The following is a 144,179-nucleotide window of genomic DNA, read 5'->3' on the forward strand; positions in this document are numbered from 1 at the left end:
CTCAGCTTCATGCCGGATCCCTAGTAGGAACGTTTGTTTGCATCATGTGCATTTGACTTTGGAGGCTCAACACAGGGGTTGGGTCTGTCTAGGATAGATGTACCAAATGACAAAAGACCATCCTGATGCATCCAACTTGCTACTTGTGCATTTGTTTCGGACTTGCATGCCGACCGGTTTTTGAATGTCTTGAGGAAAGGGAGATAAAGGTAGTTAATCGCCTGCTTTGAAAAAAAATCAACGTCCAAATAGTGTCGAAACTCTGCCAAATTTTTGAAAAAAAAAAGAGTTTTGTTTATGAAAAATGGTTTTGTTTGCCAATGGAAACAGAGTCTTGTTTTTCAAAAGAAGTTTGTTTTATCTGACCGAACTACGCGGGTCTGATTCTCACCGGATGTGAAATACGTAGGCAAACCTCATCGGTTCCGACCCCAATTTTCAAAAACTAATCCAAAAATATTTTCTTCCAGTCCCTTCTTTGAAAATATTTCCTTAAAAATTTTAAAAACAAAAAAAAAGTAGTTTTTAAACTAAAAAAAATGGTTTCCTTCTTTCTAATATCTTTCATACAAAAAAAAGAAAAAGAAAAATCAATAAAAATCAAAATCTAAAATACGGGTTTCCTTCATTCTGAAGTATTTTTCCAAAAAATCCAAAAAATATCAGAAACAAAAATCCAGAAAAAATTGCTCTTTAGCTGTCTTTATTTTGTAAATATCCATAAAAACTTTGAAAATATGAGTCCAAAAATATTTTCGCTTTTCTTTTGAAGTGCTTTTGTAAATAAATAAAAAACTCAAAAATCCAAAATATTTTCTTAAAACTGCCTCTTTCGAAAATTAAGAGGCGACAACCAAAATCCAAAGTAAATATTTTCTTTCTTATTTAGAAAAAGAGAGAACAAATGAAAATTCAAACAAAAATATTTTCTTTTTTTTACTTCTAAAATTCTCAAAGTTCCAATCAAAAGAAAAGGAATTTTTAGAAGTCTTTCTTTCAAAAAATAAAAATAGAGTCAAATTCAAAAATTCAAAAATATCCTTTTCTTCTTTTAAAGCACAAAAGAAACAAAAATCCAAAAAAAAAACCTTTATTCTTTTAAAGCATTTAAAAAAAAATTATTCCAAAAAGAAAAAAAAGAGTTAGTTTACTTACTCTATTCACGATCTCCCGAACTACGCAAGATCTGATTCATGCGGGGTCATGATACGTAGACAATCCCCATCGGATTAGATAATAGCCATAAAATAATTGAGTAAAAATGAAAAAAAAAATGAAAAAAAAAGTGCCAAAAACAAAAAAGAGCGGCAAAAACAAGATCAAGAGTAGTTAAAGAGAGGCAGGAATAAAAGAAAAGAGGTACATAGTGAAGAGGGCTAGTTTAAGGCCGGGATGAAACATGCAACCCGTTCAAACACATGGTAGAAGCGTTTAACTGTTTAGGTGCATTGCATCCCAACGTGCGATTTCCTATATGTTAAATGCCTCAAATAACAAGGTTGTGTGTGTGAGTAAATTAGTCAAGTTCTGTTCAGGTGATTGGTTTTATTGGTATGCGTTGATGAATGCGCAACCTTACACGCGGTCACAATATTATCCACAAAACTGAGCTCCACTTCCCAGAAATGTCCATCCTTACCAAGCTCCATACAATCCTCAATCAGATGTTCCCCGGTACAATCCTCGCCCAAGAGAGCCTTTCAGAAAGAATCAGTTCACCTCTATTGGTGAATCGTATTCAAGCTTGTTCCAAAAGCTGATTAGGCTAGATCTATTGCAGCCAGTGGACCAAATTCGGCTGAACCCCGAGTCCCCACCGCACTGAGCTGACACTATATGTGAATACCACTCTGGAGCAGTGAGGCACAGTACAAAGAACTGTTAGACCCTCAAAAGGGCAGTTGAAGATTCGATTGAAGCTAAAAAAATCATTTTTCGGGATGAAGAAGCTCCTGATATGATGAACAATCTGTTGCCCGCCCACAACAACAGGCCAATAGTCAGAATGATTTGTGAAGATGAGGAATTTAATCCGGCACTGAAGGCCATTACAACCATTGCCGAGATAGAAGAAAAGCCATAAAATGGTTGCCAAACATGAAAGTTCCCCATCAGACAGGAGTCTCAGTAGCCAGTCTTGCTATCCTTTCTGCATCCAGATTATCTCAGGGCGTGATCCAGATGTTTTACTTTATTGTCTTACTTTCTTGTATAAACCCATTCTATCTTCAAAAAATTCAAAAAAAAAATTCAATCAAAATCAAGAAAAAAATGAAATTAATATTTCACTGTCTAGGAATGTCTCTTCTCTTAATCTTGTCATTTTTCTTTCTTATTATCTTTTCAATTCTCTTAAATGCAGATTTCAATAACACGACATGCTTGCGGACTTCATGCCCGGATCCTGAAAGCCGTCAGACCTCGAAATAATGAATCAAGGATTAGATCGCAATGAAGATACGTTTAAGAAAATAAAACAAAGAGTTGGAAAAGCTGAAAGAAAATTGGGTCCAGATTGGAAAGGTACATACATTGCAACAAAAGTACTGCCAAAAGAGTGCATTGTACTTGGGACACATCGAAGGAAATGCCCTTGAAATAACTGTCAATGCAAATGCAGTCAAAAGGTACTATGTTGGATCCTACATATAGTTCTAATATTTTCCGGTTGAGATGACGAAGGCTTTCATTCTCGCTACCCAAACACTATCAACCCTTTGCAAACCCATTTGAGCTGGTTACTCTTCTTTGATTACCCTCTTTGGAACCTGAAAGTATTATTGAAAAATAAAATGAAAAAAAAAGAAATTGAAATGAAAAAGAAAATATTGAAAAATAAAATGAAAAAAAAGAAATTGAAATGAAAAAGAAAAATGAAAAAAGAAGAAGAAGAAAGAATTGGAAAAATAAAAAAATATATATACAAAAAAAGGAAGAAAAGACAATGAAAATGAAAAAAAAGGAAACGGAAGGGAAGAAGAAAGTGAAAAACAAAGCAAATCAGAAAAACAAAAGAAAATCAAAAACAAAATGTTTTCCTGAACTACGTTTGACTTGATTCCGAAAGGATACGTAAGCAACCTCTCCTTGGGGTTCAGTCACACCAAAATAAAATCCAAGATCCCCCCCCCCCAAAGTGAAACTGGGGCAAAAGTTATAGTGGTTCGACGACAGTTCGCTAGAAAGGTTCTAAAGTTGTAATTCCATCCAAGCTCGTTTTACCCCAAATCCTGTTCAAGTCCTTCCGATCAATCGGTAAGAATGTTCAAGGATAAGCGAATGTAGTTACTTAGATCCTCGCAAGCAAAATAAGAGAAATAAAATGAGAGAGTCTTATTGGTGAAAACCCACACGGGCATCGTAAGGCGACGGTAAGTAAAGAAAAATGAAAATGAGAGAGTCTTGTTAGTGAAAACCCACACGGGCACTATAAGGAGATGGTAAGAAATGAAATGAAAAATGCCAGCTCGTGAAAACCCACAAAGGGCGCCCATGATCGAAAATAAGATCCTCACAGCCATCGGCATCAACAGAGTCCTAGCAAGGTTCCTCGGTATTCAAGGCAAAGTTGTGATGAATTTTTGAGAGTCGGACGGTTTACACAGATCAGACATCCAGTCCAAAAGGCATTTCATGTACTCCAGATAAGTCCTTCTCTCCTTTCCCCGAAAGGGACACTTCTAGTTTTAAACTCATTCTCCATTCAATTATTTGTTTCTCTTTGAATCCCTTTTGGTCTAACACTGTTCCAAAACCAAGACAAAGAAAGGATGGCAAGACTGATTTACAGGGCTTTCGTTTGATACACGCTAATGTGCAAAAGGCACCCAGCCTCAGCAGGTGCATCAAGTCGACCTCGACTGGCCATGACGGCTGATGCTCAGGAATCAAAACTCTTGGAAGGAGAAAATCAAATTAAGCGCCTATAAAGGCAATTGAAGTTGAAAGGGTTGAGTTTCACATGGCTAATTGCCTCAGCGAAGTTGAAGAAACCAAGGTACCCCCAAATGCTCTAAAATTGAAGTTGGAAGAAAGAAGACAGAAAATAAAGGCCTACAAAGGCAAAATAAAGTTGGAAAGGTTAAGTCCCACGCGATTAGCCACTGCAGTTAGGTTTGAGGATCAAAAATTCCCTGATGCTCCGGAAAAAAAAAACAAAAAACAAATGATTTGCCTGAACTACGTCAGACTTGATTTCGAAGGATATATAGGCAGCCTCTCTCTGGGGTTCAGTCACACCAAAACAAAAATCCAATTTTCCCTGAAGTTGAAACTGGGGCAGATGTTATAATGGTTTAACCACGGGCACACCAAATGATTCCGAAGTTGTAATTTTATCCACAATTCTTTTTACCAAAAACCAAGTACAAGTCCTTCGGATCAATTGCCAAAGGCGGGGGAAACCAAGAAATATCATGGTTACAAGCCGCATACATTCTAAAATTGAGAGAAATAAAATGAGAGAGTCTTGTCGGTGAAAACCTTCGGGAAGCATGAGGCGACGAGAGTAGAGAAACCAAGAATGAGAGAGTCTGTTTAGTGAAAACCCGCAAGAGGTACTATCAAGCGACGGTGAGAAGAGAAATGAGAGAGGTCGACTAGCGAAAACCCGCAAAGGGCGCTGTCGGCCGAAAAGATGATTTCACCACAGAAAGTTCTGGTAAGGTTCCCTGGTTGGGAAACATAGATCCGTTTTGGTTCATCAGGAAATGCAAGTTCGTGAGGTTCGGGCATCCAGTCCAAAAAGCATGTCATGTCAGTTTGAAGCTAGCATGTACCTCAGATAAGTCCTTCTTTTCCCCCGAAAGGGAGGCTTCTCTTTTAAATTCGTTTTTCCGCTCTTTGTTTACCTTTCCTTGAATCCCTTTCAGCTTAACCCTAAATTCTAAAATGTGTTAGAAAGAAAAGGTGGCAGGACCAGTTTCACAGAGCTCCGTCTGGCAAGAGGTGATTAAAATACCCAGCCTCAGTGGTGCGTCAGTCCAATCCCGACTGATCATGATGTTTGATTACCTCCAAAGTAGAGGCATTCAAAAAAAAAAGAAAAAAAGAGAGAAGAAAGTCAAAGGCAAAGGTCTGGAAAGCGGAATGAAAACCAAAGCCTTACACGGGCGAGTCATCATGAAATCCTGAAATCTGAGTCTTATCAGTTTGAAAGTGGGTCGCCTTTGAAGCCAATCAATGGCGAAGTTTTTCAACAGAAATGAGGCCGGGACCAAGCAATTGGAATGATCAAGGCCACCGAACCAACCACCGTTTTCAAACTGACAATTGTTCTTTGTTTGGAAAATTGAAACAGGTGCAATCCAAAGCAACCGTGCAAGAAGCAGGTGCAACCAAAAGGGAAAAGAAATGCACAAGTGCAAGAAACAGCTTTGCAACAAGGAATCAACCCAAAAGTAAAGTTTCCTCCAAATTCTTTCCTGCATTTTTCCTGAACAAAAAATAATAATAAAAAAACGAAAAGAGAAATAAGAAGAAAATTCCAAAAAGGGGTTAGTTTAGAATCCCCAGTATCAATCTATTTTTCGCCAACATTAGGGCTCCAATCCCTGAGTTGAGATTTTAGACATAGGGCCTCCATTCCCTAGTGACCTTTGCCAACATTAGGGCTCCAATCCCTGAGTTGAGATTTTAGACATAGGGCCTCTATTCCCTAGTCACCTTTGCCAATATTAGGGCTCCAATCCCAGAGTTGAGATTTTAGACATAGAGCCTCCATTCCCTAGTCGCCTTTACCAATATTAGGGCTCCAATCCCTAAGTTGAGATTTTAGACATAGGGCCTCCATTCCCTAGTCACCTTTGCCAACATTAGGGCTCCAATCCCTAAGTTGAGATTTTAGACATAGGGCCTCCATTCCCTAGTCGCCTTTTGATAACATTAGGGCTCCAATCCCTAAGTTGAGATTTGAGACATAGAGCCTCCATTCCCTAGTCGCTTTTACCAATATTAGGGCTCCAATCCCTGAGTTGAGATTTGAGACATAGGGCCTCCATTCCCTAGTCGCTTTTACCAATATTAGGGCTCCAATCCCTGAGTTGAGATTTTAGATATAGGGCCTCCATTCCCTAGTCGCCTTTACCAATATTAGGGCTCCAATCCCTAAGTTGAGATTTTAGACATAGGGCCTCCATTCCCTAGTCGCCTTTTGCCAACATTAGGGCTCCAATCCCTGAGTTGAGATTTTAGACATAGGGCCTCCATTCCCTATTCACCTTTGCCAACATTAGGGATCCAATCTCTGAGTTGAGATTTTAGACATAGGGCCTTCATACCCTAGTCACCTTTGCCAACATTAGGGCTCCAATCCCTGAGTTGAGATTTTAGACATAGGGCATTCATACCCTAGTCACCTTTGCCAACATTAGGGCTCCAATCCCTGAGTTGAGATTTTAGACATAGGGCCTCCATTCCCTAGTCACCTTTGCCAATATTAGGGCTCCAATCCCTAAGTTGAGATTTAAACATAAGACCTCCATTCCTTAGTCGCCTTTTGCCAACATTAGGGCTCCAATCCATGAGTTGAGATTTTAGACATAGGGCCTCCATTCCCTAGTAACCTTTGCCAACATTAGGGCTCCAATCCTTGAGTTGAGATTTTAGACATAGGGCCTCCATTCCCTAGTCACCTTTGCCAACATTAAGGCTCCAATCCCTGAGTTGAGATTTTAGACATAGGGCCTCCATTCCCTAGTCGCCTTTAGCCAATATTAGGGCTCCAATCTCTGAGTTGAGTGATTTTCTTTAGCCGACATTAGGGCTCCAATCCCTAAGTTGAGCAATTTTCTTTTAGCCGACATTAGGGCTCCAATCCCTGAGTTGAGCGATTTTCGTTTTGCCGACATTAGGGCTCCAATCCCTGAGTTGAGCAATTTTCCTTTAGCCGACATTAGGGCTCCCATTCCTGGGTTGAGCAATTTTCTTTTAGCCGACATTAGGGCTCCAATCCCTGAGTTGAGATTTTAGACATAGGGCCTCCATTCCCTAGTGACCTTTGCCAACATTAGGGCTCCAATTCCTGAGTTGAGATTTTAGACATAGAGACTCTATTCCCTAGTCACCTTTGCCAACATTAGGGCTCCAATCCCAGAGTTGAGATTTTAGACATAGAGCCTCCATTCCCTAGTCGCCTTTACCAATATTAGGGCTCCAATCCCTAAGTTGAGATTTTAGACATAGGGCCTCCATTCCCTAGTCACCTTTGCCAACATTAGGGCTCCAATCCCTGAGTTGAGATTTTAGACATAGGGCCTCCATTCCCTAGTCGCCTTTACCAAAATTAGGGCTCCAATCCCTAAGTTGAGATTTGAGACATAGGGCCTCCATTCCCTACTCGCTTTTACCAATATTAGGGCTCCAATCCCTGAGTTGAGATATTAGACATAGGGCCTCCATTCCCTAGTCGCTTTTACCAATATTAGGGCTCCAATCCCTGAGTTGAGATTTTAGATATAGGGCCTCCATTCCCTAGTTGCCTTTACCAATATTAGGGCTCCAATCCCTAAGTTGAGATTTTAGACATAGGGACTCCATTCCCTAGTCGCCTTTTGCCAACATTAGGGCTCCAATCCCTGAGTTGAGATTTTAGACATAGAGCCTCCATTCCCTAGTCACCTTTGCCAACATTAGGGCTCCAATCGCTGAGTTGAGATTTTAGACATAGGGCCTTCATACCCTAGTCACCTTTGCCAATATTAGGGCACCAATCCCTGAGTTGAGATTTTAGACATAGGGCCTTCATACCCTAGTCACCTTTGCCAATATTAGGGTTCCAATACCTGAGTTGAGATTTTAGACATAGGGCCTTCATACCCTAGTCACCTTTGCCAACATTAGGGCTCCAATCGCTGAGTTGAGATTTTAGACATAGGGCCTCTATTCTATAGTCACCTTTACCAATATTAGGGCTCCAATCTCTAAGTTCAGATTTAAACATAGGACCTCCATTCCCTAGTCGCCTTTTGCCAACATTAGGGCTCCAATCCCTGAGTTGAGATTTTAGACATAGGGCCTCCATTCCCTAGTAACCTTTGCCAACATTAGGTCTCCAATCCCTGAGTTGAGATTTTAGACATAGGGCCTCCATTCCCTAGTCACCTTTGCCAACATTAAGGCTCCAATCCCTGAGTTGAGACTTTAGACATAGGGCCTCCATTCCCTAGTCGTCTTTAGCCGATATTAGGGCTCCAATCTCTGAGTTGAGTGATTTTCTTTAGCCAACATTAGGGCTTCAATCCCTATGTTGAGCAAATTTCTTTTAGCCGACATTAGTGCTCCAATCCCTGAGTTGAGCGATTTTCGTTTTGCCGACATTAGGGCTCCAATCCCTGAGTTGAGCAATTTTCCTTTAGTCGACATTAGGGCTCCCATTCCTGGGTTGAGCAATTTTCTTTTAGCCGACGTTAGGGTATCAATCCCTGAGTTGAGAGATTTTCTTTTAGCCGACATTAGGGCTCCAATCCCTGAGTTGAGCGATTTTCTTTTAGCCGACATTAGGCCTCCATTCCCTAGTCGCCTTTTGCCAACATTAGGGCTCCAATCCCTAAGTTTAGATTTGAGACATAGGGCCTTCATTCCCTAGTCGCTTTTACCAATATTAGGGCTCCAATCCCTGAGTTGAGATTTGAGACATAGGGCCTCCATTCCCTAGTCGCTTTTACCAATATTAGGGCTCCAATCCCTGAGTTGAGATTTTAGATATAGGGCCTCCATTCCCTAGTCGCCTTTACCAATATTAGGGCTCCAATCCCTAAGTTGAGATTTTAGACATAGGGCCTCCATTCCCTAGTCGCCTTTTGCCAACATTAGGGCTCCAATCCCTGAGTTGAGATTTTAGACATAGGGCCTCCATTCCCTAGTCAACTTTGCCAACATTAGGGCTCCAATCCCTGAGTTGAGATTTTAGACATAGGGCCTTCATACCCTAGTCACCTTTGCCAACATTAGGGCTCCAATCCCTGAGTTGAGATTTTAGACATAGGGCCTTCATACCCTAGTCACCTTTGCCAACATTAGGGCTCCAATCCCTGAGTTGAGATTTTAGACATAGGCCCTCCATTCCCTAGTCACCTTTGCCAATATTAGGGCTCCAATCCCTAAGTTGAGATTTAAACATAGGGCCTCCATTCCCTAGTCGCCTTTTGCCAATATTAGGGCTCCAATCCATGAGTTGAGATTTTAGACATAGGGCCTCCATTCCCTAGTCACCTTTGCCAACATTAGGGCTCCAATCCCTGAGTTGAGATTTTAGACATAGGGCCTCCATTCCCTAGTCGCTTTTACCAATATTAGGGCTCCAATCCCTGAGTTGAGATTTTAGATATAGGGCCTCCTTTCCCTAGTCGCTTTTACCAATATTAGGGCTCCAATCCCTGAGTTGAGATTTTAGACATAGGGCTTTCATACCCTAGTCGCCTTTGCCAATATTAGGGCTCCAATCCCTGAGTTGAGTTTTAGACATAGGGCCTTCATACCCTAGTCACCTTTGCCAACATTAGGGCTCCAATCCATGAGTTGAGATTTTAGACATAGGGCCTCCATTCCCTAGTCACCTTTGCCAATATTAGGGCTTCAATCCCTAAGTTGAGATTTAAACATAGGGCCTCCATTCCCTAGTTGCCTTTTGCCAATATTTGGGCTCCAATCCCTGAGTTGAGATTTTAGACATAGGGCCTCCATTCCCTAGTCGCCTTTTGCTAACATTAGGGTTCCAATCCCTGAGTTGAGATTTTAGACATAGGGCCTCCATTCCCTAGTCACCTTTGCTAACATTAAGGCTCCAATCCCTGAGTTGAGATTTTAGACATAGGGCCTCCATTCCCTAGTCGTCTTTAGCCGATATTAGGGCTCCAATCTCTGAGTTGAGTGATTTTATTTAGCCGACATTAGGGCTCAAATCCCTAAGTTGAGCAATTTTCTTTTAGCCGACATTAGGGCTCCAATCCCTGAGTTGAGCGATTTTCGTTTTGCCGACATTAGGGCTCCAATCCCTGAGTTGAGCAATTTTTCCTTTAGCCTACATTAGGGCTCCCATTCCTGGGTTGAGCAATTTTCTTTTAGCAGACATTAGGGCTCCAATCCTTGAGTTGAGAGATTTTCTTTTAGCCGACATTAGGGCTCCAATCCCTGAGTTGAGCGATTTTCTTTTAGCCGACATTAGGGCTCTAATCCCTGAGTTGAGCGATTTTTGTTTAGCCGACATTAGGGCTCCAATCTTTGAGTTGAGCAACTTTCTTTTAGCCGACATTAGGGCTCCAATCCCTGAGTTGAGCGATTTTCTTTTAGCCGACATTAGGGCTCCAATCCCTAAGTTGAGCAATTTTCTTTTAGCCGATATTGGGGCTCCAATCCCTGAGTTGAGCAATTTTTCTTTAGCCGACATTAGGTCTCCAATCCCTGAGTTGAGCGATTTTTCTTTTAGCCGACATTAGGGCTCCAATCCCTGAGTTGAGAAATTTTCCTTTAGCCGACATTAGGGCTCTAATCCCTGAGTTGAACAAGTTTTCTTTTAGCCGACATTAGGGCCCCAATCCCTGAGTTGAGCAAGTTTCCTTTAGCCGACATTAGGGCTCCAATCCCTCAGTTGAACAATTTTCCTTTAGCCGACATTAGGGCTCCAATCCCTGAGTTGAGCGATTTTTCTTTAGCCGACATTAGGGATCCAATCCCTGAGTTGCGTCTTTTAGACTTGAGGTTTCCAATCCCCTCATCAATTCTGTAGATTTTTATGGGAATTAACTCACGAAATTTTCCTAGTGAAACTGGGGCAGAAAATTTTCGTTTGTTTGTTTGTTTCGTTGTCTGAGCAGGTTTGACCTCAAGGCACATGGATCGAGATGACCTATGGAGTGAGTCTCAATCCAGAATAAAAGAAAGGAAGAAAAGAACAAAAGAAGATGAGCCCAAATACTGGAACAAACAAAGTGCGTATCGCTCAAAATATAATTGAAGTCACAAGCTCCGCCAATCCCGCTTCGCTCAATGCTGCAGAATTAAACAAGCGCCTACAACTTGCGAGCATCAAGATTCAGATCGAAGTCTACAAGCAGAATCAGCTAAGACTCAAGATCATTTTGCGAAAGAATTATAGATAGGAATCTTGTAACTAGTAGTTGATAGACATAGCTAGCTTAGTTTTAATTCTCCTTTGGTGTAATAAGGAGGTCGGTAAAGCAGTAGTAACAGCATGCAACAACAGTAACAACAGCATTGCAGTTCCATGGTAGTCCCAGCTACCAAAACTTCCCGAACTACATTGACCTGATTCCTGTTTAGCCCAGGATATGTAGGAAACCTTTGAGGCAAAGGTTCGGTCAAATCTTTCAAAAAGAAAATGCTTCACACAGAGTATTCCAACGGGCAAAAATCGCGCGTATCCGCTCACTTTATCTTTGCACGAAAACTCTTCGTGTTTTCGGACAAAGAGGGGCAGCTATGAGCACGTGATTTTTGCCCTATATGAGAATTACTCCCAAAAATTCAAAATAAAACAATTTTCCTTCGTGTGCAATTTTTTGAATTTTCGGAATTGGTTATAGCTGTCGTAATCAGTTAATTTATTAGGATTTGGATATAGCTGATGGGGGTGTTATGGTAATTTCAATTTATTTCAGGGGTAAAATGGGAAATGAGCCTTAATTTTGAGTGCTTCGTCCACTAGGCATTAATAATATTACAATAGTACATAGTGGGGGACAAGACATAATAGAGTGAGAATAATGCATTTATTTAATATAGTGGAGGACAAGACATAATGGAGTGGGAATAATGTATTTGTTTAATTTAGTGGGGGACAAAACATGTAGGCATGAGGAACAATGGAATTAAATAAGAAAAACATTAAGTAGTGGGGGCAAGACATGCAATTATGAGAATATTTCGGGTTAGTGGTTCATGACAAGAGTCTTGGTTATAAATAGAGTCATTTGTACACATTGTAAGAGGATGATAGGAGGATAGAGGAGAAAGTTGAGAGAGTGGACTGAATTTTGAAAAAATCAGAATTTGAGAGCAAAAAAAAGAGAAAGAGGCTGAACTTTACTTTAATAATATCAGCCTGTTTTTCTTTGAGTGTTGTTCAAAAATCAGTAAACTACTGTTTGTCTTGTACCTGTCTCTCTTCTGCTTTGACTGTGATTGCATTTTGGTGTTGCTGGGTTTCAATCGGTTACTGGTTTATTCTACTGATCATTTACTAGATTCTGCTGGTTTTGCTGTGTTGCTGAACCTGTTGTTGTTGTGTATTTACACTACTGCTGCTTCTACTGATTTTCATCTTCTTTCCTTGCTTTTCAAATACCATGTACACAAACTGATACACTGGTACATCTTGTAAGCTACTCGAAGCATGAATGCAAAAAAATGGGAAAGATTTGAAGCTGTAGTTTAATGTAGTCCTTTCTTTCTTTTACTGTCTGTACTTAGAACATTCTATGCCCTGCCCATGTAAACTCTGGTTATATACTTAATCTCGGTTGTATATATGTTACCTAGTTGCCTTCACTAGAATCAGGTAGTTGTTGGTTATGTATAACATTGACACTATCCTATAGCAGTTTAAGTTGTAAACTTCTTCCCCGTAGGCTTTTAGTTTAAAAGGACTAATAGTGTAGTTGTAACATTTTGCTAGTTCAATTTGTTCGATTAAACAGCATGTTCCAAATACACATCACGCCTTAGGTTGATTATTCAATAGTTCAAACTATTTTAGTTAACAACTTGCTCATCTAAATTCGTAAAAAAACGGGTTTCATTAGGTATCACTTTCATTTCGGATTCTTAAGGTTTGAACATGTGTAGAATCATTTAGCTAAGCCCAACATCTGAATAAGGATGGCACAGGTCCAGTTTTACCCCGTATACATTGGACCTGGGCCCATAATTGTTAACCGACTGCCCTTATTGTATCGTTTTCAGATTTAACGACTCACTTTCGAAACTCAACTATAATAACTCGTGAGCATGTAAATAAGTTATAAATCTTTTTCTTTCATTATAGAGACGAACGAAATAGAAAACATAGTCACTATAGGTCAATCCTTTTAAAAAATAAAAGTGAGGCGTGCCTTGCCAAACAAAAATGCACAAGATGCGGGACCCTTTATACGTGTTTGTAAAGTTTCTTATACTCCGGGACAGACCGTTTAGCAAAGTTTCACGGCCTTGCCCAAAATAACGATACGCCAATCACTTAGGCCGCGTCTTTAATAAAATTACTTCCCTAAGTATGGGTGTGCATTTATGCAACCCAAATCCAAATCTCAACAGAGTCGAAACGTGTCTATGACCATGGGTACATTGATTGTGACGAGGTTCGAGATACATTTTCACGACGTTGCAATTCTATTAAAAAAATAATAATAAAAGCGGTTTAAACTTAATGAAAGCACACAAGTCATAACATGTATTAAAATTAGATATTTAGCCATTATAACAATTTAAGCGACCGTGCTAGAACCACGAGATCTGTGGGTGCCTAACACCTTCCCTCGGGTCAACAGAATTCCTTACTTACAATTTCTGGTTTGCAGACTTCATTTGGAAAGTCAAAAATTTCCTCGATTTGGGATTCAAGATAAACCGGTGACTTGGGACACCAAAAGCCAAACCTTTCCCAAGTGGCGACTCTGAATTAAATAAATAATCCCATTTTCGAATAATGTCACTTAAATTGGAAAAACTCCCTCATGCATTTATCCTTCGGGGCAGGTGCGCAAAAAGGAGGTGTGACATGGACGAGTCGTCGCCGAGCAAGGAGGAAGCAGTTTCGTTAAAATGGCAGAGAGTAGAAGTTGGCAGCGAGATAGTAGGAAACGAAGGGTTAACAGTGGGTGATCCCGATATGGATACGGCTGTCACACCTCCTTTTTGCGCGCCCCGCCCCGAAGGGTAAGATGCGCGGGTGGAGTTTTTCCAATTTAAGTGACAATATTCGAAATGGGATTATTTATTTAATTCAGAGTCGCCACTTGGGAAAGGTTTGATTTTTGGTGTCCCAAGTCACCGGTTTATCTTGAATCCCAAATCGAGGAAATTTTCGACTTTTCCGAATGAAGTTTGCGAACCAGAAATTCTAAGTAAGGAATTCTGTTGACCTGAGGGAAGGTGTTAGGCACCCTCGAATCCCGTGGTTCTAGCACGGTCGCTTAAATTGTTATAATGGCTAAATAACTGATTTAAATACATGTTGTGATTTATATGCTTCTTATTAGATTTATACCGCTTTTATTATTATCATTTATTTTTATAGAATTGCAACGTCGTGAAAATGCATGTCGAACCACGTCACAATCAATGCACCCGTGATCGTCGACACATTCGGACTTCGTTGAGATTCGGATTTGGGTCACATCAATGTGCACCCGAATTTAAGAATATGATTTAATTAAGCCGCGCCTACGAAGTCTAACGCGTTATTATTTTGTAGAAGGCCATGAAATTTATTAAATAGCCTATCCTGAATTCTAAATAATTATCATGGTTATTTATTGAGGGCCCCGCAATTTTTGCATTTTTATTTGGCGAGGCTCATCTCTATTTTAGAAAAGGATATCCTAAAAAGACTACATTTCTAATGTGTTTGTCTCTAAAATAGAAGAAAAGATGCATGCTAATTCAATTATATGCTTTGGCCAAATTAAGATTTTAGTTAATCGTCTGATTAATTATTTACAGAATGAAGAGACGTTGTACCTCATGAAACATGCTTTTAACTTGATAGAAGAATTATATACAAGATTGATGAAATGCTACGACTGTTGCAAGAGCTCCCTAACCCTAACTTATTTAGGCAAGATTAATTAAAACTGCTTATTAGAAAAATGCGACTAATGATATTTGAAACTCATCCTATAAACTGCTTCATGAAAAACTGAAACTCGAGAGTTTGAAACTGTATTGTCTTTAGCTAGATCTAAACAATTATTTGTCCTTACATGTTCAAAACATGCTGAAAGAGCGAGTTTGAATTAGCAATTGTATTAAATGGCTCTGCATATTTCACGGATTGTATTTACATCTTGTGTACTCCTAAACGAATAAAATGTCACAATTTCCAATTGGCATAAACTTTAATTAAATACAACCTTACTAATCTGTCTCCATTAGGCTAACAGACCCAGAAACTGCATATCTTAACAACATTTATATAAAAATTTGTAAGCAATGCAACAGATGATTATAACATCCTTCAGATCTTTCGATTCAACTTTCATTGCAACATCAGACAGATTCGAAATGTGTACCTGAGGAAATGCTTACAATGAAGAACGTAAGGCAGTCAGTTGAGCAATAGAAGCGATACCAAACAGCAGCAGTAACAGTAGGTTCCAATAGAACAAAAATCCTAGGGCAAAAGACCAGTAAAGCCAATGGAGGAAGGGCAGAATGACACAAATTTCCAGTAGTACGGAATAAGAGATCTAGGCAATCCAATTCCAGAAGAAACAAACAATACAAATCCAAACAATAGACTTAGCCAACACTCGAAAGAAGACAGAACTAATTTGGACAGTTTGAACAAAACTGAGAATCGAACCAATAGTAGGAAGAAGACAATTTCTGATCTTTGTGATATCCCTTTCCTTATCTCCTTTCTTTTCAAATTCAAATGTCAATCCTCAGTTTTGAAATCTATTTGGGTTATCAAAAAGAATTCTTTTCCAGTTTCTGTTTTCGGAATTTGAACTCTCAGGTGTTCCCTCTCAGTGTCTCTCTCTATCTCTGTAGGCTCTCTCTGTATGTGTTTCAACTCCCCTTCCCTAATCTCCCAGTCTCCCTTTATCTTTTTTTTTCAGTCTATCAGATCTCCTCTATTGTCTGTCTGTGTCTCTTCTATCCCTTAATCTCCCTCTATCTATGTGTATCTATTTTGTATGTATTTCAGCTCTCCTTTTCAAACTCCTCACAGTATTTTTTCTTTTACAACCCTCCAAGTTCCAGTCCTCTTTCTGTATGTCTATCCCCCCTTTTTATAAGCCTCTATCCTACTCTTTTTAAACAGCCTGTTTTCAGAAATCACAGTACCCTTCCCATGTGCCTTCCATTTCCAACTTTAGCTAATTAAGTATTAAACCCCATCAACATTCCCTGGCAGATTTCACTTTTAAAAGGTTTAAATACTTCTTTAAACTAAAGCCAAGTATGGGCAGTGGAATGTATCTGACAGCATATGCTGTCAAATTGTTTAAAACTTAACAAAGGCCTTTATGCAGGCCACAGGCTGTGCACAAAGCACATGCTGTGCACAAGTGCACATGCTATCAACTCAGATTTCAATTATAGATCAAGCCTTAGGTTTCTGAAATCATATTAACAACTATAAGTAACTGAACTTGGTTCTTAATTGATTCAGGCAATGTTCAACATAAGCAAATCGATTTATTTTGTTCAGACAGTTGAAACTAATTGACGACACATGTCGACTCGACTATATTAGCATTAACATACACAATCGCAGCCAAAAAATCAGACATTTAAACAGTATCGATACATGGTTCGAATTATACTGATTAAACAGAGTGGTACTCGAGGAGCCAATTGATCAGTCAAACATTTGGAGCCCAATTATTCGCACAGCACATACATACATATGCATTATCAGAATAGGAGAGGGATTCAAACAAACACAGAGGTTCAGGCAAAGTAGACAAACAGAAGTTGATAAAATTAAAACAAACATGAACGGACTTTTAGTCAATCACAGAGACAAAACAGAAATAAGAAAAGAAAAAAAAACAAGACTCACCTCAAATCTCAAAACCTTAACTCGGATTCGGACAGACCTTTCTTAAGGCTGAACAGACTTTAATCGAAGTGTTTCTCAGATGAGAAACACTTCGATTAAAGTCTATTAGACCTTAATCCTTTGGTTTGAACAAAAACACGGACCATCGACGAAAACCTTTAAAGTTCAAAAACCAGATCCGGGATTCATGCTTCCCTGGTCAGATTCGGACCAAACCAAGTATGGTTTGGTCACGAGGGGGGTCTGGGGAGTGTCTGGTATGATTTCAAGGCAGATCGGTGTAGATTAGGTTCCGACTCGAATCTTCAAATGAAGATTCGAGAAGGTGGGATAGGATTCGAGGCGTGTGGTTGGTAGATTTGGGTTCAGGACGTCAAGGGGGTTCTATGGTGTTAAGGGGAAGGTCACCGGCGTTCATGCCGCCGGTTTCCATGGTGAAGGATACTAGGGCGGCTCTAGGGTTTGGGGGTTGTGGTGAGGACGACGAAGGCTGGGGTTTGGATAGGGGGCAGGGTAGGATTATGACTTTATATAGTTAATGGGTGGATTGATCTCGACCGTTAGATCAATCTAGATCTACGGTCTGGATCTGATAGCTTAAGTGGAACGGTGTCGTTTCAAGGGTAAAGGGTTGGGGTCGGTCCGGGTGAGACGGGTCGGGTTTATTGGTGGGTTATGGGGAATTGATCTTGGCCGTTGATCAATTTGAGATCAACGGCCCAGATCAACCTGTACCAAAACGACGTCGTTTGGATTCTCTGGGCATCAGGTGGTGTTGGACCGGGCAGGCCTGGGTTTTGGGCTGTTTGTTTGGGCCAATTTTGTTAAATTGGCCCAAGTCCGGAAGAAGTCTTTTTTTTTTTTTTTTTCTTTTGTTATGAAAATACAAAACTAAGTAAAATCAAATTAAAATAAACACCTAATACAATTATTTGCACACACATTAAAATGATTCAAAACAGGTAAAAATTAAACAAAACAAAATCACGGGCAAAGATGTCTGTTCATGCTTTTCTATTTAACAACCATGTTACGGTTCAGATCATGCATGACATGTACATTTTTTGTATTTTGTTTTAATAAAGTAAAAAATGGGCCAAAGTCATAAACAATTAACGAAGTGCCATGTAAAAATCTCAAAATTGTACAACGGGATCATTTGTTGTTATTTTTTATTTCTTTTGGAGCGATTGTCTCGTGAAGCAAAAATCATGTGCTCACAGCTGCCCCTCTTTGTTCGGAAACACGAAGAGTTTTCGTGCAAAGATAAAGTGAGCGTGTATGAGCGATTTTTGCCTATGGACTACTCCGTGTGAAACACATTTTTGAAAGATCTGACCGAATCTTACTTCAAAGATTTCCTACATATCCTGGGCTAAACAGGAATCAGGTCAATGTAGTTCGGGAAAATTTTGGTAGCTGGGACTACCGTGGGATTGCAATGCTTGCTGCTACTGCTGTTGCTGTTGCCACTGCTGCGTCACTGACCGCCTTATTACAACCAAACGAAAATTGGAAACTAAACTAACTACTTATATGCATGTCAACTGCTAGTTACAAGATTCCTATCTATGATTCTTTTACAACTTGATCTTGGGTCTTAGCTGACTTTGCTTGTAGACTTCGATCTGAATCTTGATGCTTGCGAGTTGCGGCGACTTGTTTAATCTCCGGGATACTGAGTGAGATGCGATTGGTAGGGTTCAGGGCCTTAGTCAAATGTTGGAGTCGATCTGCTCTCCATTCACTCTGATATCTCGGGATGTCTTCTTTTGTCTTTTTCTTCTTTGATTCTGAGTTGAGACTCATCTCGTGGGTCATTTCAATCCGTGTGGCTCGAGGTTAGACCTGCGGGAAAAAACAAACAAACGAACGAAATTTTCTGCCCCAGTTTCACTAGGAAAATTTCGTTAATTATTCACCAGGAAGTTCATAAAATTGATGAAAGAGGATATGCATGCTCAGTTCAGGGTTGGAGCCCTAACACCGGCTAGCTGGGGAAAGGTTCGGTTTGGGGTTTAAAACCCTAACGCCAAACAAAGGAAGAATTCAGTTTAGGGTTTAAAACCCTAATGCTGATTGCATGGAAAAACTCAGTTTAGGGTTTAAAACCCTAATGCTGGCTGAAAGGAAAAGTTCAGTTTAGGGTTTAAAACCCTAATGCTGATTACATGGAAAAGAGTTCTCGGGTTATGCCGAAAAGATTCATCGAGTCATGCTGGGAGGATTCATCGGGTTATGCCGGAAAATTCATCGGGTTATGCCGGGAAGATTTATCGGATTATGCCGAAAAGTTCATCGGGTTATGCCGGGAAGATTTATCGGATTATGCCGAAAAGATTCATCGGGTTATGCCGAAAAGATTCAACGGGTTATGCCGGGAAGATTCATCGGGTTATGCCGGGAAGATTCATCGGGTTATGCCGGGAGGATTCATCGGGTTATGCCGGGAAATTCATCGGGTTATGCCGGAAAGATTCATCGGGTTATGCCGAAAAGATTCATCGGGTTATGCCGAGAAGATTCATCGGGTTATGCCGGGAGGATTCATCGGGTTATGCCGGGAGGATTCATCGGGTTATGCCGGGAAATTCATCGGGTTATACCGGAAAGATTCATCGGGTTATGCCGAAGAGATTCATCGGGTTATGCCGGGAGATTCATCGGATTATACCGGGAGGATTCATCAGATTATGCCGGGAAGATTCATCGGGTTATGCCGGGAGGTTCATCGGGTTATGCCGGGGGATTCATCGGGTTATGCCGGGAGATTCGGGTTATGCCGAAAAGATTCATCGGGTTATGCCGGGAAGATTCATCGGATTATGCCGGGAAGATTCATCGGGTTATGCCGGGAAATTCATCGGGTTATGCCGAAGAGATTCATCGGGTTATGCCGAAAAGATTCATCGGGTTATGCCGGGAAGATTCATCGGGTTATGCCGGGAAGATTCATCGGGTTATGCCGGGAAGATTCATCGGGTTATGCCGAGAAGATTCATCGGGTTATGCCGGGAAATTCATCGGGTTATGCCGGGAGGATTCATCGGGTTATGCCGGGAAATTCATCGGGTTATGCCGGGAAATTCATCGGGTTATGCCGGGAGATTCGGGTTATGCCGAAAAGATTCGTCGGGTTATGCCGGGAAGATTCATCGGGTTATGCCGGGAGATTCGGGTTATGCCGAAAAGATTCATCGGGTTATGCCGGGATAGTTGAGGAACGAGGTCCTATGCTACCATGATTTGTTTTCTTTTTGAGATGTTTATTCCTTGTCTTCTTTCTATCCTTTGGTTCTCCCCTTTCTCTTTTTTTATTTATCAGAAATGCACGAAAGAATTAAGGGGAAACTTACCATTAGTCGTTTTCCGCTGCGAGGCTGTTTCCATGCTTGTGTGCTCCATTTCTTTTGGGCTACACCAGCTTCATGCATGGCTGCTTTGGGTCGCACCTGTCTCAATTTTCCTAAACAAAGAAAAATTATTAGTTTGAAAACGGCGGTTGGTTTGGGGGCCTTGACTGTTCCAATTGCTTTGTCTTGGCCTAATTCTTGTTGAGAAACTCTGCTATTGATTGGATTCACATGCGAAAACCTTTGGACTACTCAGACTTGTGTTTCCAGATTTTGTGATGATTTGCCTTATAAGGCTTTGGTTTTTTCGCCTCGTTCTGCTTGGGGATTTTGGTGGGGATTTTATCAGGGAGACTCTGTGGGGATTTGTACAAGGGAAACTCCGTGTGGATTTGTCCAATGCGAACCCTTGTGAGGATTTTTTTTTTATATGTATACACTTGCTGGGGATGTGCTGGGGTGGACTTCTTTGGGGAATTGTATACAAGGGAAACTCCGTGTGGATTTGCCCAATGCGAACTCTTGTGAGGATTTTTTTTTTATATGTATACACTTGCTGGGGATGTGCTGGGGTGGACTTCTTTGGGGAATTGTATACAAGGGAAGACTCCATGGGGGATTTGTAACAAGGGATACCCTGTGGGGATTTGTCGGTTTTGGAAGCAAATCAACTACCATGGCCAGTCGGGATGGGACTGACGCGCCACTGAGGTCGTACATTTATTTGACTCTTGCCAAATGGAGCCCTGTAAAATCGGTCCTGCCACCTTTCTTCGCGATTATTACGGAATTAAAAGTTAGATCAAAAAGGAACTCAAAGAGAACTATGTAAAGGAAAACATATGAGTTTAAAGAGAAACGCCCCTTTCGGGGAGAAAAGAAGGACTTATCTGGAGTGTATGCCAGTTTCAAACTGACATGACATGCCTTTTGGACTGGATGCTCGACCCCCGAGAACTTGCATTTCCTCATGAATCAAAACAGATCTATATTTTTCAAAGCCTGGGAACCTTGCCAGGACTTCCTGAGGTGGAATCATCTTTTTGGCCGACAACGCCCTTTGCGGGTTTTCGCTAGTCGACCTCTCTCATTTCTCTTCTTACTGTCGCCTGCTAGTACTCTTTGCGAGTTTTTACTAAACAAGCTCTCTCATTTTCAATTTCTCTTCTCGCATCGCCTCACGGTGCCCAAAGGTTTTCACCGACAAGACTCTCTTATCTTTATTCTCCTCATTTGTTGTATCGGACCCAAATAATTCCGTCTTCCTATTTTGGAATACTTCGTTGATTGATCAGAAGGACTTGAAAAAGGTTTGGGGTGAAAAGAATTTGGATTGAACTACAACTTTGGAACCTTTTGGGTGGGATTATTGCTGAATCGTTATAACTTCTGCCCCAGTTTTACTTTCGGGGGAATTCCTGGATTTTATTGTTGGTGTGACTGAACCCCAAGGAGAGGTTGCCTACGTATCCTTTCGGAATCAAGTCAAACGTAGTTCATACCTCAATCAATGTTTTGTTTTGTTTTCTTTTTTTTTTTTTTTGATTTTTGTTGTTGTTTTTTTTTTCTTTTTCATTTCAATTTTTATTTTTTATTTTTTTTTCAATAGTAATTTCAGGTTCCAAAGAGGGTAATCAAAGAAGAGTAAACAGCTCAAATGGGTTTGCAAAGGGTTGATAGTGTTTGGGTAGCGAGAATGAAAGCCTTCGTCATCTCAAACTGTGCAAAGATATCGCCAGAGTGATTTAGACATATCACTGCACCTGCTTTCCAAGCAAGGCTGACGTTGTTTCTTTCGACGTCGCCCAGATACAAATGCTCTATTTGGTAACGTTTATTAATGACGTATGGACCCTTCTTTCTTGATACAATTGCTCGTGACAAACCTGCAGTTATTAAGGTTATCATTCTGTACGGGTCTAAGCCCTTTTACTGCTCTCAAACTTTGCTTTAGTGACAGACATTTTCCAAACCATGAACCAATTTTCTTTAGTTGTTCCTACTTTTCAAATTCTTTATATCTCAAATTTTGACTCATTATTTGAAGTCTGATCGGAGTTCTCGTGATCCGGGCATGAAGTCCGCAAACATGTCATGTTATTTAAAGCTGCATTTATCAGAATTGAAGAGAACACAAAAGAAAACATAGAAGAAGAAAAATGAGTAATGAAGCATGATTTCATTTCTTGGCATTTTGGGGAAGATAAGGAAAAAGGTTGACATTCAGGAAATTTAAAACATGAAACTGAAGAAAAACATCCGAGTCACCCTCTGGGGTTACTCGTGATGAAGAGAAACTGGCAAGACAGGTTCATTAGGACTTCCGTTTGATCAAGAACGGCGTAGCCTTCTAGTTTTGAAACTAGGTGCTTGGTCCAATGTACGATGCTTCAACGGTGCTAGTGCCCTCTCCTGGCTGGACCATGTGTATTTCGCATAGCTTTTCCCTTGTCGCCTCACATATTTCCTCGCTCTCGTCGAGCGGGGACACCTTATCATCTCCCTCTTTGTTGTATTTTGGTTCCTGTGGTATGTGTCCGACAAACACTGGCTCGTTCGGCCGAGGTTGTTTGATCGTCCCCCATACCATGGAGGCCTGCTTGAATACATCACTTATTCCTTTTTCTTGCTCCGGAGTTACCCTGGGTCCTTTTCCTATATCAGCAACAGCAATTATGGATTTAAGTGTCGGATCAACTTCCTCGTCTTCACAAATCATCCTAACTATCGGCCCATTGTTGTGGGCGGGCAGCGGATTATTGGTCACATTTGGGATATCCTCGTCTCTCAACACAATCTTCCCCTGGTCTAACAGATTCTCTACAGCTTGTTTCAATGTCCAACAGTCATTGGTGTCGTGCCCTTCTACCCCTGAATGGTACGCACATATGACACCCCGCCGATATGATGGTGATCCCGGGTTCTGCCCGTTCGGTGGTATGGGCTGCAACAAATTCATTTGGAAAAGCTTAGGGAATAGGGTGGAATAGGGTTCGCCGATTGGTGTGTAGTTGGGTCTCCTGGGTGGTTCCCGAGGACGGAAATTATTTTGAGGAGGTCGAGGATTGTAGTGGTTTCGGTGAGGAGGCTGATTCCTAGGATGTGGGGCCTGCCCCCGATTGACTGGTTGTGTCCGCTGTATATAAGGCTGGGTGCTCATGACCATGTAGGGCTGAGGAGCGTAGGTCGCATTTTGGTGGGGGAAATACTGTTGCGAGGTTCTTTCCGAAGAACAAAGCCCGGGATTATGATATTCTCCCACCTCTGCCACTGTCATGGACGTTTCCTCTTTTTTCTTCCCTCTTGCCATTCCTCCAGACCCGCTTTGGACGGCTTGGGAGGTTGCCCTTATGGCTGCCTGACTCAAAATTCTTCCCGTTTTCAGACCGTTCTCCACCATCTCTCCAATCTTAATCGCTTCTGCGAAAGGCTTTCCCATTGCTGACATCATGTTTTGGAAATAGTCGGACTCTTGAGCCTGGAGAAAAGTAGTGACCATCTCTATCTCGTCCATGGAAGGTTTTACCCTTGACGCTTGCTCACGCCATTTGATGGCGTATTCTCTGAAACTTTCCGAGGGTTTCTTCTTTAAGTTTGACAAAGCATTTCTGTCTGGTGCGATGTCAATATTATATTGAAACTGCCCTACGAAGTCTCTGGCAAGATCATCCCATATATGCCAGCGAGATATGTCCTGGTCCATATACCATTCCGAAGCGATTCCCACCAAACTTTCTCCAAAATATGCCATTAGCAGCTCTTCTTTTCCGCCGGCTCCCCGTAATTGATTGCAGTATTTTTTAAGATGTGCAATGGGGTCACCGTGCCCATCGTATTTCTCGAACTTTGGGGTCTTGAAACCCGCTGGCAGGCGCACGTGAGGGAACATGCATAGGTCGGCGTAAGAGACGCTCTTCTGTCCGCTCAATCCTTGCATATTCTTCAGACATTGTTCAAGGCTTCTCATTCTCTTGGCAATCTCATTTTGTTCTACAACTTTGGGGTTCTGATCCTGCCCTGGTGTGAGCTCGCACTGAGGCGGTAGAGGATTAGTACTGGTAGCGAACCTAGTTGGTTCCATTGAGAACGATGGTGCTTGGAATGTAAAAGAAGAGGAGTCACAGCTTGGCTTGTATATGGCAGGCTGTGCCGTAGCCGGGCAAGGCGATGCAGTAAAGATGTTCATGCTTGCATCAGGGGCTGACATTCGGGGATGAGGGTCAGAAGGCGATCCAGCAGAGAAGGCTGAGGTGGCTGGGTACCCGAATGGGGTAGCAAGATAATCTACGGGAATATTTGAAGTCCCACTTGACCTGGAGAATAATTCAGGGAATCCGGGGACGACACTTGGCGGCTCTTTCCCATTGTTCCAATCGTCCAGCATTTCCAGCATGCGGAGCCGTAGGATTCTATTTTCTTCCGCAGTTGCGGACTCAGATGTGAGGACGGCTGAGATCGAGCTTTCCTCGGAAACAGGGATTGTTTGCAATGGAATTTCTGAAGACATTTCCACACTGCCTTTTGACCTGGTGAAGTAAGTGTGAGTACTACTCCTGGTCCTAACAACAGGTAGTTGAACACTTCTCCTTGACCTCGTGAAGTATGAGTGCGAGGCCAGACTTTCACCAAACCAACCGTCTTTCCAAAAACCCTGGATATACTCATCGACAAGCGCACGGTTAATTTGCAGCAAATAACAGATAGTTAATCTCACGTTGGGCATGATGCACCTATACAGTTAAGTGGATTACTATATGTTTGCTACGAGAGCATGCGTCATTCCGGCATTTTTCCTCTTATTAGTTCTTCCCCCTTTTTATTATTATTATTATGATTTTTTTTCTTTTCTTTTATTTTGCAATAAAAAAAATGTGACCGAATCCGATGAGGATTGCCTACGTATCACGATGCCTACGTGAATCAGATCATTACGTAGTTCGAAACTAACAAAATAAAGAAGCAAGTGTTCATTTAGCATAGGGCTCAAAAGATTTGGAATTTTTGAAAGGAATACTTTAAAGAAGAAAGAATTTTTTTTATTTTTTTTTATTTTGATTTTTGTTTTATTTTATTATTTTTTTTTTTAAAGAAAGACTTCTAAAAATTTATTTGCTTTTGAATTGAATTCTGGAAATTTATTAAGAAAAGAAAATATGTTTGGTTGGTTTTTTTTTGTTTTTTTTTTGTTTTGTTTTACCTTTTCTACGGAAGAAAGAATGTATATGATGTTGCCCCTTAAATTTTGAAAAAGGGACTTTTAAGAAAATGATGTGAAATTCTGAGTTTTATTTATTTACAAAATCACTTCTAAAGAAAAATCCTGATATTTCGATATTCAAATTTTCAAATATATATTTATTATTATTTTATTTTAAAAAAAACATTTTACAAAAGCGAGACTAAAGCAAAGAGTATATTTTTTTTTTTAGATTTTTGTTGCTGGCTTTTAATTCTTATTACATTATTTCATATGAAAGACTTCAGAAAGAAAGAGACTTTTTGTTTTTATTTGAGTTTAAGAAAACCTTTATATTTTATTTTTATTTTGTTTTTTTTGTTTTTTTATATTTTCTAAAGAAAGAACTAAAGGGAATTTCTTTTTTTTTTTTAAATTTTTTTTTTTTTGGAAATTGGGGCCGGAACAGATGAGGTTTGCCTACGTATCTCACATCCGGTGAGAATCAGACCCGCGTAGTTCGGTCCAATTAACCGAATTATTTTAGAACAAAACTCTTTCCTTTTCAACAAACAACTTTCCAAAAAGACTATTTTTCTATCTTTTGTTGTTTTTTTTTCTTATTTTTTAGTAAATAAAACATTTTCACCTTTTATTATTGCAAAATTTCAACAGCGTTTTGACGGTAATTGGGCATTGCTATTTTTCAAAGTAGAAAATTAGTCCTATACACTGATATTTTTTTTTATTTTTTTTTCAAATACTCCAAAGTCAGGTAACATGCATGTCCGAGACAAATAAATGCGCGGAAACAAATAGGATGCAACAAGATGGTCTTTTCATTTCAGGTTGCTAGTCCTAGACGGACCCAACCCCTGTGTTGAGTCCCCTAAGTCAAATGCAACATGATGCAAATAAGCGTTCCTACTAGGGATCCGGCATGAAGTCGAGTTATACTAGGTTTAAACCTTGGTATTTGTTCTAGACTGTGTACCCGAGCGGACAACTCGAGTCGAGGAGGGGCAACTTACCGGGAACCAAAAGGCCGTCCGGCTTCGTAACTTATCCGTCCTCTTTCTTATTCCAGGTATCGACACTAACAGAATAAGGAGTCTCGACCAGCGAGCTTCTCCCCGGAGGTGAAGAGAGAAGGGTTCGGCACAGTTTATATGCAGTTCAGATAATATCAAAGCGGTAAAAGACAACATTTAGTATGTTATGTCAAAACATGTAATATATATCAGATAGTGAGGCCAAATACAACAATTATTCTAAGCTCGAATTATTGAACCCTGAACCAGTGGTTCTGGGTCTAATTCTCCAGCAGCGGTTTTGTTATACTGGGTTTATAACCTGGGTATACGTTCTAGACTGTGTACCCGAGCGGACAACTCGAGCCGAGGAGGGGGCTACGTACCGAGGACCCGCGAGATCGTCCGGCTTTGTAACTTGTCCGACCTCTTTCTTATTTCAGGTATTGACACTAACAGAATAGGGAGTCTCGACCAGCGAGCTTCTCCCCGGAGGTAAGAAGAGAAGAGTTTCAGCACAGTTTATATACAGTTCAGATAATATCAAAGCGGTAAAAGACAACATTTAGCACATTATGCAAAAACATGTAATAAAGATCAGATAATAAAGCCAAATATAACAATTATTCTAAGCTCGAATTCTTGAACCCTGAACCAGTGGTTCTGGGTAAGTCCCCAGCGGAGTCGCCAGAGCTGTCACACCTCCTTTTTGCGTGCCCCGCCCCGAAGGGTAAGATGCGCGGGTGGAGTTTTTCCAATTTAAGTGACAATATTCGAAATGGGATTATTTATTTAATTCAGAGTCGCCACTTGGGAAAGGTTTGATTTTTGGTGTCCCAAGTCACCGGTTTATCTTGAATCCCAAATCGAGGAAATTTTCGACTTTTCCAAATGAAGTCTGCGAACCAGAAATTCTAAGTAAGGAATTCTATTGACCCGAGGGAAGGTGTTAGGCACCCTCGAATCCCGTGGTTCTAGCACGGTCGCTTAAATTGTTATAATGGCTAAATAACTGATTTAAATACATGTTGTGATTTATATGCTTCTTATTAGATTTATACCGCTTTTATTATTATCATTTATTTTTATAGAATTGCAACGTCGTGAAAATGCATGTCGAACCACGTCACAATCAATGCACCCGTGATCGTCGACACATTCGGACTTCGTTGAGATTCGGATTTGGGTCACATCAATGTGCACCCGAATTTAAGAATATGATTTAATTAAGCCGCGCCTACGGAGTCTAACGCGTTATTATTTTGTAGAAGGCCATGAAATTTATTAAATGGCCTATCCTGAATTCTAAATAATTATCATGGTTATTTATTGAGGGCCCCGCAATTTTTGCATTTTTATTTGGCGAGGCTCATCTCTATTTTAGAAAAGGATATCCTAAAGAGACTACATTTCTAATGTGTTTGTCTCTAAAATAGAAGAAAAGATGCATGCTAATTCAATTATATGCTTTGGCCAAATTAAGATTTTAGTTAATCGTCTGATTAATTATTTACAGAATGAAGAGACGTTGTACCTCATGAAACATGCTTTTAACTTGATAGAAGAATTATATACAAGATTGATGAAATGCTACGACTGTTGCAAGAGCTCCCTAACCCTAACTTATTTAGGCAAGATTAATTAAAACTGCTTATTAGAAAAATGCGACTAATGATATTTGAAACTCATCCTATAAACTGCTTCATGAAAAACTGAAACTCGAGAGTTTGAAACTGTATTGTCTTTAGCTAGATCTAAACAATTATTTGTCCTTACATGTTCAAAACATGCTGAAAGAGCGAGTTTGAATTAGCAATTGTATTAAATGGCTCTGCATATTTCACGGATTGTATTTACATCTTGTGTACTCCTAAACGAATAAAATGTCACAATTTCCAATTGGCATAAACTTTAATTAAATACAACCTTACTAATCTGTCTCCATTAGGCTAACAGACCCAGAAACTGCATATCTTAACAACATTTATATAAAAATTTGTAAGCAATGCAACAGATGATTATAACATCCTTCAGATCTTTCGATTCAACTTTCATTGCAACATCAGACAGATTCGAAATGTGTACCTGAGGAAATGCTTACAATGAAGAACGTAAGGCAGTCAGTTGAGCAATAGAAGCGATACCAAACAGCAGCAGTAACAGTAGGTTCCAATAGAACAAAAATCCCAGGGCAAAAGACCAGTAAAGCCAATGGAGGAAGGGCAGAATGACACAAATTTCCAGTAGTACGGAATAAGAGATCTAGGCAATCCAATTCCAGAAGAAACAAACAATACAAATCCAAACAATAGACTTAGCCAACACTCGAAAGAAGACAGAACTAATTTGGACAGTTTGAACAAAACTGAGAATCGAACCAATAGTAGGAAGAAGACAATTTCTGATCTTTGTGATATCCCTTTCCTTATCTCCTTTCTTTTCAAATTCAAATGTCAATCCTCAGTTTTGAAATCTATTTGGGTTATCAAAAAGAATTCTTTTCCAGTTTCTGTTTTCGGAATTTGAACTCTCAGGTGTTCCCTCTCAGTGTCTCTCTCTATCTCTGTAGGCTCTCTCTGTATGTGTTTCAACTCCCCTTCCCTAATCTCCCAGTCTCCCTTTATCTTTTTTTTTCAGTCTATCAGATCTCCTCTATTGTCTGTCTGTGTCTCTTCTATCCCTTAATCTCCCTCTATCTATGTGTATCTATTTTGTATGTATTTCAGCTCTCCTTTTCAAACTCCTCACAGTATTTTTCTTTTACAACCCTCCAAGTCCTCCTCCTCTTTTTGTATGTCTATCCCCCCTTTTTATAAGCCTCTATCCTACTCTTTTTAAACAGCCTGTTTTCAGAAATCACAGTACCCTTCCCATGTGCCTTCCATTTCCAACTTTAGCTAATTAAGTATTAAACCCCATCAACATTCCCTGGCAGATTTCACTTTTAAAAGGTTTAAATACTTCTTTAAACTAAAGCCAAGTATGGGCAGTGGAATGTATCTGACAGCATATGCTGTCAAATTGTTTAAAACTTAACAAAGGCCTTTATGCAGGCCACAGGCTGTGCACAAAGCACATGCTGTGCACAAGTGCACATGCTATCAACTCAGATTTCAATTATAGATCAAGCCTTAGGTTTCTGAAATCATATTAACAACTATAAGTAACTGAACTTGGTTCTTAATTGATTCAGGCAATGTTCAACATAAGCAAATCGATTTATTTTGTTCAGACAGTTGAAACTAATTGACGACACATGTCGACTCGACTATATTAGCATTAACATACACAATCGCAGCCAAAAAATCAGACATTTAAACAGTATCGATACATGGTTCGAATTATACTGATTAAACAGAGTGGTACTCGAGGAGCCAATTGATCAGTCAAACATTTGGAGCCCAATTATTCGCACAGCACATACATACATATGCATTATCAGAATAGGAGAGGGATTCAAACAAACACAGAGGTTCAGGCAAAGTAGACAAACAGAAGTTGATAAAATTAAAACAAACATGAACGGACTTTTAGTCAATCACAGAGACAAAACAGAAATAAGAAAAGAAAAAAAAACAAGACTCACCTCAAATCTCAAAACCTTAACTCGGATTCGGACAGACCTTTCTTAAGGCTGAACGGACTTTAATCGAAGTGTTTCTCAGATGAGAAACACTTCAATTAAAGTCTATTAGACCTTAATCCTTTGGTTTGAACAAAAACACGGACCATCGACGAAAACCTTTAAAGTTCAAAAACCAGATCCGGGATTCATGCTTCCCTGGTCAGATTCGGACCAAACCAAGTATGGTTTGGTCACGAGGGGGGTCTGGGGAGTGTCTGGTATGATTTCAAGGCAGATCGGTGTAGATTAGGTTCCGACTCGAATCTTCAAATGAAGATTCGAGAAGGTGGGATAGGATTCGAGGCGTGTGGTTGGTAGATTTGGGTTCAGGACGTCAAGGGGGTTCTATGGTGTTAAGGGGAAGGTCACCGGCGTTCATGCCGCCGGTTTCCATGGTGAAGGATACTAGGGCGGCTCTAGGGTTTGGGGGTTGTGGTGAGGACGACGAAGGCTGGGGTTTGGATAGGGGGCAGGGTAGGATTATGACTTTATATAGTTAATGGGTGGATTGATCTCGACCGTTAGATCAATCTAGATCTACGGTCTGGATCTGATAGCTTAAGTGGAACGGTGTCGTTTCAAGGGTAAAGGGTTGGGGTCGGTCCGGGTGAGACGGGTCGGGTTTATTGGTGGGTTATGGGGAATTGATCTTGGCCGTTGATCAATTTGAGATCAACGGCCCAGATCAACCTGTACCAAAACGACGTCGTTTGGATTCTCTGGGCATCAGGTGGTGTTGGACCGGGCAGGCCTGGGTTTTGGGCTGTTTGTTTGGGCCAATTTTGTTAAAATTGGCCCAAGTCCGGAAGAAGTCTTTTCTTTTCTTTTTTTTTTCTTTTTTTTCTTTTGTTATGAAAATACAAAACTAAGTAAAATCAAATTAAAATAAACACCTAATACAATTATTTGCACACACATTAAAATGATTCAAAACAGGTAAAAATTAAACAAAACAAAATCACGGGCAAAGATGTCTGTTCATGCTTTTCTATTTAACAACCATGTTACGGTTCAGATCATGCATGACATGTACATTTTTTGTATTTTGTTTTAATAAAGTAAATAATGGGCCAAAGTCATAAACAATTAACGAAGTGCCATGTAAAAATCTCAAAATTGTACAACGGGATCATTTGTTGTTATTTTTTATTTCTTTTGGAGCGATTGTCTCGTGAAGCAAAAATCACGTGCTCACAGCTGCCACGTCTGAGGGCGATGTGGGTTTGAACACAGAGACTTTGCCTCCTGTAGAGGTTGTAGAAATTGCTCCTTCACCTGAAGTCATGGCCGAAGAAGGAGGGCGATCAGAAGTTGTGAAGGCTGTTCTTAGGGGTGATCCGTCACTATCTGGAGGCTAACGTTCCTCTATCGGTCGAGGAGAGAGGGAAGAGTGTGGCTGTGGATGTCTATGAAACCATTTCCGACATCGAGCCCGAAGAGGTGCGGATGCTCGATAGGGGTTTATTCGGGTAGAAGTTAGGATGGAGGGATCTACTCGCACCATAGTCACTCCCTTGGACTGCGACTTATTGGTGAATACAGAGAGAGTAGTTCATTCTTTGGTTCCTCTCTACTCTAGCACCGAGAATGGACTTTATGGACATTTAAGGATGACGATCTATTGTTAGGCATATCCGGAATGGCTTTGAGGGTAAGTTTGTTTTTTTTTGTTTTTTTTGTTCTTGTACCTTACGCCCTTTCTCCTTTTTGTTTTTACTGACTCTTTTTGGCTCTTCCTTTTTCGCTAGACTCTTATTTTGGAGATCGAGAACGCCCGCCGATGGGAGAAGCGGAAGGGTGTTTTTAAGAAAATGGTTTTGAAGTTTCGTGAGTATTGTGCCAAGTACCGTGAGATACGAGCCCGATTCGGCGCAGACGGTAATTTCCAGTCTCTTAGAGATGAGTTGAGGAAGAAGGACGATGAACTCGTGAGGTTCATCGGCAAATGTAGCGAGCTTGAGGGAGCTCTTAGAGCCAAGGAGAACGAACTTGAGGTGAGTAGGGGGTCACGACTGAGTGTGCCAATCTTTAGGCCCAAGTGGCATCCCTGCAGGCTGAACTTGATCAGAGTTCGACCAGGGCCAATGTCTTGAGTGATGAGTTGATCGAGAAGACAACAGAGTTGGAGAAGGCTGAGGAGGCCAGGATGGCGGCTTTGGCAAGGGTAGCGGCATCGGAGGAGGTCATCTGCGTTCTTCAGATCTGAATGGGAGAATGAAGCAGAGGTGGCCATGCTCAGGGAGGCAAGGCTTGATGAGCGTATTGGCGGGTTTGAGGGAGAGGTTTCGAATTTAAATGATCAAGTCGCCGCTTTTGAGGATGAAAGGGCGCAACTATTGGCTCGACCATCTTCCTCTCACACTTTCGCTTATCCTGAGGTTGCTCGGGATTTGTACGAGAAGTGGATTCATGCCTAGGCCTAGCTAGACATATCTAGAGACTTGATGGCGCCATGGATAGTTACTGAGGTTGAGTTCGAGGGTACTCATGCCAAAGCGCGCACAACTCGAGTCACCTATTATTATGATCCCACCATGCCACGGGCGGGCAATGATGAAGACGAGCTGGGCGAAAATGAGCAAGGTGCTTGGTATGATGATGCGTACTCGACCGGTGAGGATGAAGGTGGGGATGAAGCCACTGAGCGATGCTTTTTGTAATCTTTTTTATACTTTAGTGGGCGTTTGGAATACTACTTTTGCTGTTTATTTCTAAGTCTTCTGTTTTTTCTTTGAATGTTTTCCTCGACTGATAGTCTTGATTTAAAAGAACTATTGGTAGGAGTTAACTCAAACATGGCCGAGTGTGTCTTTGATTAGTTCGAGCAAAGTTAAACACCGCCATAATTAATTCGGACGAGGTTAACTATGAAATGCAATTCGAGCTAGGTCGAATGTGAGTTGATTCAAGCGAGGTCGGATGTTACTCTTAACTAATTCGAACAAGGTCAAATGTGTGTGTCTTAATTAATTTAGACGAGGTCGAATGTTACACTTAATTAGTTCGAACGAGGTTGAATGTGAGTTGATTCGAGCGAGGTCGAATGTTACTCTTGATTAATTCGACCGAGGTCGAATGCGAGTTGATTCGAGTGAGGTCAAATGTTACTTTTAATTAATTCGATCGAGGTCGAATGTGAGTTGATTCGAGAGAGGTCTAACGTTACTCTTAATTAATTAGAACGAGGTCAAATGTAAGTATCTTGATTGGTGCGGTATTAAAACTAGGTGGGAGACATAGGCGAACATCATGTGCTGTCACGACCCGGATTTCCCACATTCGGGAGTCGTGATGACACCTACTAGTGAAAGCTACTCAAGTCAATCATTAAAATTATTTAACCCTTTTAATTTTTAATCCTTTAACAGTTGTGAATTAACATTATATAAACAACGGAAATAATAATGCGAAAGAATGAAATGTATCAACTTAATAATAATACTGATATAAATCCATAAACAAAAACTACCCAGAACTGGTGCCACAATCTCACATATTGTCTAGGAGTACTACAAATAGGGGTTCGAAAGATAAACACAAAGTTGTTTCTGAAATTCATAAAAGAAATAGTATGGAAAGATAGAAGGAGATGTCAAGGCCTGCGGATGCCTGCAGAACTACCTCGGGTCACCTGATGGACTGAAGGCAGCAACCTCACTGCGTTCCAAAAGATGCCACACCGGGATCTGCACACAGTGCATAGTGTAGTATCAGCACAACCGACCCCATGTGCTGGTAAGTGCTTAACATAACCTTGGCGAAGTAGTGACAAGGCTAGGACAAGACTATCAAATAAACATGTGCAGTTAAATCATATACATCAGAAAAATAAAGGCAGAAATTTACAGTTACAGATAAGAGGGAGAAACATGTTGCAGGGAATATCAATTAACAATAGAAAACCAATAGAGGAATGTAAATAAAGTCGTAACTCAATTATCAGCAAGAAACAAGAACTCAATAACACGTGCACGACATCACCCTTTGCGCTTTTACTCTCATCCTCATCATAAAAATTAATAGAATCGACACGGCATCACCCTTCGTGCTTTTACCTCACATAATCATGGCACGGAATTATCCTTCGTGCATTATCACTCATATCATGGCACGACATTGTACATCGTGCGGCACGACATTACCCTTCGTGCTTTTACCTCACAATATTGGCACGACATCACCCTTCGTGCATTAACACTCTCAAAATCATGCATGACATCACCCTTCGTGCTTTACACTCTTCCTCACCCAAGCAACAATCACAAAGAAATTTGGGCAAGGGAATCAATAATATCACAATAAAATCCCGGCAAGGGAACAATAGCATAACAACAATATCCCGGCAAAGGAAACAATATCATGAGTAATAACATCCCGACAAGGGAGATAATATCAAAAGCAATAACATCCCATCAAGGGAGACAATATCATAAACCTTTTCTCTTTTCCACATTTACTTCACAACTCAATTCTCAACTTGAGACAACGCTCTACAATATTCAATTACCAATAATACTTTCACAAGCCTTGTTCAATAATAGAAATCATCATATAAATCATGGGCAATACGAAACAGAGTAATATTAATCATAGAATAAGACTCATGGGAAATCTTGACACCGACGTATAGATACTCGTCACCATGCCTATACGTCGTACTTAACATTTAACAAATAGCAAATAAGACTCAACTTCTAACCCCTCAAGCTAAGGTTAGACCAGACACTTACCTCAATGCCACAAACACAATTCAAGCCTCAACTACCGCTTTACCTCTTGTTTCCACCACCAATTCGCTTGTATCTAGCCACAATTTACTTAACAATATCAATAAATTCTAAATGAATTAATTCTAATGCATGAAAGTAGGTTTTCCAATGATTTCCCCAAAAAGTCAAAAATCGACCCCGGGCCCACATGGTCAAAACCCGAGGTTCGAACCAAAAACTGATTTCACGAACTCAAATATATAATTTATTTTGAAATCGGATCTCAAATCGAGGTCCAAATCTCCAAAAATTGAAAATCCTAAGTTCTACCGAAAACACCCAATTTCCCCCATGAAAACCCTTGATTTTGAAAGATATTATAGATTAAAGAAAATGAGTTAGAAACAACTTACAATTGATTTCAAGAAGAACTATTCTTTAGAAAATCGCCCAAGAGAGATTAGGTTTTGAGAGAGTTTGAAAAATGAAGAAAAATGTGTCTAAGTCCTAATTCACTGGTCGCAGATGTCGCAAGCGATTAGGGTTCGAAATTGCAAACCCCTTCAGGACCTGCTTTTTTTGCAAATGTGAAGAATCTGTCGCATTTGCGACCAAGAGAAAATCCGGTCACCTTCGCATTTGCGAGGGACTAGTCACATTTGCGACATCGCATTTGCGAGAAATGGTCGCATTTGCGACCAAGGCCTGCCCAGGCTTGGTTCGTATTTGTGACACTAGGGTCACAATTACCAAGCCTGTCCTCTTTGCAATTGCGAAGCATGATCTCGCAATTGCGAGATTAGAGGCCTGGGTAAAAATACCAGATACCAGCACTTGCTCCTAAGTCCAATTTCACTCCATGCCTATCCAAAACTCACCCGAGCCCTCAGTGCTCCAAACAAAACATGCACACAAGTCCAAAAATATCATACGGACTTGCTCGTGCGATCAAATAATCAAATTAACATCAACAGCTATGAATTAAACCTCAAATTCATGAAATCACTCAAGAACATCAAAGTGACTATTTTTCTCAACTATAGGTTCGTTTTATACCAAACCAACTCCGATCTTTACCAAATTTTACAGATTCATCTTAATTATTATTCAAACTTGTACCAGGCTCCGGAACCAAGATACGGGCCCGATACCATCAAGAAAATTCATCAATTCACTTCTAAAAACCTTTATATTTTCCAGAAAATAATTTTCTTTAAAAATTTATTTCTTGGGCTTGGGACCTTGGAATTCGATTCCGGGTATATGCCCAAGCCCCAAATTTTACTACGGACCCTACGAGACCGTCGGATCACGGGTCCGGGTCCGTTTACCAAGAATGTTGACCCAAGTCAACTTTATTCAATTTAAATAGCCAATTTCCTTAATTCACTTAGTTTTCACATAAAAGCTTTTTGGAAACGCGCCCGGACTATGTAGACAAATTGGGGTGAGAAAAAAGAGGTTTTTAAGGCCTCCGAACACTGAATTTACTTCCAAAACGAGTGATGACCCTTTTGGGTCATCACTTGTGTTTCTATGCTTTGCTTACATGTATACATTAGAGAGGTTTACACGTTTTTCGGGCTAGTATTCAAGTCCCAGTCTACCTAGTCCCTTTATTGGTCGACCTAGAGAAGTATTCGAGGGGTCGAGCAATAAACTTGCTAACTTGTATTCTTACCTACTCGTGCTTAACTTCGAAATGTTCTCCTCATCGCCTCGTTCAAAACCTCCTCTAGAAAACCCAATTAGGACAAAACTCAGGCGAGGAAAAAAGACTACGGCTTAAAGACCATCTTTCCTTAGAAGTTGAAGTACTTGAGGTGAGCGATGTTCCAGTTGTTTGGTAATAGCTTTCCTTTCATCATTTCTCTTAGGAATGGCCCTTTGCTTGCTGCCGTCGTAATTTTGTATGGGACGTCCCAATTAGTCCCTAGCTTTCCTTCTCGTGGATCCTTGCTTGCCTGTGTTTTGGCTTTGTGTACGTAGTCCCCGAATTTGAGTGGTATGATCTTGATTTTTTTGTTATAGTATCGCTTTGCCTGTTGTTTCTGGGCGACCATCCTTATGTACGCCATGTCTCTTCATTCTTCGGTTTGTCAAGGTTTTGCCTTCTGCTTTCGTAGTTTTTTGACTCACTTTCGTGTGAGTACCTTAGACTTGGTTCTCCAACCTCGACCAGTATTACTGCATCAGTCCCACGGACCAGTGAGTATGATGTTTCTCTTGTGCTTGTTTTTGGCATTGTGCGGTATGCCCATAACACTTTCGGCAACAACTCTGGACACAGTCCCTTTGGCGTTCTCGAGCTTGTTCTTCATGATATTCAATATTGACTTGTTGGAGGACTTCGCTTGCCCATTGCCCGCGGTATTGTATGGCGTGGAGAGTATTTTCTTAATATGCTATTTCTCGAAGAACTCAGCGATGTTTTTTCCAGTGAATTGAGGCCCATTGTCATGACTGATTTCTTTGGGAAACCCAAACACATGATATTCCTCCATATGAAGGTGATTACTTCTTGCTCGCGTATTTGGTTGAATGCACCTACTTCCACCCACTTGGGAAAATAGTAAGTTAAAACTAAAAGAAATCATACATAACCTCGTCGCTCTAGGAGGGGTCCAACAATGTCCATCCCTCATTTGATGAAAGGCCAAGGCGAGGTAACTGAGTGGAGGTGCTCGCCCACTTGGTGGATCATGGGGGCATATCTTTGGCATTGTTCGCATTTTTTTACGAAGCTGGCAGCTTCTTTTTTCATTGTAAGCCAGTAGTATCCTACTCATATGAGGCATCTGACTAGGGCTCAATTGTTGGTATGAGCTCTGCAGTGACCTTTGTGGACTTCCTTCAAAATGTGTCGCGTCTGGTTTGGGCCTAAGAATTCTTCTAGGGGGTGCCATATGTTCTTTTGTACAAGTCGTTGTTAATGACGATGTACCTGGCCGCTCACATTCGAAGCTTCTTGGCTTCTTTTTTATCGTCTGGAAGCACTCTATCCTGCAAATATATGAAAATGCGATTGCACCAGTCCCAAGTTAGGTTTATAGTTCGTACCTCGATTTGATCGATCGACGAGTTGAGGACAGTAACCACCTTCCCTTCTCCGGTTATGCTTTAGTGGCTGCTGCCAGTTTGGCAAGGTCGTCTGCTTTGATATTCTGTGCCTAAGGGATTTGGTCGAGCTGGCATTCGTCGAACTTAGGTAACAGCTTACAGATCTCTGCCTGGTATTTTAGTAGTCTTTGTTCCTAGATTTGGAAAGTCCCTATGACTTGATTGACAACGAGCTGAGAGTCGCACCATAGGATGACTCGCTTCGCTCTGTACTTGAGTGCTAAATTTAGCCGTGCAATCAAGGCCTTGTACTCGGCTTCGTTGTTAGTCATATCTGAGCATCTTATGGACTGGGGAATTGCTTTGCCTGTTGGGACCTCGAGCACGAGTCCCAGTCCCAATCTTGACGTGTTAGAGGCACCATCACTATACAAAACCCATAGTTCGTGTATTCTGGAGGAAGTGCGGACGGTTTCCTTTTTGACTTCAGGCATTATTTTTGTACCGAAGTATACAAAACCCATAGGTCATTCCTGTTTTTTACTGGTTAGATTCTCCTGTATTCCTTCTATAGCTTTGATTGGTCGGGGTTGACCTCGATGCCTCGTTGTGATACCAAAAATCCGAGGAACTTTCCCGAGGTTACGCCGAAGGTGCAATATTTGGGGTTCAATTTCATACCGTATCATCTGAGTATGTCGAAGGCCTATTTCAAGTGGTCAATGTGATCCTATTTCCTTTTTTTGACTTGACCAACATGTCGTTGATGTAGACTTCCACGGTTTTGACGAGTTAGTCTTTGAACATTTTTTTCACTAGCCTCTGATACGTTGCCCCCGCATTTTTCAGTCCAAAAGGCATCACTCTTCAGTAGTATGTCCCTTGGTGAGTGATGAAAGTGGTCTTCTCTTGGTCATCCTCCTCCATGAGGATCTAGTTGTATCCCGAGTAGGCGTCCAAGAAGCTTAATAGCTCGTGCCCGGTCGTTGCATTAATGAGCTGGTCGATATGGGGTAGTGGAAATGAGTCTTTCGGGCAGGCTTTGTTCAGATATGTGAAGTCTACGCATATCCGCCATTTTCCATTCTTCTTTTTCACCATGACCATGTTGGCGACCCATTGAGGGTACTTTGATTCTCTAATAGAGCCGTTTTCCAGCAGTTTTTCAACTTCATTGCGGACCGTGTCATTTACTACAAAGTTGAATTTCTGCCTAACTTGCCGCACTAGGGGTAAAACGGCCGACGATCAACTTGTGTGTCGCTATTTCTTTTGGGATGCCCAAGAAGTCTGCGTTGTTAGCTAAAAATTGATAGAATTTACCTGGTTCCTAAAGTTTGTAGCCGATGTAGTCTTTTTTGCTGCGGTCATCTTTGACGAGTTGTACGGGGTCAAGATCCTCTACGGTTGACCCTGTGGCTTCTACGATTTCGGGGTCCCTGATGACATATTTCTCTTCGTCATCACCTGACCCAGACCCTGTTAATTGCTATGCGGCTTCGTCTTTTCCTTTTAATTATTAGGTGTATGTGCAGTCTTGGGCGATGCGATAACATTCTCGAGCAGTGCGTTGCTCTCCTCGGATGCTAAATCCCCCCCAAGAGGTGGGAAATTTGATGACTTGATATAGGCTGTAGGGGACGACTTTCATGGTGTGTATGTAGGGGTGACCTATGATGGCATTGTACACCGTATCATAGTCCATGATGTGGAACGTGGTCTCCAAAGTGATGTTGCCGACCAGGACGGGTAACGTGATTTCTCCAGATGTCTGCTCAATTGCATTGTTAAAACCCATTAATGTGATAAAGCACGGAACTATCCTATCCTCGAGCTTCATTTGTGCGAGAACTCAAGGGTGGACAATGCACGCACCGGTCCCATCATCGACCATAATGCAATTTACGTCAGTATCTAAGATGCCTAAAGTAATAACTAGGGTGTCATAATAAGGAAAGACCAAACCATGGGTATCCGACTTATCGAAGATGATACTCTCTTCAAGTTCGTCATACTGGTCATGAGTAATTGACCGTTTCAGCTTATGGGTGGTCATGATTTTTACGCTGTTGATTGATGCGTTCTCAACTCCTCTGATGATCATTTGGATGGTTCAAGTTAGGGAGGGTGGTTTTGGTGGACCCTGATGTTGTTCGCGTCCTCAAGCAAAGTTTGTCCTTCCTTGATCGCTCAAATGTTCTTTTAGATGTCCTTGGTGAAACATGTTCATGCCCTCTTGCCTGAGGGCAGTGCAGTCCTCGATTTTGTGGCCCCGTTCTTGATGGAATTCACAGAGGGCATTTGACTTTCTAGTGTTTGGGTCGGACTTCATCTTCTTCGGCTGCTTCACTTTTGGGCCGAGCTTCTCTAGGGCATAGGCTATTTCTGAGGGAGAAACGCAGAAATTGTGAGCAAATAGTAGTAGAGGCATACCTCTTTCGCTTTAGTGAGTCCCTGTTGGCGTCTAGATGAGCCGTCTCCATGACCGGGATGTGGTATGACAACGGCTCTGACATATGGTTGATGTCTTTCACGGTTGGGTCAGGGGCCTGCATGGTCCCTTATGTTGTCATTTCTTCGGTCTTTCCTAGATTCCATTTGGACTGAGGTCAGCCGTTGAGTTGGCTCGTTGAGGTCGTCCTTGTCAGCTCGCACTTCAACGCAGTAGGCATTATGTATCTCATCCCAAGTGGTTGGGGGATACTTCATGAGTCATCTTAGCAATTTTCTGGTCGCCCTCAAACCGTTCCTATTTAACCCGTTCTGGAAAGCTGCTACTGACATTCCATGTGATACATTTGGTAAGGTCATCCTCATACGATTGAATTGGGCGAGGAAATCTCTTAGACCTTCAATGGGCGACTATTTAATGGCAAAAATGTCATTCACCCTCGCTTCTGCTTTTTTAGCCCCGGCATGGGCAGTTACAAACTTATCATCCATTTTGTCGAACGTCTCTATGGAGCGTGCAGATAGCTGTGAGTACCAAGTTAGTGCTCCCTCGGTGAGGGTTTTGCCAAACTTCTTCGGTAATATGGAAGACATTTATTCTTTGGCGTGGTCGTTGCCTTTTACTGCGGTGAGATAGTGGGTCACATGATCCTCAGGGTCCGTCGTGTCATCGTATATTTTCAAGTACGGCAGCATTTTGAAGGATTTAGGTATGGTGTATGGTGCAGCTTCTTCACTATACGGTTGCTCAACGAACCGACCAGCGTCCCTTTTTGGTAAGAGTTTTGGGGCACCTGGTATTTTGTCTACCCTTTCTTGATGCTCTTTCATTTGGTCACAGAGCATTTTGTTCTCGTTCTCCATCTCCTCCATCTTTCTCAAAATGGCAATTAGGGTGTCGTTACCTGCATCACTAACGTTGTGAGTAATACATGTCACAAGCGGAGGGTTGTGCTTCTCGTTTGCCACTGGTGCGACGCAGACTCTCGCATTTTCTCTGTCTGTTTGTCCTTTGGGCGGGCTAGTGGTGCCTCTTCCATTGTGGATGTAGAGGCCCTTTTACCGTGTGAGGTTGTGATGCTGTCGCGAGGGAGGGGTGAACACTCTGCCTGGGGGAGGCGTTTGGTGCCACGTCCTTAGTGTCTGTTCGAGTGACTTCATTGATAGTGTTTAGGAGGTTGGTAGTAAGACCGGCTACTGCTTTCATTCTTTCCTCTCCATTACCTGCCATGTTAAACTATGCACACTAGAAAAGACAAGGTTTTGTGTTGCTTTCTTTTAGATCTGAAGGAAACAAGGACTTTGACTAGGAAGTCCCCACAGACAGCGTCAAATTGTTTGACCAAAAGAGGATAATATTTGGTTAAACTAATTAATCAGTTATTAAGTAGAGTTTATCCTAGTTAAGGCCAATAGCTTCAGATCTTGGATTAATAGTACGAAAGGTGCGAGCAGTGAAGAAATAGAATTAATGTGCAACCAATAAATGTGTCGAATGGAACAATGTACATAAACTATCAAGTATTAAATAACCATAAATGACAATAAATGTAAATAAATAGAAAGATTCACCTAATATTGAATGAGCTGAATGATTCTTCTCTTTGACAATGATATAAGAAAATATTGAGCACTTTCTCGGATCTGGTGGAAATGACAATAGAGAATCCCAAAAGGGTCGAACCACTCCAGAAAGTTGTTCTTTGTATTTATTTAGAAAGCTCACTTTTCAAAAATGTTCTTATCATATAGGATATTACATGCTCTTTTGCCTTATCTCCCCTTCTATCTATATGAGATATTCCCAAAAAATCCTAAAAGTACAAATAGAGAGAATATTTAAGAGAATATTCCCTTTGAAGATCCCAAAATAAAACTAGTCGTTGCTTCTATCTGCTCTACGCGACCTCAGTTGTGGTTGACCGCTTGACGGCTCGTTCCGTTGATCACTGGTTGACTTCGGCCACATTGCCCAAGAGAAGTTACAAATTACTCACGATAATCATCCCTTCGTACTGAATTTCCTCGGTCGAATTTTGACTCATACAATAATTTGCCTAGACACAAATAAAGGAGTTAAACAAGATATCCACAAAGCCTTTCTTAAGATTACTCACTAGGCCATTCACCACTAAAAATTCGATCAAAATTGATCGCGGCCGACCGATCGACTTCGGTCGGTAAAAATAATGGCCGAAAAACCGACCGAAGTCGGTCGACTTTTAAAGATATTTTATTTTTTAATTCTTTTTTATGAAACCGACCAGCTTTTGTCGATTTTTTTGCGCAAAAATACGAAAAACTATTTTTGTACCCCACAAAATTTATTTTTCAAGAAACAGACCAACTTTGGTCGTATTTTCATTTAAAATAAATTAAAATCAATATTCAACACCGACCGAATCAGTTATTTCAGTCGGTCATATTAAAACATCAACCTATTTCAATCGATAATTTTTTTTTTAATAAACCAAAATCGATAGATTATTTTTGCGCGAAAATACAATTAAAAAGTATAAATAAAATAAAAGTAAACCTTAAACCAAAATGCACCAGTGGTAGAATAGCACCCTAGCACTATACATACCCCGGATTGATTCCAAAATGGTGCATTTTTTAGTTGCATAATTAAAATATCAATGATTTTTGTTGGATAATACCGATAGACTTCGGCCGGTTTTTTCGACAAAGTTTTTTTATTGGATACCGACCAAAGTCTTCGTTCGCTTCTACTTGTTCACAGATAAAAAATTGGCAAATAATTAAACGTAGGCTCGACCACTTGAGCCGACCTTAGGCGGGCACCCCTCCAAAGTGCAGTAGAGATCACCAACCTAGGCCATGGGCCTTATTGATCGCCCATCGACCCCGTCCAGGTAAGTATGGTTCTTTGTTGTCCTTGACCTTATTTTATAGTATACCTTCACTACTTTTCTATGTTCTTCGCTTGACGATGTGGGATTGAGTGATCATTCTTCGATTTGTATATCAATATTGGATTTCAAGTTTTCAGAGACTTCCCACGGTTACCACATCTAATATGTAACTCAACCTTTGACCAAACACTATGCATCTTCCTTGTGCATATTTCTCTCCGTATTAAAAGAACAAATTAATAACAAAATCATGACTGGCAGTATTTCTCCAAATCATGCTGCTTAGCTTAATAAAGTGTGACATTAACAATACTAGTTTAACTATGATGCAGTTAACATGCAATTTAGCCTCCTACATCAATAATAGTCGCACACAAAAAAATAACTTCTACAAAGCCTCCTTGAAATAGGACAACATGAAACATCAGGTATAAACTAAAGACCATGGAATCTTTCCTTAGTTATTTTCAAAAGTAAATCAACAAAAAAATAACTTCTACAAAGCTTCCTTGAAATTGGACAACATGAAACATTAGGTATAAACTAAAGACCATGGAATCTTACCTTAGTTATTTTCAAAAGTAAATCAGGAAAGATAGCAAAAAAGATTCCTTAGTTATTTTCAAAAGTAAATTAGGAAAGATAGCAAAAAAGATTAGAGAGTCTGTCAGACAGCCATTAGACCATCTCAGCACACCAAGGTTGGGGCTAAGAACGATCATCTACGGCACCATAACCCATGGGCTATGGGAGCTGTTAATCACGCTCTGGTCTATTGGCCATGCCTCATCAACCAGACTTGGTTTTCTGTCTCCTTAGAACTCAAGGATACAGTGGTACGAGCCTATAGAACAGATCCTGTTCAAGTAAGGTCGTGTCCATCTGTGTTGCTGCAATGAAATATAAGTACTTCCTTGCCTGGGTTGCTTGTCGGTGTGGGAGGCAAGGCGAAAAAAAGGAAGGAGTATTTAATTCTTCTAACGTCTTTATAAGTCAACAACTATGACCAAAATAAACTACAACTACCTTATTGTTTATTCTAACTATATTTTAAAGTTTCAGTTTCATTGAGTTGACGAGTTTGATTGGAGTTGGACAAGATATAATGTATTTTCTATACGTATAAGCTTGTTTAATATATTTAAAGATATTTCCTCAAAAATATCCTAAAACTTCCTGGATTACAAAATTTAAAGTTGTTCCAAACTATGTAAGAATTACAATTTTTTTTCACTTTTTTTTAAATAGGTGGTAGGGGGAGGGGAAAATGGGAAGGGATTACAAGGTGGAGAATCAAACATTCGACGAGGTTATATAGATTTTTTTTTTTTTTACAAAAAAAGAAAGACACGATTTTACTTACAATCAAATAGAGAAGAATTCCCTAAAGCCCTTCCAAAACTCAGAAAACAGGACATCACTGTAAGGGTCTATTTGGAAAGTCATCCGGCAATCAGAATTGATGTAATTACTATGGTGGTAATTACACAATATAGTAATTATGACGACCAGTTTATTTAACGTAATTACAATGTAATTAAAAGCGTATATTTGGTTGCACAAGTGTAATTACATAGCTAGATTAAATTTTAAATGAAATAATTATCAAAAGTTAAAAGATAATATAATAAAGACATGCCTATAAATAATTTTTTGTAAGTATAAATGATATTAGTTTTGGTATTTAAGATGCAATTTTTTTCTTGAATATACATTAATTACTAATCATATATTTATAACTATTATAGTACAAATAATTGATATATATTTTCTAAATTAATAATATTTAGTTTAATTAATTATAAAAACTAAAAACATACATTTTGTAAACATCATGGAATGCATGTTTGATTAAATAAATTAATATTTATAAATATATTGGCATAACATTATTCAAATATTTGACAAAATAAATCTATCAATTCTAACTAAAAATTGAACAACATGCAATGCAATGTAGAATAACAAGCCAATACTACTAAAATAAGTAAATTGGAGCCATAAATATAACACAATTTCAAAATCCAAAACAAAAAATTGTTTAACATATGTCAAAATTCCAATATAATAAAAATAAGTTCCAATACAACTTTCGATCAGAAAACATAATAAGTTTATAACCTCATTTAGTAACAAAATACTACTTTAATGATATCACTCATTTTATGCCAAGTTTTTTAATGACTCGTTATTTCTAATATTAGGAGGTGTAGTTTCAAAAACTAGAATAATAACGCAGTTACGCTAAATGAAAAAAATAAAATATACGAGCAATTACATGTAATCACAAGAAGTAAAGGTAGAAAATAAAAGATAAATAATGTACAAAGAAAAATATATTTTTAATTTAAAAAATAAAAATAAAATCAAAAAATAAAATAAAAAATAAAAAGAAGTTAAAATAATAAAAAGTTATAAAGAAAATAAATAAAAATAAAAATAAAAGGAAAGAATTAAAAAGTAACCTTGTAATTACGTAGTATAATCACCACCAATTCTCACCTTCCTTTTGTGAATTCGAGGGTGTAATTACACCTCTCCAATTACAGTCAATCCTCTCTATAACAACCTCGTTTGTTCCAATATTTTTTGGTTGTTGTAGTGAATGGTTGTTATACACTTATAACAATATTTGACATTTAAATATTTTTTGGCCGTTATAGATAAAATTATCCAATATTAATTATTTTTCCTTTTCTAATGTTAACAAAAAAATAAGAAAATTATTCAAATTTAAAATCTCAAAAGATATGCATATTTTGTTTTTTACAGAAAAAGAAAGATACGATTTTGCCTACAATCAAATAGAGAAGAATTCCCTAAAGCCCTTCCAAAACTTAGAAAACATGACATCACTGTAAGGGTCTATTTGGAAAGTCATCCGGTAATCAAAATTGATGTAATTACTATGGTGGTAATTACACAACTTAATAATTACACAATATAGTAATTATGACGATCGGTTTATTTAACGTAATTACAGTGTAATTACAAGCGTATATTTGGTTGCACAAGTGTAATTATACAACTAGATTAAATTTTAAATGAAATAATTTTCAAAACTTAAAAGATAATATAATAAAGACATGCCTATAAATAATTTTTTGTAAGTATAAACAATATTAGTTTTGGTATTTAAGATGCAAATTTTTTCTTGAATATACATTAATTACTAATCATATATTTATAACTATTATAGTACAAATAATTGATATATATTTTCTAAATTAATAACATTTAGTTTATTTAATTATAAAAACTAAAAACATACGTTTTCTAAACATCATGGAATGCATGTTTGATTAAATAAATTAATATTTATAAATATATTGTCATAATATTATTCAAATGAACTTGCTAACTTGTATTCTCACCTGCTCATGCTTAGCTTCGAGATGTTCTCCTCATCGCCTCGTTAAAAACCTCTTCGAGAAAACCCAATTAGGACAAAACTTAGGTGAGGGAAAAAGAGTACGTTTCAGAGAATATCTTTTCTTAGAAGTTGAAGTAATTGAGGTGGGCGATGTTCTAGTTGTTTCGTAGTAGCTTTCCTTCCATCGTTTCTAGCTAGAATGACCATTTGCTTGCTACCACCGTAATTTTGTATGGGACGTCCCAATTAGTCCCTAGCTTTCCTTCTCGTGGATCCTTGTTTGCCTGTGTTTTGGCTTTGCGTACGTAGTCCCCGACTTTGAGCGGTCTGATCTTGGCTTTTTTGTTGTAGTATCGCTTTGCCTGTTGTTTCTGGGCGACCATCCTTATGTACGCCATGTCGCTTTGTTCTTCAGCCTCGTCGAGGTCTTGCCTCCTGCTTTGGTCGTTTCTCAGCTCACTTTCGTGCGAGTACCTTAGACTTGGTTCTCCGACCTCGACCGGTTTTACTGCATCGGTCCCATAGACTAGTGAGTATGATGTTTCTCCTGTGCTTGTTTTTGGCATTTTGCGGTATGCCCATAACACTTCCGGCAGCAACTCTTGCCACAACCCCTTTGGCGTTCTCGATCTTCTTCTTCTTCATGATGTTCAATATTGACTTGTTGGAGGACTCCACTTGCCTATTGTGTGTGGGATTATATGGTGTGGAGAGTATTTTCTTAATATGCCATTTCTCGAAGAACTCGACGATCTTTTTTTCCAGTGAATTGAGGCCTATTGTCACAACTGATTTCTTTGGGAAGGCCGAATCGACACACGATATTCCTCCATATGAAGGCGATTAATTTTTGCAACCGTATTTGGGTGAATGCACCTGCTTCCACCCACTTGAAAAAATAGTCAGTTAAAACTAAAAAAAATCGTACATTACCTCGTCCCACTGGGAGGGGTCCGACGATGTCCATCCCCCATTTGATGAAAGGCCAAACAGAGATGACTGAGTGGAGGTGCTTGCCCACTTGGTGGATCATAGGGTCATATTTTTGGCATTGTTCACATTTTTTTACGAAGTCGGCATCTTTTATTTTTCATTGTAAGCCAGTAGTATCCTGCTCATATGAGACATCTGACTAGGGCTTAATTGTCGGTATGAGCTTCGCGGTGACCTTCATGGACTTCCTCCAAAATACGTCGCATTTGGTTTGGGCCTAAGCATTTTGCTAGGGGGCCGCCATACGTTCTTTTGTACAAGTCGTTGTTGATGACGATGTACCTAGCCGACTGCATTCGTAGCTTCTTTTTTATCGTCTGGAAGCACTCCGTCCTACACATATGTGACAATACGATTGCGCCATTCCCAAGTTAGGTTTATATTTCTTTCCTCGATTTGATCAATCGACAAGTGGAGGAAAGTGACCATGTTCCCTTCTACGATTATGCTTTTAGTCGCCGCTGCCAGTTTGGCAAGGTCGTCTACTTTGATATTCTATGCTCAAGGGATTTGGTCGATCTGGCATTCGTCGAACTCGGGTAACAGCTTGCAGATCTCGACCTGGTATTTTTGTAGTCTTTGTTCCTTGATTTGGAAAGTCACTATGATTTGATTGACAACGAGCTGAGAGTCGCACCATAGGACGACTCGCTTTGCTCCGTACTTGAGTGCTAACTTTAGCCCTGAAATCACGGCCTCGTACTCGGCTTCGTTGCTAGTCATATCTGGGCATCTTATGGACTGGTGAATTACTTCGCCTGTTGGGACCTCAAGCACGAGTCCCAGTCCCAATACTGACGCGTTAGAGGCGCCATCAATATACAAAACCCATAGGTAGTGTATTCTTGAGGAAGTGCGGGCGACTTCCTTTTCGACTTCAGGCATTATTTTGTGCTGAAATTCACGATGAAGTCAGCGAGCACTTTGACTTTAACGCCTATCGCGGTTGATAGGTCATATCTAGCTTGCTCAATTCTATGGCCTATTTGTCCAATCTGGCCGACAACTTGGGCTTTTGAAGAATACTCCTTAGGGGAAAGGTCGTGACCACCGAGATGGGGTGACACTGATAGTAGGGTCTCAACTTTCGTGAAGCTACGACTAAAATAGGGCTAACTTCTCGAAGTGTGGGTACCTCATTTCGGTGTCAACTAGAGTTTGCTAATATAATAGATAGGAGATTGTGTACCTTTGTTTTCTCAGACCAGGACTGCACTCATGACCACATCAGATATGACCAGGTAGACGAGGAGACGTTCCCTAGGTTCTGCCATACAAGCAGTGGGGGTGAAGACAAGTACGACTTTAATTCTTTCAAGGCTTTGATGCACTCGGAGTTCCATTGGAGTCCATTATCTTTCTTAAGTACGCCAAAAGATTTATGGCATCTATTAGAGTACCTTGGGATGAACCTTGAAAAGGCGGCTATGCGGCCGGTCAACTGAGTATGTCGAAGGCCTCTTTCAAGTGGTCGATGTGATCCTCTTTCCTTTTTGACTTGACCAATAACAACATAGACTTCCATGGTTTTACTGAGTTAGTCTTTGAACATTTTTGTCACCAACCTCTGATACGATGCCCCCGCATTTTTCAGTCCGAAAGGCATCACTCTTCAGTAGAATGTCCCTTGGTGAGTGATGAAAGTGGTCTTCTCTTGGTCTCCTTCCTCCATGAGGATCTGGTTGTAGCCCGAGTAGGCGTCCAAGAAGCTTAATAGCTCGTGCCCGGCCGTTGCATCAATGAGCTGGTCGATATGGGGTAGTGGAAATTAGTCTTTCGGGCAGGCTTTGTTCAGATATGTGAATTCTACGCACATCTACCCTTTTCCATTCTTCTTTTTCACCATGACCACATTGGCGACCCATTGAGGGTACTTTGATTATTTGATAGAGTCATTTTCCAGCAGTTTTTTAACTTCATCACGGACCGCGTCATTTACTGCAAAGTTGATTTTCCGCCTAACTTATCGCACTGGTGGTAAAACGGGTCGACGTTCAACTTGTGTGTCGCTATTTCTTTCGGGGTGCCCGACTTATCTGCATGGGAAAAGTCAAACAAGTCTGCGTTGTTAGCTAAAAATTGAGGGAATTTACCTTGTTCCTAAAGTTTGTGGCAGATGTAGGTTTTTTTTCTGCGGTCGTCTTTGTTGAGTTGTACGGGTCAAGATCCTTTAAGGTCGACCCTGTGGCTTCTATGATTTCGGGGTCCCTGATGACATCTTTCTCTTCGTCATCACCTTTCCCCGACCCTGTTAATTGTTATGCGGCCTCAACTTTTCCTTTCAATTGTTGGGTGTATGTGCAGTCTTGGGCGATACGATAACATTCTCCGGCAGTGCATTGCTCTCATCGGGTGCTAAATACTCCCCAAGGGATGGGAAATTTGATGACTTGATATAGGCTGTAGGGGACGACTTTCATGACGTATATCTAGGGGAGACCTATGATGGCGTTGTATGCCGTATCCTAGTCAATGATGTGGAACATGGTCTCCAAAGTGATGCTGCCGACCGGGATGGGTAGCGTGCTTTCTCTAGATGTCTGTTCAACTATATTGTTAAAACCCGTTAGTGTGATGCAACGTATCACTATCCTATCCTCGAGCTTCATTTGTGCGAGAACTCGAGGGTGGACAATGCACGCACCGCTCCCATCATCGACCATAATGCATTTTATGTCAGTTTCTAAGATGCGTAAAGTAATAACAAGGGCGTCATAATGAGGAAAGACCAAATCATGGGTATCTAACTTATCGAAGATGATATTCTCTTGGAGTTCGTCATACCGTTCATGAGTAATTGACTATTTCAGCTTGTGGGTGGTCATGAATTTTACGTTGTTGATTGACGCGTACTCGACTCCTCCGATGATCATTTGGATGGTTCGAGTTAGAGAGGGTGGTTTTGGTGGACCCTGATGTTGTTCGTGTCCTCGAGCAAAGTTTGTCCCTCCTCGATCGCTCAAAAGTTCTTTCAGATGTCCTTGGTGAAGCATGTTCATGACCTCTTGCCTGAGAGTGGTGTAGTCCTCATTTTTGTGGCCCCGTTCCTGTTGAATTCGCAGAGGGCGTTTGACTTTCTGGGTTGGACTTCATCTTCTGCAGCCACTTTACATTTGGGCCGAGCTTCTCCAGGGTGTAGACTATTTCTGAGGGAGAAACGCAGAAATTGTGAGCAAATAGTTGTGGCGGCATACCTCTTTCACTTCAGTGAGTCCTTGTTGGTGGCCTAGATGGGTCGTCGCTATGATCGGGAGGGGGTAAGACTGCGACTCTAACATATGGTTGATGTTTTTCACGGTTGGGTTGCGTACCTGCATGGTCCCTTATGTTGTCATTTCTTCAGTCTTTCCTGGATTCCATTTGGGCTGAGTTCAGCCATTGAGTTGGCCCGTTGAGGTCGCCCTTGTCATCTCACAATTTAGCGCAGTAGGCGTTGTGTATATTATCCCAAGTGGTTGGGGATACTTCATGAGTCGGCTTAGCAATTTTCTGGTCGCCCTCGAACCGTTCCTATTTAACCCGCTCTGGAAAGCTACTACTGTCATTCCCTCTGATACATTTGGTAAGGTCATCCTCACACGATTGAATCAGGCAAGGAAATCTTTTAGCCCTTTACCGGGTGACTGTTTAATGGCAAAAATGTCATTCACTCTCGCCTCTGCTTTTTTAGCCCCGACATGGGCAGTTTCAAACTTGTCGGCCATTTCCTCGAACGTCTCTATAGAGTGTGCATGTAGTTGTGAGTGCCAAATTAGTGCTCCTCCGGTGAGGGTTTCGCCAAACTTCTTCAGTAATATGGAGGACACTTGTTCTTTGGCGAGGTTATTTCCTTTTACTGCGGTGACATAGTGGGTCACATGATCCTCAGAGTCCGTCGTGCCATCGTATATTTTCAAGTACGACGATATTTTGAAGGTTTTAGGAATGGTGTATGGTGCAACTTCTTCACTGTACGGTTGGACAACAAACGATTGGCGTCCCTTTTTGGTAAGGGTTTTGGGGCACCTGGTATTTTGTCTACCCTTTCTTGATGCTCTTTCATTTGGTCACAGAACATTTTGTTCTTGTTCTCCATCTCCTCCATCTTTCTCAAAATGGCTGTTAGGGTGTCGTTACCTGCATCACTAACGTTGTGAGTAATACATGTCACAAGCGGAGGGCCGTGCTTCTCGTCTGTCACTGATGCGACGCAGACTCTCGCATTTTCTCTATTCGTCCTTTGGGCGGGCTTGTCGAGAATGCTGGTGAGTGTGTTTGTCAACCACGCCTCGAGCAACTTTTTCACTGCTAGTGGTGCCTCTTCCTTTGTGGATGTAGAGGACCCTTTACCGTATGAGGTTGTGATGCTGTCGTGAGGGAGGCATGAACCACTCTATCTGGGGGAGGCGTTTGATGTCACGTCCTCAATGTCTATTCCAGTGACTTCGTTAATAGTGTTTAGGAGGTTGGTAGTAAGATCGGCTACTTCTTTCATTCTTTGCTCTCCATTACCTGCCATGTTAAACTATGCAGGCAAGAAAAGACAAGGTTTGTGTTGCTTTCTTTTAGATCTGAAAGAAACAAAGACTTTGACTAGGAAGTCCCTACAGACGACGCCAAATTGTTTGACCAAAAGAGGATAATCTTTGGTTAAACTAATTAATCAGTTATTTAGTAGACTTAATACTAGTTAAAGCTAATAACTTCAAATCTTGGATTGATAGCACGAAAGGTGCGAGCAGTGAAGAAATGGAATTAATGTGCAAGCAATAAATGTGCCGAATGTAACAATGTACATAAAGTATCAAGTATTAAATAACCATAAATGACAATAAATATAAATAAGGAAAAAGATTCACCCAATATTGAATGAGGTCAATGATTCTTCCCTCTGACAATGATGAATGATAGGGATATAAGAGAAAATTGAGCACTTTCTCGGATCTGGTGGAAATGACAATAGAGAATTCTGAAAGAGTCGAATCTCTCCAGAAAGTTGTTCTTTGTATTTATATAGAGAGCTTACTTTTCAAAAATGTTCTTATCATATATAATATTACATGCTCTTTGCCTTATCTCTCCTTCTATTTATTTGGGATATTCCCAAAAAAACCTAAAAGTACAAACAGAGAGAATATTTAAGAGAATATTCCCTCTGAAGATCCCAATATAAAACTAGCAATTGCTTCTATCTGCTCTACTCGACCTCGGTCGTGGTTGGCTGCTTGACGACTTGTTCCGTTGATCACTAGTCGACTTCGGCCACATTGCCCATGAGAAGTTACAAATTTCTCACGATAATCATCTCTTCGTACTGAATTTCCTCGGTCAGATTTTGACCCATACAATAATTTGCCTAGACACAAATAAAGGAGTTAAACAGGATATCCACAAAGCCTTTCTTAAGATTATTCACTAGGCCATTCACCACTAAAAATTCGGTCAAAATTGATCGCGGCCTACTGATCGACTTCGGTTGGTAAAAATAATTGCCTAAAAACCGACCGAAGTCGGTCGACTTTTAAAGATATTTTATTTTAATTCTTTTTTATGAAACCGACCAGCTTTGTCGATTTTTTTGCGCAAAAATACAGAAAACTATTTTTGTATCCCACAAAATTTATTTTTCAAGAAACAAACAAACTTTGGTCGTATTTTTATTTAAAATAAATTAAAATCAATATTCAACACCGACCGAATCAGTTATTTCAGTCAGTCATATTAAAACATCAACCGATTTCGATCGATAATTTTATTATTTTTAATAAAACAAAAATCGATCGGTTATTTTTGCGCGAAAATACAATTAAAAGGTATAAATAAAATAAAAGAAAGCCTTAAACTAAAATGTACCAGTGGTAGAATAGTACCCTAGCACTATACATACCCCGGTTTGATTCCAAATGGTGCATTTTTTAGTTGCATAATTAAAAATATCAATGCTTTTTGTTGGATAATACCGATAGATTTCGTCCGGTATTTTCGGCAAAGTTTTTTTATTGGATACCGACCAAAGTCTTCGTTCGCTTCTACTTGTTTACAGATAAAAAATTGGCAAATAATTAAACGTAGGCTCGACCACTTGAGCCGACCTTAGGCGGGCACCCCACCAAAGTGCAATAGAGATCACCAACCTAGGCCATGGGCCTTATTGATCGCCCATCGACCCCGTCCAGGTAATTATGGTTCTTTGTTGTCCTTGGCCTTATTTTATAGTATACCTTCACTACTTTTCTATCTTCTTCGCTTGACGATGTGGGATTGAGTGATCATTCTTCGATTTGTATATCAATATTGGATTTCAAGTTTTCAGAGACTTCCCACGGTTACCACATCTAATATGTAACTCAACCTTTGACCAAACACTATGCATCTTCCTTGTGCATATTTCTCTCCGTATTAAAAGAACAAATTAATAACAAAATCATGACTGGCAGTATTTCTCCAAATCATGCTGCTTAGCTTAATAAAGTGTGACATTAACAATACTAGTTTAACTATGATGCAGTTAACATGCAATTTAGCCTCCTACATCAATAATAGTCGCACACAAAAAAATAACTTCTACAAAGCCTCCTTGAAATAGGACAACATGAAACATCAGGTATAAACTAAAGACCATGGAATCTTTCCTTAGTTATTTTCAAAAGTAAATCAACAAAAAAATAACTTCTACAAAGCTTCCTTGAAATTGGACAACATGAAACATTAGGTATAAACTAAAGACCATGGAATCTTTCCTTAGTTATTTTCAAAAGTAAATCAGGAAAGATAGCAAAAAAGATTCCTTAGTTATTTTCAAAAGTAAATTAGGAAAGATAGCAAAAAAGATTAGAGAGTCTGTCAGACAGCCATTAGACCATCTCAGCACACCAAGGTTGGGGCTAAGAACGATCATCTACGGCACCATAACCCATGGGCTATGGGAGCTGTTAATCACACTCTGGTCTATTGGCCATGCCTCATCAACCAGACTTGGTTTTCTGTCTCCTTAGAACTCAAGGATACAGTGGTACTAGCCTATAGAACAGATCCTGTTCAAGTAAGGTCGTGTCCATCTGTGTTGCTGCAATGAAATATAAGTACTTCCTTGCCTGGGTTGCTTGTCGGTGTGGGAGGCAAGGCGAAAAAAAGGAAGGAGTATTTAATTCTTCTAACGTCTTTATAAGTCAACAACTATGACCAAAATAAACTACAACTACCTTATTGTTTATTCTAACTATATTTTAAAGTTTCAGTTTCATTGAGTTGACGAGTTTGATTGGAGTTGGACAAGATATAATGTATTTTCTATACGTATAAGGTTTTTTTTTTAAAGATATTTCCTCAAAAATATCCTAAAACTTCCTGGATTACAAAATTTAAAGTTGTTCCAAACTATGTAAGAATTACAATTTTTTTTCACTTTTTTTTAAATAGGTGGTAGGGGGAGGGGAAAATGGGAAGGGATTACAAGGTGGAGAATCAAACATTCGACGAGGTTATATAGATTTTTTTTTTTTTTACAAAAAAAGAAAGACACGATTTTACTTACAATCAAATAGAGAAGAATTCCCTAAAGCCCTTCCAAAACTCAGAAAACAGGACATCACTGTAAGGGTCTATTTGGAAAGTCATCCGGCAATCAGAATTGATGTAATTACTATGGTGGTAATTACACAATATAGTAATTATGACGACCAGTTTATTTAACGTAATTACAGTGTAATTACAAGCGTATATTTGGTTGCACAAGTGTAATTACATAGCTAGATTAAATTTTAAATGAAATAATTATCAAAACTTAAAAGATAATATAATAAAGACATGCCTATAAATAATTTTTTGTAAGTATAATGATATTAAGTTTGGTATTTAAGATGCAATTTTTTTCTTGAATATACATTAATTACTAATCATATATTTATAACTATTATAGTACAAATAATTGATATAAATTTTCTAAATTAATAATATTTAGTTTAATTAATTATAAAAACTAAAAACATACATTTTGTAAACATCATGGAATGCATGTTTGATTAAATAAATTAATATTTATAAATATATTGGCATAACATTATTCAAATATTTGACAAAATAAATCTATCAATTCTAACTAAAAATTGAACAACATGCAATGCAATGTAGAATAACAAGCCAATACTACTAAAATAAGTAAATTGGAGCCATAAATATAACACAATTTCAAAATCCAAAACAAAAAATTGTTTAACATATGTCAAAATTCAAATATAATAAAAATAAGTTCCAATACAACTTTCGATCAGAAAACATAATAAGTTTATAACCTCATTTAGTAACAAAATACTACTTTAATGATATCACTCATTTTCTGCCAAGTTTTTTAATGACTTGTTATTTCTAATATTAGGAGGTGTAGTTTCAAAAACTAGAATAATAACGCAGTTACGCTAAATGAAGAAAATAAAATATACGAGCAATTACATGTAATCACAAGAAGTAAAGGTAGAAAATAAAAGATAAATAATGTACAAAGAAAAATATATTTTAATTTAAAAAATAAAAATAAAATCAAAAAATAAAATAAAAAATAAAAAGAAGTTAAAATAATAAAAAGTTATAAAGAAAATAAATAAAAATAAAAATAAAAGGAAAGAATTAAAAAGTAACCTTGTAATTACGTAGTATAATCACCACCAATTCTCACCTTCCTTTTGTGAATTCGAGGGTGTAATTACACCTCTCCAATTACAGTCAATCCTCTCTATAACAACCTCGTTTGTTCCAATATTTTTTGGTTGTTGTAGTGAATGGTTGTTATACACTTATAACAATATTTGACATTTAAATATTTTTTGGCCGTTATAGATAAAATTATCCAATATTAATTATTTTTCCTTTTCTAATGTTACAAAAAAAATAAGAAAATTATTCAAATTTAAAATCTCAAAAGATATGCATATTTTGTTTTTTACAGAAAAAGAAAGATACGATTTTGCCTACAATCAAATAGAGAAGAATTCCCTAAAGCCCTTCCAAAACTTAGAAAACATGACATCACTGTAAGGGTCTATTTGGAAAGTCATCCGGTAATCAGAATTGATGTAATTACTATGGTGGTAATTACACAACTTAATAATTACACAATATAGTAATTATGACGATCAGTTTATTTAACGTAATTACAGTGTAATTACAAGCGTATATTTGGTTGCACAAGTGTAATTATACAACTAGATTAAATTTTAAATGAAATAATTTTCAAAACTTAAAAGATAATATAATAAAGACATGCCTATAAATAATTTTTTGTAAGTATAAACAATATTAGTTTTGGTATTTAAGATGCAAATTTTTTCTTGAATATACATTAATTACTAATCATATATTTATAACTATTATAGTACAAATAATTGATATATATTTTCTAAATTAATAACATTTAGTTTATTTAATTATAAAAACTAAAAACATACGTTTTCTAAACATCATGGAATGCATGTTTGATTAAATAAATTAATATTTATAAATATATTGTCATAATATTATTCAAATGAACTTGCTAACTTGTATTCTCACCTGCTCATGCTTAGCTTCGAGATGTTCTCCTCACCGCCTCGTTAAAAACCTCTTCGAGAAAACCCAATTAGGACAAAACTCAGGTGAGCGAAAAAGAGTACGTTTCAGAGAATATCTTTTCTTAGAATTTGAAGTAATTGAGGTGGGCGATGTTCTAGTTGTTTCGTAGTAGCTTTCCTTCCATCGTTTCTAGTTAGAATGACCATTTGCTTGCTACCACCGTAATTTTGTATGGGACGTCCCAATTAGTCCCTAGCTTTCCTTCTCGTGGATCCTTGTTTGCTTGTGTTTTGGCTTTGCGTACGTAGTCCCCGACTTTGAGCGGTCTGATCTTGGCTTTTTTGTTGTAGTATCGCTTTGCCTGTTGTTTCTGGGCGACCATCCTTATGTACGCCATGTCGCTTTGTTCTTCAGCCTCGTCGAGGTCTTGCCTCCTGCTTTGGTCGTTTCTCAGCTCACTTTCGTGCGAGTACCTTAGACTTGGTTCTCCGACCTCGACCGGTTTTACTGCATCGGTCCCATAGACCAGTGAGTATGATGTTTCTCATGTGCTTGTTTTTGGCATTTTGCGGTATGCCCATAACACTTCCGGCAGCAACTCTTGCCACAACCCCTTTGGCGTTCTCGATCTTCTTCTTCTTCTTCTTCTTCATGATATTCAATATTGACTTGTTGGAGGACTCCACTTGCCTATTGTGTGTGGGATTGTATGGTGTGGAGAATATTTTCTTTATATGCCATTTCTCGAAGAACTCGACGATCTTTTTTCCAGTGAATTGAGGCCTATTGTCACAACTGATTTCTTTGGGAAGGCCGAATCGACACATGATATTCCTCCATATGAAGGCGATTACTTTTTGCAACCGTATTTGGGTGAATGCACCTGCTTCCACCCACTTGAAAAAATAGTCAGTTAAAACTAAAAAAAATCGTACATTACCTCGTCCCACTGGGAGGGGTCCGACGATGTCCATCCCCCATTTGATGAAAGGCCAAACAGAGATGACTGAGTGGAGGTGCTTGCCCACTTGGTGGATCATAGGGTCGTATTTTTTGGCATTGTTCGCATTTTTTTACGAAGTCGGCATCTTTTATTTTTCATTGTAAGCCAGTAGTATCCTGCTCATATGAGACATCTGACTAGGGCTTAATTGTCGGTATGAGCTTCGCGGTGACCTTCATGGACTTCCTCCAAAATGCGTCGCATCTGGTTTGGGCCTAAGCATTTTGCTAGGGGGCCGCCATACGTTCTTTTGTACAAGTCGTTGTTGATGACGATGTACCTAGCCGACCGCATTCGTAGCTTCTTTTTTATCGTCTGGAAGCACTCCGTCCTACACATATGTGACAATACGATTGCGCCATTCCCAAGTTAGGTTTATATTTCTTTCCTCGATTTGATCAATCGACGAGTGGAGGAGAGTGACCATGTTCCCTTCTACGATTATGCTTTTAGTGGCCGCTGCCAGTTTGGCAAGGTCGTCTACTTTGATATTCTATGCTCAAGGGATTTGGTCGATCTGACATTCGTCGAACTCGGGTAACAGCTTGCAGATCTCGACCTGGTATTTTTGTAGTCTTTGTTCCTTGATTTGGAAAGTCACTATGACTTGATTGACAACGAGCTGAGAGTCGCACCATAGGACGACTCGCTTTGCTCCGTACTTGAGTGCTAACTTTAGCCCTGAAATCACGGCCTCGTACTCGGCTTCGTTGCTAGTCATATCTGGGCATCTTATGGACTGGTGAATTACTTCACCTGTTGGGACCTCAAGCACGAGTCCCAGTCCCAATACTGACGCGTTAGAGGCGCCATCAATATACAAAACCCATAGGTAGTGTATTCTGGAGGAAGTGCGGGCGACTTCCTTTTCGACTTCAGGCATTATTTTGTGCTGAAATTCGCGATGAAGTCAGCGAGCACTTTGACTTTATCGCCTTTCGCGGTTGATAGGTCATATCTAGCTTGCTCAATTCTATGGCCTATTTGTCCTATCTGGCCGACAACTTGGGCTTTTGAAGAATACTCCTTAGGGGAAAGGTCGTGACCACCGAGATGGGGTGACACTGATAGTAGGGTCTCAACTTTCGTGAAACTACGACTAAAATAGGGCTAACTTCTCGAAGTGTGGGTACCTCATTTCGGTGTCAACTAGAGTTTGCTAATATAATAGATAGGAGATTGTGTACCTTTGTTTTCTCAGACCAGGACTGCACTCATGACCACATCAGATATGACCAGGTAGACGAGGAGACGTTCCCTAGGTTCTGCCATACAAGCAGTGGGGGTGAAGACAAGTACGACTTTAATTCTTTCAAGGCTTTGATGCACTCGGAGTTCCATTGGAGTCCATTATCTTACTTAAGTACGCCAAAAGATTTATGGCATCTATTAGAGTACCTTGAGATGAACCTTGAAAGGGCGGCTATGCGGCCGGTCATCTGAGTATGTCGAAGGCCTCTTTCAAGTGATCGATGTGATCCTCTTTCCTTTTTGACTTGACCAATAAAAACATAGACTTCCATGGTTTTACTGAGTTAGTCTTTGAACATTTTTGTCACCAACCTCTGATACGATGCCCCCGCATTTTTCAGTCCGAAAGGCATCACTCTTCAGTAGAATGTCCCTTGGTGAGTGATGAAAATGGTCTTCTCTTGGTCTCCTTCCTCCATGAGGATCTGGTTGTAGCCCGAGTAGGCGTCCATGAAGCTTAATAGCACGTGCCCAGCCGTTGTATCAATGAGCTGGTCGATATGGGGTAGTGGAAATTAGTCTTTCGGGCAGGCTTTGTTCAGATATGTGAATTCTACGCACATCTACCATTTTCCATTATTCTTTTTCACTATGACCACATTGGCGACCCATTGAGGGTACTTTGATTCTTTGATAGAGTCATTTTCCAGCAGTTTTTCAACTTCATCACGGACTGCGTCATTTACTGCAAAGTTGAATTTCCGCCTAACTTATCACACTGGTGGTAAAACGGGTCGACGTTCAACTTGTGTGTCGCTATTTCTTTCGGGGTGCCCGACTTATCTGCATGGGAAAAGTCAAACAAGTCTGCGTTGTTAGCTAAAAATTGAGGGAATTTACCTTGTTCCTAAAGTTTGTGGCAGATGTAGGGTTTTTTGCTGCGGTCGTCTTTGTTGAGTTGTACGGGTCAAGATCCTTTAAGGTCGACCCTGTGGCTTCTATGATTTCGGGGTCCCTGGTGACATCTTTCTCTTCGTCATCACCTTTCCCGACCCTGTTAATTGTTATGCGGCCTCAACTTTTCCTTTCAATTGTTGGGTGTATGTGCAGTCTTGGGCGATACGATAACATTCTCCGGCAGTGCATTGCTCTCATCGGGTGCTAAATACTCCCCAAGGGATGGGAAATTTGATGACTTGATATAGGCTGTAGGGGACGACTTTCATGACGTGTATCTAGGGGAGACCTATGATGGCGTTGTATGCCGTATCCTAGTCAATGATGTGGAACATGGTCTCCAAAGTGATGCTGCTGACCGGGATGGGTAGCGTGCTTTCTCTAGATGTTTGTTCAACTATATTGTTAAAACCCGTTAGTGTGATGCAACGTATCACTATCCTATCCTCGAGCTTCATTTGTGCGAGAACTCGAGGGTGGACAATGCACGCACCGCTCCCATCATCGACCATAATGCATTTTATGTCAGTTTCTAAGATGCGTAAAGTAATAACAAGGGCGTCATAATGAGGAAAGACCAAATCATGGGTATCTAACTTATCGAAGATGATATTCTCTTGGAGTTCGTCATACCGTTCATGAGTAATTGACTATTTCAGCTTGTGGGTGGTCATGAATTTTACGTTGTTGATTGACGCGTACTCGACTCCTCCGATGATCATTTGGATGGTTCGAGTTAGAGAGGGTGGTTTTGGTGGACCCTGATGTTGTTCGTGTCCTCGAGCAAAGTTTGTCCCTCCTCGATCGCTCAAAAGTTCTTTCAGATGTCCTTGGAGAAGCATGTTCATGACCTCTTGCCTGAGAGTGGTGCAGTCCTCATTTTTGTGGCCCCGTTCCTGTTGAATTCGCAGAGGGTGTTTGACTTTCTGGGTTGGACTTCATCTTCTGCAGCCACATTACATTTGGGCCGAGCTTCTCCAGGGTGTAGACAATTTCTGAGGGAGAAACGCAGAAATTGTGAGCAAATAGTTGTGGCGGCATACCTCTTTCACTTCAGTGAGTCCCTGTTGGTGGCCTAGATGGGTCGTCGCTATGATCGGGAGGGGGTATGACTGCGACTCTAACATATGGTTGATGTTTTTCACAATTGGGTTGCGTACCTGCATGGTCCCTTATGTTGTCATTTCTTCAGTCTTTCCTGGATTCCATTTGGGCTGAGTTCAGCCATTGAGGTCGTCCTTGTCATCTCGCAATTTAGCGCGATAGGCATTGCGTATCTCATCCCAAGTGGTTGGGGGATACTTCATGAGTCGGCTTAGCAATTTTCTGGTCGCCCTCGAACCGTTCCTATTTAACCCGCTCTGGAAAGCTGCTACTGCCATTCCCTCTGATACATTTGGTAAGGTCATCCTCACACGATTGAATCAGGCAAGGAAATCTTTTAGCCCTTCACCGGGTGACTGTTTAATGGCAAAAATGTCATTCACTATCGCCTCTGCTTTTTTAGCCCCGGCATGGGCAGTTACAAACTTGTCGGCCATTTCCTCGAACGTCTCTATAGAGTGTGCATGTAGTTGTGAGTACCAAATTAGTGCTCCCCCGGTGAGGGTTTCGCCAAACTTCTTCAGTAATATGGAGGACACTTGTTCTTTGGCGAGGTTATTTCCTTTTACTGCGGTGACATAGTGGGTCACAGGATCCTCAGAGTCCGTCGTGCCATCGTATATATTCAAGTACGACGATATTTTGAAGGTTTTAGGAATGGCGTATGGTGCAGCTTCTTCACTGTACGGTTGGACAACAAACGATTGGCGTCCCTTTTTGGTAAGGGTTTTGGGGCACCTGGTATTTTGTCTACCCTTTCTTGATGCTCTTTCATTTGGTCACAGAACATTTTATTCTTGTTCTCCATCTCCTCCATCTTTCTCAAAATGGCTGTTAGGGTGTCGTTACCTGCATCACTAACGTTGTGAGTAATACATGTCACAAGCGGAGGGCCGTGCTTCTCGTCTGTCACTGATGCGACGCAGACTCTCACATTTTCTCTATTCGTCCTTTGGGCGGGCTTGTCGAGAATGCTGGTGAGTGTGTTTGTCAACCACGCCTCGAGCAACTTTTTCACTGCTAGTGGTGCCTCTTCCTTTGTGGATGTAGAGGACCCTTTACCGTGTGAGGTTGTGATGCTGTCATGAGGGAGGCATGAACCACTCTATCTGGGGGAGGCGTTTGATGTCACGTCCTCAATGTCTATTCCAGTGACTTCGTTAATAGTGTTTAGGAGGTTGGTAGTAAGATCGGCTACTTCTTTCATTCTTTGCTCTCCATTACTTGCCATGTTAAACTATGCAGGCAAGAAAAGACAAGGTTTGTGTTGCTTTCTTTTAGATCTGAAAGAAACAAAGACTTTGACTAGGAAGTCCCTACAGACGACGCCAAATTGTTTGACCAAAAGAGGATAATCTTTGGTTAAACTAATTAATCAGTTATTTAGTAGAGTTAATACTAGTTAAAGCTAATAACTTCAAATCTTGGATTGATAGCACGAAAGGTGCGAGCAGTGAAGAAATGGAATTAATGTGCAAGCAATAAATGTGTCGAATGTAACAATGTACATAAAGTATCAAGTATTAAATAACCATAATGATAATAAATATAAATAAGGAAAAAGATTTACCCAATATTGAATGAGGTCAATGATTCTTCCCTCTGACAATGATGAATAATAGGGATATAAGAGAAAATTGAGCACTTTCTCCGATCTGGTGGAAATGACAATAGAGAATTCTGAAAGAGTCGAATCTCTCCAGAAAGTTGTTCTTTGTATTTATCTAGAGAGCTTACTTTTCAAAAATGTTCTTATCATATATAATATTACATGCTCTTTGCCTTATCTCTCCTTCTATTTATTTGGGATATTCCCAAAAAAACCCTAAAAGTACAAACAGAGAGAATATTTAAGAGAATATTCCCTCTGAAGATCCCAATATAAAACTAGCAATTGCTTCTATCTGCTCTACTCGACCTCGGTCGTGGTTGACTGCTTGACGACTTGTTTCGTTGATCACTAGTCGACTTCGGCCACATTGCCCATGAGAAGTTACAAATTTCTCACGATAATCATCTCTTCGTACTGAATTTCCTCGGTCAGATTTTGATCCATACAATAATTTGCCTAGACACAAATAAAGGAGTTAAACAGGATATCCACAAAGCCTTTCTTAAGATTATTCACTAGGCCATTCACCACTAAAAATTCGGTCAAAATTGATCGCGGCCTACTGATCGACTTCGGTTGGTAAAAATAATTGCCGAAAAACCGACCGAAGTCGGTCGACTTTTAAAGATATTTTATTTTAATTCTTTTTTATGAAACCGACCAGCTTTTGTCGATTTTTTTGCGCAAAAATACGGAAAACTATTTTTGTATCCCACAAAATTTATTTTTCAAGAAACAAACAAACTTTGGTCGTATTTTTATTTAAAATAAATTAAAATCAATATTCAACACCGACCGAATCAGTTATTTCAGTCAGTCATATTAAAACATCAACCGATTTCGATCGATAATTTTATTATTTTTAATAAAACCAAAATCGATCGGTTATTTTTGCGTGAAAATACAATTAAAAGGTATAAATAAAATAAAAGAAAGCCTTAAACCAAAATGTACCAGTGGTAGAATAGTACCCTAGCACTATACATACCCCGGTTTGATTCCAAATGGTGCATTTTTTAGTTGCATAATTAAAAATATCAATGCTTTTTGTTGGATAATACCGATAGATTTCGTCCGGTTTTTTCGGCAAAGTTTTTTTATTGGATACCGACCAAAGTCTTCGTTCGCTTCTACTTGTTTACAGATAAAAAATTGGCAAATAATTAAACGTAGGCTCGACCACTTGAGCCGACCTTAGGCGGGCACCCCTCCAAAGTGCAATAGAGATCACCAACCTAGGCCATGGGCCTTATTGATCGCCCATCGACCCCGTCCAGGTAAGTATGGTTCTTTGTTGTCCTTGACCTTATTTTATAGTATACCTTCACTACTTTTCTATTTTCTTCGCTTAACGACGTGGGATTGAGTGATCATTCTTCGATTTGTATATCAATATTGGATTTCAATGTTTCAGAGACTTCCCACGGTTACCACATCTAATATGTAACTCAACCTTTGACCAAACACTATGCATCTTCCTTGTGCATATTTCTCTCCGTATTAAAAGAACAAATTAATAACAAAATCATGACTGGCAGTATTTCTCCAAATCCTGCTGCTTAGCTTAATAAAGCGTGACATTAACAATACTAGTTTAACTATGATGCAGTTAACATGCAATTTAGCCTCCTACATCAATAATAGTCGCACACAAAAAAATAACTTCTACAAAGCCTCCTTGAAATAGGACAACATGAAACATCAGGTATAAACTAAAGACCATGGAATCTTTCCTTAGTTATTTTCAAAAGTAAATCAACAAAAAAATAACTTCTACAAAGCCTCCTTGAAATTGGACAACATGAAACATTAGGTATAAACTAAAGACCATGGAATCTTTCCTTAGTTATTTTCAAAAGTAAATCAGGAAAGATAGCAAAAAAAATTCCTTAGTTATTTTCAAAAGTAAATTAGGAAAGATAGCAAAAAAGATTAGAGAGTCTGTCAAACAGCCATTAGACCATCTCAGCACACCAAGGTTGGGGCTAAGAACGATCATCTACGGCACCATAACCCATGGGCTATGGGAGCTGTTAATCACGCTCTGGTCTATTGGCCATGCCTCATCAACCAGACTTGGTTTTCTGTCTCCTTAGAACTCAAGGATACAGTGGTACGAGCCTATAGAACAGATCCTGTTCAAGTAAGGTCGTGTCCATCTGTGTTGCTGCAATGAAATATAAGTACTTCCTTGCCTGGGTTGCTTGTCGGTGTGGGAGGCAAGGCGAAAAAAAGGAAGGAGTATTTAATTCTTCTAACGTCTTTATAAGTCAACAACTATGACCAAAATAAACTACAACTACCTTATTGTTTATTCTAACTATATTTTAAAGTTTCAGTTTCATTGAGTTGACGAGTTTGATTGGAGTTGGACAAGATATAATGTATTTTCTATACGTATAAGCTTGTTTAATATATTTAAAGATATTTCCTCAAAAATATCCTAAAACTTCCTGGATTACAAAATTTAAAGTTGTTCCAAACTATGTAAGAATTACAATTTTTTTTCACTTTTTTTTAAATAGGTGGTAGGGGGAGGGGAAAATGGGAAGGGATTACAAGGTGGAGAATCAAACATTCGACGAGGTTATATAGATTTTTTTTTTTTTTACAAAAAAAGAAAGACACGATTTTACTTACAATCAAATAGAGAAGAATTCCCTAAAGCCCTTCCAAAACTCAGAAAACAGGACATCACTGTAAGGGTCTATTTGGAAAGTCATCCGGCAATCAGAATTGATGTAATTACTATGGTGGTAATTACACAATATAGTAATTATGACGACCAGTTTATTTAACGTAATTACAGTGTAATTACAAGCGTATATTTGGTTGCACAAGTGTAATTACATAGCTATATTAAATTTTAAATGAAATAATTATCAAAAGTTAAAAGATAATTTAATAAAGACATGCCTATAAATAATTTTTTGTAAGTATAAATGATATTAGTTTTGGTATTTAAGATGCAATTTTTTTCTTGAATATACATTAATTACTAATCATATATTTATAACTATTATAGTACAAATAATTGATATATATTTTCTAAATTAATAGTATTTAGTTTAATTAATTATAAAAACTAAAAACATACATTTTGTAAACATCATGGAATGCATGTTTGATTAAATAAATTAATATTTATAAATATATTGGCATAACATTATTCAAATATTTGACAAAATAAATCTATCAATTCTAACTAAAAATTGAACAACATGCAATGCAATGTAGAATAACAAGCCAATACTACTAAAATAAGTAAATTGGAGCCATAAATATAACACAATTTCAAAATCCAAAACAAAAAATTGTTTAACATATGTCAAAATTCCAATATAATAAAAATAAGTTCCAATACAACTTTCGATCAGAAAACATAATAAGTTTATAACCTCATTTAGTAACAAAATACTACTTTAATGATATCACTCATTTTATGCCAAGTTTTTTAATGACTCGTTATTTCTAATATTAGGAGGTGTAGTTTCAAAAACTAGAATAATAACGCAGTTACGCTAAATGAAGAAAATAAAATATACGAGCAATTACATGTAATCACAAGAAGTAAAGGTAGAAAATAAAAGATAAATAATGTACAAAGAAAAATATATTTTAAAATTAAAAATTAAAAATAGAATAAAAAAATAAAATACAAAATAAAAAGAAGTTAAAATAATAAAAAGTTATAAAGAAAATAAATAAAAATAAAAATAAAAGGAAAGAATTAAAAAGTAACCTTGTAATTACGTAGTATAATCACCACCAATTCTTACCTTCCTTTTGTGAATTCGAGGGTGTAATTACACCTCTCCAATTACAGTCAATCCTCTCTATAACAACCTCGTTTGTTCCAATATTTTTTGGTTGTTGTAGTGAACGGTTGTTATATCTTATAACAACATTTGATATTTAAATATTTTTTGGCCGTTATAGATAAAATTATCCAATATCAATTATTTTTCCTTTTCTAATGTTACAAAAAAAAAAATAAGAAGGGGTCGTTTGCTGCTGGGTTTTCTCGACGCAGCAGGTTGGTGCTAGAAAATGCAACAGAAGGGGTCGTTTGGATGTGAGGAAGGAGGCTATGGGTAGTCGTTTGGGCAGTGGCCGATGGGCGTGATGAAGCCGGACGTGAAGGAGTGGGGACAACGCAGGTTTCAGGCGGCCATGGTCGTCGCTTAGGGTGGTGTTGACGATGGGCAATGACAACGAGGGGGGGACTGTTTGGTCGACCAAGACTGGACGACGAGGGAGCAGCGGGGTTATGGTCAGTGACGACGCAGCAGCAACAACTGTGGTCGTCGGCTTTAATGGAGGATTGCCGGACTGGTTTGATGGAGCTAGGAGGAGGAGGAGTGGTCGTTCATGGCTGGACCTGCAGGCAGTCGTTTGGGCGGTGGTCGATGACTGAGCTGGGAGCGGCAGTGGGTCGACAGGCTGGTGGGTTGTTGCTGTTGGTCGTGGTGCTGGGGGACAGTGACGACGGGGGGGGGGCTGGTGGTTGACGGACGCTTGGTGGTGGCGTTTTGGACGTGAGGGAGTAGGGGTTTCGACTGGTTTTGGGGTAGGTCTTGCTAGGGTTTTTTCTTCTTTTTCTTTGGGAAGAAGAAGCATGAACAGTGCACGTTTTTTAAATTTTTCAAAGTCCCTTCATTCCAACCCCTTTTCTCCTCCCTTTGTTTGTGTATTTAGTACCCCTTGCCAAGGAAAATGAGCCCCACGCGTGGTGGGGTTCAAGACTTGTGTCCCCCACGCGTGGTGGGGTTCCCCGTGTGTCGTGTTCCTTCCGTGTTCCCCACGCGTGTCCCCCATGTGTGATGGACTCGGATTATTATGGGCTAGGTCCGAAAATTAGGCCTAAAACCGGGTAGTTTGAACCCGAATATTATTCTTTTGCCCGGATCCGAAAATAAGAACACGACGTTGCTTAACTAATCCTATGTAAGCAAAATAACTACCAAAAATAAGACTAATATTTAAAACAAAACTATATCTTTTTAATATTTTTTCAAGATTAAAATAGCTACAAAATATTAATAAAACTATTTTTTTTGTAATTTTCGTTTTTATATAAAGATAAAATATAAAGTATATATATATTTTTTGTATTTTTTTCAAAATTAAAATGACTACAAAACATTAATAGAACTATTTTTTGGTAATTTTCGAAATTATATAAAGTACAAAATAAGGTACTATTTTTTTTGTATTTTTCAAGTTTATGAGAAATACATAAACTAAAAATTTATATATATATTTTTGTAATTTTTTTTTTGCAACGAAATAAAGTAAAATAGTCAAAATAGCTATATTAGACCTAGATTACATATTTATGCTAAAAATGTGAAAATTTTCGGGGAGGGTCCAAAATCAGGTGTCTACAGCTGCCCCTCTTTGACTGGAAACACGAAGAGTTTTCCGACAAATAACGACTAGACATGTTTTTGACCCGACCATTATTTGGAGGGACTACACTAAGGAAAGGAAGAGATTGTGACCGAGGTGAAAAGCCGATCGAGGTGCCGTTCCGTTGAGGTTCCGGTCCGCGGTCCTGTCATTACATCAAAATGAAAACTGAAAAAGACTAACTAAGCCTATCAGCTACTAGTTACAAGGATTCCTATCTTTAAGTCTTCTGAAACTTGGTCTTGAGTCTTGAATGGTGCTTCATACAAACTTTGGATCTGAACCTTGATACTTGCTAGTTAGTTGTAGGTGCTAGTTCTTGAGCAGACCACATCCGTTCTCCACTTCCGTACTTTGGGTTCTTTTTTTTTTCTTTTTTTTCTATGCTTGCTTTTTCTTTTCTTGTTTTTGTTTTTGTGACTAGCTTCTGTTGATCATCCCAGACTGTTGACTCGCATTCTTGAGACGAGCTTCTACTATTTCTAACTTGGATTGAATGCTGGGGATTTCTGTTGTAACCTTCTGCCTTCCAATGGGTTACTGCTTGACCTTGAAAGATATTCCTCTATTCTACAGTCGGACTCCTGACTTCATCATCTGGAATTTAACAACCTCCGTTCTTCAGACGGTCTCCTGAAAACCAAAGCAAACAAAATAAACAAAATTTCCTAACCCAGTTTGTACTGGGAAGATTTGTGAGTCGTTAGCAAAACTGTAACTCACTTACACTACTGATGCAATGATGAGAGTAAACTAAAGACTAGGCTAGGATGTGCATCTCCTACGAGTAAAACCAAAAACTCTTGCTAGCAAATGTGTCTGCTAAAATAAAACCTCAATGACTCAAACTAGGAAGTGCGTCTCCTATGGTTGAATCGGAATGAACTAAACTAGGAAGTGCGTCTCCTAAGGGTGAAAACTTCAGTGACTAGAACTAGGAAGTGCGTCTCCTAAAAAACTTGAAAGACCTTGATTAGGAAGTGCGTCTCCTACGGGTAAACTTCAAAAACTGGACTAGGAATTGTGTCTCCTATGGTCGAACTTAAAATGAATCAAACTAGGAAGTGCATCTCCTAAGGGTGAAATCTCAATTCCGGAAGTGCGTCTCCTGAAATAAAATATAACCTGAAAAAGCCAAACTAGGAAGTGCGTCTCCTATAAATGAACTATCAATATTAGGAAGTGTGCCTCTTATGGGTAAAATCTCAATGACTCAAACCAGGAAATGCGTCTCTTAAATGAACCAGACTAGGAAGTGCGTCTCCTAAAGCAAAAATATAACCTGAGCGAATCAGACTAGGAAGTGCGTCTCCTAATAATGAAAACTTAATTCAGGAAGTGCGTTTCCTATGCATGAAATTAAACTTAGGAAGTGCGTCTCCTAGGGGTAAAATAATCTTAGGAAGTGCGTCTCCTATGTGTGAAACCTTAATGATTTTGAACTAAGAAGTGCGTCTCTTATGAGTAAAAATAATTTAGGAAGTGCGTCTCCTATGCGTGAAATCTTAATTTAGGAAGTGCGTTTCCTATTGGTAAAAGTAAACTTAGGAAGTGCGTCTCCTATGAGTAAAATGAACTTAGGAAGTGCGTCTCCTATGGGGTAAAAGTAAACTTAGGAAGTGCGTCTCCTATGGGTGAAACTAAACTTAAGGAAGTGCGTCTCCTATTGGGTACAATAAACTTAGGAAATGCGTCTCCTATTGGGAAAACTAACTTAGGAAGTGCGTCTCCTATTGGGAAAAACTAAACTTAGGAAGTGCGTTTCCTATGGGTAAAATGAACTTAGGAAGTGCGTCTCCTATTGGTGAAACTTAATCTTAGGAAGTGCGTCTCCTATTGGTGAAACTATTCTTAGGAAGTGCGTCTCCTCTTGGTGAAACTTACCTTAGGAAGTGCGTCTCCTCTTGGTGAAACTTAATTTAGGAAGTGCGTCTCCTATTGGTGAAACTATTCTTAGGAAGTGCGTCTCCTCTTAGTGAAACTTACTTAGGAAGTGCGTCTCCTCTTGGTGAAACTTAATTTAGGAAGTGTGTCTCCTATTGGTGAAACTTAGCTTAGGAAGTGCGTCTCCTATTGGTGAAACTATACATAGGAAGTGCGTCTCCTTAGGACGTGCGTCTCCTATTGGTGAAACTTAACTTAGGATGTGTGTCTCCTCTTGGTGAATCTTATCTTAGGAAGTGCGTCTCCTATTGATGAAACTATTCTTAGGATGTGCGTCTCCTATTGGTGAAACTATTCTTAGGAAGTGCGTCTCCTTAGGAAGTGCGTCTCCTATTGGTGAAATTAACTTAGGATGTGCGTCTCCTACTGGTGAAACTTATCTTAGGAAGTGCATCTCCTATTGGTACGACTAAACTCTAGGAGGAAATGCATCTCCTATGGGTAAAAGTAAACTTAGGAGGAAATGCATCTCCTATGGGTAAAAATAAACTTAGGAGGAAATGCATCTCCTATGGGTAAAACTAAAACAAACTTAGGAGGAAATTCATCTCCTATGGGTGAAACTAAAACAAACTTAGGAGGAAATGCATCTTCTATGGGTGAAACTAAAACAAACTTAGGAGGAAATGCATCTCCTAAGGGTAAAGACGTGGAATGTATTCCCTTGTTATACAGGTGGGCGCCTAATGGTAAAGACACAAAATGTATTCCCTTGTTATACAGGTGGGCGCCTAATGGTAAAACACAAAAATGTATTCCCGCATTATACTGGTGGGTGACCTAGAATGGAAATGAAAAGACAGAAATGTATTCCTCTCGTTATTCAGGTGGGCGCCTGCCAAGAAATTTAAAGACTGAAATGTATTCCTCTCGTTATACAGGTGGGCGCCTGGCTTCATCACTTGAAATAAAAAGACTGAAATGTATTCCTCTCGTTATACAGGTGGGCGCCTGGAATATGAAATGAACAGACAAAAAAGTATTCCTCTCGTTATTCAGGTGGGCGCCTGTCTTCAACCACAACTTTGAAAATAAAATCTTATTTGAGGGCGGATGAACCCGACATATCCTATTTGAGGGCGGATGAACCCGGACTATCCTATTTGAGGGCGGATGAACCCGAACTATCCTATTTGAGGGCGGATGAACCCGACATATCCTATTCGAGGGCGGATGAACCCGACATATCCTGCTTTGAGGGCGGATGAACCCAACATATCCTGTTTTGAGGGCGGATGATCCCAACATATCCTGTTTTGAGGGCGGATGAACCCAGCATATCCTGTTTTGAGGGCGGATGAACCCAGAATATCCTATTCGAGGGCGGATGAACCCAACATATCCTTAAAACGTGAAAATGTCTTACCTCGAAAACTTGCTGGGGATTATTTTGTTTGGGATGAATTTTCCCTTTCTACCTTCCCCATATTTTTTTTATAATTTTTTTATTATTATTATTATTAGCTTCTTCCTTTGAAGACTAACTCCCTTGAGACTCGTTTTGCCTTAACCTGAAAGGAACCGCTGAGGATACCGATTTTCATCGCTGGGGGATTATTTACTTACCTGTTGGGGAATAAAATGTTATCAGCTGGGGATAACGCTGCCGAGGATAACACTGCTGGGGGATTCTGATTCCTTCAGAACTAGTGCTTCACTCTTCGGAAGGCTGTTGGGAATGATGCTGGCCTCTTGCTTTTTCTGAGTTCAAGTTTCATCCCTTTGCTGGGGAACAACTTCCTCCATTGAAACTTATTGTGTTGGGGAAACACTGGTTCTAAGACCACTTCCCTTGAGACTGGCGTTATCTCTACTCTTCCCCGAATGGGTACCCGACTTCCAGAAAATTTTCTAAATGGAAGGAAAATTTTCTGCCCCAGTTTGATAATATCCCTTGCGGCATGCATTTCTGGCATCAATGCCATTTCGTTTACCTGTTTCGAATTAAACAGAATTTGTCAGTTTAAAACGCGGTGGTTGGTTGTGATACTCCACTGGGATGGTTTTCCCTTTCTCCTTCCTTGCTCTGCACTCCACAACTTGTTGGGGATGATATTATTTGCTGGGGATAATCCCTTTCTGCTGGGGATATCCCTCTTCTTTTGTGGCATAGCTCAGAAACTGGCATTTCCCCGACCTTTTAGTCTAGTATGGATTTCGCCAAATCATGCTCACTGATCTCCTTGCTTTGTTCACGGGCCTTGGCCTTGAGGTTTATAACCTTGGTTTTGGCAAGGATACCCCTCTTGACACTCGTCAATCCTTTTGTCAATTCCCTTTTGCTGGGGATATTTTTCTTGACACTGGCCTCGCGCTTGTTTCTTGCTGACTATACCATTTGGATGTACTAGTCAGATCTCATCTTGCATATTTGGAAAGCTGATGGCATATTTTGAAGTCAATTCACACTTGTTTTGACCAAACAGACTCTATTGGGGATTTTTCTATGAAAGGAAAAAGATAAAAATGAACAGAGTAGAAAGACAAAGGAAAAAGATGACCTTTTAACAAAAGAAACTATAAATAAAAAACCTATCAAACGCAGATACCGACTCTAATGGTCATGACATGCATATGTGGCCTACCCTCCGCCGTCAATCATCTTTCAAGACCTTCAATTGGTGATTCCCCTATCTGATTCTCAATCTTATTCGACTTGTAGTGCCCAAAGGGTTTTCACTATCAAGTCTCTCTCATTTTGGTTTTTCTCTCAGCTTTCATCGCCTTAAGGTGTCTGTGAAGGTTTTCACCGATAAGACTCTCTCATTTTCATCACTTTCCAGCTGGGGATTCGGAGTGTTGCCGGTATGACTCTTTCTGCCAGGGATTAGAGTCCTTTCTGTTGTGGAACAGAATGTTATGCTCACCGGTGAGACTCTCATTTGTCTGACTTGGCATCTTTTGAAGACTGATCAGAAGGTCTTTCTTTGGACCGTAATGTGGGTTTTTGGATAGGGCTAGAAAAAAAGGGTATTAAAGGCTCAAAAAATGCATTAATTTTGGGTTATTAGTTACAACCTTCGGAATTAGATTTATTTACAACAAACGCAACCTTTGCCCCAGTTTCTTGCTTGGGGATATTTTAATTGATTTTTTTTCATTTTTCAAAACTATGACCGAGCCGTGAAGCGCCTACGTATCCTCTTTGAGGAATCAGGTCAAACGTAGTTTCCAATTCCTTTCTTTTTTCATTTGACTTTCTTTTTTCCGTTATCATTTTTCTTTTCTCTTTTTCTTTTCTCATTTCTCCTTTCTTTTTGTCGTTTTTTTCTTTTCTTTCTCTTTTTTTTTTTTTTTTTTCCGTTTTGTTGTTTTCTATTCTTTTTTTTTCTTTACCTGTCATGCTTGCGTATTCTATTCGTTGCTACTAATTCCGAACAAGGGGTATGAAAGAAAAATAAATAAGGCTCAAAAGGGGTAACGAAGGGTAAAGTGTTTAGGTAGCAGAACAAAATGCCTTCGTCATTCCAGTCTTCAAAACATGCCAAGTGCAAACAACACAATTGAACATAGATTTATAGTCTCTTCCGATGGTGTTGGTCTTGACAATCATATTCATATTTGCTTTTTCATTTGTCAATTCTAAAGCACCGTTGGGCGACACTCTCATTATCTTGAACGACCCTCATGCCAATTTGGCGAATCTTGCTTTTAACGGTTTTCTTTGTGTTTTACTTGCCCTAGTTCCACATGACTCGGGCTCCAAATAATCTCAAACCGTTCTTATTTCCTTTAAATGCTTTGATCACCTCCCCAGGGTTTTATGATTAACTTTAAAGACTAGGCCCAAACTGTGTGCGCATGTCATGTCACTAGAATCAGCGCTGAACAAAAATGATAAAAGGACTAAACAAAAGAAAACCGGAAATAATAGAAGACCGGATTTTGCATTAGATTACTGGTGAAATGGTTTGAAAAAACAAAAACAAACCGGAATAAAATCCTAAACAACCTGGACAAAACTTAAACAAACCGCTATGACAAAACAGAAAGATAAGCGGAAAGATATTGACACAAAACAATATCCGAATTACAATCCTAATAATCCGAACAACAGAAATGACAACAAAATAAGCCACCACAAGCTTCTCTCTTGCTAACCAAGGAACGGAGTGCCCTCTCACTTTATCAAAACTGGCATCTTAGCCACTGAGCTTCGCATCCGTATTGCCTAGACCATTACCAACTTCAATATCATCAACCTTAGTCAACAAGTCCCCAATAGGATTTGAGTGCTTCTGCTATCAGGCCTGATCCCCGCAAAGTGTGCATCATGATGTGTGAGTAAAGGATTCTAGGTGTCATTGTCCGGCTTACCACAAACCAACCACCTTCTTTCTTTGTAATTCAAAACGAAACAGGTTAAAATGGACTCAGTCGGTCCCCATTATTAACAACATCTTTTTTTCTTTTTTTTTTCGATTTCTTTTTCTTTTCTTTTTCTTTTTTTTTTCGATTTTTTTTCTTTTTTTTTCAACTTTTTCATTCTCTTTTTTTTCATTTTTCCATTTTCGATTTTTTTTCATTACATTTTTTTCTTTCTTTTTCGATTTTTTCATTTTTCATTTTTTCGATTTTTTTCTTTTTTTTTTCTTTTTCTTTTCCATTCTCTTTTTTGCTTTTTTTTTGGTTGTGGTCGAATCTTATGGAGATTGCCTACGTATCATGACCCCGCATGAATCAGACCTTGCGTAGTTCGGACCAATAAAAGATAAACAGTAAATAAACATTTTTTTTCCAACTTTCAAATTAAAACAAACTTGATTGCAAAAGTTTAAAAACTACCCATACTAACAGACTTTTGACAAGAGACAACAAACGGCCTCGAGAATCAAATAACTCGCATACTCTAATCAAAGAATTACAAACTCAAAACAAACGGCCAGTTCCTTTCCCCGTTTGCCAAATGCAACCAAACGGTTATTTTTGCAAATGTGGCCCCTTCCAAATTTCATATAAATTTTGAGGCCGGGGAGGATTATTTTATGACACTTTACAAACTTGTCCATTCTTTTACGAAAATAACTTTTTGACAACTGAAAGATACTCTAAGGCTATTTCGGCAAGAACGGTTTAAGACGCGACCGAATCTGGCTTGGCTTATCATGACAAAATTCCAAACGGTATTCACCTGACCGCTGACTCTTTGTTTTTTTTTTCAAATTACAATAAAAATCTGGTGTTGCAAACACGACCCTTCAGCGCCTCGGGGACGAAGGATTTTAAGGCTGTGTGGGTCAACTGGACCACAATCCCTAAAAAAATGACCCAAGGTGGCTGTTTATACAAAGTTAGCCTTCCGGCGTCCCTTTCGGGAACATTCAGCTATTTCTGACAAAAACAGCATCACCCGACTTATTTATGACTCTTTTTATCATTTTTCAAAAATAGAAAACTCAACATTGCAAACACGGCCTTTCAACGCCTCGGGGACGAAGATTTTTAAGGCTGTGGGGGTCCACTAGACCAAATCTTAAACATGACCCGAAAAGTGGTTGTTTATGCAAAGTCAGCCCTCCGGCGTCCCTTTGGGGAACATTCGGCTATTTTTGACAAAACAACATCACCCGACTTATTCATGACAAAATTAAAATTTTGACATTTTTTTTTTGGCTATTTTAGCAAAAAAGGTGGGGTTGGACCCGATGAGGGTTGCCTACGTATCTCACATCCGGTGAGAATCAAACCCGCGTAGTTCAGGTAAATAAACTATTTTTGAGAAGACCCTTTTCCATTTTCTATTTTTTTTACAACAAACAAACAAACTATTATTTTTCATTCATAACAAACAAACAAACTAACACAAAACATTCCTTCTTTTCTTTTTTTTTTCAAAATTTCGGCAGAGTTTCGCCACTACTTGGACATTGGTTTTTTTTCCTAAAAATAAGTAGTTATATCTCTACACTGTTATTTTCTCCTCTTTTTTTACGATTTTCTAATTTGTGGAAAATGATGACAACATGGAAAATCTCTTTTGTTTTTTTTGAATTTTCCATGCCTTTTTTTTATATATATTTTTATTTTTTTATATTTATTATTATTTTCAAAATGTGGCATGGGAGACATAAGGATTTCCAAGATATCTTGGACTCCACGAATGTTCCCCATGCGTTTTTCCCAAAATATGAAGCATGGGGGACATAGGAAATTCCAAGACTTCTTGGATTCCACAAATGTTTCCCATGTGCTTTTCTCAAAATATGAAGCATGGGAGACATGGGGAATTCCAAGACTTCTTGGATTTCACAAATGTTCCCATGCTTTTGATTAAAATAACACCATGCTGGAAAAAACGTGCGGTCTTCTTATTAAACGTGGTCAACATAACAAGGCGTGTCATTTGTCCGCAACTATCATTGGTCCGCCAAATGACTCATTCACACTTGAATAAATACAACATGTAGCACATAGGATGCCAAAAGATGGTCTATTATTTTCAGGTTGCTTGTCCTAGACGGACCTAACCCCTGTGTTGAGTCCCCTAAGTCAAATGCACATGATGCAAATAAGCGTTCCTACTAGGGATACGGCATGATGTCACGTTATTCTATGTTCGAAAACCTGGGTCGGTGTTCTAGACAGTGTACCCGAGCGGACAACTCGAGTTGAGGAAGGAGCTCCTTTCCGGGAACCAAAAGGCCAGCCGGCTTAGAAACTTTATGAGCCTCTTTTATTTAGGGTATGTCACTAACAGAATAGAGAGTCTCAACCAGTAAGCACATCCCCGGAGGTAAGAAGAGAAAGGTTTCGGCACAATTTATATGTACAGTTCAAATAATATCAAAGCAGTAAAAGCAGCATTTAGCACATTAGGCTCAAACATGTAAAAATCAGATAAAGCCAAATATAACAATTTATCTAAGCTCGAATTTCTAACCCTGAACCAGTGGTTCTGGGTTAATTATCCCCAGTGGAGTCGCCAGAGCTGTCACACCTCCTTTTTCCGCACCCGCGAGGGTGCAAGGGAGTTTTTCCAATTAAAGGACAATCGAAACGGGATTGGTTTATTTATTTCAGAGTCGCCACTTGGGAGATTTAGGGTGTCCCAAGTCACCAATTTTAATCCCGAATCGAGGAAAATAATGACTCCATATTACAGTCTGCGTACCAGAAATCCGGATAAGGAATTCTGTTAACCCGGGAGAAGGTGTTAGGCATTCCCGAGTTCCGTGGTTCTAGCACGGTCGCTCAACTGTTATATTCGGCTTGATTATCTGATTTTATACAAATGTGAACTTATGTGCCAATTTTATCTTTTAACCGCTTTTATCATTCACTGTTATTTTTATAGGACTTGCAACGTCGTGAAAACATATCTCGAACCACGTTACATCAATGCACCCGTGGTTATTGACATATCTCGACTCGGTTGAGATTTAGATTTAGGTCACATAAATGTGCACCCGAGTTAAGGAAAATAAATTATTAAAGGCGCGCCTAAAGCAACTAGCGTCTTGAGATTTTGGGGAAGGCCGTAAAATTCGCTAAACGGCTTGTCCTCGAATTCTAAGTATTTTAATATATACATTTAGAGGGCCCCGCAGCTTGTGCATTTTTATTTGTCGAGGCTCGTCTCATTCATTATTTTTTAAAAAGAATTTGCAACGTCATGGAAATGCATCTCAGACCACGCCACAATCAATATACCCGTGATTAGAGACACATTTCGATTCCGTTGAGATTTGGATTTGGGTCACATAAATGTGCACCCGAGTTTAAGGAGATAACATTATTAAACGCGCGCCTAAAGCAACTAACGTATTGTTATTTTGGGAAGACCGTAAAATTCGTTAAAACGGCCTGTCCCGAATTCTAAGAATTTTAATAAGGCTCCTATTAGTCCCAACTTTGCTAACGTATTGTTATTGTTATTAAACCCAACTTCTATCCCTAAAAAATGAGAAATAAGGCTTAAACGCTAGTAGTCATGATTTTTCATTCAGACGTTCACATACTTATTACAATGAGAGTACATAATATACGCGAGTACATATGTTCGCAACAATTCACTGGATGTCAAATTGTTCCCTTAATAAACACGAATATATGCATAGAAATAAACATCCTCGTAAAAAACTTAAGCTCACGATATGTTCTCACATTTACTTTAAGCATGCAGTAACTATCCATAAAATAAACATTTTTAACAAAACAACAAAAAATTGCATTGTTGACATTCATCAATATCAAATACTCTCATTCGCCTTGAACCGTGTTATGTGAAACGAACGAAATGAAACAAAGGACGGAGAACAATAACATGTGAACCTCGACAACCTCGGAACGTAAAACACGACCCCGACGGAACTCAAGCCGGACCTCACTGAACGAGGAACAATGACGAAACCTCGAACAAACACCTCGGTGTACCGGACCTCAACGAACAACGACGACCTCAATGGAAACTGAAAGCTCGGCCCAAACTGTCAACGCACGAGATGTTGGTTGCTGCTGGGTTTTCTCGACGCAGCAGGTTGGTGCGAGAAAATGCAACAGAAGGGGTCGTTTGGATGTGAGGAAGGAGGCTATGGGTGGTCGTTTGGGCAGTGGACGATGGGCGTGATAAAGCCGGACGTGAAGGAGTGGGGACAACGCAGGTTTCAGGCGGCCATGGTCGTCGCTTAGGGTGGTGTTGACGATGTGCAATGATGACGAGGGGGGCACTGTTTGGTCGACCAAGACTGGACGACGAGGGAGCAGCGGGGTTATGGTCAGTGACGACGCAGCAACAACAGCTGTGGTCGTCGGCTTTAATGGAGGATTGCCGGACTGGTTTGATGGAGCTAGGAGGAGGAGGAGTGGTCGTTCATGGCTGGACCTGCAGGCAGTCGTTTGGGCGGTGGTCGATGACTGAGCTGGGAGCGGCAGTGAGTTGACGGGCTGGTAGGTTGTTGCTGTTGGTCTTGGTGCTGGGGGACAGTGAAGACGAGGGGGGGGGCTGGTGGTTGACGGACGTTTGGTGGTGGCGTTTTGGACGTGAGGGAGTAGGGGTTTCGACTGGTTTTGGGGTAGGTCTTGCTAGGTTTTTTTCTTCTTCTTCTTTAGGAAGAAGAAGCATGAAGAGTGCACGTTTTTCAAATTTTTCAAAGTCCCTTCGTTCCAACCCCTTTTCCCCTCCCTTTGTCCGTGTATTTAGTACCCCTTGCCAAGGAAAATGAGCCCCACGCGTGGTGGGGTTCAAGACTTGTGTCCCCCACGCGTGGTGGGTTCCCCGTGTGTCGTGTTCCGTCCGTGTTCCCCACGCATGTCCCCCATGTGTGGTGGACTCAGATTATTATGGGCTAGGTCCGAAAATTAGGCCTAAAACCGGGTAGTTTGAACCCGAATATTATTCTTTTGCCCGGATCCGAAAATAAGAACACGACGTTGCTTAACTAATCCTATGTAAGCAAAATAACTACCAAAAATAAGACTAATATTTAAAACAAAACTATATCTTTTTAATATTTTTTCAAGTTTAAAATAGCTACAAAATATTAATAAAACTATTTTTTTTGTAATTTTCGTTTTTATATAAAGATAAAATATAAAGTATATTTTTTTTTTGTATTATTTTCAAAATTAAAATGACTACAAAACATTAATAGAACTATTTTTTGGTAATTTTCGAAATTATGTAAAGTACAAAATAAGGTACTATTTTTTTTTTGTATTTTTCAAGTTTATGAGAAATACATAAACAAAAAATTTATATATATATTTTTGTAATTTTTCTTTTTGCAACGAAATAAAGTAAAATAGTCAAAATAGCTATATTAGACCTAGATTACATATTTATGCTAAAAATGTGAAAATTCTCGGGGAGGGTCCAAAATCAGGTGTCTACAATATGCATATTTTGTTTTTTACAGAAAAAGAAAGATACGATTTTGCCTACAATCAAATAGAGAAGAATTCCCTAAAGCCCTTCCAAAACTCAGAAAACAGGACATCACTGTAAGGGTCTATTTGGAAAGCCATCCGGTAATAAGAATTGATGTACGTACTATGGTGGTAATTACACAACTTAGTAATTACACAATATAGTAATTATGACGACCGATTTATCTAACGTAATTACAGTGTAATTACAAGCGTATATTTGGTTGCACAAGTGTAATTATACAGCTAGATTAAATTTTAAATGAAATAATTTTCAAAACTTGAAAGATAATATAATAAAGGCATGCCTATAAATAATTTTTTGTAAGTATAAATGATATTAGTTTTGGTATTTAAGATGCAAATTTTTTATTGAATATACATTAATTACTAATCATATATTTATAACTATTATAGCACAGATAATTGATTATAAAAACTAAAAATATACGTTTTGTAAACATCATGGAATGCATGTTTGATTAAATAAATTAATATTTATAAATATATTATCATAATATTATTCAAATGAACTTGCTAACTTGTATTATCACTTGCTCATGCTTAACTTCGAGATGTTCTCCTCATCGCCTCGTTAAAAACCTCTTCGAGAAAACCCAATTAAGACAAAACTCAGGTGAGGGAAAAAGAGTACGTCTCGGAGAATATCTTTTCTTAGAAGTTGAAGTACTTGAGGTGGGCGATGTTCCAGTTGTTTGGTAGTAGCTTTCCTTCCATCGTTTCTAGTTGGAATGACCCTTTGTTTGCTGCCACCGTAATTTTGTATGGGATGTCCCAATTAGTCCCTAGCTTTCCTTCTCGTGGATTCTTGTTTGCCTGTGTTTTGGCTTTGCGTACGTAGTCCCCGACTTTGAGCGGTTCGATCTTGGCTTTTTTGTTGTAGTATCGCTTTGCCTGTTGTTTCTGGGCGACCATCCTTATGTACGCCATGTCGCTTTGTTCTTCAGTCTCGTCGAGGTCTTGCCTCCTACTTTCGTCGTTTCTCGGCTCGCTTTCGTGATAGTACCTTAGACTTGGTTCTCCGACCTCGACCGGTATAACTGCATCAGTCCCATAGACCAGTGGGTATGATGTTTCTCCTGTGCTTGTTTTTGGCATTTTGGGGTATGCCCATAGCACTTCCGGCAGCAACTATGGCCACAGCCCCTTTGGCGTTCTCGATCTTCTTCTTCATGATATTCAATATTGACTTGTTGGAGGACTCCGCTTGCATATTTACGTGTGGAATTGTATGGCGTGGAGAGTATTTTCTTAATATGCCATTTCTCGAAGAACTCGACGATCTTTTTTCTAGTAAATTGAGGCCTATTGTCACAACTAATTTCTCTGGGAAGGCCGAATCGACACACGATATTCCTCCATATGAAGGCGATTACTTATTGTAACCGTATTTAGGCGAACACACCTGCTTCCACCCACTTGAAAAAGAGTCAGTTAAAACTAAAAGAAATCGTACATTACCTCGTCCCACTGGGAGGGGTCCGACGATGTCCATCCCCCATTTGATGAAAGGCCAAGCCGAGATGACTGAGTGGGGTTGCTCGCCCACTTGGTGGATCATAGGGTTGTATTTTTGGCATTGTTCATATTTTTTTACGAAGTCGGCAGTTTTTTTTCATTGTAAGCCAATAGTATCCTGCTCATATGAGGCATCTGACTAGGGCTTAATTGCCGGCATGAGCTCCGCGGTGACCTTCATGGACTTCCTCCAAAATGTGTCGCATGTGGTTTGGGCCTAAGCATTTTGCTAGGGGGCCGCCATACGTTCTTTTATTCAAGTCGTTGTTGATGACGATGTATCTAGCCGACCGCATTCGTAGCTTCTTTTTTATCGTCTGGAAGCACTCCGTCCTGCACATATGTGACTATACGATTGCACCAGTCCCAAGTTAGGTTTATATTTCTTACCTCGATTTGATCAATCGATGAGTGGAGGAGAGTGATCATGTTCCCTTCTACGATTATGTTTTTAGTGGCCGTTGCCAGTTTGGCAAGGTCGTCTACTTTGATATTATATGCTCAAGGGATTTGGTCGATCTGGCATTCGTCGAACTCGGGTAACAACTTGCAGATCTCGACCTGGTATTTTTGTAGTCTTTGTTCCTTGATTTGGAAAGTCCCTATGACTTGATTGACAACGAGCTGAGAGTCGCACCATAGGACGACTCGCTTTGCTCCGTACTTGAGTGCTAACTTTAGCCCTGAAATCACGGCCTCGTACTCAGCTTCGTTGCTAGTCATATCTGGGCATCTTATGGACTGGTGAATTACTTCGCCTGTTGGGACCTCGAGCACGAGTCCCAGACCCAATACTGACGCGTTATAGGCGCCATCAATATACAAAACCCATAGGTAGTGTATTCTGGAGGAAGTACGGGTGACTTCCTTTTCGACTTCAGGCATTTTTGTGCTGAAATTCGCGATGAAGTCAGCGAGCACTTTGACTTTATCGTCGATCGCGGTTGATAGGTCATATCTAGCTCGCTCAATTCTATGGCCTATTTGTCCAATCTGCCCGACAACCTGGGCTTTTGAAGAATACTCCTTAGGGGAAAGGTCGTGACCACCGAGATGGGGTGACATTAATAGTAGGGTCTCAACTTTCGTGAAGCTACGACAAAAAATAGGGCTAACTTCTCGAAGTGTGGGTACCTCATTTCGGTGTCAACCACAGTTTTGATAATATAATAGATAGGAGATTGTGTACCTTTGTTATGTCGGACCAGGACCGCACTCACGACCACATCAGACATGACCAGGTAGACGAGGAGACGTTCCCTAGGTTCTGCCATAGCAAGCAGTGGGGGTGAAGACAGGTACGACTTTAATTCTTTCAAGGCTTTGACGCACTCGGAGTTCCATTGGAGTCCATTGTCTTTCTTAAGTACGCCAAAAAATTTATGGCATCTATCAAAGGACCTTGAGATGAACCTCGAAAGGGCGGCTATGCGGCCGGTCAGTTTTTGCACCTATTTTTTACTGGTTAGATTCTTTGGTATTCCTTCTATACCTTTGATTTGGTTAGGGTTGACCTCGATGCCCCGTTGTGATACCAAGAAGCCGAGGAACTTTCCCGAGGTTGCGCCGAAGGTGCACTTATCAGGTTCCATTTCATACCGTATCATCTGAGTATGTCGAAGGCATCTTTCAAGTGGTTGATGTCATCCTCTTTATTTTTTGACTTGACCAACATGTCGTCGATGTAGACTTCCATGGTTTTGCCGAGTTAGTCTTTGAACATTTTTGTCACCAACCTCTGATACGATGCCCCCGCGTTTTTCAATCCGAAAGGCATCACTCTTCAGTAGAATGTCCCTTGGTGAGTGATGAAAGTGGTCTTCTCTTGGTATCCTTCCTACATGAGGATCTGGTTGTAGCTCGAGTAGGCGTCCAAGAAGCTTAATAGCTCGTGCTCGTCCGTTGCTCAATGAGCTGGTTGATATGGGGTAGTGGAAATTAGTCTTTCGGGCAGGCTTTGTTCAGATATGTGAATTCTACACACATCTACCATTTTCCATTCTTCTTTTTCACCATGACCACATTGGCGACCCATTGAGGGTACTTTGATTCTCTGATAGAGCCATTTTCCAGCAGTTTTTCAACTTCATCGCGGGTCGCATCATTTACTGCAGAGTTGAATTTCCGTCTAACTTGCCGCACTGGTGGTAAAACGGGTCGACGTTCAACTTATGTGTCGCTATTTCTTTCGGGGTGCCCGACATATCTGCATGGGAAAAGGCAAACAAGTCTGCGTTGTTAGCTAAAAATTGAGGGAATTTACCTGGTTCCTAAAGTTTGTGGCCGATGTAGGTTTTTTTGCTGCGGTCGTCTTTGTCGAGTTGTACGGGTCAAAATCCTTTACGGTCGACCCTGTGGCTTCTATGATTTCGGGGTCCCTGATGACATTTTTCTCTTCATCATCACCCGACCCCGACCCTGTTAATTGTTATGCGGCCTCGACTTTGCCTTTCAATTGTTAGGTGTTTGTGCAGTCTTGGGTGATGCAATAACATTCTTGGGCAGTGCATTGCTCTCCTCGGGTGCTAAATACTCCCCAAGGGATGGGAAATTTGATGACTTGATATAGGCTGCAGGGGACGACTTTCATGACATATATCTAGGGGAGACCTATGATGGCGTTGTTTGTCGTATCCTGGTCTATGATGTGGAATATGGTCTCCAAAGTGACGCCGCCGACTAGGACGGGTAGCGTGCTTTCTCCAGATGTCCGTTGAACTGTATTGTTAAAACCCGTTAGTGTGATGCAGTGTATCACTATCCTATCCTCGAGCTTCATTTGTGCGAGAACTCGAGGGTGGACAATGCACGCACCGCTCCCATCATCGACCATAATGCATTTTACGTCAGTATCTAAAATGCGCAAAGTAATAACAAGGGCGTCAAAATGAGGAAAGACCAAATCATGGGTATCCGACTTATCGAAGATGATATTCTCTTGGAGTTCGTCATACCGTTCATGAGTAATTGACTGTTTTAGCTTGTGGGTGGTCATGAATTTTACGTTGTTGATTGACGCGTACTCGACTCCTCCGATGATCATTTGGATGGTTCGAGTTAGGGAGGGTGGTTTTGGTGGACCCTGATGTTGTTCGTGTCCTCGAGCAAAGTTTGTCCCTCCTCAATCGCCCAAAAGTTCTTTCAGATGTCCTTGGTGAAGCATGTTCATCACCTCTTGCCTGAGAGTGGTGTAGTCCTCGTTTTTGTGGCCCCGTTCCTGATGAATTCGCAGAGGGCGTTTGACTTTCTCGGTCGGACTTCATCTTCTGCGGCCACTTTACTTTTGGGCTGAGCTTCTCTAGGGTGTAGACTATTTGTGAGGGAGAAATGCATAAATTGTGAGCAAATAGTAGTGGCGACATACCTCTTTCACTTCAGTGAGTCCCTGTTAGCGGCCCAGATGGGCTGTCGCTATGATCGGGAGGGGGTATGACAACGACTCTAACATATGGTTGATGTTTTTCACGGTTGGGTTACGTGCCTGCATGGTCCCTTCTGTTGTCATTTCTTTGGTCTTTCCTAGATTCCATTTGGGCTGAGGTCAGCCGTTGAGTTGGCCCGTTGAGGTCGTCCTCGTCATCTCGCAATTTAGCGCAGTAGGCGTTGTGTATCTCGTCCCAAGTGGTTGGGGGATACTTCATGAGTCGGCTTAGAAATTTTCTGGTTGCCCTCGAATCGTTCCTATTTAACCAGCTCTGGAAGCTGCTACTGCCATTCCCTCTGATACATTTGGTAAGGTCATCCTCACACGATTGAATTAGGTGAGGAAATCTCTTAGCCCTTCACCGGGTGACTGTTTAATGGCAAAAATGTCATTCACTCTCGCCTCTGCTTGTTTAGCCCCGGCATGGGCAGTTACAAACTTGTCGGCCATTTCCTCGAACGTCTCTATGGAGTGTGCAGGTAGTTGTGAGTACCAAGTTAGTGCTCCCCCGGTGAGGGTTTTGCCAAACTTCTTCAGTAATATGGAAGACACTTGTTCTTTGGCGAGGTCATTTCCTTTTACTGCGGTGACATAGTGGGTCACGTGATCCTCAGGGTCCATTGTGCCATCGTATATTTTCAAGTACGAAGACATTTTGAAGGTTTTAGGTATGGCGTATGGTGCAACTTTTTCACTGTACGGTTGCTCAACAAACGGTTGGCGTCCCTTTTTGGTAAGGGTTTTGGGGCGCCTGGTATTTTGTCTACCCTTTCTTGATGCTCTTTCACTTGGTCACATAACATTTTATTCTTGTTCTCCATCTCCTCCATCTTTCTCAAAATGGTTGTTTGGGTGTCGTTACCTGCATCACTAACGTTGTGAGTAATACATGTCAAAGCGGAGGGCCGCGCTGCTCGTCTGTCTCTGATGTGACGCAGACTCTCGCATTTTCTCTGTTCGTCCTTTGGGCGGGCTTGTCGAGAATGTTTGTCAGCGTGTTTGTCAACCACGCCTCGAGCAACCTTTTCTCTGTTGGTGGTGCCTCTTCCTTTGTGGATGTAGAGGCCCCTTTACCGTGTGAGGTTGTGATGCTGTCGTGAGGGAGGCGTGAACCACTCTATCTGGGGGAGGCATTTGATGTCACGTCCTCAGTGTCTATTCCAGTGACTTCGTTAATAGTGTTTAGGAGGTTGGTAGTAAGATCGGCTACTGCTTTCATTCTTTCCTCGCCTTTACCTGCCATGTTAAACTATGCACGCAAGAAAAGATAAGGTTTGTGTTGCTTTCTTTTAGATCTGAAAGAAACAAAGACTTTGACTAGGAAGTCCCTACAGACGGCGCCAAATTGTTTGACCAAAAGAGGATAATCTTTGGTTAAACTAATTAATCAGTTATTAAGTAGAGTTAATACTAGTTAAAGCTAATAACTTCAATTCTTGGATTGATAGCACGAAAGGTGGAGAAATGGAATTAATGTGCAAGCAATACATGTGCCGAATGTAACAATGTACATAAAGTATCAAGTATTAAATAACCAAAAATTGCAATAAATATAAATAAGGATAAAGATTCACCCAATATTGAATGAGGTGAATGATTCTTCCTTCTGACAATGATGAATGACAGGGATATAAGATAAAATTGGGCACTTTCTCGGATCTGGTGGAAATGACAATTGAGAATCCTGAAAGAGTCGAACCTCTCCAGAAAGTTGTTCTTTGTATTTATCTAGAGAGCTTACTTTTCAAAAATGTTCTTATCATATATAATATTACATGCTCTTTGCCTTATCTCTCCTTCTATTTATATGGGATATTCCCAAAAAACCCCTAAAAGTACAAACAGAGAGAATATTCCTTTTGAAGATCCCAATATAAAACTAGCAATTGCTTCTATCTCCTCTACTCAACCTCGGTCGTGGTTGGACGCTTGACGACTTGTTTCGTTGATCACTGGTCGACTTCGGCCACATTGCCCATGAGAAGTTACAAATTTCTCATGATAATCATCTCTTCGTACTGAATTTCCTCGGTCGGATTTTGCCTCATACAATAATTTGCCTAGACACAAATAAAGGAGTTAAACAAGATATCCATAAAGCCTTTCTTAAGATTATTCACTAGGCCATTCACCACTAAAAATTGGTTCAAAATTGATCGCGGCCAACCGATCGACTTCGGTCGGTAAAAATAATGGCCGAAAAACCGACCAAAGTCGGTCGACTTTTAAAGATATTTTATTTTTTAATTCTTTTTTATGAAACCGACCAGCTTTTGTCGATTTTTTGCGCAAAAATACGGAAAACTATTTTTGTATCCCACAAAATTTATTTTTCAAGAAACAGACCAACTTTGGTCGTATTTTCATTTAAAATAAATTAAAATCAATATTCAACACCGACCGAATTAGTTATTTCAGTAGGTCATATTAAAACATCAACCGATTTCGATCGATAATTTTTTTTTTTTTTAATAAAACCAAAATCGATCGATTCTTTTTGCTCGAAAATACAATTAAAAAGTATAAATAAAAGAAAAGAAAACCTTAAACCAAAATGCACCAGTGGTAGAATAGTACCTTAGCACTATACATACCCCGGTTTGATTCCAAAATGGTGCATTTTTTAGTTGCATAATTAAAAATATCATTGATTTTTGTTGGATAATACCGATAGACTTCGACCGGTTTTTTCGGCAAAGTTTTTTTATTGGATGCCGACCAAAGTCTTCGTTCGCTTCTACTTGTTCACAGATAAAAAATTGGCAAATAATTAAACTTTGGATTAAGTAGGAGCTGCGCGAATGCAGGCCCCCGCTGCCACAAATTATGACATAGGTTCGACCACTTGAGCCGACCTTAGGCGGGCACCCCTCCAAAGTGCAATAGAGATCACCAACCTAGGCCATGGGCCTTATTGATCGCCCATCGACCCCGTCCAGGTAATTATGGTTCTTTGTTGTCCTTGGCCTTATTTTATAGTTTACCTTCACTACTTTTCTATCTTCTTCGCTTGACGATGTGGGATTGAGTGATCATTCTTCGATTTGTATATCAATATTGGATTTCAAGTTTTCAGAGACTTCCCACGGTTACCACATCTAATATGTAACTCAACCTTTGACCAAACACTATGCATCTTCCTTGTGCATATTTCTCTCCGTATTAAAAGAACAAATTAATAACAAAATCATGACTGGCAGTATTTCTCCAAATCCTGCTGCTTAGCTTAATAAAGTGTGACATTAACAATACTAGTTTAACTATGATGCAGTTAACATGCAATTTAGCCTCCTACATCAATAATAGTCGCACACAAAAAAATAACTTCTACAAAGCCTCCTTGAAATAGGACAACATGAAACATCAGGTATAAACTAAAGACCATGGAATCTTTCCTTAGTTATTTTCAAAAGTAAATCAACAAAAAAATAACTTCTACAAAGCCTCCTTGAAATTGGACAACATGAAACATTAGGTATAAACTAAAGACCATGGAATCTTTCCTTAGTTATTTTCAAAAGTAAATCAGGAAAAATAGCAAAAAAGATTAAAGAGTCTGTCAGACAGCCATTAGACCATCTCAGCACACCGAGGTTGGGGCAAAGAACGATCATCTACGGCATCATAACCCGTGGGCTATGGGAGCTATTGTTAATCACGCTCTGGTCTATTGGCCATGCCTCATCAACCAGACTTGGTTTTCTGTCTCCTTAGAACTCAAGGATACAGTGGTACGAGCCTATAGAACAGATCCTGTTCAAGTAAGGTCGTGTCCATCTGTGTTGCTGCAATGAAATATAAGTACTTCCTTGCCTGGGTTGCTTGTCGGTGTGGGAGGCAAGGCGAAAAAAAGGAAGGAGTATTTAATTCTTCTAACGTCTTTATAAGTCAACAACTATGACCAAAATAAACTACAACTACCTTATTGTTTATTCTAACTATATTTTAAAGTTTCAGTTTCATTGAGTTGACGAGTTTGATTGGAGTTGGACAAGATATAATGTATTTTCTATACGTATAAGCTTGTTTAATATATTTAAAGATATTTCCTCAAAAATATCCTAAAACTTCCTGGATTACAAAATTTAAAGTTGTTCCAAACTATGTAAGAATTACAATGTTTTTTCACTTTTTTTTTAAATAGGTGGTAGGGGGAGGGGAAAATGGGAAGGGATTACAAGGTGGAGAATCAAACATTCGACGAGGTTATATAGATTTTTTTTTTTTTACAAAAAAAGAAAGACACGATTTTACTTACAATCAAATAGAGAAGAATTCCCTAAAGCCCTTCCAAAACTCAGAAAATAGGACATCACTGTAAGGGTCTATTTGGAAAGTCATCCGACAATCAGAATTGATGTAATTACTATGGTGGTAATTACACAATATAGTAATTATGACGACCAGTTTATTTAACGTAATTACAGTGTAATTACAAGCGTATATTTGGTTGCACAAGTGTAATTACATAGCTAGATTAAATTTTAAATGAAATAATTATCAAAACTTAAAAGATAATATAATAAAGACATGGCTATAAATAATTTTTTTAAGTATAAATGATATTAGTTTTGGTATTTAAGATGCAAATTTTTTCTTGAATATACATTAATTACTAATCATATATTTATAACTATTATAGTACAAATAATTGATATATATATTTTCTAAATTAATAATATTTAGTTTAATTAATTATAAAAACTAAAAACATACGTTTTGTAAACATCATGGAATGCATGTTTGATTAAATAAATTAATATTTATAAATATATTGGAATAACATTATTCAAATATTTGACAAAATAAATCTATCAATTCTAACTAAAAATTGAACAACATGCAATGCAATGTATAATAACAAGCCAATACTACTAAAATAAGTAAATTGGAGCCATAAATATAACACAATTTCAAAATCCAAAACAAAAAATTGTTTAACATATGTCAAAATTCCAATATAATAAAAATAAGTTCCAATACAACTTTCGATCAGAAAACATAATAAGTTTATAACCTCATTTAGCAACAAAATACTACTTTAATGATATCACACATTTTATGCCAAGTTTGTTAATGACTCGTTATTTCTAATATTAGGAGGTGTAGTTTCAAAAACTAGAATAATAACACAGTTACGCTAAATGAAGAAAATAAAATAAATAAAAAATAAAATTTACGAGCAATTACATGTAATCACAAGAAGTAAAGGTAGAAAATAAAAGACAAATAATGTACAAAGAAAAATATATTTTAAAATTAAAAATTAAAAACATAATCAAAAAATAAAATAAAAAATAAAAAGAAGTTAAAATAATAAAAAGTTATAAAGAAAATAAGTTAAAATAAAAATAAAAGGAAAGAATTAAAAAGTAACCTTGTAATTACGTAGTATAATCACCACCAATTCTCACCTTCCTTTTGTGAATTCGAGAGTGTAATTACACCCTTCCAATTACAGTCAATCATCTCTATAACAGCCTCGTTTGTTTCAATATTTTTTGGCTGTTGTAGTGAATGGTTGTTATACACTTATAACAACATTTGACATTTAAATATTTTTTGGCCGTTATAGATAAAATTATCCAATATCAATTATTTTTCCTTTTCTAATGTTTCAAAAAAAAATAAGAAAATTATTTAAATTTAAAATCTCAAAAGATATGCATATTTTATTAGTTAAATATTGAAGAAAGCTAATATATTATTAATAAATTTATAATTAAGTGTATAAAGATTTAAACGCTACGACACACATTTAAAACTACTTAGAAAAATAAATTCTTTCAAGATTAATGGAAGAACTTTATAATTATAGCTTGTTTCGTAGATCTCATTCTCTTACTAGCGATATAACGCTTGTATTGGCGAAGATTCGTATCCAAATTTTCAGCAAAAGTGTATCCAATAGCTTTCACTTGAAGACAATCTAAGAGCTTAACAGTTAAATCTTCTATCTAAATATTTTTGGCATTTGTCCAAATGGAAAAGATATCATGTGCAAATCTTCAAATCTTATACCTTATGCAAATAGAAACTTTGTGCAATGGAAAAGATTGTGTGCATTAAGGTTGTAGGTTAGGGGAAAGTTGTGAATATCTCTACAGCACAATAGAGTGAGACTAACTAGTTAGGAGTTAGACTAAGAATGTCATTGGTCGTCTATTGATGCAGGGCTTTACCTGCTAGTTTTTACTATATCAGCCATTTATTTCGTATTTCGTATTCTGTATTTCATATCTCTTATATTATTGTTATTGTATTATGCATTTTTATGGTACTAATATATCGGCTCCTGTTGTTTTTTTTGTGCCGAGGGTCTCCTGGAAACAGCCTCTCTACCCTTCGGGGTAGGGGTAAGGTCTGCGTACATATTACCCCTCCCAGACCCCACTTGTGGGATTATACTGGGTTGTTGTTGTTGTTGTTGTTGTTGTATTAGTAACCTTAAAAATTCAATATGACTGTTATAGAGGGGTAATTTTACAAAGAGTGTTCTGCTACAAAAATATGGATGTTGTTGTTATAGGTAAACAACTGTTATAGAGAGGTAAAATATAACTTAAAAAATCGGTTCTAAGAAAAATTTGGATTTTATAGTGAATTACTATTATATAGGGATACTGTTATAGAGAGGTTTGACTGTACACCCAATTTCATGCTGACCAAATAATTACTTGGCCAAATAAACATGCCAAACTGTGTAATTACACCAAATTACATACAAATCCAGTTCTTAGGTGGCTTTCCAAACATGCTCTAAGAGGAGAGTTGAGAATGTGTTCTCAAGCCAATTGATAGGCTTGTTAATGACACACTTAAAAAACTAATTGTGCTTTGAATTGGTTAGGGGCTCGCGAACGCTTGACTACACTATTGCAAATTATAGCGTAGGCTTGACTACTTGGGTCGAGATTAGGCGAACTCCCCTCTAAAGTGCAATAGAGGCGACCAACTTAGGCCATGGGCCTTCTTGATCGCCCATTAATCCCGTCCAGATAAGTATGTTTCTCTGTTGTCCTTGGCCCTATTTTATCGTATATACTTATTACTATTTTACCTTCTTCACTAAATGATGAGGGACTAAGAACTTTGATCTTCATAACATTGTCACTTCAGTTGTTCCGAGACTTTCTGCAGTTACTGTATTATTCGACCTTTTCACAAACATTATTACAGACTTTAGACCATGCATCTTCCCTGTGAATCTTTTAATTGTATTAAATGAAGAAATTAATAACAAAATCATGAAGGGGAATATTTCTCTAGAATATTGAATCTTTCCATAGTCATTTTCAAGTTGTCCTAATTCTGTTTCTGAACAATAGATGTACCAAGAGCTCATCTTCATTCCAAGAAAAAACATCTTTCAACATTGATTTTAAGGGAATCTTATATTCTGCAAGATACTATTTCGACGCTCGAACCTACTGACCTCCTGGTCACATGACAACAATTTTACCTGTTACGCCAAGGCTCCCCTCTGAGGGTAATTATTATTTCAAACGCATTAAGGTAACAACTGCTGCCTATGCTTTTGCTTCTTTTTCCGGTTCTGTAACTGACTATGCTTTTTCTATTAAAACATGACTTTTAACTCCTCAAGTACAATAAATAAACGCATACTCCTCAGTGAATGTCTGAATGATCGAAAGATAACATCATAATCCAAATCAAAAGTGCTTTCTTTTCGATAACAATGAAGATTTTCTTTCGTTTTGTAAGAAGGTAGTTCTCAAAAATCTCGACCCAAAATCCTCTAAAGGCTGTGATGGCACCTAACACTGCTGTCAGACAAACTAGCAATACTTGATTAACTTAATTACTCATTCTAGTATTTATGAAATCATAATTTCCTTCAATTTAACAGTAAAATATGGAATTCACAGAGTAAATAAAAATATTTCCACAATTTCAATACTGAACAACCCATAATTACCCCAAAATCCGGTGTCACAAGTGCATGAGCATCAACTAGGAATGTAAAATGAAATACAACATCCGTCCGAAATACAAATTTGGATAAGAAAAATATAAATACTCTGAAGGAGACTCTGCTAGCCACGGGTCGTAATAAGGAATGCAGCTCACCTAAATTCTCCCATTTACTATGCTCTGCTATCACAAGGTCAGTAGACATATATGTACCTGCACAAAGATGTGCAGCAAGTGTAGTATGAGTACGTAAATCAACGCGTACCCAGTAAGTATCCAATCTAACCTCGAAGAAGTAGTAACGAGGGATCGACTCCGACACTTACTATGGGCCAACAATAAAATGCCGATATTATATTTAAGCATGAAATACATAACATAGCTGAAAAATTTAATAACCGAAAATAATCAACAATTCTTTTTACTAATAAAGATTCCCAAATTCATTTTCATCATTTAACAATTTATATCTTAAGCCAATAAGGAAATGTCAATTATTATTATTTCTAAAGAGTTATCATGCGCAAGTCATGTCGAGGTCGTACGACCCGATCCAACATATAAATATAAACTGTGCACTGCCGAGGGTCGAACAACACGAACCAACATATAAATACAAACTGTGCACTGCCGAGGGTCGAACAACACAAACCATAGATGCATATATTAACCTGCCGAGGCGAACGACCCTCTCCCATGAGAGTAGTCGAAATTTACCCCACTCGCGGAATATATTTGCGACACGGTTGCACATAAGTCATTATAATATTTTTAAATTCTTTTATAAAATACGAAATTTAAATGAAAACTTTCAAGTGTCGAAATCCTCAATTTCAACTCTTTTCAAGGCATTTAATAAGTGTACTCGGTCTCAATTCTTTTCAAGGTAAATAATAAACATAATCAAATAACGGTATCAACAAGACATGATATAAACCTAAAACTACCTGGACATAGGCATAATTAGTAGCTACGTACGGACTCTTGTCACCTCGTGCGTACGTAGCCCCCTACAAATAGAAGCACATATTAATTCAATTCACCTATGGAGTAAATTCCCTCTTACAAAGTTAGAAAGGAGACTTACCTTGCTCTAAAGTTCCATAGCCGGCTCCCAAGTCTTTTAAACAACTTAAACTGGATCCCATCGCTCCAAAACTATTCAATAAATTTGCAAATCCATAAATATATACTCTAATACTCATTGTAATGCAATTTATAATAATTTTCAATTTCGTTCGAAAAGTCGATAAAATCACCCTCGGGCTCACGTGCCCGGATTTCAAAATTTTTCGAAGATAAACTTTACCCATAATACCACGAACTCAAATATATAATTTATTCCAAATTCCATGCCCACATTCGTGGTCAAAATCCAAAAATACTAATTTCTAGGTTTTTCTACCAAAACCCCAAATTTCCACAAATTTTCATGTTTAAATCCTTATATTATCCATGTATTTAACTTGCAGTAAGTGGGAATCACTTACCTTGTGTTGCTTGATGAAAATCCCTCTCTAAAGTTCTCCAAAATCGCTTCCACCAAGTGAAAAATAGAAGAAAAATTGGCCAAGTCCCGTTTATAAAAATCTTCCTCTGCCCAGCGACCCCTCGCATCTGCTGTCCTTAGTCGCTTCTGAGCTCCGCAGATGCGATGCTCCTCTTTGCTTCTGCGGCTTCCCTCGCTTCAGCGGTCGAAGAGTCCGCTTTTGCGGACTCGCTTCTGCGGCTGCATTGCCGCTTCTGCAAAGCAGCCCCCTCTTCTTCTTTTCGCTTCTGTGACCCTCTTGGCCGCATCTGCGGCTTTGCACCTGCGGACAAAACCTCGCAGGTGCAGTTACACCAGAAGACAGCAGCCCGACATTTCTTCCAAGTCCAAACTCGATCCGTTTTCCATCGGAATCCACCCAAGACCCTTGGGACCTCAATCAATTACACCAACATGTCCCAAAACACATTACGAATTTAGTCGAGCCTTCAAATCACATCAAACAACATCGAAATCACGAATCTCTACCCAATTAAAGCTTAATAAACTTTAGAACTTCAAACTTCTATATTCGATGCCGAAACCTATCGAATCACGTCTGATTGACCTCAATTTTTGCACACAAATCAAATTCGACATTACAGACCTACTCCAACTTCCGGAATCGGAATCTGACCCCAACATCAAAAAGTCCACTCCTGGTCAAACTTCTCAAAAACCTCAAATTTCTAACTTTTGCCAAAATGACTCTGAAATGACCTACAAACCTCCAAATCCACATCCAGACGCGCTCCCAATACCAGAATCACCATACAGAGCTATTCTCAGACTTGGAATCCCAAACAGACATCGATAAATATTGAAATGCACTTCAACACAAATTTATGAAATTCTTCCAAAATGCCAACTTCCCACAATAGGTGCCGAAATGCTCTCGGGTCATCCAAAACCCGATCCGAACATATGCCCAAGTCCAAAATCATCATACGTACATATTGGAACCTTCAAATCCCAATTCCGAGGTCGTTTACTCAAAAAATCAAACCTTAGTCAATTCTTCCAACTTAAAGCTTCTAAAATTAGAATTCTTTCCAAATTAACTCCGAACTTTCCGAAATTCAATTCCGACCACACGTACAAGTCATAATACCTGAAGTGAAGCTATTCATGGCCTCAATCCACCGAACGCCATGCTAGAGCTCAAAACGACCGGTCGGGTCGTTACATTCTCTCCTACTTAAACATACGTTCGTCCTCGAACGTGCTAACATCTGCTCTGGAGTTGTCTGAAATCACTGTTTAAAATCTCGTGCACCTACCCGTGCTACCACAACTCAGATGAGCACACTAGCTCGAGCCAGTTTGAAGATTCTCCCTTTTACTTAGTCAAATAAGCCTTAGGGCTCAATTCCAACGTCCGAAATTCTCTGCCAGGCCTGTTTCCGTCATATGAACACTTATCCATCACTACACGATGCACCAATACATGATTGCATACTTTTGCTAAATCCACGCCATGCACCGCATAATTCACATGACCATAATAACACCCTCTAATAACAATAGCCGAAATCCCACGAATCCGATGCTCACAACACACCTCATGACATATATAAGTACTATTCCAACTCCTGTGATGCTTCCACGACGGAAGAGATGTGTAGAAATCCATAACCAACTGTCAACAAATCATTGAGTTCCTCCTCTTGACAAGAACTATTACTTCATTATGAACCAAATAACGGTATTTGTTCTTTAATATGCTTCACATAATTCTGATCATACTAATCCCGGTTCCAATAATCTCGTCTCACCTGGTACAAGGCCAAATGTCTCATATGATGCCACAATGTGCCAACAAGCTACAAACTCGAATGTGATACCAAAGGAAAAATGAACCCTGGAAAGAACTACTCAACCCATATAACTAATTAAATAACCGAGAAGATGTTATGAACCCTCCTCAGAACATGAGAAACAAAATACACAAGAATAGATATGAGAAATTGTACTCAACATCACACTGTTACAACGTGCAACCCGATCCACACATAATACCATTGCGGCGTGCAACCTGATCCTATCATGATACCTGTGGCAGCGTGCCACCCGATCCAAACAATGTACCCGTGGCTACGTGCCACCCGATCCAAACAATGTGCCCGTGGTGGCGTACCACCCGACACACATAATAATCTATAAAGGAAATACTTACCAAGCTAAAATGCTCATACTTGCGAAATACCCGAATATCAGCCACAATCACGTGAAATGCATAATACAAATCTTGGGGAGACAGATATCGCCATATGCCATGAAATTCAAACACAACTAAGGTGCAATAAATGACCTGTATCTTGAGAGATATTCTGCTCTCACAACACCACAAATTACATGGGATTTCAACACGAGTGCGAATAATCAAGCCACCTCACAACCCACATGGCACAATACAATAATACATAAAATAGCAGACGACAAAATAACATCCAACATCCGAATACTCTTCCTTAAACAACTCTATGCAGAAATGAACACATTCGGCCTTATATACAACCCACATTCACATTTAGATCCATCCAAGGACCTCAAGCCAATTCAGATCGTACTGTATTGGGACAATAACCTTTCAGGGATCCATAACAAACCCTTTTTCCATGACACACAAGAACAGCCGTCAAATCTGGAACAAACATCCTCAGTTCACAACCAAATGAATAGAGCACCTTCTAGACCTAAACTCTCACATTAGCGGTAGTACCACAATCTCCATACTTGATTTCAATCTTCAATCATTCAAGTGACGACATGTTACACTTATACAATCTTCCCGTGGGATACGCTCCCATGACCTTCCGCACCAGGTAACAAGTTGGCACATCCATACCATCGGTCATACTAATGTTGTAAAGCAAATCAAGGACCAGCAAAAATCCGTGCACAAAGCCTCTTACACATGACATCGATCTCAGGTGACGTTGAAGACAATACCGGCCTACTCTAAACATTTGAATTCTTTTCTGCTCATCCGAGCTTGTGATATTCTTGTCAACACCGAACTGCAACCTTGATCCTCAACTTTCAAATTTCATGCGATGCTCCTCTTCGCTTCTGCAGCTTCCCTTGCTTCTACGGTCAAAGAGTCCGTTTTTACGGACTCGCTTCTGTGGATGCATTGCCGCTTCTGCGAAGCAGCCCCCTCTCCTTCTTTTTGCTTCTACAGCTCCGCTCCTACGACCAAAACCTCGTAGGTGCAGTTATAACAGAAGACAGCAGCCCCAACATTTTCTCCAAGTCTAAACTCGATCCGTTTACCACTCGGAATACACCCGAGGCCCTCGGGACCTCAACCAATTATATCAACACATCCCAAAACACATTATGAACTTAGTCGAGCCTTCAATCACATCAAACAAGATCGAAATCACGAAGCGCAACCCAATTCAAGCTTAATGAACTTTAGAACTTCAAACTTCTATATTCGATGCTGAAACCTATCGAATCACGTCCGATTGACCTCAAATTTTGCACACAAGTCACATTCGACATCACATACCTACTCCAACTTCCAGAATCAGAATCCGACCCCAATATCAAAAAGTCCACTCTCGGTCAAACTTCTCAAAAACCGTCAAATTTCTAACTTTCGCCAAATGATTCTGAAATGACCTACGGACCTCCAAATCCACATCCGAACACACTTCCAATACCAGAATCACCATACGGAGCTATTCCCAAACTCGGAATCCTAAACGGACATCGATAACATTGAAATGCACTTCAACCCAAATTTATGAAATTCTTCCAAAATGTCAACTTTCCACAATAGGCACCGAAATGCTCCCGATCACCCAAAACCCGATCTGGACATACGCTCAAGTCCAAAATCATCATATGAACTTGTTGGAACCTTCAAATCTAGATTCCGAGGTCGTTTACTCAACAATCAAACCTTAGTTAATTCTTCCAACTTAAAGCTTCTAAAATTAGAATTTTCTTTCCAAATTAACTCTGTACTTCCCGAAATTCAATTTCGACCACACATACAAGTCATAATACCTGAAGTGAAGCTATTGATGACCTCAAACCGCCAAACGCCATGCTAGAGCTCGAAACAACCGGTCGGGTCGTTACATCTCAAGCCAAGCTAAATGTCGACAATAATATATATCTTAAATAATATTGTGAAAAGAACAAACGCTATAGTAATCTTAAAAAATAATATAGAAGAGAGAATTTTAAGGACATGTAATTAGCGCTTGTGCTTTTCCACGGACATAACATGTAGTTTCAACTCTGAATTCGAGTAACATTACCAAATTCTCTATATCCACTAGATGAATTAATGCATGCTATTAATTAACCCATCAATCAGCAGCATGACAAAGCTTATTGAATTCAGTGCTAAAATATGCCTTGCTAACTATTTGTCACGTTCGCGAGCACTTTATCGTGTTCGCAATGCACCTCAGCCTCATCTACGCGTTCGCGACCCCCTGATAACTAGGGATTCTAGCCTATTTTATGCTTCTTTTTGCTTAGGTTTTGGATTAAAAGTGTGTACAAGTATTCCCAAAAGCTAACTTATTTTGCTTGTTTGTAGTTTTTGGTCAAAAAGAGACAAGAAAGTCAAAACCAGCTCATAAAGGAGTGAAACCCACACAAGTACAAAGCTTAGTCAAAAGGGTGCTGACATCGAAGAAACAGACGCGGACGCGGAGGGTCCACCACTGAGGCAGTCTTGATTACGCTCTCAGCGGTGGCAAGGTTCAGAGAGTTGTATTTTGGGCTTAGCAAGTTATCGCTGCCCGCGATAAAATTGCGCGGCATCAGTGTCTCTAACGCAGACGAGGTCAAGTTCTTGCCCTCAGCGGAAGTGAGAATCAGAGAACCAAGTCTGGAGCTCAAATTGAAGACCTCAGTTCGCGCTCATATTCGCGGCCGCGGTTGGAGGAGCGCTACGGTGGTAGTTTTTCCCTCCCAGCAGACTCAATTTCAGAATCAGCCTAAAAGAGAAGAACTGCGGTCCACGCTAGTCCAAGCACTGAGGCTGCCCATTTTCCCATGTCCGCGGAACCTCCGTAGGGGCAATTTTGTCCGAAAAGTTTTGCTGTGTATTAGTTCTTTTTCAGATTTTTAGATCATCTGTTGTGAGAGGAACACATGAACATCATCTTTTTGTTATTTTAAGTAATTTTAGATCTTGGTTAACCATTAATCTTACATTCTTCTCTTGTAATTCATTTTTATGAGAGTTATATTTCATCTAAATCTTTAATTTCTTCTTTGATTATGAGTAGCTAAACCCATTAGCTAGGGTTGTGGCTCAACCCTAGTGTGAGTATTTAATAGGTTTTCAATTTTAGGGCTTAAATATTTATGAGTGAATGATATTTGGCTTGATTTATGGTTTAATGTTGAATTGGTGGTTGCAAACACTGATTTGTACCTTTTTTGACTTAGGCACTTCTTGAGAAAAAGAGACTAAGTCTAGAAAATTCAGACCAACGAGGAATTGGGGTGCATTCAAGAGATTGATAGCCCCAATTAAAGAGTTAAACCTAGAGATAGTAATACCCGACTTGAGCCAATTTTTCTTGCATTGTTTGAACACCCAATTGAGCTTGAAAAAGACAATTAGGGCAAAGTCACTCAAACTACTGAGAGGTATAGAGTGAGTAGTTATGTGCAATGGCTATATCATGATCCCAATTATAACAATTTTACCCTAAGTTTTAGATCCCGTTAGATACTCACCTAGGTGTAAGTCACTTCCCTATTGCCTTTTTTTCAATTGAGAAAACTTTACAAAAATATCATACTTAGCTTATTTTCATTCTTTATTAGTGATTAAAAGTAGAATAGTAACCAAGACAAAGCATGATTAGAAGTGTAATTAAGAACATCACACATAACTAGATTAGATAGAAACCCAATCCAAACCAATATTATCTCTCTGTGGATTCGATCCCGACCTTTTGGGTAAAAGTTGCATCGACCACTCTTGCCATTCTATAGTGGTATAGGGTTGGAGACGATCACTTTTTGGTATCGTTGCCGGGGATCTAAACGGTTTTGGCTATCTAACTGACTAGTTTTGTGTCTTGTTTTTCTTTCCTTCTGTTTTACTAACTTGTGTGGGTCAATTGATTCAGGTACAACATGGCAAACAATGATCCTCTTGGAAATGTTCTCCCGGGGGAGGAAGTAGATGATAATGACGAAGATGAGGTGCCTCTAGTACCTCAAGGACAAAGAAGAGGCCGCCAGGCCAATGAAAATATTCCAGACCCTCTCCCGCCTCCTTCAAGAGTCGCTCCTCGGGTGCTTCCCAATGAAGGATACACAAGTGCAATTGTCCCACCCTGAATCCGGACGGGCAATTTCCAAATTACAAATGCGATGTTGACTTTATTGGAGCAGCAAGGGTACTTCACAGGCGCTCCCTGTCAGAATACATATAAACATCTTAAAGACTTTGTGGATACCTACTGGGGAAGCAAACAAACAAATGTGTCAGAGGATGCATTGAGATTGAGATTTTTACTTTTTTCACTTAGAGGGAAAGCTTTGAACTGGCTCGAAAGGCTTCCCAACCATTCCATCACTACGTGGGATGAGTTGGTAAACAAGTCTATAGCTAAGTTTTTCTCGCCAGGGCATATGGCGACATTGAGAGATGAGATTTGGCCTTCAAACAAGAACCTAATGAACCAATTCATGAGATCTGGGAGAGATATAGGACAATGGTGAAAGAATGTCCGAACAATGACATGACGGAAACAATGATCCAACAGACATTCTACCGTGGCATTAACACGACCAATCAGTGTGTAGTGAACCAGCTAGCATGGGAAAATTTTATGAACACACCTTATGCTGAGGCGTGTGAGATCTTGGATGAGATGGAGATACTTCCTCATCTTGGCAAAGTCGAGCTAATGTGCCACAGGGTGATCCCACTGCCATTCACCTGCACAAAGAGCTCCACGACCATAGCCAAGCAATAGCAGAGTTAACTACAACAATGAATCAATTGGCAAAAGCTTAGTTGCAAACAGTTCAAGCGCCGAGACAAGTAAATGCTATGGAAGGTATCAACATGTTGGTCAACAAGAGGCGACAAAGAGGTCAACAAGGTCAAGGTAGTCCGGATCAATATGAGCAGGGTAATGGTGGTTTCAACCAACATGATGGGTATGATGAGCAAAGTGAAGAAGTCCAGTACGTGAACAATTACCAAGGACAAAGGGGCAATGCACCTAACCAACAACAACAGTAGAGATCCCAAGGAAACTGGGGGAATCAAAACTAATAGGGAAATAGCAACTGGGGGAACAACAATTAGAATTGGGGCAATCAAAACAACCAGGACAACTAGAGTAGCATCATCAACAACTGGGGAGGAAACAACAACCAAGGGGGTTGGAATAATGGAAATCAAGGAAATCGGGGGCAAGGATTTCAAAGACATCTAATGTATCAACAACCAAACAAACCGCCTCCATTTTCGTCCCAAGGTCCTAGCTCGTCAAACAATGAGATGGGAAGGATCGAGATGATGTTTGAACATGATAAAGAAGAATGCCGACTCTGATGCCCAGTTGGCATCCTATAATACTTCAATCCGAAACTTGGAGGTTCAACTTGGCCAGATTTTGCAATCTTTGAATACTCGCCCTAAGGGGGCTCTACCTAGTGATATGTTAGTAAACCCGAACGATGGGAACAATATCGGGCATGCAATGGCGGTGATCACTAGAAGCAATCGAGGTGGTGATATGAATACCTCTGAGCAAAAGGAAGTTGTGAGTGATGAGGTTAAAGTGCAAGATGATGATGTCCCTATAGTTGATGAGCGAGTGAGTGAAGAGAATTTGAATGCAAAAGTGAGAATTGATATTCATGATAATGAGGTGGAGACTCAAGATGACGTGAACCCGTCTAGGGAACACGTAATAGACATACCGAAAATGGTAGTGCCCAAGGCTAAGGCTCCCTTGCCAAGGCCTCCTCCACCTTACCTTCAAAGACTTGCGAAGAAAAAGAATGAAAACCAATTTAAGGAGTTTATTGAGATGAAAAGCTTGTCAATCAATGTTCCTTTGGTGGAACCTCTTGAGAAAATGTTAGGTTACACCAAGTTTATGAAAGACTTGGTGACTAAAAAGAGATCTCTGGATTGTGAGACCATCAAAATGACTCATAAAGTAAGTGCAATTGTGCACTCAATGGATCCAAAGCTTGAAGATCCCAACGCTTTCACGATTCCATGTACCATTGAGAGTGCGGATTTTGCAAAGGCATTGTGTAATTTGGGAGCGATAATCAATTTGATGCCTTACTCTATGTTCAAAACTTTGGGTATTGGTCAACCTAGAGCTACTTCAATGAGATTAAAAATGGCGGATAGAACAATGAAGAAGCCGCTTGGTATTATTGATAATGTTCTTGTCCGAGTGGACAAGTTTATTTTGCCTACTGACTTTGTAATTCTGGACTACGAAGTCGACTATGAGGTGCCGATAATATTGGGAAGACCTTTCCTAGCAACAGTAAAGGCATTGGTTGACGTGAAAGTAGGGGAGCTCACATTCCCGGTGGGTGACGAAAAAGTTGTCTTTCATGTGTGCAAATCAATGAGGCAGCCGAATAGTACTGAAGTTTGCTCTTTTGTAGATCTTGTCACGGAGGTGATAGTTGATGATACCAGTGCCATGATCAATGTGGAGGATCCCTTAGAAGCGGTATTGTTGAACCTTGATGTGAATGAAGATGAAGGTAGGGTGGAGTGTGTAAATGCTTTGCATGGAATGTGTTCTTATTCTTATGAGCCCCGTTAGCTGTCTTTGGATCTTGAGAATAGAAAGACTCTGCCAACAAAGCCCTCAATTGAGGAACCTCCCAATTTGGAGTTGAAGCCTTTTCCCTCACACCTCAGGTATGGATTCTTAGGCCCTAGTTCAACTTTACCTGTTATTCTTTCGTCTTGTCTTACTAACGTGCAGGTAGATGCAATACTGGAGGTGCTCCAAAGAAGGAAGAAGGCAATTGGATAGACTCTAGCTGATATTCAGGGAATAAGCCCCGCCTTTTGCATGCACAAGATTATACTTGAAGATGATGCCAAGCTCTCCATAGAACATCAAAGTAGGTTGAACGAGGCTATGCAAGAGGTTGTCAAAAAGGAGGTGATCAAGTGGTTAGATGCAGGGGTTGTGTACCCCATATAGGATAGTTCTTGGACTTTGCCAGTTCAATGTGTGCCGAAAAAGGGTGGTATGACTGTGGTTACCAATGAGCTAAATGAGTTGATTCCCACCACGACTGTCACTGGATGGAGGGTGTGCATGGACTACCGCAAACTGAATAAAGTGACCCGCCAAGATTATTTTCCATTGCCCTTTCTTGACCAAATGCTAGATAGACTTGCTGGGCGTGACTTCTACTGTTTTCTGGATGGGTATTTAGGTTACAACTATATTTTGATTGCTCCGAAGATCAGGAGAAAACCACCTTCACGTGTACGTATGAAACTTGTATTTTCTAGGATGCCATTTGGTTTGTGTAATGCACCGGCTACCTTTCAGCAGTGTATGATGACTATATTTACCGACATGGTGGAGGACTTCTTGGAAGTATTCATGGATGATTTCGGTGTTGCGGGTGACTCCTTTGATGAGTGTTTGAAGAATCTTGACAAAGTGCTATCCCGGTGTGAAGAGACAAATCTTGTGCTTAACTAGGAAAGATGCCACTTTATGGTCAAGGAGGGCATTGTCCTCGGCCATAAGATCTCAAAGAACAGAATAGAAGTGGACAAGGCGAAAATTGAAGTGATTTCAAAGCTTCCTCCTCCTACTTCAGTCAAGGGGGTTAAGAGTTTTCTTGGGCATGCAGGATTCTACCGAAGATTCATCAAAGAATTTTCTAAGGTAGTGAATCCTTTTGTGCAAATTATTGGAAAAGTATGCCTTTCACACCTCCTTTTCCTACACCCCCGTAAAGGAGTATATATAAAGGGAGTTTTTCCAATTAAAGGACAATCGAAATGGGATCATATTATTGTTAACAGATTCAGAGTCGCCACTTGGGAGATTTATGGTGTCCTAACTCATTGATTGAAATCCCGAATCGAGGAAAAAATTTACTCTGTTTTAACAGTCCGCGAACCAGAAATCCGAGTAAGGAATTTTGTTAACCCGGGAGAAGGTGTTAGGCATTCCCGAGTTCCGTGGTTCTAGCACGGTCGCTCAACTGTTATATTCGGCTTAATTATCCAATCGTAGAACACTTTTGAACCTATGTGCTTTTTTCAAACCTTATATCCGCTTTTTATTAATTTTAAAGGAGATTTGAAGGTTGTCTAAACACGTCTTTGGATTGCACCACATGAAATGCACTCACAATCCTAAGCATATTTTATCCAATGTTTTAAGTTTTGATTTGGGTCACATGAAATGCACACCCGAATTTAGGAAGGTAATTTTTAAAATAGCGTGCCTAAAGCAACTACGCACTTGAAACTTTGCGAGGGCCATGAAAATTCACTAAGTGGCATGCCTCGATTTCTCATTTCAACAAATGTTTGAATTACTCTTTTGAGGGTGGCATACTTCAAACCTATTTTAGGGGCCTAGTCGGCGAAAGGTTGCTTGAAGGAGTTCTAATTACCTTTTTTTTAAACTAAGAATTCAAATATATTTAGCAGCTGACAGGTGCTGCATTAAATTGCCAAATTATTCGAAGTAAAACTGCTTCAGCAACGCTGACTAAACAAGGAAGAAATATGGATTCAATGACATTGAACAAACTCAAATAACATGGAGTGCGCAACCCCATTTACAAGTGCCTTTAAGGCTTGGGACTGAGATGAGCCCACTCCTTTTAGAAACTAAGATCAGCAAGTGCAGGACTCAAGATCGAGTCCCCATGGCACGCACGCAATGAAAGAAAATTCCAGGGTTACTACGTGAACCCAGTTGACTACCGATAAAGTAATCAACATCAAACCTTCAGGCTTAGGCCTTAATGAGCCCAAGTCTTAGTGAAGAATGCAAATCCAAAACTCAAACCCACAAACGAGTGAGTACTGCCCACAATTCCATTATTCATTTTACTCAAATCCATGGCTTAAAATGGTCCAATGCTGATTTCAGACCAATCATTTAAAATAAGAACATACCAACTAACATCAAACTCAAATTTTAAAACTAATATTTCCAGATGAGACAATCATTAGAACCTGCTTTCCCTTAGGTGATCAAACATAATAGTAAGCCTCATTAACACCTGAAAATCAATACTATGCTACCATATAGCCTACAATTAATCCTTAATAGTTCCCATGCTTCAGGAGTGACAAGAATTAAACTATTATAACCAAAAATGTTTTCCTAACAAACTACTAAAAGGGCAATACCAATCCTGCATCTACAACAGTAATAACATCTGTGTGATTTCAATAATCGAAGCATCCATCCAAGCTAAATAAGCCACTACTAAATCTAACTAACAGGATCTATACGTTGTATACATTAGGTGCATATGAACTTTAAACAACATTAGCATTTGGAATGACAAACAAAGATTTTCATAGAGAAGAAGATTTGAATATCGAGCTTAGCACATAAACAACACACACGACTGAATATCAAACTTCCGACTTCCATTTTTCATTTCACTTCCAACTTGAAGATCACCTTATGCAGGTTCCAGAGCATGTACCTGGAGTTTGCACAAAGAAGAATAGAGGTGAATAGTCAGCAAGTAAACATCAGTAGATGACAGTCCCGGATTCAACTAGTTGAGCAGTGAAATCAACTCACGGAGCCAATAAAACAATAGAAATTTCCAAGAAGGAAACAACTCGAAACCAGTGAAAATGAACTACACTGCAGTGATTTCAACCCAAGACCCAAACAACAAAACAATTTTCAACTCATTTCTAGCCCATAATCAAACCCAGATTCAGCAATTAGAACCATAAAATCAACTCGAAAACCCAATGGAACAGTGAACCTCAACAAGCTTGAACCACGACAACTTCTCAAAACCCATTGTCAATCCATTTAAAATCATAAAACCTGTATCTATTGTTTTCAGAAATAAAAAAATCACTAATGAGGTTCAATAGAACAGTCTCTTTCACTCAAATTTTCATCTGTTTCTCTTTTCTGCCCTTTTAGCTCTTAGGTCTCTTCCCTCTGCCTTTCAATGCAAGAAATGTTGCCTTTATAGGAAAGAAAGTAGGGCAACCTAACTAATCAACAGATTTGTACTTCGACCCTTTTTGAATTTCCATTTTAGCTTAGACACCCCTAATTCTAATTCAGTTTTTGTAGAGCAGTCCCTTCCCCAACTTCCTAGAAGCTTCCCAAACAGTTACACAAAGATTCCCCTAAGCAGACTACCCAAATTACCCCCCTATGACCCTGTTGTTACCCTTCTAACCAAACAGAGCCTGGGTCCAATTGACCTAAGTTAATGGGTCTAAATAAACCCAATTCAGTTCCTTTTGGGTTCAATTTTTAGGTATCGATTGAAATCAGTCAAAGACTCAACATTCTAAAAACAATCTAACCTAAAATTAACCAAGAGAAAGAGATACGGGAACTTTTAAACCAAAGCCCAAAACCCAAAAGAGAAAAAGAAAATGATTCACCCCATTCTAAACAAACAACCAGATAATTATGTTGGCTAACAAATGAGTCGTACATGCATAAAAACAGACATGCTATGAAGAAGCAAAAACACAAACACAAAAACGAGATGAAGCAGGACGACTTTAAAAGGTAGAAAAATACAAAAGAAGAGCCAATAAAAATGTAAAGATACCTAACGGACTGGCCAAGCCTTGCAGCTCTTCCTCAAACCCTCGATTTTGACCGAAAAGGGCCTCAATCACATGTTCTCAGATGAAAACACATGACCAAGGTCCGTTTTGGTCTTAATCAATACCAAATCTGGCGATTCTGGAGTTTGACATTTTTAGGTCTCACTTTCAACTTAAGATTCGACGAGCTCGGGGCATGTTCGAGAGAAATTGGTCCGGGATTTAGAAAGAGGGGAGTGAGGGGGTCATGGGGTGTTGTTTTGGTGGTGAACGGAGATGGTTAGGGCTGCGCCGCCGGGCGTCTAAGTGGTATAGAAAAGGGGCGGCGGGCTAGGGTTTCATGGGGGTTCTCTGAAAGGGAGATGAAATAGATGAGAGACAGGGGTTTGGGGGGGGTAGTGAGATTAGGATAGTTATATACCCATCCCACCCCCTTTCGCGACCATAGGATCATGGAACCTCGATGACTCCAATCTGATTTAACTTAAAACGTGGTCGTTTGGGTTGAGTGGGGGGATTGGGTCGGGTAAGGGCGCGGGTTTGGGCCAGATTTCGGGGGAAATAGCTTTAGGTCTGGGCATATTTTAACTGAAGTCAGTCCAACTCTATCTCTTCAATTCCTTTTTTTCCAATTTTTCCTTTTATTTATTTTAAATAAAATTAAAAGTAAAAGTAAAACCTAAATTAATTCCTAATCAAATTATCCTACCATATTGAATTAATTAACTCCAACTAATAATTACCTCAATTAATTAAAAACTAAATTTAGAAAGAAAGCTACTCAAAATCAAAGCTAAAATTAAAAATGCAAATTAAACTACTTTTTTGTGATTTACCCATTTCATGCAACAATTTTTTTTCTAATTAATACTAGAATGTAAAATTAAACCTAAGTGCGAATGCAACATATTTTTTTGTATTTTCACTAATTAAATTGCACCAACAAAAATGCAAACAATTAATAGAAAAATGCTACGAGAATCCACAAAATTGCAAATAATGAAAAGAGATTATTTTGTTCTGAATTTATGAGAGTAATTCATATAGGGAAAAAAATCATGTGCTCACAGCTGCCCCTCTTTGCCCGGAAACACGAAGAGTTCTCGTGCAAAGATAAAGTGAGCGGATACGAGCGATTTTTGCCCGTTTGAGTACTCCGTGGGAAGCATTTTGAAAGATTTGACCGCACCCTGTTTCCGAGATTGCTTACATATCCTTGGCTGAAAAGGAATCAGGTCAGTGTAGTTCAGGAATGTCTGGTAGCTGGGACTACCATGGAGCTGTGATTTCACTATTGCTGTTGCTGCTACTGCTACTCACTGAACCTCCTTATTATACCATGTCAAAATAAAACAAAAAGCTAGACTAGACTATGATCTATGGATTACAAAAGTCCTATCTATATCTTCAAGCTTGCTCTTGTGTTTCTTGTTGCGTTGTTGTCCTCCAATCTCTCAGAAACATCCTTTTGTTGCCACCTTGAATTGTAAACTGAGATGTTTTCCCCTTCTTCAGGTGGGTTCCTGACTACTGAACTTGATACGTATTCCCATGCTATCCAGGCGGGCTCCTGACTTCAAAATGTGAGTTCTACTGACTTGAAATGTATTCCCTGCTCTCTAGGCGGGCTCCTAACTGCTAACTTGAAATGTATTCCCTGCTCTACAGGCGGGCTCCTGACTTCAACATAGACAAAACAAGGAAAAATTTTCTGCCCCATTTTGGTGGCTGGGCACAGATGTAAGTATACAATGGATCACATTACCAAATATCGATAAGAACTTGAAAGCTAAAACTTGAATTGTACTCCCTTGTTCTCCAGGCGGGATCCTGATTGCTGACTTGAAAGTATTCCCTGCTTTCCAAGCGGGCTCCTGACTTCAACTTGAAATGTATTTCCTACTCTCTAGGCGGGCTCCTGACTACTGACTTGACATGTATTCCCTGCTCTCCAGGCGGGCTCCTGACTTCAAAATAGACAAAACAAAGAATTTGAAAGCTAAATTTAAATTGTACTCCCTTGTTCTCCAGGCGGGCTCCTGACTGTTGCGCTTAAGAGTATTCCCTGCTCTTCAGGCGGGCTCCTGACTTCAACTTGAAATGTATTCTCTGCTCTCCAGGCGGGCTCCTAACTGCTGACTTGAAATGTATTCCCTGCTCTCCAGGCGGGCTCCTGACTGCTGAACTTGAATGTCTTCTCCTTGTTCTCCAAGCGGGTACCTAATTTCAACAAAATAGACAAAAACAAAGAAAATCTTTTTGCCCCAGTTTGGTAACTAGGCACATAGGTGAGGGTTAAACTGAATCATATTACCAAATATTACTAAGAATTTGAAAGCTAGGTCCCATTATGCAGGGGGTCCTGACAACTCTTAACTAAACGACAATTTTAAATCTAAGTTATATCTTCTATAGGTGTGACTTCTGCTAAATCTTGATATCTAAGAGAATCTTTAAACTACTCCCCATTATCCAGGAGGGTCCTGAAAATCAAAGGTCAAATTTTATCTTAAGGGTGACAACTTTCATGTCTGAATTATACTACCCTACAGCAGAGTTTACGCTAAATGTTGTTATCTAATCGAAATCTTAAAGCTAAGTCCCATTATTCAGGGGGGTCCTGGAAACTCCTTATTGAATCCTATCTCGAACATGCAAACTTCTAAACTAACTTATATTCTTTTGGGATACATTTATGCTAGATTATGCTATTTCTGAACTTTAAACTAGGTTCCATTTTCCAGTAGGGTCCTGAAAGTTTACGGTCAAACCTATTTTGGTGCTTGCTCTTTTCCCCTACGGAGAGTTTCTCCGAATCAAACGAATTTTCTGCCCCTGTTTCAATCAAAGAAAATTTTGTCAGTTTAAAGTGGTGGTTAGCTGATGGAATTCTTGCTAAAGATCTTTCTGCTGCAATGTTTTGTTCTGACTGGCTTCTCCGAACTGGCCTTGAACCGCTTTGACTTTCTGACTGATTTTCAAACCCCATGACCTTTGACGAGCCGAGTGTTCTATACCCATGCTGTTGTTTTACCTCTGACTTTTTTATTTGAACCTTTTCATCTCCCATGACATTACGAATCCATTCCACCGATGAAACTTCTGGTGATTCCTTGTACCCCTCTCTTACATCATGTTATCCTTAGTATGCTTTGACCACTCTGTGCTTTGTAATTTTGGAAGTTGGTAGTGAGTTTTGAAATCATTTTCACTTGATTTGAACAAGACTGACATTGAAACATCTTTAGATAAATACCCAAAAGAAAATGAAATGCAATGACTTTGCTGGTTAAGGATAAGAAGAATCCAAAACCAGATGACTGCTACAAAAGGAAAAAGAAAAAGAAACTTATCTGAGTGGAACAGCTGGTACCAATGATCATGACATGCATTTCGGATTAATCGGCCCAATCTGTCCAACCAATCAATTTTCAGTTTCCGTACTTCGTTTCCCCCAGAATTTCCATGACCTGATTACTTTACCCAAACCTTGACCTTGTTCATCCTGCGGTGCCTTGAAAGGATTTCACCAATAGACCTCTTTCATTCGTTCATCTCTCAACTCACTTTCGCCTTACGGTGCCCGTGAGGGTTTTCACCAGTAAGACTCTCTCATTTTAATTTCTCTTAACTCCTATCGCCTTACGGTGCTCGTGAAGATTTTCACCAATAAGACTCTCTCATTTTATTTCGCTCTTTGCTTGAACCAGAGTGTTGCCTCCGACATGAATTACCTTTACCTGCTTGAATTGGAATTTCTCAAAGACTGATCAGAAGGTCTTTCTTTGGACCGTAATGTGGGCTTTTGGACAGGGCTAGGACGGAAGGGTATAAAAGGCTCAAAACAATTTAAATGAGTTAGAATTACAACTTTCGGAATCAGGTTTCCCACAACAACCACGACTTCTGCCCCAGTTTCTTGCTTGGGGACTTTTGGATTTTTGTTTCGATGAGACCGAACCGTGAGGCTGCCTACATATCCTTAAAAGGATTCAGGTCGAACGTAGTTCATGTCGTATAAATTACGTTGTTGTTGTGATTTTATTTTCTTTCTTTATTTTCTTTCTCTCTTTTTCTTCTGTTGTTTTTCTCTTTTTTTTCTTCTTTTTTCTCCTTTTTTCTTTTTGCTTTTCTCTTTTCTTTTCTTTTCTTTCTCTTTCTTCTCTCTTTTTTATTTTTCTTTTCCCTTTTCCTTTCTTGTTCATTCTTTCTTTTCCTTTTCACTTACTTATCCTTCGCACTTGCGTTTTTGAATTGTGTCGTTGATCCCAAAAGAGGGGTATAAAAGAAAATAAATAAGGCTCAAAAGGGGGTAACAAAGGATAAAGTGTTTAGATAGCAGAACAAAACGCCTTCATCATTTCAATCTTCAAAATATGCCAAATACAAACAAGTACAATCAAAGGAAGAAATCATACATAGTATCTTTTGACTGCATCAGAATTGATAGCCATTTCTACACATTTCCCTTCTACATCTGTCAAATACAATGCGCCATTGGACAATACTCTGGATACAACAAATGGCCCCTGCCACTTTGGGGCGAATTTTCATTTTGCTTCAACTTGATGAGGCAAAATACGTCTCAACACTAACTGACCTACTTCGAACTTCCGTGGACGTACCTTCTTGTTATATGATCTCGCCATTTTCTGTTGGTACAATTGGCCGTGACATACTGCTACCAATCTCTTTTCATCAATAAGAGTTAATTGCTCCAAACGGGTTTTGACCCATTCAACGTCATCAATTTCTGCCTCAACGACAATCCGAAAGGATGGGATTTCAATTTCTGCGGGTATTACTGCCTCTGTGCCATACACCAACAAGTAAGGAGTGGACCCTACTGAAGTGCGAACAATAGTACGATAACCCAATAATGCGAAAGGTAACTTCTCATGCCATTGTCTGGACCCTTCCACCATTTTCTGAAGTATCTTCTTTATGTTATTATTAGCTGCCTCGACTGCTCCATTCGCTTTAGGGAGATATGGGGTGGAATTGCGATGTACATTCTTAAATTGCTGACAGGTCTCTGTCATCAGATGACTGTTGAGATGGCACCATTATCTGTTATGATTACCTTCGGAATCTCAAACCGATAGATGATATTTGAATGCACAAAATTGACCACTGCTTTCTTGGTCACAGATTTGAAAGTTTTCGCTTCAACCCACTTGGTGAAATAATCAATGGCTACCAGAATAAACCTGTGTCCGTTTGATGCTGCTGGCTTGATTGGCCCAATGACATCCATGCCCCAAGCGACAAAGGGCCATGGTGCCGACATTGTATGCAATTCAGATGGTGGGGAATGAATCAAATCCCCGTGCACCTGACACTGATGACACTTGCGCACAAAACTGATGCAATCCCGCTCCATAGTGAGCCAATGATAACCTGCTCGGAGAATCTTCTTTGCCAGAACGTACCCACTTATATGCGATCCACAAACTTCGGAGTGTACCTCGATCATGATAGCTGTGGCCTATCTGGCATCTATGCATCTTAACAATCCAAGATCTGGAGTTCTTTTGTATAACAACCCTCCGCTGAAGAAAAATCTGATTGCCAATCGTCGAATTATTCTTTTCTGATCACCTGTGGCCTGTACCGGATATACCTCCATCCGGAGGTATTCTTTGATATCATGGAACCATGACTCCCCATCAAGTTCTTCTTCTACCATATTACAGTAAGCATGTTGATCACGGACCTGAATTTACAAAGGGTCCACATAAGCCTTATCTGGATGATGTAACATTGACGCCAGAGTGGCCAAAGCATCGGCGACTTCATTATGGATCCTCGGGATATGCCTGAATTCTATCGACTGAAACCGTTGACAAAGATCATGCAAATATTATCTGTACGGTATGAGTTTCAAATTCCGTGTTTCCCATTCTCCCTGAATCTGTTGCACCAGGAGGTCCGAGTCACCCAAGACCAAGACTTCCTGGACACCCATATCCACAACTAACCTTAAACCCAGAATGCATGCCTCGTACTCAACCATGTTGTTGGTACAGTAAAAAATGAAGCTGAGCCGTAACAAGGTAGTGTTGCCATGTTTCATCAATGTGTATCACCTCTTCATCAGGGAAGTAAGTTTTCAAAAGTTCATAATCTTCATCAACCGGGTTCTCGGCCAAATGGTCCGTCAAGGCCTGTGCTTTCATTGCAGTTTGAGTCACGTAAACAATGTCAAACTCTGTGAGCTGGATCTGCCACTTTGCAAGCCTCCCTGTGGGCATAGGCTTCTGAAAGATATACTTCAATGGATCCAAGCGAGATATGAGATAGGTAGTGTAATATGACAAATAATGTTTCAGCTTCTGCGCCACCCAGGTTAGGGCGCAACATGTCCTCTCATGCTGAGTGTACTTGACCTCGTACGGTGTGAATTTCTTGCTGAGATAATATATGGCCTGCTCCTTCCTATCAGTGATATCATGTTGACCCAATACACAACTGAATAAATTGTCCAATACCGTCAAATATAGAATCAAAGGTCGCCCTGGTTCTGGCAGGACCAACACGGGTGGATTTGCCAAATACCCCTTTATCTTATCAAACGCCTCCTGACATTCATCTGTCCACTTGACTGCATCGTCTTTCTTTAACAGCTTGAAGATAGGCTCACAAGTTGTCGTGAGCTGAGCGATGAACCTACTGATATAATTCAATCTTCCTAACAAACTAATCACCTCGGTCTTGTTCTTCGGAGGTGGCAATTCCTGGATAGCTTTGATTTTCGATGGGTCTAATTCTATGCCCCGGCGGCTGACTACGAACACCAACAACTTTCCAGACTGCACCCCAAAAGCACACTTTGCAGGATTAAGCTTGATATTGTACCTGCGAAGCCTTCGAAAGAACTTCTTCAGATCCCTGACATGGTCAGACTACTTTATAGACTTCACGATCACATAATCCACGCACACCTCGATTTCCTGGTGTATCATATCATGGAATATTGTTGTCATTGCCCTCATGTAGGTTGCCCTCGCATTTTTCAAACCGAATGGCATGACCTGATAGTAGTACGTTCCCCACGACGTGATGAATGCCATCTTTTCTGCATCTTCCTCGTCCATCAAGATCTGATGATAACCCGCATAACAATCCACAAAAGAACCAATCTCATGTTTGGCACAATTTTCAATCAATATATGGATGTTTGGCAGAGGAAAATTATCCTTAGGACTTGCTTTGTTGAGATCCCGATAATCAACGTACACCCTGGTCTTGCCATCCTTCTTTGGCACAGGCACAACATTGGCTAACCAGATGGGATACCGCGTGACCTGAATAACTTTCGCATCGAACTACTTGGTGACCTCTTCTTTGATCTTTACACTCATATCCGTTTTCAACTTTCTCAGCTTCTGTTTGACAGGAGGGAATGCTGGGTCAGTGGGAAACTTGTGAACCACTAAATCAGTGCTTAGACCTGGCATGTCATCATAGGACCATGCAAAAACGTCTTTGTATTTGAACAATGCTTTGATTATCTCCTCCCTGAGTTGAGGTTCTAGATGGACACTTATTTTAGTTTCACGGACATTTTCTTGGTCTCCTAGATTAACTGCTTCTGTATCATTCAAATTAGGTTTGGGCTTTTCCTCAAAATGACTTAGTTCCTTACAAATTTCTTCATAGGCCTCATCATCATCAAATTCCAACTCGTCATCACACTCAATTTCTTGTATTATTATTTCAGAGTTAGATTGGCTTTTAAAACTGGGCCGAAGATTCCTCATGCATGTCATGTCATTGATATTAGCATAAAAAGAACTGTACAAAAGAAGAAAACAAAAATAAAATTAGAAGAAATGAAGGAAAAGGAACAATTGCATTTCATTGAATATAAAGATAACAGGGTTTTAACACATCCAACCGGACATAACATAATATCTGAATTATAGACCCTGGAATAATCCAGACAACTAAAGAAAATCAAAACCCACTACCAAGACTCCCTCCGGATAGGAAGAGGAGTAGCTTCCCAGTTGTTGACTTTTGCACGTGGTCCCATGAATTGCACATCTTCCCTGCTGGACCCTTCCCCAGCCTGAACCATGTTAACCTCGGCGAATAACCTTTCAAACCCCTTCTCCAAGTCTCCATCGACACCAATCAGTGGTCCAGGAACCTTTGACAATAGTTGCTTTCTGATACCCGGCCTGACGAATGACCTGGACAGACGCGAGATTGGCTTTGGCAATGCCCATACTTTCTGTTTCATTTTTCTAGCTCTTCTCACGTCTGCAACGGTAGGCTTGAACCCCAGAACAAATATATCCAGATTATTTGGAAGAGAAACTGGCTGCACAATACCTTGCAGAGATGCACCTAAACCCTTGCCCGGTACGAAACCATTTTTCAACATTTCAACAGCTACCATAACTGATGTCGCAGTCATCTTTGGAGTTGGAACGCACTTTCCTTCCAGAATTTTCTCTACCGATACTGTGTCGAAAACCTGATAAACCCATGGTCCCTTGTCATCGTCAACCTCTATGAACGGAACAATTCGCCGTGTACAACAATTTCTTGTCGATCCTATTCAAACTTGACCATTTGATGCAGAGTAGACGGGACTACTTTGGCCGCATGGATTCAGGGTCGTCCCAACAACAGATTGTACGAAACAGCCACATCGAGCACCTGGAATGCCATAGTAAATTCAACTGGCCCTATTGTGAGCTCGAGCACTATGTCCCCGACTGAATCTTTTCCTCCACCGTCGAATCCCCGAACGCAAATAGTGTTCTTGTGAATTCTCTCATCCTCCACTTGCAGCTTCCTCAATGTCGAGAGAGGACAGATGTTCGCGCTAGACCCATTGTCAACCAATACTCGAGTAACCACGGAATCTTTGCATTTCACCGTCAGATAAAAGGCTCTATTGTGCTCGGTACCTTCCACGGGCAACTCATCATCAGAAAAAGTGACTCTGTTTGCCTCAAATATCTTGTAGTTATCTTTTCCAAGTGGTTTACTGAGATTTTGTTAGGAACATGAGCCTCGTTCAATATCTTCATCAAAGCGCGACGGTACTCGTCTGAATGGATCAATAATGACAAGAGTGAGATCTGAGCTGGTGTCTTCCTTAACTGTTCCATAATGGAATAGTCATGCACTTTCATCTTTCCCAGAAATTCTTCTGCTTCTTCCTCAGTCACTGCTTTCTTCACCAACACTGGATTATCTTTTGAGGTCTTAGCTTTTCTCAACTCTTCAGGGGCAAAGTATCTCCCCGATCGAGTCAAACCATGAGTCTCACACACTTCTTCTTTAACCTCTTTCCCTTTGTAAGTCACAGTCACTTGTTCATAATTCCATGGGACTGCCTTGCTGTTGACTATTGGTAATTGAGTTACCGGTTTGATAACGACAGGATCTGTGGGGGCACCCTTCACAATTACCACAGGTTTGTTCATCATTCCTGGCACAACCACTTTTACTCTTTCATGTTTTCCTGCGACATCACTGGAGGAACCCTTCTTGACCTCCACAGATGGTTCATTATTTGCCATGTTCAACTTGAGCATAGACTTTTCACTGGTTGACTTTTCAAATGGTCTGGCTTCACTAGCCCGAATCATCATGACGGTTTGAGAAGGCTTATTAGGCTCCCCTCTCTTATGCAATATATCAATCACATTTGTTTCATGATGGGTTGGCAAGGGATTCTGATTGATATTGGGCGCCTTCAGAGCTTGGACCTCAATCCGATTAGTGTCAATGAGTTCTTGAATGACTGTTTTCAATTTCCAGCATTTCTCTGTGTCATGTCCCAGGGCCCCTGAACAATACTCACAACTCACCGAGCGGTCAAGATTTCTCGGAGGGGGATTCGGCAATTTAGCCTCGATCGGATTCAACATACCCAATTGTTTTAGTCTGTGAAATAGGCTAGCATACGATTCTCCCAATGGAGTGAAAGTGTTTTGCTTCTGCAACCTTTCATTTTTAAAGGCTTGGTTGGGTCCAAACCCCATTCCAGGAGGATTTTTGTGAGCTTTTGAGGGTGGGTAGTTATTTTGTGGAGCTTGGTATGGGTTTTATGGAGCTGGTGCATGCCATTGCAAGTGAGCGGACGGCTGGGTATAGGTTTGTGCATGATGAACAGAAAAATGGGGATCCAACGATGGGTAATAGTGTTGTGGTGGGTTATATGGAGTGTGGGGGTAAATTTGGAGATCGGGTCGCGACTGATTGTAGTAACGGGGAAGGTTCCTGGATCCAACCCAAGCTCCCGACTCAATTGTCGCAACATCCTCCTCCTTCTTCTTCCCGAACACACCCCAGTACCGTTTTGAATGGCCTGAGTGGTTGCTTTGATTACTGAATAATTCATGATCTTGTTGGACTTGAGTCCCTCTTCAACCATGCCTCCCATTTTCACAACTTCATTAAAGGACTTACCTACTGCTGACACCAAGTGACAGAAATAAATGGGTTCCAAGGCCTGCAAGAAATAATCAACCATCTCGCTTTCTTTCATCGGAGGGTTAACCCTTGCTGCTTGCTCTCTCCAACGGAATCCATATTCCTTGAAGCTCTCATCGGGCTTCTTTTCCAGCTTTATTAACGACAGACGATCTAGGATAATTTTGAGGTTGTACTGAAAATGGCAGGCGAAAGCTTGGGCCAAGTCATCCCATGTGTACCACCTATTATGATCTGGTCTGGTGTACCATTCTAAGGCCGATCCACTTAAACATTGGCTGAAATATGCCATCAACAATTCATCCCTTCCACTTGCTCCTCTCATTTTGCTACAAAATCCTCTTAAGTGTGCTACCGGGTCACCATGCCCATCATACAGATCAAACTTGGGCATTTTGAACCCTACTAGCAACTGAACATCTAGGAACAAGCATAAGTCCTTATAGGCTACACTCACTTGACCTCCCAGCCCGCTCATATCTCGGAACGATTGCTCTAAGCTTTTGACCTTTCTTATCATCTCTTCATGCTCGGGATTTTTAGGCAATTTCTCGGTCTCTGCCGGGATATCAAGATGAGGAGTGTAAGGATATGGTTCTAGAACTTTGAAGGTGGGTTCAGGGGGATAGTACTGGTTGTCATGAGTTTGGAACAGGGGTTCACTGGAAGATCGGTGTAATGTAGCAGGTGGAGGTGGCACAAAAATAGGTGTAATTGGCGGAGGAGTGTATGAGACTTGTTTGGGTGGTGGAGCCTGAGAAGTATGGGAAGTGGCGCCATGACATTATTGGTAGAGGGGAAAGGCTGGAGATGAGTTCACAGTGGGAGGCTCCGGAGGTTGGGCTGATGGTGGGATATAAGTAGGGTTGGCGGGATAAACTGGTGGTGGGTGACCCTTCGCCTAGGCTTGGTACATTTCAGCCATCTGCTGCTTCAGCTTATACATTTCTTCCCTCATTGCATTAACGTCCATTTCGTCCACCTCTTTTGATGGGTCGATAATACTTGTTTCCGGTTCTTGGTCGACCATATTCAGCCTGTCTTTCGATTCGGTGTTGTAGGAGTGAGTTTCCAGAATGCCAGTCAACTAACCATATGCCTGGACTTAATACATAAAAAAATAACCTTGTTAGCGATTCAGCTTTAACAGATTGGTAACCGCACATTGGGCATGAATGCGCCTAAACAGTTAACCGTCTCTATTATATATTTGATCGGTTGCATGCGTCATCCCGGCCTTTTCTTTCTTTTAATTGCAAACATCCCCTTTTCTTTTCTTTTCTTTTCTATCCTTTCCTTTCATTCATGCCTCTGTTCTCTCTTTGTTTTTACTCTCTTTTCTTTTCTTTTTTCTTTCTTATTTTTCCGCTCTTTCCTTTCCTTTACTCTCTTGTTTTCCCTCTTATTTTCTTTCCCTCTTTTATTCCCTTTTTTTTATTTGGTTGCAGTCGAATCCTATGGAGATTGCCTACGTATTATGACCCCACATGAATCAGACCAAGCGTAGTTATTGTAGATAAGTACGAAATAAAACATTTTTGGGATTTTCAGTTTTCATAAAATAAAATAAAAACAACAAATGCTTCCATTACAAATTCAAAATTAATAACTTCCAAAAGACTAACAGATTTCGACGCAAAGATGAAATACAGACTCCAAAAATAGACATCAACAACAAAAAATATAGACTCGAAAACAATTTGCCAAACTCTAGTAGAAAGAAGATACAAACTCAACATGACTGACAAACGCTAACGAAAGAGAAATGTAGACTCAAATGGACAAATCATAAATACATCAATGCTCCTGGTGCCCGCGGGACATCATTCGGTCTCGCCACGGGCCTATATGCAAGCTCCCTTTGAAGTCAATCCAAGTCGCTCATTATCTGTTTGACAAATGTCATTACTGCTGCAAATAAGGTAGTGCGAGTCATATCCTCACAGATCTGGCACTTCATAACGATGTAGTCAGCAATGTTTATAATTCTCTCTCTCATGGCACCCTTTTCTTGTAACAAACGCCCAATCTGCTGGGCCCTGGCTTCCAAAGTTTGCTCAGCCGCATGATTTTGCTCCTGAAGTTGTTGCAAATCTATTTCTAATTGTGTCAATGCTGTATAACAATGTTTCCTTTGAACTTTGAAGTCTTTTTCCTATTTGATCATTTTGTTTTCCATGGCGATGACCCTTTTCTTTAACCCTGTGACCTCATCGTCATACCTTTCTCTCAATTGCTTAACCAGGCGTACTCGTTCATCTGCGTTTTTAGCCAATTGCTTTCGAGACTTGCCTAATTTACTTTCTGATTTATTCAAATCAAAACTGTAGTCATTTACTTTCTGCCTCAAGTTAGCTATGAGATTTTCATCTCTGTCACTTCGGACTGGATTTTCTGCCGCTACTTTCAATTTCTGATTTGAGCTCGAAGGGCCTCATTTTCTTTGGCTAGATTTTTCTTTTCTCGTTCATCCGCCGCCACTTGCAAGCTATTCTCAAATTGAAGTTCTCTGACTTGCTTTTCCAACTTGCTTATGGTATCCCTATACTCGTTTTTTGGTCAGCCAGTCCCATTGCACCTGTGCTCCGTCGGTAAATTGTTAGACATGGTGCCTCTTTGCGGGCCTGTCAGGTTCATATTGAACTCGGGATCTTTTACCATACCCACCAGTGTAACTAGGCTCCACCTCGCCTTTGGATATGTCTCGTACTTGAGTATTAGGCCCTAAGAATCTGCACTGATGCCAAATCTGGCGCACTTTCTCTTTTGGGAAGGCATCTTTTGGATCTAACTCAATGACTTGCTGGCTCAACTCTTCATCGTGTGGGATGGTCTGGTATCGGCCCAACCGATGCAAGACTCCGTGCAGAGCATAAAGTTGGATACTCCGAAGACCCATCAACAGCAGGAAACACACCTCAGCCGACATATAGATTACTTCGTTGACCGTGAGCCACCCGAATGCCCATTCGATCTTATTTGCGGTCAAGGATCTCAAATGAGCATGCCATGCTTCCGTACCATCCGATAGCTCATAACCCTCTATTCGCTTTTCATTTTTTTCAATGCACTCAAGGCCAGTCATACCACAATTCAATTAGCTGGGGCGGTGGCAAAGGTGTTCCTCCATCCATATTTGTAACATCATATTGCACCCTTCAAAGAATTTCGCTCCTTCGCTGTCACGACCCAAACTGGAGGGCCATGACTAGCACCCGACCACACTTGCCGAGCACCAACGTACATTTCATCTAACCTTCATTATTATGTTTTAGGGCTGACGAGATCAATATAAATGGTAGACCTGGATCATGGACAACCAGCAATAAAATATGACGGCATGAACATACATAGCAGGGGATGACCAGACAATCAAGAAACTACATATAAGGTATGAGCTACCACGCTACTATGAAAGACTATACAACAAAAACTAGCCGACAAGGCATACCAAACTATACATGAGCCGACACCTGTCTATGAGCCTCTAAAAGAACATAAGTGTTGCAACATAGCCGGAACAGGGCCCCGACATACCCATAATGTCTATAACAAAAATTGCATACCAAGACCAAGGCAAGTCCGGAGAAGGGATCTCGCCAATCACCGCTGAACTGGACAGTCTACTGTGGTGGGGGAGCTGCACCTGCCTGTCTATCAGGACCTGCAGCACGACATGCAGCGTCCACAAATAAAAGGACGTCAGTACGAATAAAGTACTGAGTATGTAAGGCAAGGAACCATAAATACGATCAGTAATGTAAGCAAGGATAGAGAATATACAACCTGTAACATCTTAGTACCTCTGAGGGCTACTTACATGAAATGCATGATACATATGTATAAATACATAAACCTTTAAAGCATTCGCCTCTGTGGGCATCATCATCATCATATCGTACCCGGCCATAATAGGCTCGGTAGAATCGTACCCGGCCACGTGGAGCTCGGTAAAACCCAACTGATCAGTGGTTGCACAATAGGTGCCGTACCCGGCCAACTATAGCGTGGCTCGGTAGAGTAAAATAGATACATATATATAATGCATGCTCGACTCATGGAATCACATTCTAAACCTTTCGGAGTGACGTAAGGTCGGTATCCTCTGTACACGTTATTAGGACTAACTCTTCACTATGAACCTTATAAGAATCAGGAAGTACCAACAACATTGATAACATAAGAATAAGAGAAGCAACATTAACATCAATCGTTCCATAAGAGGGAAAACAATGTAAGTACTGCTAGCTTCTAAGAGTAGAGTATCTTGGAAGCTCGTTCATTACATTATGTACAATCGGAGTCGTGCAAAAGAAGGAAAGGGATAGCCTCACATACCTTGTATATACTGCCCCAATCTCAAGCTATGCAATTGTCAAAACTCCTTAGTCTACAATAAGAGAAACGATACTATCGTTATCATTTAAGCGTCATAACTATTATGTATCGACCACAACCTATTTTACGATGAAACGGACAGCACCTCCCCTATATATATGACCTCACACCATTCAAAACAGTCACCAAACATCCCAAACAACATCAATAATAAACATATTGAGCCTCCCAAAATAGTCCACACACAGCCTAATCACTCCATACATACGACGACCACCGTAGTCGTGTCAAACAACCTGGAAATGTTACGAATAACTATCAGCCCATAACCCTACATATATATGGTGTTTCTCCACACCCTTCCTCCTCCAAAACTCCACAAGATAGTAGTAAAATACGCAGCCCAACAACAACGCAAAACAGTCCACAAAACAATAACATTACTACCAAGCCTTTCGATATATATCTCACAAGTTCTAGCTTCAATGGCTTAGCCGCAACTTGGATAATCTTAAATACATATAGAGTAAGAGGTTCCTTACCTTTATACAGAAAGAAAAACTCCAATTTGACCTTAAATTTCCATGAAATATCCCTCCAATGCTGCCACAACAACAAAAAAGCGAAACTAGCGATCAATTAGTGTTTTTCGGCACTAGAATCACTTTAGAAGGCTTGAAATCACCTAGGATTGATATTAAGAACATGAGGGAGTATTTACAGAACATAAACCCTTTAAAACAACCTCCCACATGAGCTGGAACGACACAAAAATGAGCAACAACAAGAAGAACAAGAGACTTACTAGCGCCACGGAATTCCCGACACTTGATTTGTGTTGTTTGCCCTTTTTTGGGTCTTGAATCTTGAGAGAACCTTGAGAGGATGTTACTAGGGTTTTAAGGTCTGAAAATAGTGAGAAGAAATGACTTAAAACGGGTTGGAGGCATCCTATATAGGTCCAAACATCTTAAACCGCCTTAGTGGGCCCCATAGAAAGGTGCTTGGCGCAGTCTCGCGAAAACGCGAATATCTCTCTACTCCGAGATCATATCGATGAAAGGTTTAATTCGCTGGAAACTAGACTCATAGATATTTAATTTTTTTGGTAGATCACCCCGTAATTGCTTGTAAATTAGGAGAAAAGATTAGAAACATTTGACCTAATGTTTAAGTAAAATTATGAACCTAAGTTGCGACAACTTTTGTCGACTTTTATTTCATAACTCATTTGACTTCAAGACTTATGATACGGATATTATATGGTTAAAATACCTTAATAAATGAACTCTTGAGTGTATTAAGCACCGCTAGATTACCTGAAAATACGAGTTACAACATCCTTGATTCGTTTAACTTCTAATACTGGTTAATCACCCTTATACACTCTTGTATCACTTAAGACCAATAGGATTGACTTCTTATCATCTCAAAGATAATTCCTTCTTGGATTTATGTTAACTAATATATGGCATGAACTAACACATGTGGATATGGGTTGTAACACCCTCCCCCCCTTAGGAACATTCGTCCTCGAATGTAAGGGTTTATGGGGAGTTTAAATCATCGTGGATTCCAATGGAAATTTCCGATCAATTTTCCCCTATAAAATGGTCACTAGCAAAACTTGCAAGTAATTAAGCCCAACATATGGCTTCACAAGGCTACACAAAGCATTATGCGTATTTACATTATCTACATATCACCATTTTGTATTAAGGAGGAGTATTCTCAAATTATTGCTTACCTCATAGAGCCGTTTCACCTTCCAATGTATCCTGTCTTCCACCAGCATCCTTGTTATCTTCATTCTGGAATAAGTAAGGGTATTTAGACTTCATCTCCTCTTCTGCTTCCCATGTCATTTCTTCCATATTTTTGTTCCTCCACAATACTTTGACGGAAGCTACATCTTTTGTTCTCAGCTTGCGGACTTGCCGATCTAATATCGCCACTGGCACTTCTTCATATGATAGGTCCTCTGTAACTTGTACATCTTTGATAGGGACGACTCGAGAAGGGTCTCCAATACATTTTCTCAACATAGATACATGGAATACCGGGTGGACAAATTCCAATTCGGATGGCAATTCTAACTCATAAGCAACCTGTCCAATTCGTCGAAGAATTTTATACGGCCCGATATACCTTGGACTCAGCTTACCTTTCTTCCCAAAACGCATAATACCCTTCATTGGTGAGATCCTCAGGAAAACCCAATCACCAACCTCAAACTCTAGATCACGACGTCGGACATCAGAATAAGATTTTTGCCTGCTTTGTGCCGTCCTCAATCGCTCCTGTATCACTTTCACCTTCTCAATAGCTTGGTGAATCAAATCTGGCCCATATAATTCTGTTTCACCGACTTCGAACCATCCAACTGGTGATCTACATCTCCTCCCGTATAGTGCCTCATATGGGGCCATTTTAATACTGGAATGGTAGCTATTGTTATAGGCGAATTCTATGAGTGGAAGATGATCATCCCAATTCCCCTTAAAATCTAGAACACATGCTCGTAGCATATCTTCCAGTGTCTGAATGGTACGTTCAGCCTGTCCGTCAGTCTGCGGATGAAATGCAGTGCTGAGATTTACTTGTGTGCCTAAACCCTTCTGGAAAGACCTCCAAAAGTTAGCCGTAAATTGAGCTCCTCGGTCTGATATAATAGATACGGGCACACCATGAAGCCTAACAATCTCCTTGATATACAACTTCGCATAATCTTCAGCCGTGTAAGTTGTCTTCACTGGCAGAAAATGGGCACATTTTGTAAGTCGATCAATTATCACCCAGATGGAGTCAAACTTATGATAAGAGCGAGGTAATCCAATAATGAAGTCCATATTAATCACCTCCCACTTCCAGGTCGGAATCTCTATATTTTGAAGCAATCCACCGGGTTTCTGATGTTCTATCTTTACTTGTTGACAATTGGGACACTGGGCTACAAATTCTGCAATAGACTTCTTCATATTATCCCACCAATACTGCTCCTTGACATCATGATACATCTTTGTCGAGCCGGGATGGATGGAATATCGGGATTGATGAATCTCATTCATAATCTTCTCTCGCAACCCTGCCACATTAGGCACACACAATCGGCTCTGGTATCTCAGTGCCCCGTCTTTTCCGATCCCAAAAGCCATACTTTTACACTGTTGAATGCTTTCTCTTAATCGTACTAAGATAGGATCTTCATATTGTCGTGCTTTTACCTCGGCTACCAAAGATGATTCTGATGTATTCTGTATAGTAACACCTCTGTCATCAGAGTCTAACAATCTGATTCTCATATTGGCTAGCTGATGAAGCTCTTTAATCAACCCCCATCTACCTGCCTCAATATGTACTAAGCTTCCCATTGATTTACGGCTGAGAGCGTCTGCCACAACATTGGCTTTACCGGGATGATACAATATCTCGACGTCGTAGTCTTTCAATAATTCAAGCCACCTACGCTGCCTCAAATTCAACTCTTTCTGCTTGAAGATGTATTGTAAACTCTTGTGATCTGTGTAGATGTCAACATGGACGCCGTATAAGTAGTGCCGCCATATCTTCAAAGCATATATTACTGCAGCCAATTCCAAATCATGGGTTGGATAATTCTTTTCATGCTTCTTCAATTGTCTTGATGCATAAGCAATCACATTCCCACGCTGCATCAATACGCACCCCAAACCTATACCTGAGGCATCACAATATACCACATAACCTTCTGTTCCTTCAGGAAGAGTGAGCACTGGTGCAGATGTCAATCGATTCTTCAACTCCTGAAAACTACGTTCACAAGTGTCAGACCACTGGAATTTGGTAGCTTTTTGTGTTAACTTAGTCAATGGTGATGATATAGAGGAAAATCCTTCTACAAACCGCCTATAATATCCTGCTAGCCCTAGGAAGCTGCGGACTTCTGATGGTGTTGTAGGTCTCGGCCAATTCTTTACTGCATCGATCTTCTGAGTGTCGACACTAATACCCTCATCAGATATCACATGGCCAAGGAATGCTACTGAGTTCAGCCAGAATTCACATTTGGAGAGCTTAGCATATAACTTACGATCCTGAAGCGTCTGTAATACTATCCGCAAGTGGCCCGCATGTTCCGCCTCCGAACGAGAATACACTAGAATGTCATCAATGAATACAATCACGAACACATCAAGATAGGGCCTGAATATAGTATTCATGAGATCCATAAAAGCTGCTGGGGCATTTGTTAGCCCGAACGACATCACCAAGAACTCAAAGTGCCCATATCTTGTCCGGAAGGCCGTCTTTGGAATATCCTTCTCCCTAACCCTCACCTGATGATACCCTGAACGTAAATCAATCTTGGAGAAATACTTGGCACCCTGGAGTTGGTCAAACAGGTCATCAATTCTTGGAAGTGGATACTTGTTCTTTATAGTAGACTTATTCAACTGTCGATAGTCGATACACATCCGTAACGACCCGTCTTTCTTCCGCACGAATAGGACTGGTGCACCCCAAGGTGAAGTGCTAGGCCTAATAAAGCCCTTATCCAGCAAGTCCTTCAACTGCACCTTCAACTCTCGCAACTCTGCCGGGGCCATTCTGTATGGAGGAATAGAGATCGGTTGAGTGTCAGGCAACACATCAATGCTAAACTCAATCTCCCTTTCAGGAGGAAGGCCTGGGAGTTCATCTGGGAAAACATCTGGGAATTCGTTGACCACAGGGATTGATTGTAAAGTAGGCGGTTTCGCCTCCGCATCCCTAACGCGAACGAGATGATAAATGTAACCTTTTGAGATCATTTTCCTTGCCTTAAGATAGGAAATAAACCTACCTTTTGGTGTAGCAATGTTCCCTTTCCATTCAATGACGGGTTCACCCGGAAATTGGAACCTAACCATCTTCGTACGACAGTCAACATTTGCATAGCATGAGGCCAACCAGTCCATTCCCATTATCACATCAAAATCAACCATTTCTAACTCAAATAAATTTGCCGAGGTTTGACGACTACAAATCATCACAGTGCAACCTCTATATACCCTTCTAGCAATCACAGAATCTCCTATCGGAGTAGATACCGCGAGGGGTTTACTTATCAATTCAGGTTCAATGCCAAACTTATTAGCCACAAAGGGTGTAACATATGATAATGTAGATCCCGGATCAATCAACGCATATACATCATAAGAAAACACAGATATAATACCTGTAACAACATCTGGAGACGACTCGAGATCCTGTCGACCTACTAGAGCATAGGTTCGATTTTGAGCACCACTCGAACTCGGCACTGCACCTCTACCCCTACCACGACCTGTCGACTGCTGAAAACCCCGTGCTGGAGGTCGAACTGATGAGGAAGAACCAGACACAGATCCAGTCGGCTGAGCCATACCATCACCTCCTCTATTAGGACAATCCCGCATCATATGGCCAGGCTGCCCGCACGAATAGCATGCATCAGAACCTCGACGACACAGTCCAAAGTGGGCCTTGCCGCACTGATCACAATGTGGTGTTGGGGGTCTCATCTGACTAGTATCCCTGTGATGTTGCGAGCCAGATGCCCGCGAACTCTGACCTGGACCAGAATAGGATCGATCATATCGAGGCCTCTGAAACTGTGGAGGAGCACTAGCTACAGGTGGCGCCGAACTCCTCGAAAACTGTGGCCTGATGCGGCCTCTGAAGTCATCAGAATACCCTGCAAATCTCGCCCTCTTATGCTGGCCCCTATCCTGCTCCCTAACTGCCCTCTGCTGGCGCTTACGATCCTCTAGGGTCTGGGCATAAGCTTGAATACGGGAAATATCCATGCCCTCCACCAAGGAGGCTGTCGTACACTCATTTATCAGATGTGGTCCCAACCCATTCACGAACATATGCACCCTATCACTCATCTCGGCCACCATATGGGGAGCATACCTTGCCAAAGAATCAAACTGCATACTGTACTCTCGCACACTCATATTACCTTGTCTAAGGTTCAAGAACTTATCAGCTCTAGCTCGTCGTATCTCAACTGGCAAGTAGTGACGAAGAAAGGCCTCAGAAAATTCCTTCCACACAGCTGGAGGAGGGTTCGGACCCCTGGATCTCTCCCAACTATCATACCAGAGAACCGCTAAATCCCGTAACCGATAAGAAGCCAACTCTACTGCCTCTGTATCACTAACATGCATAACCCAAAGTGTACGATGAACCTGGTCAATAAAAGTCTTTGGGTCCTCCTTGGGGTCTGATCCGGTAAACACTGGAGGGTCTAAATTAACAAAATAACGAACTCTTGTACTAACTGGTTTCTCAGCAGCACCTGTATTCTGCCTCTGAGCCTGAGCAGCTACCAAGCTAGTCAATAACTGCAAAACACTCCGCATATCCTGGTCTGGAGTGCCAGACGGAGGAACTGGAGGCGCTGGGTGCCTTCTAATATCCTCTGGAGGAGATGGTGTAGATGAGGTATGAGAGGGCATCTCACTCTGAGCCTCACTTTGTCTTGCTCTGACTTGGGGCACCTGACTGGTACCCTCTCCCGCTGCTGTATCAAGCCATCTACTAATCGTTTGCTTCCTAGTCAAAGGCATCACTGAAAAAAACAAGGTGAATATTAGAGACAAACACTTACGACTCAACTCTACACACGATCTAGATTCAGGAAGAAGGTAACAACCCTAGATGTCATGTAGCCTCCTGATTATAAATGTGGCGCGCTACACATCCATAATCAAGACTCTACTAGACACGGCTCATAGACAACCCCTAGGACAGACTTGCTCTGATACCAAGTTTGTCACGACCCAAACTGAAGGGCCATGACTAGCACCCGACCACACTTGCCGAGCACCAACGTACATTTCATCTAACCTTCATTATTATCTTTTAAGGCTGACGAGATCAATATAAATGGTAGACCTAGATCATGGACAACCAGCAATAAAATATGACGGCATGAACATACATAGCAGGGGATGACCAGACAATCAAGAAACTACGTATAAGGTATGAGCTACCACGCTACTATGAAAGACTATACAACAAAAACTAGCCGACAAGGCATACCAAACTATACATGAGCCGACACCTGTCTATGAGCCTCTAAAAGAACATAAGTGTTGCAACATAGCCGGAACAGGGCCCCGACATACCCATAATGTCTATAACAAAAATTGCATACCAAGACCAAGGCAAGTCCGGAGAAGGGATCTCGCCAATCACCGCTGAACTGGACAGTCTACTGTGGTGGGGGAGCTGCACCTGCCTGTCTATCAGGACCTGCAGCACGACATGCAGCGTCCACAAATAAAAGGACGTCAGTACGAATAAAGTACTGAGTATGTAAGGCAAGGAACCATAAATACGATCAGTAATGTAAGCAAGGATAGAGAATATACAACCTGTAACATCTTAGTACCTCTGAGGGCTACTTACATGAAATGCATGATACATATGTATAAATACATAAACCTTTAAAGCATTCGCCTCTGTGGGCATCATCATCATCATATCGTACCCGGCCATAATAGGCTCGGTAGAATCGTACCCGGCCACGTGGAGCTCGGTAAAACCCAACTGATCAGTGGTTGCACAATAGGTGCCGTACCCGGCCAACTATAGCGTGGCTCGGTAGAGTAAAATAGATACATATATATAATGCATGCTCGACTCATGGAATCACATTCTAAACCTTTCGGAGTGACGTAAGGTCGGTATCCTCTGTACACGTTATTAGGACTAACTCTTCACTATGAACCTTATAAGAATCAGGAAGTACCAACAACATTGATAACATAAGAATAAGAGAAGCAACATTAACATCAATCGTTCCATAAGAGGGAAAACAATGTAAGTACTGCTAGCTTCTAAGAGTAGAGTATCTTGGAAGCTCGTTCATTACATTATGTACAATCGGAGTCGTGCAAAAGAAGGAAAGGGATAGCCTCACATACCTTGTATATACTGCCCCAATCTCAAGCTATGCAATTGTCAAAACTCCTTAGTCTACAATAAGAGAAACGATACTATCGTTATCATTTAAGCGTCATAACTATTATGTATCGACCACAACCTCCCAAACAACATCAATAATAAATATATTGAGCCTCCCAAAATAGTCCACACACAGCCTAATCACTCCATACATACGACGACCACCGTAGTCGTGTCAAACAACTTGGAAATGTTAAGAATAAATATCAGCCCATAAACCTACATATATATGGTGTTTATCCACACCCTTCCTCCTCCAAAACTCCACAAAACAGTAGTAAAATACGCAGCCCAACAGCAACGCAAAACAGTCCACAAAACAATAACATTACTACCAAGCCTTTCGATATATATTTCACAAGTTCTAGCTTCAATGGCTTAGCCGCAACTTGGATAATCTTAAATACATATAGAGTAAGAGGTTCCTTACCTTTATACAGAAAGAACAACTCCAATTTGACCTTAAATTTCCATGAAATATCCCTCCAATGCTGCCACAACAACAAAAAAGCGAAACTAGCGATCAATTAGTGTTTTTCGGCACTAGAATCACTTTAGAAGGCTTGAAATCACCTAGGATTGATATTAAGAACATGAGGGAGTATTTACAGAACATAAACCCTTTAAAACAACCTCCCACACGAGCTGGAACGACACAAAAATGAGCAACAACAAGAAGAACAAGAGACTTACTAGCGCCACGGAATTCCCGACACTTGATTTGTGTTGTTTGCCCTTTTTTGGGTCTTGAATCTTGAGAGAACCTTGAGAGGATGTTCCTAGGGTTCTAAGGTCTGAAAATAGTGAGAAGAAATGACTTAAAACGGGTTGGAGGCATCCTATATAGGTCCAAACATCTTAAACCGCCTTAGTGGGCCCCATAGAGAGGTGCATGGCGCAGTCTCACGAAAACACAAATATCTCTCTAATCCGAGATCGTATCGATGAACGGTTTAATGCGTTGGAAACTAGACTCATAGATATTTAATTTTGTTTGTAGATCACCCCGTAATTGCTTGTAAATTAGGAGAAAAGATTAGAAACATTTGACCTAATGTTTAAGTAAAATTATGAACCTAAGTTGCGACAACTTTTGTCGACTTTTGTTTCATAACTCGTTTGACTTCAAGACTTATGATACGGATATTATATGGTTAAAATACCTTAATAAATGAACTCTTGAGTGTATTAAGCACCAATAGATTACCTGAAAATACGAGTTACAACAACCTTGATTCATTTAACTTCTAATACTTGTTAATCACTCTTATACACTCTTGTATCACTCAAGACCAATATGATTGACTTCTTATCATCTCAAAGATAATTCATTCTTGGATTTATGTTAACTAATATATGGCATGAACTAACACATATGGATATGGGTTGTAACATTCTCGACAGAGAGTGAGAGCTCGGTAAATTTCTGCCAAGATCAGCGACACTATAGTCCCATTTGGCTTTTTCATCATAAAGTCGGCTATCCCTACTAGCCCTATCTCTATGTTCCCGTCTTTTCTCGGGCAAACCAAGATACCCAAGAATGCCACTATGAAAGTTAATCCTCTCCGAGCTTCCCACTTGTCTTGATTTCCAGCGTGAGTAAGACCGGTATCAGGCGTTTCGAAGCCACGAGAATTCTCGTAACGTTGATACAGAAAGTAGAAGGTACAAAATCCTTTGGCCAGATTTCCGTCTCGGATGTCCCGACTGATGCTTAACAAGTCCAAAAATTTGTGCGGGGTCACTGTTCTTGGTGCTACCGGGTATTGACTTCGGATATTCCCTTCGAAACCAGCATAGCTTGCTATCTCTTCTAGCGTAGGAGTTAACTCGAAATTCGCAAAGTGGAACACATTATGTGCTGGGTCCCAAAACGGTATCAAGGCCTCAACCGCCCAATGCTTTTGTCACAACTTTCCTGCTGTCACCCCCCAAATCATGCCACCACATATGTAGCTCCAAAGGAATCTCTTTACGGATTGAAAAAGGTTCATTTTGATTTGTGCTCATCCTGCACATTTATTAAGGTGATTTTAGTTAAAAGAAAACCATGACTTGTTTTGACTTAAGAGAAATGACCATTTTTCAAAATTTCCACAAAACATTCGGCCTTGCCAACACGACCTTTCAGCACTTCAAAAACGAAAATTTTAAGGCTGTGTCAGCTAACCAGCCAAAACCTTTAACAGTGACAAAAGTGGTTGTTCTTACAAAAACAGCCTTCCAGCACCCTTGTATGGACTTTCGGCTATTTCTGACAAGAACGACATCACCCTAATTATTAAAGTAAAATTTTGTTGTTTTTTTTGGCTACTTTCGCAAAAAGGAAGTTGGACCCGATGGGGGTTGCCTACGTATCTCACACCCCATGAGAATTAAACTGGCGTAGTTCGGGCAAATAAAACAAATTATTTTGGAAAACAAGACTTTTTTTCATTTTATTGGCAAATAAAACTATTTTTGAAAACACCGACTTTGTTTTTCCTTTTTTTTCTCAAAAATTCGGCAGAGTTTCGACACTATTTGGACATTGTTTTTTTTTTAACTCTGTTTAGCCCTCATACTGCTATTTCTCTTTCCTCAACTTTTCCCAATATTTATAAGCCGGTCAACATGCAAGTCTGAAGCAAATAAATGCACAAGTAGCACGTAGGATGCATCAAGATGGTCTTTTTGTCTCGGGTGTACCTGTCCTAGATAGACCCAACCCCTACATTGAGCCTCCAAAGCCAAAACGCACATGATGCAAAAAAACGTTCATACTAGGGATCCGACATGAGGTATTGTTATACTAGGTTTAAACCTGGGTTTATTTGTTCTAGACCTGGCTTACTCGAGCAGACAACTCGAGCCGAGGGGGGCAGCGTATCGGGAATACAGAAGCTTCACCGGCTTTGCAACTTGTCCGAACCTCGTTCTAAATTTGGAATATGACTCTAACATAAAAGAAGTCACACGAAGTTCACACTTCTTCATGATTTAGAAGACTTGGAGAGAAGAGGGATTTCTCAACGGTTTATATACAGTTCACGGAATATCAAAGCGGTAAAAGCAATCAATTAGCACATTAGACCCAAATCATGTAACAAAATCAGATAATGGATAAAGCTAACTATAATAATTATTCTAAGCTCGAATTCTCGAACCCTGAACCAGAGATTCTGGGTTCGATCCCCAGCAGAGTCGCCAAAGCTGTCACACCTCCTTTTCCTACACCCCTGTAAAGGAGTATATATAAAAGGGGTTTTTCCAAATAAAGAACAATTTAAACGGGATCATATTATTGTTAACAGATTCAAGTCGCCACTTGGGAGATTTATGGTGTCCCAAGTCACCGATTGAAATCCCGAATCGAGGAAAAGATTGACTCTGTTTTAACAGTCTGCGAACCAGAAATCCGAGTAAGGAATTGTGTTAACCCGGGAGAAAGTATTAGGCATTCTCGAGTTCCGTGGTTCTAGCACGGTCGCTCAACTGTTATATTCGGCTTAATTATCCAATCTTATAACACTTTTGAACCTATGTGCTTTTTCAAACCTTATAACCGCTTTTTATTTAATTTTAAAGGAGATTTGAACGTTGTCTAAACATGTCTTTGGATTGCGCCACATGAAATGCACACACAATCCTAAGCATATTTTATTCAACGTTTTAAGTTTTGATTTGGGTCACATGAAATGCACACCCGAGTTTAGGAAGGTAATTTTTAATATAGCGTGCCTAAAGAAACTACGCACTTGCAACTTTGCGAGGTCCATGAAAATTCGCTAAGTGGCATGCCTCGATTTCTCATTTCAATAAATGTTTGGACTACTCTTTTGAGGGTGGCATACTTCAAACCTATTTTAGGGGCCTAGTCAGCGAAAGGGTGCTTGAAGGAGTTCTAATTACCCCCTTTTTAACTAAGAATTCGAATATATTTAGCAGCTGATATGTGCTGCATTAAATTGCCAAATTATTCAAAGAAAAACTACTTCAGCAACGCTGACTAAACAAGGAAGAAATATGGATTCAATGACATTGAACAAACTCAAATAACATGGAGTGCGCAACCCCATTTACAAGTGACTTTAAGGCTTAGGCCTGAGATGAGCCCACTCCTTTTAGAAACTGAGATCAGCAAGTACAGGACTCAAGATCGAGTCCTTACGGCACACACGCAATGACTGAAAACTCCAAGGTTACTACGTGAACCCAGTTGACTACCGACAAAGTAATCAACATCAAACCTTCAGGCTTGGGCCTTAATGAGCCCAAGTCTTAGTGAAGAATGCAAATCCAAAACTCAAACCCACAAATGAGTGAGTACTGCCCACAATTCCATTGTTCATTTTGCTCAAATCCATGGCTTAAAATGGTCCAATGCTAATTTCAGACCAATCATTTAAAATAAGAAGATACCAACTAACATCAAACTCAAATTTTAAAACTAATATTTCTAGATGAGACGATCATTATGTTACACCCCATAATATTACATCAATATTACGTCCCGTAGTATTATATTTCCACAATGTTACCCTCTACAGTAATATATTATGATGATATTACATCCAGCAATATTAAGTTACGACAGTGTTCTACCCAGCAATATTACATTACGGTGATGTTACGCTTCACAATAATAAGTAACGACAGTATTGCACCCTGCATTATTGTATGTTGAATTTGTCATAAGGTAATTGACATCAGTCCAAAGAAAAGATTATTTGGAAATTATAAGGATTGTAAGTGATGAATAAATTCGTGAAGGTGAGAGGGGAAACAAGTGATGAATCAATCATCATAATTCATTTGATCTTTGGGTTCAAAGAGAAAACGCAAAAACAGTATTAGATTCCATTTTCAAAAGCTAGCTTCATTCATAAATAATCCGTTCATCAATTCAAGTTTTGCCAACGTTTTAATTTCAAAGAGCTATCAATTCTATTTCTGATTTTCGAGAGCTTCAAAGAAGAATTTCGTCCATATTGCGCAGAAGTAGATTCTCTCAAATAATTGTGGGAACATGTATGTTAAGGCTATCCTTTCTTTCTTTTGGCATGATCCATACGATACGATCGAAACGTGCAAATGCACAAATTCCATGAATGACTCTATTCATAGAAGTATTAGAAATATCTATGGTCTTGAATTTTCATGTGTCATAATATTTATCATCTATTCATGGGTCTCAGAAAAATACGAAATTTGAAAAGAGGTTACTTTATGATATTACTCAAAGGCAAAATGGTCTTATGACAATTCCGAAAGATTTTATTAACGTACTTTTCATGCATTGCATTCATGTGTATTGACCCATGACTAGATGGCCTTATATATATGTATATATATGGGATATGGGAAAAGGTTACGGAGTTATATACGCACCGCCACCTGATCGACTGGTATATGATGATGATGTTGCCCACAATGGCTGACATATGATTCAAACGGCGTTATATACGCGTATATATGTAAATATGATTCAAACGACATTATATACGCGTATATATGTATGCATATATATGTATATGGGATATGGAAAAGGTTATGGCGTTATATACGCACCACCACCTGATCAGCTGGTATACGTTGATGATTTTGCCCACAGTGGCCAATATGATATGATGGGATGCCCTCAGAGGCTGATGATGTTATGAAACATGTACCTATGCACGACATGACATTTATATGCATATGCATGACGTTAAAAGTAATTTATGATTTACAAAGTTATTTAGACCTACAGGTTGAGTCATGTACTCTATATTTCTTCCATGTCTCTTTTGTACTTACTTATGTGCCTTACATACTCGGTACATTATTCATACTGACGTCCCTTTTGCCTGGGGACGCTGTGTTTCATTCCCGCAGGTCCCAATAGACAGGTCGAGAGCCCTCTAAGTAGGCTATCAGCTCAGCGGAAGATGTTGGTGCGCTCCATTTGCTTCGGAGTTGCTTGTTTGGTTAGTGTGATTTAGATGTGTATTGTTTGGTATGGCGGGACTCTATCCCGACCTTTATGAAATTTATGTACTCTTAGAGGCTTTTATACGTATGTCGTATACGTGAAAGATTGTACGGCCTTGTCGGCCTATGTTTGAGTTTATAAATGATTATATTGGCGTACTAGGCCCGTATGTCACATGTATATAATAATGTAATAAGAAAAGTACATTACGTTGGTACTTGGTCGAGGAAGGTACCAGGTTCCCGTCGTGGCCTATCGGTTTGGGTCATGAAAAAAGTGGTATCAAAGCAGTTCTGTCATAGGAAGTCTACAAGCCGTATCTAGTAGAGTCTTGCTTATGGGTGTGTCGTGCACCACACTTATAAGCAGGAGGCTACAAGGCATTTAGGACTGTCACTATTTCTTCTTACTCTAGATCGTGGGGTAGAGCTCACTTATAAGAATTCAAGTCTGAACTTCAATTCGTAATAAGACGGTACCCATATCCAAAAAGAAGGTTGGAAAGAGATATTGTTGTGTAAGTTATGAATTAAAGGAACTTGACTTTGTATCATGCTTACGATAAGTAAATATGAGATCTTTAGCAGATCATGGGTGTACTGAAAGGTGTCAGCTTCCTGATAAGAAGCCTTAAGGCAAGAATGCCTATCCATCTTTATGGTGAAGGACAATGATAGATTAAGAAGATAAGTACAAGTTTCAGCAAGTAAAAGGAGCAAGGTGAAAAAGGGTACGAGGTACCCAGTTAATGAAGGTTAACAACGTTATAATTGAGGCAGAGGAACATAAGCTTTTTGAGTTATATTCAATAGTAACAGAGGTATATACAATTGGTCACACCCTTTCCAGATATGCCCTATGGGGGGTAACAAAAGTAGTATAAGAAGATATGATGGATGAATTGTTTGTGTCAGTTGACATTTCCAAAGGATATTGCAAATATGCTAATAGATCTCCTTATGAGACACCAGATGGTGCACTCTGAAATAGTGCAGCCAGATATGAGTACTACAAAGACATGCACTATAAGCCTTGAAGGGATAAATATTACCTTAGTATGGCTCATGTCCCTAGTAAATTGAGAACGTTAAGCAACTTGAAGAGCCGATGAATGAAGCAACGAGGGCTAAAAACGAAAGAATGTTGTGTTGAAGTTTTCACAAGAAAAGGGATATGCAGAAATATTAGCGGGAGATGAGAAGAGAGTTAATGAAACATTATGAGTAAGATATGATACACTATGATAATGGTAGGTCAAAAAAATAATGACAGTATTACATAACTTATAGTCAAATGAAGGAAGAAACAAAAGATGACAGGGCCTTGAGACAATGAAAGAATATAGTCCATAAAGTCATATCCTCACTTCGAGAAATAAGTTCGCAGCTCTGACGAAATTACCAAAAGGAAAAGTTAGACCCCAGAGTAATAGAAGCCAGTATGGATTGGTAAACAAGATAAACTAAACATGAAATGGGGACTGAGTGAGTTGATAAGAGATGGTATCATATGAATTTCATATCGTATTCTGGCAATAATAGGACAGACAATAAAAAAGGTTCATGAGAAATTCAAAGGATGTTCATTCAGGAAGACACTTCCCTAAAGCAAGCAATGTGAGCAAAGTTAAGCTTAAAAGACTGTATGTGCCAGTTACACTAAGTGTCACCATCGCGAGCGAGGGATTTTGTTATCCTTGGTAAAAAAGGATTACCGCAAGATACAGAATTTGACAGACATTAAATGCTGAATACGTTAGAGAATTTGTATTGAATATAATGATTATGTAACGTAGCATTCAATGTCTTCAATTATTCATAATAGCCTCATTATGATTTGGGTAAAACACATATCTTCAAGATATCTATAAAAGGGAGGTATCTGATCAATTGTAGGGACATGAGATACTATTGGAATATACTTTGGTTTACTTGTTTTTCTCCTGATTATACTCTGGTTGCCCCAAATTACTTTCTTTTTCATATTCTTTTGATTATACGTAACCCGTGTTCTTCTAAATTCTAGCTTTGACTGAAATTCCATTTTTTTGGTTAAATAAATTGATTCCGTTACCGGAAATCAGATAATCCATTTTCTTTTCACTTAGCCTTCCTTGTTGCATCAATTATGTCGAATAACAATGACAACACTCAAGGAAACCAAGAGAACCAACAAAGTCAGGGAGATCCACAGAATATTAACACTCAAGTTCCTACTCCGCAAGACTCTCCATGACAATCCGTGAGGGTTCTCCTAATGGGTCTCAAATAAACGAGTATGCTCAATTTGAAAATGTTGAAGCTGTTGATGAAGCTTTGCAGAAATTAATTGTTGCTCAGGTCAACAAAGCTGTTGAGATACTTGTTAACCAGTTACCTGTTGCAACACCCACACCTACTCCAAATAATAACACTGTGGAGAACCCTCGTTCCGGGCTTGTTAACTCAGGTAGCGGTGGAACTCCCAGTAAATCACAGGAGAGAGAACTGGGTAATGTAATTAATTCTGATTTACAAAATTTAGTACTAACCTTGCAGAAACAGCTCAAGGAGCAAAGTGAGCGCATAAAGCAGATACCCGGGGTGCCGCCCATAATCAAAGGGGTAGATATGGATAGATATTGCAACAACCCTATAAGCCAAGTGCTGCTCCACTCCCAATTCCAAAAAAGTTCAAAATGTCTGATATTCCTAAGTATGATGGAACAACAGACCCGCGAGATCACGTGACTGCATTCACAATGGGTGTAAAAGGCAACGATTTGACTAAGTAGGAGATTGAATCAGTAGTAGTCAAAAAAATTGGTGAAACGCTCACCAAAGGAGCGTTAACATGATATTCTCTTATACCCGAAAATTCTATAAATTCTTTTGCTGAGCTTGCAGATTCTTTCATCAAAGCACACTCGGGAGCTCAAAAAGTAGAGAAACGAATGGAGGATATTTTTAAAATCAAGCAAGGGGACTCTGAACTGCTTAGAGAATTCGTGGACAGATTTCAACGTGAAAGAATGACATTGCCACGTGTACCTGACAACTGGGCAGCGATAGCTTTCACAAGTAATTTGAATGAAAAAAGTTCGGAAGCTACAAGGAGACTCAAGGAAAGCCTTCGAGAATTCCCAGCTACAACGTAGAATGATGTTTATATCAGGTATAGCACGAAGTTGAGGATTGAGGAAGATATTGTTCCACGATTTCAAAAATAAGAAAAGATAAGTTCGAGATGGGCGGAGATCGAAAAAAGATCCGGTAAATATAGGTACGAGCCTTATATGGGACCTGCGGGAAAAGACTCACAGTCAAAGCAGGATAATCAAAGGAACGATCACATATCAAGAAATAGAAAATCAGGTTCTTCATCAAGATTCAGGAATGAGCGAAACAACTATGAGTCACGAGATGATGATATAAATTTAAAAGCGAGATTCGGTGGTTACAACTTCAACGTCAGCACCTCTGAGATCGTAGTTGTTTTGAAAAGCATGGGAGATAAGGTTCGATGGCCAAAGGAAATGAGATCGAATCCAAACAGGCGCAACCCTGACCATTGGTGTGAGTTTCATAATGACCACGGGCATAAAACAGCAGATTGCAGATTTTTACAAAGTGAAGTTGATCATTTATTAAAACAAAGATATCTTACTGAGTTGTTCAGTGAGAAAGGCAAGCAAGCTTACATGAAGAACAAGCAGGAGCCTCTAAAACCACCTTCCCCCAAAAGAACTGTTAACGTTATAAGTGGGGGTGAAGACGTCAACGATATATCATATATTGCAGCTAACAAAATTTTCAAAGTAACAATTACCCAAGGGAAACGGGTGCGACAAGTTTTAGAGGAAGACAATATTACATTCAATGATGCAGATGCAGATGGCGTATTAACCCCTCATAACGATGCACTGGTAATATCTTTAATTGTACATGATACTAATGTGAAACGAGTTTTGATTGATCCAGGTAGTTTCGTGAACATTATTTTGCTAAGAGTATTACGTGAGATGCAAGCTGAAGATAGAGTAATACCAAAGGCACGTACTCTATCTGGATTTGATAATTCCAGTGTTGTCACGAAAGAAGAGGTAATACTCACCACATTTCCTAAAGGGGTCATCAAAGATACAAAGTTCCAGGTAGTAGACATGGAGATGGCTTACAACATGATTTTTGGGAGACCATGGATCCACGAAATGGATGTGGCTTACTACATGATTCTTGGGAGACCATGGATCCACGAAATGGATGTTGTTCCTTCAACCTTGCTTCAAGTTATTAAATTTCCATCGTCATGGGGAATCTGTCAAATTCGTGGAGATCAACATATATCCAGGGCTATCAACTTCGTTGAAGATACAAGCACGAGAAGTGAAGGCAAATAGCAATCATAGATGGCAGTTGAGGACATCACAACACAAACCTCAACTGAACAAGGGCAAACAGATGTAGACTCAAGGCTTGATACCATTCAAGAACTAGAACAGAATGAAAATATCAAAACAACGATAGATGAATTAGATCCTGTCGTGTTATTTGCTCAATGGCCTGATAAAAAAAGTCTATGTTGGAGCCAATCTTAACCAAGGTATGAAAGGTAAGTTAATTGAATGTTTGAAAACTAACGTGGACTGTTTTGCTTGGTCCCACTCCGACACGACAGGAATACCACAGGAGGTGATGACCCATAAACTAAATGAAGATCCATCATACCCTCCTGTGAAGCAAAAGAAAAGAAAGCAAGGAACTTTCAAGAATCAGGTGATTCAAGAAGAAGTCCAAAAATTGCTAAAAATTGGTTCCATTCGAGAGGTAAAGTATCCTAACTGGTTAGCTAACACTGTTGTAGTTCCAAAGAAGAACGGTAAGTGGCGGGTTTGTGTAGATTACACAGATCTTAACAAAGCCTGCCCTAAAGATTCTTTTCCACTACCACATATAGATCAATTGATTGATGCAACTGCAGGTCACGAACTATTAAGTTTTTTAGATGCATATTCAGGTTATAATCAGATTAAAATGGATCCGGGAGATGAAGAAAAAACTTCATTCATAACAGACTTGGAGACTTACTATTATAAAGTAATGCGCTTTGGTCTAAAGAATGCAGGTGCAACGTATCAGAGGTTAGTTACCAAAATGTTTCAAGAGTATTTAGGAAAGACTATGGAGATATATATAGATGATATGCTTGTTAAAACTCATTACTCAAAAGATCACATATCACATTTATCTGGCACATTTTCAATTTTGCGCAAATTTAATATGAAGTTAAATCCCAAAAAATGTGCATTTGGTGTTACTTCAGGTAAGTTTTTGGGTTTTCTTGTTTCTAACCGTGGTATTGAAGTGAATCCTCCACAGATTAAGGCCATTGAGGAAATTTGCGATATACTTTCAAACAAGAAAGAAGTTCAAAGATTAACAGGAAGAATTGCAGCCTTGGGAAGATTCATTTCTAGATCATCGGAGAAGTATTTTAAATTCTTCTCATCCCTTAAGAAGCAGGATCATTTTGAATGGAATGAGGAATGTCAACAGGCACTCAGGAATTTGAAAACGTACTTATCAAATCCACATTTGCTGGTAAAACCAAAGGCTTGGGAAAAACTAGTCATTTACCTTGCTATTTCGGAAGTTGTGGTAAGCGTTGTTTTGGTCCGAGAAGAACAAGGTAAACAACTCCCTATCTATTATGTTAGTAAATCTTTGTTGGATGCGGAGACGACGTATCCTCAGTTAGAAAAACTTGCACATGCATTAATCATGGCATCTAGAAAGTTATGACCTTACTTTCAGTGTCATCATATCGTTGTAGTAACTACCTACCCTTTACGTAATATATTACATAAGGATGAGTTATCAGGTAGGTTAGCTAAGTGGGCAATAGAGTTAAGTGAATACGAAATTACATACCAACCTAGAACTGCTATAAAATCATAAGTATTAGCTGATTTCGTGGCTGATTTTAGCCAGGGGATGCAGTTAGAAGCAGAAAAAGAATTACAGGTGTTCAATGGAGCTAACCCAGGAACTTGGACTTTATTCACTGATGGCTCATCTAACGTAAAAGGAGCAGGTTTAGGGATCATATTGGTACCACCTACGGGTGAAACCATTCGGCAAACTATGAAATGTTATCCCATAACTAACAATGAGGCAAAATATGAGGCTATGATTGCAAGTTTAGAACTGGCACAAGAACTTGGCATAAATCAGATTATAATCAAGAGTGATTCACAACTCGTAGTTAATCAAATGCTGGGGACTTATACAGCCAGGGAAGCAAGGATGCAGCAGTACTTGGAAAAGTTACGGGAATTGATAAAACAATTTCAAAATTGAAAAGTTAGACAAATACCAAGGGACGAAAATCTTGAAGCATATGCCCTAGCTAATTTCGCATCTGCGGCTGACGTGGCAAGTGATGCAAACGCCTCAGTTATACATTTATCTCATTCAGTTCTTGATCCTGATGTAAATGAGGCAAATTTTAATAATTTAACTGGGATTGGAGGAACGAAATTGTTGTTTTTTTTGCAGTATGGTATCGTCCCTGATGACAAGAAAAAAGCTTATGCGCTTCGAAAAAAGGCTGCTCGGTACTGCTTAAAACAAGGCAATCTATATCGTAAAATGTTTGGTGGTCCCTTAGCGAGATGCCTTGGACCTTCGCAAACGGAGTATGTAATAAGAGAAATACACGAGGGACATTGCGGGAATCACGCTGGTGGAAGATTACTGGTAAGAACCTTAATTAGGGCAGGTTATTACTAGCCTAAAATGGAAGAAGAAGCAGAAAGTTTCGTGGCCAAATGTGATAAATGTCAAAGGTACGGTAACAATATGCATAGACCTGCGGAGTTATTACATCCGATCATTACGCCGTGGCCATTTATGAAATTGGGAATGGATATCGTGGGTCCATTACCACAAGCAAAAGGATAGGTAAAGTTTCTACTCGTTATCACTGATTATTTTACTAAATGGGTAGAGGCAAGAGCATTCAAACAAGTGCGAGAAAAGGAAGTCAGAGACTTTATTTGGCGGAATATCATATGTCGATTTGGCGTACCAAAGGTGATCGTATGTGATAATGACCCTCAATTTATAGGAGCTCAAATCACAGAATTCCTTCAAAGTTGGAAAATTAAAAGGATTACGTCTACGTCTTATCATCCGGTGGGTAATGGGCAAGCAGAATCAACAAATAAAGTCATTATCAACAATTTAAAGAAACAATTAGAAGAGCCAAAAGGGAATTGGCCAGAAGTGATACCTAGTGTTTTATGGGCATATCGTATAACGGCAAAAATAAGTACAGGAGAAACACCGTTTTCATTGGTTTATGGAACTGAAGCTTTAATTCCAGTTGAGATAGGAGAACCGAGTGCACGATTCACACAGGCGACACAAGAATCTAATGACGAGGATATGTGGGTCAATCTAGCTTTACTCGAAGCAAGGAGAGAAGCTGCACTAATAAGAATGGCAGCACAGTAGTAGGTCATAGAACGATACTACAATAGAAAATCATGCCTCAGGTTCTTTAAAATTGGGGACTTCGTGCTTAAAAAGGTTTTTCAATCTACAAAGGCAGCTAACGCAGGAAAATTAAGTCCAACATGGGAAGGGCCCTACAGAGTTCGTGATGTTGCAGGAAAAGGAGCATATGAACTGGAAACAATGGATGGCAAGATACTACCTTCACATTAGAATGTTGTTCATTTGAAGAGATACTATTTCTAAGGAAAACCCATGGTTAGGTATAACCATTTTAAATTTCATTTTTGAATTGTTAAAAGTTTACTAACGATTTTAGATGATAGGCAAAAAGATAACCCATACTAAATGATGAGTCACGACCTGTAAGACACACAGAGTAACCTAAAATCCCTGGCCTAGAGTCCCTGGCCTAGAGTTTCAGGAAAAGGACCAAATGAGAAGAACTATCAAGTGCTTGAGGCTTCATACTTCAACACTCAAATACTTGGGGGACTACATAATATACATAGACATGTGTATAAAGAAGGCAACGAAGATTGAGGGAAAATCAAGTATAAAAGAGTCAAGTGCAGAGTAAAAGTCACGAGATGGAGCCACGAGCTAAGGCTAAATAAAAAACCTCACTATAATTAGGGTAAAGGCCATATACTAAAACGGGTTATAAGGAAAAACCTCGTATCTATTATTCCTCTTTTGTAAAAATCTGTTACAAGAAAAATAGTTACG

General features: G+C 39.8%; 6 non-coding genes and 4 pseudogenes across 6 annotated transcripts; all 10 read right to left on the reverse strand.

Annotated features, from left to right (window-relative positions):
- Positions 1-42,885: 42,885 nt before the first annotated feature.
- Positions 42,886-43,036, reverse strand: LOC138884631 (U1 spliceosomal RNA; annotated as a pseudogene).
- Positions 43,037-43,689: 653 nt separating this feature from the next.
- On the reverse strand, positions 43,690-43,904 carry LOC138884621 (small nucleolar RNA U3). Its single transcript, XR_011404704.1, has one exon. It is a non-coding gene; the product is annotated as a small nucleolar RNA U3 (small nucleolar RNA).
- A 9,502-nt stretch (positions 43,905-53,406) lies between these two features.
- Positions 53,407-53,557, reverse strand: LOC138884630 (U1 spliceosomal RNA; annotated as a pseudogene).
- Positions 53,558-54,210: 653 nt separating this feature from the next.
- Positions 54,211-54,425, reverse strand: LOC138884623 (small nucleolar RNA U3). Its single transcript, XR_011404706.1, has one exon. It is a non-coding gene; the product is annotated as a small nucleolar RNA U3 (small nucleolar RNA).
- A 9,492-nt stretch (positions 54,426-63,917) lies between these two features.
- Positions 63,918-64,068, reverse strand: LOC138884629 (U1 spliceosomal RNA; annotated as a pseudogene).
- A 653-nt stretch (positions 64,069-64,721) lies between these two features.
- Positions 64,722-64,936, reverse strand: LOC138884622 (small nucleolar RNA U3). Its single transcript, XR_011404705.1, has one exon. It is a non-coding gene; the product is annotated as a small nucleolar RNA U3 (small nucleolar RNA).
- Positions 64,937-87,752: 22,816 nt separating this feature from the next.
- Positions 87,753-87,913, reverse strand: LOC138884624 (U1 spliceosomal RNA). Its single transcript, XR_011404707.1, has one exon. It is a non-coding gene; the product is annotated as a U1 spliceosomal RNA (small nuclear RNA).
- A 606-nt stretch (positions 87,914-88,519) lies between these two features.
- LOC138884625 (small nucleolar RNA U3) lies at positions 88,520-88,737 on the reverse strand. Its single transcript, XR_011404708.1, has one exon. It is a non-coding gene; the product is annotated as a small nucleolar RNA U3 (small nucleolar RNA).
- A 3,074-nt stretch (positions 88,738-91,811) lies between these two features.
- LOC138884619 (U1 spliceosomal RNA) lies at positions 91,812-91,972 on the reverse strand. Its single transcript, XR_011404702.1, has one exon. It is a non-coding gene; the product is annotated as a U1 spliceosomal RNA (small nuclear RNA).
- A 19,665-nt stretch (positions 91,973-111,637) lies between these two features.
- On the reverse strand, positions 111,638-118,203 carry LOC138884614 (uncharacterized; annotated as a pseudogene).
- Between the last annotated feature and the right edge of the window lie 25,976 nt (positions 118,204-144,179).

Source organism: Nicotiana sylvestris, unplaced genomic scaffold, assembly GCF_000393655.2.
Source record: "Nicotiana sylvestris unplaced genomic scaffold, ASM39365v2 Un00008, whole genome shotgun sequence".
NCBI classification, from domain to species: domain Eukaryota; kingdom Viridiplantae; phylum Streptophyta; class Magnoliopsida; order Solanales; family Solanaceae; genus Nicotiana; species Nicotiana sylvestris.